Source organism: Sciurus carolinensis, unplaced genomic scaffold, assembly GCF_902686445.1.
Source record: "Sciurus carolinensis unplaced genomic scaffold, mSciCar1.2, whole genome shotgun sequence".
NCBI classification, from domain to species: Eukaryota; Metazoa; Chordata; class Mammalia; order Rodentia; family Sciuridae; genus Sciurus; species Sciurus carolinensis.
The window spans coordinates 241,815-385,993 of NW_025920180.1; the positions used below are offsets into that span (position 1 = coordinate 241,815).

Here is a 144,179-nt window from a genome sequence, read left to right on the forward strand (position 1 = left end):
CTAAACCTTATCTTTGCTCTTCCTGCAAATTTGAACACTTTCTTTTGGCTTATTCTTCCCCTCCTGATCTCCTCCACCTCCTCTTCTGACTTTGCCCTGGTGATGAACCACCCCTATACCAGTACCCTGTTACACAGGCCTTTCCAGCCCCTGCTTCTGTATCTTCTTTGACTTGTTCTGTTTCTGCTTCTGCTTCCCTTCACAGCCCACCCAGTCCTCCCACCAGGATGTTGACTCACATGTTCTAGCCCCCTTATGGGAGGTGGCCAGTGCAGAAGCAGTGTTCAGAGTTTATGTTACTTTTTTGCCCTCTGATCTTTCCAAGTCACAGAAACAGCTAGGTTTCTTCACCTCCAACTCTGCAAACATCATTACAGAATTTCAGTATCTTGTCCAGTCTTATAACCCTATCTTCCATGACATTTACATAATCATGTCTAACACCTTGACTCCTGAGGAATGCAGGAGAGTCTTGGAACAGGCACACAATTATGCAGATGAGGTTGACCAATCGGCACCACCCATTCCATTGGGGCTGAAACTGTTCGAGAGAGGGAGACCCAGTGAGAGTATACCAAGGGGGCAAGGCATCAGCAGCAAGATGATTTCCAAACCTGCATCTTTGCAGGTCTCTGAAAGGCCATCATTAAACCCATTAATTATGATAAACTTCAGGAAGTAATACAAGACAAAACTGAAAACCTATCCTCCTTTTTGAGTCACCTCAGAGAGGCCATGATGAAATACACTAATCAGGAACCTGAAACTCATGATTTGTTATTTTTCTGAAAGTTACTTGGATGTAAAGGCCAAATTGAGGTGGTTGGATAGAGGACCCCTCACTCTCCTGGGAAGAAACATCCTAGCCAAATTGGGTGACTTTATTTCCTTCTCATGCACCATGTGCCTCCACCAAGATTCATGTGTTATTCCTCTCCTCATGACTTTGCGTGAATACACAATTCAAACTGAGTCTTCATATTCCCTTCCTCCCTCCCTTGAAGACCCCAATGTCTGGACACCCACACACTCTTTGTAGCCATATGCTCACCTGCACTCATTTGCCTCAAGGACCCAACATCCTTTCCAGCCCAGTACTAATATCCCCTTCCCCATGGTAGCCTCTTTGGACTTCAACTAGTTATCTAAGATTTTAATCAGAAAGGCTTTCTGCACCCCACCAACTCACCTTATAACACTCCCATCCTGGTGTTATAAAGCCTAATGTATTCTACCATTTGGTGCAAGAACTCTGCATCATCAACTCAGCAGTTGTCCCCATGTTCCCATTGTGCCAATCCCTACACCTTGTTTTCCTCTATACCCTCCTTCACCATATACTTCTCTGTACTGGATTTTCACTGTCCCTCTTAATCCTGACCTGCAGGATCTCTTTGCCTTAGCCTGGACTGACACTCTCATTCAAGATTCCTCTCAGCTGACCTGGACATTTCTCCCACAGGATTTTGTGACAGCCCTCACTTCTTTGGTCAAACACTGTCTCATGGTCTTGCCTGTCTCACTTTCATTTCCTCCTCTCTCTTACTGTATGTTGATGATCCTCTCTCAAGGACTCCCAAGGGAACACTCTTCAGTTTCTAAATTTTCTGGTTGACAGAGGGAATTGGGTCTCTCCCACCAAGGTACTGTTTTCTCAACCTCAGGTTATTTACTTAGGTGTCAGCCTCTCACCTGAATTTAAGGCCATCACTGAAGAGAGAAAAGCATTGTGGCACAACATGCTCACTCCATCTACCAAGGAAGAAATTATTTCCTCACTAGGGCTAACAGGATATTTACAATACTGGATTCCCAATTTTTCCATTCTGGAATCCCCTTTTATCAGGCTTCAAATGGTGGTCCCAGAGAAACTCTCCTCAATGCAGTGGAAGCCCCTTTCCAGATCCTAAGGAAAGCCCTTCTTCAAGCCACAGTCGTAACCTCCCTAACATCACCAGACCCTTCTACCTGTTTGTCTCTGAGGAAAGTGAGTTTGCTCTTTGGGTCTTAGGGCACATGTTCAGTCCCACATTTGGCCCAGTGGCATACCTATCAAAAAGACAGGACCCCATTGTAAAAGGGTGAGCACCATGTCTTTGGGTATTGGCTGCAACATTTGTCTTAACTCAGGAATCAAAAAAATTCATTTGGGGCTCCCACTGATGTGCTCTCACTTATCTGTTCATGTTTCTTATTTATAAGGGTGTGCAAATTCTACTGCCCTGTCAGGTGTTAGACTTGCAAACTTCTTTTATTGAGGACTCTTCCATTTCAGTTAAGACATGACATCCTTTAAATCTAGACACCTTCTTATCCCTACCTTCCAAAATACATGCTTCAGGAACCCATACATGCATTGAGATTCTGAGAGTTATTTCTCTTCCCCTCCAGTGTTCAGAATATGACCATACACAAACCTACATTCATGTGGTTCACTGATGTGAACTCTTTTCTCCTTGAAGGGATCTAATGAACTGCATATGCCATTGCCTCCCTCAAAAAGGTTATAGAGTCAGGACCACTATCTAATCACACCACAAACCAACAGGCAAAATTAATCACCCTCACATGTGCATTTACCCCAGCAAAAGGAGAATCCTTCACAATCTACACTGAATCCAAATATGCTTTCCACATAATCCTTTTCCATGCTGCTATTTGGAAACAGAGGGGCCTTCTTACCACAAAAGAGAACTCCATCACCAACTCTAGCTACAACCTAAACCTCCTCAAGTCTCTTCACCTTTCAGCAGTCATAGGCCTTGTACATTGCTGTGCCCATCAGACAGACCAATCATTCATCTCTTCAGGCAACAATAAGGCAGATAAGAAGGCTGGAAGAGTAAACCTATTATCCACACCAGCCCCCATCATGCCTCCCCATAGTCTCTCACCTCCAATGCCAACAAACAATGAAATACTTTCCAACCTCCACCATCACTTCCACCCCAAACTTCCTTCACTCTCACAATTTTCTAAACTGATTTGCAGTTATCCTCCTCTGATATCTCATTTCTGAACCAATCCTACATTCATCAGACCCCCTACTTTTCTGACTCATCAGGCCTGTGATGCCATTCCAGGGTTATACTGGCAAGTTGATTTCACTCACATGCACACAGTAAGAAAATCAAAATGCTTTCTGGTCATGGGATGGTGTGAAGTCAACCCTACTTCCAACAAAAGTGCACTAACTGTCTCTACCTTCATCCTTCATAAAATCATTTCTCCCTTTGGAGTGCCTACTTCATTCTAGTCAGATAATGGGTCTGAATTTATATTCCAAGTTTCCCAAAATCTTGCCAAGGCTGTTGGAGTCCATTGGCATTTCCACATTCCCTTTTACCCAAAGTCATTGGGTAAAGTAGGATGAACAAACTGAACTATTAAAAATGTCTTAACCAAACTCTCTTTATTACTTCACCTTGACTGGGGTAAACTCCTGCCTGTTCCTCTTCTGCATCTTCACTCATTCCCAAAGAAACCTGCTGATATCTACCCTTTCTGAGCTGATGTATGATTATCCCTTCCTTCCCCCTGGTATAATGCCTCTTCTTTCCTCTCTTCCTTCTCATATATTCATTCCTCTCCTAAACTACATTTAGTCATTGCTATGGGGTTATAACAACTACTCATTGCCTAGTCCCCTGTCTGACACCCTGGCTCAACCTCTTCAAGGAGTAGACTCAGTTTATTTCCTTCCTCCTCAGAGGACCACAGGCCCTCTATCTCTCAAGTAGCAGGGACCCCATAAATTGATCCTGGCTATGCCAATGACCATCAAAGGGTGAGGTTTACTGGGATGGCTACATATTTCTTGGGTTAAGCTTTATTCTTAATCCACAAACTCCTCTCCAGCTTCTAACCCCCGGACTTTTTCCAACCAATAATCAGCCATCCCAGTGGTACCTCTTCACCTCAGGCTCAAGGCCATCAAGCCCTCTACCCTTCTCCATTCCAAAGACCAAGGACCAGAACACTGAGGCATAAGACAACCATAACCAGCCATTAAGACTGGACTTCCAGCTACATAATTGTCTCCCTTATACCCCCCAAAAGGGGATCATCTTATAAAAACAAAAAATGGGGGAATGAATAGACAATGGGTTAAAAAGACTGCAGTCATTTCTCCCCTGCTACTTTGCTGCTGCCAATATTGTGCCTCCCCCACACCATTTTAAAACCTAGATTGGTAGCCCACAAACTTCCTCATCAGTCATTGGTCCAATCCTTAACCCAAAAACTTTCTAGTCAGTCATAGATACAGATCGGTAGTAGCCTGTAAAACTTCCACTTCTTAAGAATATCTCCCCACCATTTTCCCTCTCTCTTTCTCCCGCTGTGAACAGACACTCTGCCTGTCCACTTAATAAAATCTCTTGTGTTAGTTTCTATGTCCGAAATGGTTTCCTGGGTGTTTTCAGGTTTCCTTTGGCTCATCTTCTTTCCAGCCTCTTCATCTTCCTTGACCTCTGAGGAACCTCGGATTATACCCCCTTCATTCCTAACACTGGACGCTTCATCTTGATCATCTCTTTTTTTTTTTTTTTTCTGTCTTGCCTCCCACTTTCTTGGTCATTTCTCCTGTTTTTATGGGATGACTATTTGCTTCAGATTGACACCGAGAGCTGTTCTGGGATCCAGGGTTCTCCTGACTCTGTTGTTCTCTGTTCTCCTGACTCTAAAGGCAGTGGTGCCCATTTGTGTTTATTAGTTCTCTTTCATTGATTGCTGGACTTGGCCTCATGCTCTCTGACTTTTCAATAGGACAGTCTAATTTTCTGTCCTGGTTTTCTTTGCTCTCACAGTTACTCCTCTTTTCAGCCTTATCCTCTATTTCTTTTCTAATTTGTGGCTTCATTTTTTTGGCAAATGACCCTGTGAAATTGTGAAAATATTTTTTTCAGTGTTCACTATGTCTCCTGATGCTAGGAAGTTTTCCCTGGCCCTATTGGGTTTTCTTGTCTTGAGTTTTTCTGCTTTTTTAATTTTGGGGGAACTGAACTCTACTTGCAGGGTCTCTGGAATAAGTGGCTGCACCCCAGTTGCAGCAGGACATGCATGCTGGTAAGGTTTTTTGGTCCAGAGACTCTTCTTGGGTGTGGGGTGGCTTCTTCCTCAGGTGGGCCATGACCAACATCTCCTAGACATTCTTGGCCAGAGACTCCTACCAAAGGGGCCACCAGAGCCCATGTGCCTTGTGTTCCAAGTGCAGTGCCAGCAGCTACATGGGCACAGCCACCTGTCAAATGCTGTGGTTCATCACCAGTTACAGTGATGGCTTTCCCTGCATGCCCAAGTCAGTGGCAGCCCTCCCCACATACTTGCCCTCCTGCTCCAGTGAGGAGCTGCTACTCTGATGACTGGCTTAACATGGTCATCAGTGATGTTTACTGCACTGCCACTGCCGCTGGCTGGTCCTCCTGAGAGCTAGCACTGGACACAGTGTCATGAGCAGATATCATCTGCTGGTTCTGGTCTCCCCAGCTGTGGGCCACTCAGGGCCAGGCTCTCATCTACAAGTCTCTGCACCAACTTACCAGCTGGCTCCAGCCTGGGACTTTGACATTCAAAATCCAGTTGTGACTGCTGCCAAGGCCATGCAGTACCAGGTGTGCTTCCCTGCCTACATTGAACACAGCACAAATTGCTAGGCCCCAGGCCTTCCCAGAAACATTTTATTTTCCCTTCTACCAAATATATTTCCATACCTGGAACAATCAATATTCTTTCCTCTCTGTTGACCTCTTTTTTGTTCACATTCTGAAAATAAAAACTTATAAAATTTCTGAATTTATATGAATTACTCAAATTTAATAAGATGAAATAATTTATGTTATTTATAGGACTCTAATTGAAGCACAGTTAAAATTTTTGGACCCCTTGTACATAGAGGAAATACATGTCATTTAGGCTATTTTAGTCATAAAGTTGAAAAAAGGTCAAAGTGTGCATGTCTAAAGAATATTTGGTCCATGTTGAAAAGGTGGCATGAGGGTATCTCATGATTTGTCAAGATCACACTTACACTCAAGAGTTCTAATATAAAAATTTCTTTGAAGGGAAGCAATGGAGACCCTGCTTATGAGGGGACTGTGGATGTTTCTATAATATGCTGGGCCATTCACAACATTCATAAGTTGGTACAGTTGTTGTACCAGAAGAATTTGTTTCTGGTGAAGATGCTGCAGAACTTGACATGAACATTGCTGTTCTGCTACTGCATGAATGTAATATAATGGAGTTAGAGGGTCATGGAGGCTTCTATTGAGGTCTCAATGGGGAACCTAGGAGACTATGCAAAGTGATTGGGTCAAACACTCTGCTGGATGCTTCTGAAAGGGTGATGCATAAAGATTTGAAAAGAAAACAGAAAATTAGGTGAGGAATCCCAATATTTAAAAATATTCATCATATAAAACATGTCCTTAGGAAAGCTGTAAAAATTGAACAGGAACCATGGCAGGAGAGAGACCTTGTAGGTTGCAACCCCAAAAACTATAGTGTAGAAGCTGCATGGTTCTTTGGATAGAACAACACAATGTCATGTGTCCCAGATCCTGGATGTGGAAATATTATCTTATCTCTCCAGCTGGATTTTAGTCCTTTTGGGGCGAGATACCAGGGATTGAACTCAGGGGCACTCGATCACTAAGCCACATGTGCAGCACTATATTGTATTATTTAGAGACAGGGTCTTGTTGAGATGGTTATCAAGTTGCCATTGCTGAGGCTGGCTTTGAACTCACAATCCTCCTGCCTCTGCCCACTGAGCCTCTGAAATTACAGGCATTCACCACTGTGCCCAAGTTTTAGTATTATTTTGGTCCCATCTCTTCCTTAGTTTTGTTCTAGTCTCTTTCTTTCTTTATATATTGAGGTATCTCCCTTGTTGAATGTAGATGTTTACCCTGTGTCATTATATACTGGACATTTGGAAGTGGCTTTTGGTTTTTGCTGCAATGCATGCTGAGAGTTCACCTGTACTTCAGGAAACTTTGAACTTGCATGCTGGAAATTTTAAGAATATGCAGACTCCTGGAAATAAGCTAGAAGTACTTTGTAATGTGAGATAGGTGTAAGCTTGTTGGAGGGCAATAGGGGAAAATTATGGTTTAGATATATGAGGTGCCCCAAAATCTCACACGTGTGAGGATATAATGATCTGTGGTAAAATGATTAGATTATGATGGTTGCAATCTGAGTGGTAGTGTAATGCCTTGATGGATTTACCCTGTGTAAACTGTAGGAAACTGAGATGTGGCTGAGAGTAGGTCACTGGGGATTTGAAGAACATGAATACATAGAGGCTACATAGTGACTAGAGAATAATTTCTCCTAAATACTACACAGGCCATAGAGTGTATGGTATTAATAGGAAGTACTCAGGTAATTAAGACTATAAGTCTTAATAAGTTTATGAATGGCATAAACTTATAGTATAGAGAAGCACAAGCCACTGAGACTAATTGGTCCATATCGAATATGCAGGTCATGGAGGTTACATAGTTGATAAAAGCTAAGAGGTCATGGAGGCTTCACTGGCCCTGGTGTCAACATAGGACAGTTAAACTACTCAGTCCATAAAAAACTATGAGAGTCATAGTGATGAAGTAGATCATAGAGGATACTTTTATTGAAACTGTGCAAATTATTGAAAATACACAGGTAATAGATTCTATGAATGTCAGAGGGACCAACAGAAAATAAAGGTCATGCAGGTCACTGAGTGTATATAGGCAATAGAGAACACTCATGTATAGATATTACATAGATAACAGGGGTTACTAAGGTCATGGAGGCTACAGAGTTTATATAATTAACTCGAACCTTAGAGGTTAAGCAGTTCACATGGTTTACTATAATCCTTTAGACTACTCAGGTCATAGAGACTACTTAGGTCAGAAATATTCTGCAGAAATTACAAGTATGTAAATCACAGAGAATACTCATATTATAGAACTTATAATAAAATTGAAGATAGAAAAGTTAAAGAGGTTATCCCATCCATAATTTTTACATAGATCAGAGTTTTCTGAGACCATAGAGGATATGGAGGTCATAAAGTTTATGAAAGTCATAAAGAATGCTCAGTTCATCAATGCTATTCAGGACACAGAGGATACATGGGCAATAGAGGCTATTTATCCACTTGTGTTACACAGGTTTTGTAGGCTGCTGAGGCAACTGACTCTAGCAGGTCATAGAAGTAAGAGATTGTAGATGGTGCACACTTTAGATGCTACGCAGATCATAGAAGGTATGCAGATAGACGAGGGTTCAGGATACAAATACTATAAAAGTCATAGGGGTTACTTACATCACAGAGGGAAAAAAAGTCATGAAGAATACTGATATCATAATTTTTACTCAAGCCATGGAAGCTACAATGGTTACAGGAAATTAACCCCATTTACTTTAGAAGACCATAAGACTATTCAGCTCTTTGACACTCATAGAAGCTATGCATGTCATAGAGACTATTAAGAACTAGATGCTAAGTGGGTCATTGAGGATACTCACCATAGATTCTGTTTAAAATTTTGTGCTTATTTATTTTAGTTATGCATGGCAGTAGAATATGTTTTGACATATAATACATAAGTGGAATTTAACTTCCCATTTTTTATAGTTTTATAAGATATGGAGTTACACTAGTCAAATATTCCTATATGAACAGAATTAAATTATTTCTGACTTATTCTACTGTGTGCCCCAATCCCATCCCTTTCCCCTGTCCTTCACTACCTCCTGTCCAATATGCAAAAACTTCACTTCTCCCTCTCTCCCTCATTTTATTCTCCTTATGGGTAATTGTCATTGTGTAAATGTATCACATTTTCTTTATTTATCTTCTGAAAGCCATTTATGTTGGTTCCATAGCTTTGTAAACATTGATGTGGCCATGTCACTATGATTGCTGATTTAAGTCCTTTGGGTATATGCTAAGGAGTGAAATACCTTGGTCAAACAGAGTTTCCATTCTATTTCCTGAGGAATCACCACACTGAAGATTGTTTGCACAAATTTGCAGTCCCAACAGCAACGTAAGTGTGTACCATTTCCCAACATCCTTGACACTTTTTATGTGTATTCTTTATAATTGCCATTCTAATTCGAATGAGTTGGAATCTCAGTGTATTATTAATTTTTATTTCTTTAATTGCTAGATATTCTGAACAGTTTTTAATATATTTTTTTACATTCATATTTCTGTGACGTACATTTTGAGTTCCTATATCCATTTACTTATTGGGCTATTAGTTGTTTGGATGTTTTCTAGTTCTTCTTATATCCTAAATTAATGTTGCATCTGAGGTGAAGATGGTTAAGATTTTCTTCCATTCTGCAGGTTCTATGTACATAATCTTGATTTTTTTTTGAGAGGGAGTTTTTACTTTGATAACATCATACTTATTTATTTATGATATTAGTTCTTGAATTTTAAGCACTTTGTTGTGGAATTCAGTTCCTAGGCCAACATGATGAAGATTTCAGTCTACTTTTTATTTTAGTAGGCCCATGGTCTTTGTTCTAATTCCTATATTCTTGACTTGCTTTGAATTTGGTTTTGAGCAGCATGTGATATAAGGGTTACATTTTATTTTATTATATATGAATTTCCAATTCTCCCAGCACCATTTACTGAAGAGGCTTTTTTTCACCAATGTATGTTTTTGACATCTTTTTCTATTATGAGATAAATATGTTTATGTGAATTTGCCTCTGTGTCTTCTATTCAGTACTATTGGACTTCATGTCTGCTTTGTTACCAATATCATGCTATTTTGTTACTATAGGTCTGTATTATAATTTAAGTTTTTATATTGTGATGTATCCTACTTCACTATTCCCAATAATTATTTCTTTTGTTACACTGGGCTTATTTTTCCAAGTTAATTTAATGATATCTTTTTCTATTTATATAGAGCATGCCATTTAAACTTTCATATGATTTTGCTTTAAAACTTTCAGTACTATGACCAATTTGACAATATTAATTTTGCCTATTCAAAAACATGGGGTACATTCCAATCTTCAGTTTCTTCTAGTGTTCTTTAGTTTTTAATGTAGAGGTCTTTCCCTTCTTTTGTTAGATTGATTCCAAATAAAACTTGGGTTGGACTGGGAAGGTGGAAGCTCCATATTGTTAGCCAGAATTGCTGTGGTGCCTGGCATGGGGAGAAGGAGGGTGGGGAACCCAGGAGGGAACTAAGGAGACACTGGCAGCTGGGACATCCTTCTACCAGGTTGCTGATGAACTTTGGATATGAACAGGACATGAGCAGTTCCTCAGTGAGGGACTGAGGGTTGGCAAGTTGGGGACCCATTGGAGTCTTCTCAGGGAAGTAGACACTGGGGAGGATCTTTTGTCTTCCTGAGGCCAAAGAATCTGGAGTCTTTACTGACAGGAGTAGTGCCTTGATAGTATTAGAAATTAGATAAAAATGAATTTAATCACAATTTAGCTAAAGCAAGGAAAAAACTGTCCTACCAATACCATCCACAACAGCACTGCCATACACAGGACCATTACCAGGAGACAGGCAGGTAGACACCCAGGGCCCGGTAAGAAACATGTCAGTGCCCCCAGCACTGCCTTTCTTCCTGGGCCAGTCTGTAGTCATCCCAACCTTTTTGTCCTGGGAATGGGATGGTTGCTTGCAGGGTGTTGGAAATGATTTCTTTTTAATCGGACCTTGTCACCACATTCCCTCTAGTCCATCGTGAAGTCTTGAGGGGTGTGGCTCTCCCTGTCATATGGCCCTTTAAGTGGTTGGGGTTGGTATGGAGATCCCCTCCAGCACACCCAGAATCTGGGACTGTGAAGAGCCAACAGGGAGAGTTGCCTAGAGTTTCCCATAGGGAATGATGAGGGAACCTCTTTGGGAGCTTCAGTAGTGCCTTGTTTGGTAGTGTTGGCACCTAGATAGCCTCGGTCTCAAAATTCCTCCCTCCTGAGCAATGGTTTTCAAAGACATTGCTGAGTGTCCACTAAATAACTGGGTCCATTTTGCCTGGATGAACATCATATCCTTTGATCTAAATGTGTCCCTGCTCAAAGAGGAAGTGAAAGACTGCAGGAGTAAGTATAAAAGATGCTTTTAGACAAAGTGAGCACCAAAACAGGCTCAGAGAGAATGGTTACTCAACCTGGAATTCTGAAGCGTGTGTCTGGGCTGTGCACAGTGGTACAGCAGGTGGGCTTTCAGTGGAGAGTGGACATTGTCAGCACCTGCCCTTTTACCCATTACAGACTCCAGGTACCCTGGCTGCAGTCTCTCTCTTGCCCATGTGCCCAGGACCCCCTTTCACTTCATGGGGCTGCCCTTCCCCAGAACTCTGCAGGTGTCCAGCATAAAGGTCCCTGTGCTGCTTGAGAGGACTTTGCACTCACAGCAATTTCTCAGACACACCTACTGTCTCACTCCCTATCTTCTCCAACCTGTGTGCATCCAGGGATTTGCTATCTGAGCCCCTCCCTCTCCTCATCCTCCCTGGGATACATACACCTGGGCACAGTCCCAAAGCCAGAGAATTTCTCTAAAGGTGGAGCTGAGAGTTCCCACATCTTCTATTCCTCATCCACCCCTTCAATCATGTGACTCCTGCAGTTCTAGTTGGAATTCTGTGATGGCATCAGGCTCCCAGATTGCCAACCTGAGTTCACTGAGGCATCAACATAGTGACCAGGTGACCCTGGCTGCTACCTCACACCGAGAGCCATTGGAAAGCATTACAAACAGCAACCATTGCCGTGAAAACCTTGGGGAAGGTGGAGAAGATAAGGCAGAAAGTATCAATGTCCTGCATGCAGCCCACCCAAGACAAGCACTGTGAGCCATGGGGCATCTCTGTGGCTTGCAACAAGAGAGATAGAGGTCCAAGGATGCAGCAATGCCTCACATTTTTTACTGTTGATGCTAAACAGAAAGGCATATGGCTGATGCTCAACTCCACCTATAACCTGCCTGGACAAGGGCTTGACCTCACTAACTTGGCAGTGCTGAGTCAGGTCATTTTTAGGGAGGTCCAGTTACTCCTGCCATCTGGGTTTTCCAAAAGAGTTCACACTGCTTTGCATCTGGAGGGAGGCATATATTTCTATTGAACTTTCACTACAACCATTTCCTTCCTGCCAGGGCAAAAGTACCTCAAGTCAGTGTCATTCCTCAAACCATCAGGGTCAGATCTTTTTCTCCAGGTATTGTCCCCATCATTCTGTCCATTTCACCTGTGGGCTGGACAAACTGTCTCAAACTGGTGCAAAATCTGTAGCCACATTCCTATCCAAAGACAAAAAATGCCCCAATCCCTCACTGTCTTTGAAAGACTCAGAAGATCCAGAAAGTGCTAGAAGTGCACTACACAAGAGACCTCAGACCTCACCCTGCAGTGTGCATGAGTCTTTCTCTGAGTGTGGTCACTGGGTTGTAACATCCACAGAGCATTGTGCAGTGGTCATGTCTGGAATGCCTGCTACCAAGAGGATCCAATTTTTCAGGGCTGCCTGGACCCTATTTTTTTTTCTTATTGTAAATAAATGGGATACATGTTGTTTCTCTGTTTGTACATGGCGTAAAGGCATACCATTTGTGTAATCATAAATTTACATAGGGTAATATTGTTTGATTCATTCTGTTATTTTTCCCTCCCCCCACCCCTCCCATCCCTCTTTTCCCTCTATACAGTCCTTCCTTCCTCCATTCTTGACCCCTTCCCTAACCCTAACTCTAACCCTAACACTAACCCCTCCCACCTCCCATTATGTGTCATCATCCACTTATTAGCGATATCATTCGTTCTTTGGTTTTTTGAGATTGGCTTATCTCACTTAGCATGATATTCTCCAATTTCATCCATTTGCCTGCAAATGCCATAATTTTATCATTCTTTATGGCTGAGTAATATTCCATTGTATATATATATACCACAGTTTCTTTATCCATTCATCAATTGAAGGACATCTAGGTTGGTTCCACAATCTAGCTATTGTGAACTGAGCAGCTATGAACATTGATGTGGCTGTATCTCTGTAGTATGCTGATTTTAAGTCCTTTGGGTATAGGCCAAAGAGTGGGATAGCTGTGTCAAATGGTGGTTCCATTCTAAGTTTTCTAAGGAGTCTCCACACTGCTTTCCAGAGTGGCTGCACTAATTTGCAGCCCCACTGGCAATGTATGAGTGTACCTTTCTCCCCACATCCTCACCAACACCTGTTGTTGCTTGTATTCTTGATAATCATCATTCTAATTGGGGTGAGATGGAATCTTAGGGTGGTTTTGATTTGCATTTCTGTTATTACTAGAGATGTTGAACATTTTTCCATATGTTTGTTGATTGCTTGTAGATAAAGAAAACCTTAGAATATGGAAAGATCGCCCATGTTCTTGGATAGGAAGAATTAATATTGTCAAAATGGCTATACTACCAAAAGTGCTATACAGATTCAATGCAATTCCAATTAAAATCCCAATGATGTACCTTACAGAAATAGAGCAAGCAATTATGAAATTCATCTGGAAGAATAAAAAACCCAGAATAGCTAAAGCAATTCTTGGCAGAAAGAGTGAAGTAGGGGGTATCGCAATACCAGATCTTCAACTCTACTACAAAGCAATAGTAACAAAAACGGCATGGTATTGGTACCAAAATAGAAAGGTGGATCAATGGTACAGAATAGAGGACACGGACACAAACCCAAATAAACACAATTTTCTCATACTAGACAAAGGGGCAAAAAATATGCAATGGAGAAAAGATAGCCTCTTTAACAAATGGTGCTGGGAGAATTGGAAATACATATGCAACAGAATGAAACTAAACCCAAATCTCTCACCATGCATGAAACTAAACTCAAAATGGATTAAGGACCTCAGAATCAGACCAGAAACTTTGCATCTTATAGAAGAAAAAGTAGGTCCAGAGCTTCAACGTGTCGGCTTAGGACCAGACTTCCTCAACAGGGCACAAGAAATAAAAACAAGAATCAATAACTGGGATAGATTCAAACTACAAAGTTTTCTCTCAGCAAAGGAAACTATCAGCAATGTGAAGAAAGAGCCTACAGAGTGGGAGAAAATCTTTCGCAATCATACTTCAGATAGAGCACTAATCTCCAGAATCTATAAAGAACTCAAGAAACTGTACACCAAGAATGCAAATAATCCAATCGACAAACGGGCTAAGGAAATGAATAGACACTGGACCCTATTTTTATATTAAAAAAAAAGCTGTTTGAGAACCCCTAGGATTGATACACAGTACCTAAAATCAACAAATTCGTTTATGTTCTTAAACATCAGTACATCAATATGCCAAAAGCCAGCATCAGGGTTGAGGATAATGCCAGGCTTTCTGTTGGGGAGGTGAGTCCCCAGAAGCACCAGCCTCACTCTGCCTTACAACCTGGCCTGCCCTGTCCCTGACACAGCTTTCACTTGAGCTCTGCTGGTTGGTTCTAGTTGGGGTTGCTCTGGTCCTTATCATGATGTTCACCTCAATTGTCAAGGATGGGCTCAGCCCTAGATGAGGTCTGCAACTGACCTCTGGTATTTTGCCCCCTCTTCTCTGTATATACAGACTTATCTGTGCTCCTAGAGTTAAAACTAGGAACGTCCATGTCTCTGAATTAGCCCATCACCCCATGGGGCTTCCTCTGGGACAATAATTTGGCAGACCATGCCTGTCACCTCACTGGAATACCCAGGCAGAATAACCTTGCAAGTCATAGGATAGGCCATGGCCCCTCATTGATTGACTCCTGTCTGCATCCTTCCCTAGATGGTGCTGGCTATACCAGGCAGATTGTGACCCCCTGAGAGACTCACCTGGGTTCTGGTACCTGGTCTTCATCTTGTTGCTTGGGTACCACTGACCAAGGGATATCAACACCCTGAGCTTCCTCTGCCAATTGGAAACTGAGATGATCAATGTTCCCTTACAGACTTGAGGCAAATGTTACATGACCCCAGGCATGTGGAGCATCATGAACTATTCAGTGCAGAACAAGTGCTCTCAGCAATTAAAACTGCCCTTCTGGCTCCCCAGCAGGATGGATATGGGAGCCCCTCTTTCCCGCACACCCTCAGGTGGGAGCTCACATGGATGCCCCATCCTTGCACAATTCTCTTCCTGTCCCACACCTCCATCTGCTGTTTATCCACCTTATCTTCCTCTCCACCCAACTTCCAGAGCTTGGCTCCCCCTGGAGAATCCAGAACACCCAAAAGGAGACTGAGTCTCACTGCTAGGGTTTGTCTTAGGGAAGAGTCCAGACCAGCAGCTCAGAGAAAGTCCAACCTGGCCAGAAGGGTAAAGGTGCCATTTCTGTGGCTGTGCCCCTTTGGAGTTCACACACAGGCCTGGACTGGGCAGGAATGAGGGATTGGACCTATCAGAGGAAACTCCAGGACTGCTGAGAGAGTGCTACAGAGACTGGAAGAAAGTAATGAAGAGCTCTCCAGGAAGAGGCAAGCAGGCAGAGCAAAACCCCTTTGTGGATGACTATTGTCTATCATGCAGCATACAAACAAATGTTCCCAAGAGACGTAGCTTAGGAATGCCAAAGTCTTTCACTATCATATACCTGTGCACCAATGCACACAGATTCATGGTCAGACTGCAGAAACACACATATGCAGAGCCATGGATGCCTTGGCAAGGTCCATCCCACAGCAACTGCTCCAGCTCCCAAGTTATTCTCTGCATAGTTATTGAACTGTGACCCTGCACTGTAACTAGTTTCTCTGCTGCTTCATCTTCACTCTTCACCAATGAAGCACTTCCTCACTGGTCTGAAAACAATTTCCACATCATGTTGTACTGCACTGTCCATGGACCACTCTTGCCTTATGCATGAACACCACTTCCTCCCCTTTAAAGTTCTTCCCAATTTCTAGACGTTGTGCAGTGGCAGAGCTTCATCTGATTGCTCTGTCAGGATGGTGAACATGGAGCTGGGGCATGTGCTTCTTCAATTTCCAATAAGCTTTCCAAGTTCTTTGCACTGGCTCCTAGGACTTGTTGTATGTTTGGAAATATCACTTTCAACTACTCTTCACTGGCACTTGGTATTTTAATTTTAACAAAGGTCTTTGCCCACCAGGAGGATGCCATCTGACCTTCTGTCCCTGCTTGTATTTGTGTTGCCAAGGGTTGGTTCTCAGGCCTCACAAGGGTGGATACACGTGCCTTCCCTCTCTGTATTTAGTGAATTCTCTTTATCCTGAGGTCCCTGTGGATTGCTCTACATGGAAAAAAGTGTAATATTCTAAAGCTCTGACTTCAGGTCCAGAGGAGGCAATCAGAACCAAAGCCTAACTCTGGCCAGAATTCGTGTTTCTCAAGAAGGAAGCACCAGGGATACCACAGGAGAAGAGCAATGGGAGGGGAAAGAGGGTAGGAGGAGCCTGGTGAGGACAGAAGCTGTGGACCCTGGAGGGGATCAGGAAATGCAGTGACTGGATGAGGTTCCACAGCTTGACAGAGCAAGTCTTAAGCCAAAACAACCCACTTCTGCTTCACATCACTAGGTGCCATGTGTGCCTGAAAACCTGTGCACAGAAACCAGAGCTGGCCATGAGTAGGGATGAGTTCTTGGATCTGTGAGCCAACTGAGTTTCAGAAGGAGGAAGTGAGTGAAGTTTCTCTGGGCTTCTGTTCTCAAACCTACAACCTGAGGATCACTGCACACAGTCTTTCCATCACCCCTGCTCAGGACTCATCTGAGTCACATGCACAGTCACCTAGTTTCTCTGTCATCCATAATCAGGACTCACGTGACTCACATTCTCCGAACAGCAGGACACTGTTGTATTCAGTTCTCTTCCTGGCCATGTCCAAACCAGGTCACATGAGGAATTTACAACACAGAAATTGGCAGCCACTGCCTGCTGTGGACTGGTGTATTCATTACATTAACTCCATTTAATGTGGTGATTGCACATAGGCTACTAGTACAGCAATGTGTATCCAGAATTCGCTTCCTGCACCCCAATCTAGCATCCATTCTACTAGGAAGAGACAATTTTACTTCAAAAGAAGCCGAATGCAACAAATGTTTCTTTGACTTGTTGAATGTTATTTATAAATGACAATATCCACCACCATTCTTGGCAGAATTGTACTGATCTATCAGTCAGTGATGGTTCAGGGGAAGTCTCTGTGAATAGAGAAAAGTGAACACTTCCTATGAACCTGACCTTGTCCTGGTGTGCCATGGCCACCGTCAGATAAATAAAGACTCAGAAGTGCAGCCAACCAAAAACAGGTGGTGGTGATCAGCACTTGATCTTTGGAATTCACCATGGAGAGATGGTGTTTTAAGATTATTAGTGAAGCCCAGGTCACACATCCTCTGCACCAGGAAAGTTAATAATGAGCTCATGATGCTCTCAGAGAGCCTGTTGATTGAAATCCACTCAAACCCAGGTAGGTGAAGGTGAGGGAACCTGGGGGCCTCTGAAGTTCCATTAGGGCTACGGGGCATGGAGCAGCACAGGGAGAGGCTCAGAACCTAAGAAAGGCCTCCATCCAGTCAAATCACAACTTTATCCAACACACGTGCTTAGCCTGGGCTTCTGTAGCTCTCCTCATTGCTTCTTTTCCCACTGGATAGAGAGCACAACATGGGAATGACCCCAAAACACTGGAACTAAACATGGGAAAGGAGAACACACACTCAATGTCCAGCACTTTCTGCTGGGAGCAGCTGATGACTCTGGGAAAGAGTCCAGGAAATTGAGGGGGCAGGTCATAAAGAGGACACTGGCTCTCATCAGCTTGAAACAGAACCCTTGAAGGACTACAAGAGGGCCTGAGAGGAGATCAGAGATCCTTCTTCAAGCCTTTTCCAGGGAGGGTTCTAGGAATAAGGCAGTCTGTGCAGAGGGAGGCTCAGGTGTGGGTGTAGGAAATCTCTACTTCAGGCCTTCTGAACCTCAGCACAGCCAGATCTGGCAGAGCTAGAAAGAACACCCTGCAGAAAGCCTGTCAGCAGACTCAGATATATTCACTAAGTGACAGGACAGCCTGAGGATCCATTGTGTCCATGAACCACCACAAGATGGGCCATGAAGTGCACCACGGGTTCAGAAGCACTCCTGTCCCACACGTGAAGAAAGCACCACAGAATTTCAAACAGGAGCCCAGAATCAATCCCCCAACCAGCTCCACCAGGTACAGGCAAGACAGGAAAGACTCACTAAACCACAAAGATCAAAGGTGCCCAGGGAGCAAGAAGAAGTTCCTAACAATATTTTCATAAAGAAGTAACACTAGAGAGAGTGTGGTACACACCAGAAGGTGACTGATGAAAAACTGTAATGAAGAACAACTAGGTTGTGCATACAACAGGGAGGGTCCTGGGCTCTGCTAGGTGAGGGCACTCACTCACAGACCCAGAGGAAACTGAGTACTGGTGGGTGAGTGGCACAAATGAAGAGGAACCAGAGGATCCTGAGTACAGGTGGTCAAGGGAGTACTAACGAGATGATGAAGAGAAGACTGAAAACAGAAGTAGGAGGTACTGGGTAATGGCATTCAGGGAAATGAGCAACTGTGTTCAAGGGGTGCTCACCACAGGACTCAGAAGACCCTGCACAATGTTTGGGGAATGTGAGTTTAAGTGAGAAACCAGAGAAGGCTGAGCATTGTTAGGCTATTTATTCTCACACACAGGAGCCAGATGAGGCTGAGAAAAGACCATTAGGGAAACTTAACACGTCGTCCAGAGGAGAATGAAAAGTGCTGGGTGAGGGTGCTAACCCAGAGGTTCAGGAGAATACTGAGCACTAGTGAATGAGGTGCAATCACTGAGATGACATAGAGGGGACAGGGTACTGGAGGGTAAGGATCACTCCATAACAATATTCAGTGAAAAAGTGTGCACCTGTGTGCAGGGGTACTCACCACAGGACTCAGATGACACTCAGCAATGTTGTGTAAAGGGAGATTAAGCACAGACCCTGAGAACATTAAGCACTCTCAGGTGAAAGTTGCTCACCCACAGGACCCAGAGAAGTCTGAGCAAGAATTGCCTTGGGGAAGATAGAACAAGATGATAAAAGACTGAGTAGTATTAAGTTAGGGCACTCACACAACTCACCCAGAGAAGTAAAATCAAGGAAAGTTTAGGCGACTCAGAAAAAATAACAGAAAAGACTGAGCACTCAGTGTGAGGGACACTCACTCAGGACCAAAATGAGACTGAGAAAGAACAGGTCAGATGAACTTAGCAGCTTAAACAAAGAAAATTTAGCCACATTAGGACAAGGGCAATCAACTAGAGGACCCAGTGGAATTGAAGCACTGTGGATGAGGGACACTCTCACAGAACCCAGAGCACCCTCAGCAATGAAGGGTAAGGGGTGCCTTAGGGCAGGACACAGAGAATCAAGAACAACGTTAAATGTTTGTTTGTTTGTTTGTTTTTTAACATAGGAGTCAGAGGAGATAGCCTTCTTTTGGAAGAGAGGTGCTCCTCAAGATGATTCACAGTTTTGGACCCTTATCAAGAGAGTCCCTCAGGCCGTGGTCTCAGGTAGTTTAGAGGTGATGTGACACTGCTGCATTTTCAAGCATCTGGAGAAGTCTTCCATTATGACAGGAAATTGTCCTTGGAAACATTTCACACTGTCCATTGACAGGGTGCATTTTGTCTGAATCAGGTGTCCTAGGAGGTTTACTCTCTTGTCAAAAGGGAGCAACTAGTGGCATATCAGAGAAGATTCTAAAAATTATTAAATATATCCTTTTCTACTCTTCAGAAAGATGTCAGAAATCCTGTCTGAACTACATCACCCATAAGACCTCAGTTTATAAAAGGTGTGGAAATTGTCAATGATGATTGGCAGAATGAGATCCAGGGCCTTGTACATGCAAGGCAAGCACTCTACTAACTGAGCCATCTCCCCAGCCCTCATTATTTGTATTTTTTAGTAGGCATTCTAATTGGAATAAGATAAAATTGTAGACTTGTTTTACTTTTCATTTACTTTAATTTTTATCAGCACAATAAATATCATAAAAAATGGTTATTTAGTCTTGTTTAGTAAATTCATAACTTTCACATTCTCATTGTCTTTTCCTCATTGTTTTAGATTGTTGCTTTGATTGATCCAAGTTTCCCTTTTTTCTTTGTGTGCTACTGTTTCCACTAAGATTTTTCTACTTAAAACCAAGCTTGCAGTACATGATTATAGTTCTTTTGAAAATGTTTGGAAATTAATAAAGAAATAAACAATAGATCAGATAAAAAGACACATGCCTATAATTCCAGATAAGTGGGAGTCTGAGGCAGAATGACTGCAAGTTTCTTGGTGAAATCCTGTCGCTAAAGTAAACAATCTAGAAAAGGCCTTGGGGGACTGTGGTTGAAGCTCAGTGCTAGAGCAGTTTCCTACCATGTGTGATCTTGTGGTTTTATCCTCAGAACCCCATAATATTTAAGAAGAAAAATTTTCAAAAAGGTAAGTTGGACTGGTGAAGTAATTCAGTGGAAAACTGTGTATTCAATCCCCATAAAAGAAAAGAAGAGGGAAAAAAATAAGGTAAAAAGGCAATTGTTACATCACTTGACTCATGTGAAATCTGAACAAGTTGAATTTAGGAGCTATGATTTGGGAGATATTAGAGGTAACATCAGTCAAAGTTTTTATTTTATTTAATAGCACTACAGAATTCTAGTGACATTAAATATTAGAATTATTTCTCCCTGCTAAGTATTCAGCAGAAAAAGAAATTTCTGGCTGCATTTCTGATGAAGAGGACACCACTAAAATACACACAAGGGGAAAGTAGAAAGTGAGCAAAGTGAACTCCTGAAGCTGATTTTTCACAGACACTAATAAGCAAAGCAGTTTGCAATAAATCAAAATCACCCTGAAGCAAATATCAAATTAATTAGTTCTGAAGAAAATACAGCTCATTTTGAAAGTTTTGTTTCATTTGTGATTAGACTTCAAAATGTTAAAATAAACCAAACAGATTCTAACAATACTAATGTGTCATACAGGATTTTAAAAATGTACACTGAGTTCAAAGGTTTTGTCTCCTCTCCAGAGAAAGTAAATAAAAAGAAAAAAGGAGCTCTTACAAAAAGAAACAAAACTAAACCCCCCTCCCAAAATATTCATAAGGGGAAGTATCTTTCTGTATACTTCAATTGGTCCAAGATCAGTGTAAGGTTTCCATCCTAAGAACTTGTACTCTCTTCATTTAGCTTCTATCCTCTAGTCATTTCCATGATTTTATTAAACAAGGCTATGGGTAGATTTTCTTAAGAAGTCAGGTTGAGTCAGAAGTAGCATTAGGATGCACTGTAGTTGACTACAGTATGAAGTTCAAATGAACACATTATTCTTCTAAAAGGATTACATTAAATAAAAGTGCCTAAAGAAAAATGTTCAGCCCTCAGTACCTTGCACTAAGAAAAATTTTGAGAAAGTGGGAATCAATGTTGGGAGCCAAGAAATAGGCATTGGACTCACCTCTTTGAGCTCCTTTGATGTAGCAGTTCAGGCTGGTTTTCGATGAAGGACAGCACTCCACTCATGTAGTAGGCAATGCAAAGCAATGGCAAAGATAAGGAGCACGACTCTCCAGAAGCCCAGATCCTCTACAAATTCCTGCCAAGTGGTTCAAAAGCTGGACAAGACCCCTTCACCTTGCTGTAGGGTGGGACTGATGACAGGATGGCTTTCTGTGGTACTTTCACTCTCAGCCATCTGCATGGTCTCCAGTTACGAGTGGGTTCCTCCATGAAAACCTTTGACTTCCTGTCTTCCAAAGATTCCAGCAATCGGATGACTGCTTTTTTCACTCCCCTACACTTTGCCAGAACTAAAGGAGTTGCACCTTGATGATAGCATATATCAATTTTGAGTCCATTGGAAACTAAGAATTGAATGGAATCCACATGGCCACAAAGGTGAAGAGCTGTGTTTCCTTGATAATCTGTGACCAGCAGATCAGCAGCAAATTTAGGCGACAGCTGGGAGATGGCTACATTCCCTCGGGCTGCTGCAAGGTGAAGGCCTTTCCTGCCTATGCTGTCATCGATATTTGGGTCAAAGCCACTTTCCTGAAGACTCTTAGGGTAGTTAAACTCTCCATCAATACAACCTTGTAACAATGACACATTAGTTTGAGAAGAATCATTTACAAAAACCTAGGATCTTGTCCTAATGTTGATAGTATATGGGTCAGATGTAAGAGCAGACCTTTCCTACAGTGATCATTCAGCAGTTTCTCTGAATTCTTAAGCAGGTTCAACAAAAGTATTCAGTAAATGCCGGCAAGAATTTGCGAGACAAGCAACAGTGATAGCAGCAGCACCTCTCTACAAGTTGCAGATGGAATATGTATCAGCCACTTGTATATGTGTTTTTAATGAGTTCTACTAGAATGTATGCAAAGTTTACTAAAAATAAATCTAATTATGTAAACTAATGCATGTATTAATTATATTTTGTCATTTATATGCCATAGAACATGAAGTGCATAAAAAGTTATTAGTATAATCAGGTAATGAATAACAAAAAGTATGAATATTAAAGAACCAGACCTTTTTGTTGACTTCATTCCAGTCATACTAAAATCAACTGTAATAGGCTTTTTTTGCCCCTCAAACCAGATTTTTGCTGTATCTTCTCTAGATGTGTGTGTACATTTCTCCCAATGTAAATGCCCATATTTCTCCTTAAGCAATAATTGTTTAAACCCATGATGAATCATCTTTGCCACTGTCATCCAAAATGTACCTGTTATCTCCAGTTCTCTGTGGAGACAAAAACTAGTTTGCATAAAGTTGTCAAGAAAGTCATGACTGTTTGTTCATTTCACACTTCCATTTTGCTCATCAGAGAATAAAGGGGTTGATAGTTTTTTCTTATTACAAGATGTCCTACTGTGGTTTGGGAATGACTGTGCTGATCAAAGTAACACATTTTCCTTTTCTCTACTACATGACTCTCCCTATTGTGCTCATCTGTGGTTCTGTAAAATCAAAGATAGTTTTGGAATTTCACACCAGTCAATTTTTTCAGTGCATTTTTATGAAGTTTCTTTTTTCTTTTATTTTTTTCTTTTATTTATTTTTATTTTCTTTTTTCTTTTTTATTTGTTCTTAGTAATATATGCCATTCAAATCCATTTTGATAAAATTTTACAACATGGTATATATCATTCTAATTAGGACCAACTCTTGTGGGTGGTCATGCTGGTGAAATTCACTTATGGATTGTCATATGTGTACATAGAAAAATTATGTTAGATTTATTCTACTGTCTTTTCCATTCCTACCTTCCCTGTGCCATGATTTCCTTATTCATTCATTTGTTGATGTGCTTCTAGTTTTGTTCCATACCTTAGCTACTGTGAATTGTGCTGTGGTAAACATTAATGTGGCTGTGTCATTGCACCATGCTCATTTTAAATACATTGGCTATGTTGAAGTGGCATAACTGGGTGAAACAGTGGATCTACTCCTTGTTTGTTTTTACCAGGAATTGAACCCAGAGGTACTTAACTACTGAATTGCATCTCCAGCCCTTTTAATGTTTTATTTAGGGACAGGATCTCACTGAGTTGCTAAGGGCCTCACTATGTTCCTCAGACTGGTTTTGAACTCATGAACTTCCTGCCTCAACCTTCCATACTCATCCCTCATTTTTGAGGAATCTCCATTCCACTTGCTCCAATTTTCCATCATACTTTTCCCCTCATCTGTGCCAACATTTATTGTTACATGTATTCTTGGTAATTCCCATTCTGAGTGGAGTATGGGGGAATCTCAGTATAGTTTTATTTTGCATTTCTCTAATTACTAGACATATTGGCCTTTTTTTTTATATATTTGATGGTCCTTACTATTTCTTCTTTTGAGAAGGACATGTTAAAATTTTTTACCCATTTATTTATTAGGTTTTATGGGTTTTTTAATCTATCGATTCATTACAATCTTGGATTTGCTTTACTGTTCCCTTTCTGATGTTCTCACATTGATAATTTCTCTTTTTTTGCAAGGTATATTCACAAGAGTGTAGCAAGTAAAAAAATTTATTCCCTTGATTTATTTCACTGATGTGTACTCACCAAACCCAAGAATTTTCAACAGAGCTGGGAATAAAATGTTCATTCCATCAGGTGATAAAGGGAAGGTATGGAAACTGTGGCATTGAAAATGTATTCTTAAAGAAAGGATGGAAATGTGTGGAGGAGAGTAATGTTAAGCACAATTGTCATGGTGAATATAATAGTTGTGAGACAGCTACAAAATAAAAAATTTTATCACAAATCGATATCAAGAATATATGAAGTCTCAGAAAACACCTCAATTTTGCTAGTCAGTTTTGAGGAAGGATTTGAGTGTCTTGAAAATTTATCTCCATTGAATTTTTGATAACATAACCTTGTGAAATGACAAGGATGTGGGGAAAAATGTACATGCATACATTGCCAGTGGGGCTGCAAATTAGTGCAGCCACTCTGGAAAGCAGTGTGGAGATTCCCTAGAAAACTCGGAATGGACCCACCATTTGACTCAGCTATCCAACTCCTTGGCCTATACCCAAAGGACTTAAAATCAGCATATTATAGAGATTCAGCCACATCAATGTTCATAGCTGCTCAATTCACAATAGCTAGATTGTGGAACCAACCTAGATGTCCTTCAGTTGATGAAGGAATAAAGAAATTGTGGTGTATATATACAATGGAATATTACTCAGCCATAAAGAATTATAAAATTATGGAATTTGCAGGCAAATGGATAAAATTGGAGAATACCATGCTAAGTGAGATAATCCAATCTTAAAAATCTAAAGGACAAATGATCTCCCTGAACAGTAAATGATGACAAACAGTGGGGGGTGGGAAGGAGGTAAGAATGGAGGAAAGAGGAACTTTATACAGGGAAAAGAGTGGTGGGAGGGGTGCGGGGAAGGGAAAAAATTATGGAATGAGTCAAACACTATTATCCTGTGTAAAAGTATGACTACACAAATGTTATGCTTTTACTTCATGTACAAACAGAGAAACAGTATGTATCCCATTTGTGTACAATAAAAATAAATTTAAAAAATTAAATAAATAAAAATAAAAAATAAAAAGTGAAATAAAATTTGGAAAATATGAAATAAAATCTATCACATGCTTCAAGTCATAACAATGAACATTTGAAATGTAGAATTTGTTTAAAATTTTACTCAAATATTTTGTAGACAATAGATTTGGTAATATAAATCTACATTACTAAATATTAAAAAAATTACTAAGTTTGATCAGTTTTTTTAACAATGAAGCATTAGTTCATCTACATTCAACAAACAGTCCTACCTTGTATCCAAATGTAACATTTTAATGAATGTAGGAAGATCTGTAGTTATACTGTATTACTTGGGAAACAATTAGGTATAGCTATTTGGTGAGAATTCTACATTTATCATAAAACTTTCAAGACCTTTATCCAGTTCAGTACCCTAAATAAATATGAGTGCATTTTTATTGGTGAAAAATATAAGAATTGCAGTGAAATTCACAAATATTTAATATTTTTTAAATTCTAGAAAATATCATTGTGATCATTTTACAAAGAAGCTTTACAAAGGCAACAAATGCAAACAAGTATTTCATCAGTGCTCAAAATCTATCATTCCAAGCATCCATATTCAAGGAAAAGTTTGCAAATATCAACAATGTGAAGGAACTTTAAATAAAATCACAAGAATTAATCAGTGCAGGAAAATTCATGTGGAAAAAATGCCATACAGATTTAAGAAATGTGTTAAAGCATTTAAGGAATTCTCAACCCTTTATCACAGTAGTTATAAACCCTACAGATGTGAAGATTGTGGTAAAGCTTTTAATCAAAGGTCATGCCTTACTGAACACAAGAAGAATCATGCTGGAGAGAAGCCCTATAATTGTAAAGAATGTGGAAAAGCATTTATTTCCACCTCAAAACTTACTAGGCATCAGAAGATTCATGGTGATGAAAGACCATACAAATGTATAGATTGTGGAAAACATTTTAAATACATCTCAGGCCTTACTCAACACCAGATGATTCATATTGGAGAGAATCCCTACAAATGTACAGATTGTGGGAAAGCATTTACACGAATTTCAAACTTCACTGAACTCCAGATTGTTCATAGTGATGAGAAACCAAATGAATATAAGGAATGTGGCAAAGACTTTAAGTGTAGTAGAATTCTTTTGAACACCAGAAGATTCATAGGGATGAAAGACCTTATGAATATAAGGAATGTGGCAAAGACTTTAAGTATAATAGAGCCCTTATTCAACACCAGAATATTCATTCTGGAGAGAAACTGTACACATGTACAGAATGTGGGAAAGCATTTATTCAATTTTCACACTTGACACCACAGGATTCATATAGATTAGAGACCATATGAATGTAAGGAATGTGGCAAAAGCTTTAAGTGTAGTAGAGCCCTTATTCAACACCAGAGGATTCATAGGAATGAGAGACCATGTGAATGTAAGGAATGTGGCAAAGGCTTTAAGTGTAGTACAGCCCTTATTCAACACCAGAAGATTCATAGGGATGAGAGTCCATATGAATGTAAGAAGTTTGGTAAAGACCTTAAGTGTAGTACAGACCTTAGTCTACACTGGAGGGTTCACAGGGATGAGAGGGCATATGAATGTAAGAAATGTGGCAAAGGTTTTAAGTACAGTGCAGTCCTTATTAAACATCAGCAGATTCATAGGGATGAGTGACCATACAAATGTAATGAATGAGGCAAACATTTTAAATTCATCTCATTTGTTACTCAACAGCAGACTATTTATACTGAAGAGAAGCCATAAAAATGCAAATAATGTGGAAAAAGCATTTATTCAGAGCTCACATCTTATTCAACACCACAGGATTCTTAATGATGAATGTAAAGAGTGTTGCAAAGGCTTTAAGGATTGTCCAACCCTTATTAAACATGACAAGGTTTATAGTGATGAGAGATCATAGAAATGTTTGGACTTTGGCAAAGATTTTCAACGCAACCCTTTCTCACTGCCAGAGAATTCATATTGGAGAAAGTTTATATGAATGTAAAGAATGAGGCAAAGCTCTTAATCGGAGCTCATTTTTGGTTTTTAACTTGACTTGGTTTCCCTTCATTGACTTTTTCTGTAGTGTAGCTTCTCCCTCTGCTAACTTTCATTGTTTTTCATTTTCTCCTTGTGGAATATTTTTCTTAGAATGTTCAGTAGTTCATGCTTTCAATTTGTAAATTCTTTTAACTTTTGTTTATCATGGAAGGATTTTATTTCATCATCAAATCTCAATGTTAGTTTTGCTGGGTATAAGATTCTTGGTTGGCTTCCATGTTATTTTAGAGTTTAAAATATATTGTTGCAGAACCTCCAAGTCTTTAGTTTCTGCACTGAAAAATCTGCTAATGTTCATATTGGATTCGCCATATATGTAATCTGATGTTTTTCTCTCACAGACTTTAAAATTCTATCTTTATTTTGTATTTTAGACTTTTTCTTCATAATGTGACTTAGTGTGGGTCTGGTATAATTTTATACATTTGCTGTCCTGTAAGCCTTTTGTAATTGATTTTCCATTTCATTCTTCAGGTTTTGGAAATTTTCTGACATTATTTCATTGAGCAGATTTTTTTATTCATTTGGTTTGTAACTCTGTGTCTTTCTCAATCCAAATAATTCTTAAATTTGGCCTTTTCATGTCATCTCATAATTCTTGATGTTTCTGTTCATGATTTCTTTCAATCTTCTCTTTGTAGTGAAGTTTATTTTCAAGATGAAATATTTTGTCTTCATTGTCTGAGGTTCCATCTTCCAAGTGATCTAGTCTGTTGGTGATGCTTTCCATTGAGATTTTAATTTGGTTTATTGTTTCTTTTATTTCAAGAATTTCTACTACTTTTTATTTTAGACTCTCCATCTCTGAATTGAAATGATCTTTTGTTTCCTGCATTTGATCTTTTAACTTTATTAAAGTGATGGTTCTTTGCTTATATTTGCTCTTATATCCTCCTTTTTTCACAGATCATTTTAATTATGTACATTCTGAAATCCATTTCTAACATTTCTTCTACAGTGCTGTCAATGTATTCTATTAATATAGCATCTTGATTTGTTTGGGGTGTATTCTTCCTTTGTTTTCTCATCTTGTTCATGTGTCTTTCCCTCTTGCAGTGGAGATATGAGGCATTATAATTGACACCTTAGAGATTTAAAGTGTCCCTTCTGGCTTCCAAATGATTGACCTTTAAGGAAGAGATGAATATTGACATTACCCAATGCAAATTATAGGAATCTTAAACAAAATATTCCTTCTTAAAATATTAACAGTTTTTTTACAATAGGCAAAGGTGATGTGTTCAATTATTATCTACAACATAAATATCAGGTTGGCAATAGGTCTAAATTTCTAATGGTGGATAGAGAACAGGAGAGGGTGTAGGATGTGATATTAATGAGGTAGGAGGTGAGATTATAGAGATGTTTGATCATAGAAAGTGTGAATGAGGAATCAAAAGAAGTTGGTTGTTAGCAAGAGAAAAGAGAAAGAGAATCCAAGTAAGCAAATAAATAAAAGGAAAGTAGAATGAGTAAAATAGGAAAAAGAGAAACATGAAAAAATAAAAGATTATACAACCAAAGTATAATACACCACTCAAATTCCAGTCCTGATGCATGAAAAGTACTTGATTTCATAAATGTTGGGGATGTGAGAGCAGGCAGTGAAAAAAAATTAGGGGTAAAAAAGGAGCCTTGAACAAAGAGTGAACAGTTATTTCCATTGGGAATCAATATCTTCTCTGTTTCCCTTCTCATTTGATAAGTGTGGTTCTCTGGAGTTTGTTGGTAACTCCACCCTAGGATGGTAAAAGTTACTACAGTGGGAATACTAGACTTGAAGATCAGACTCCTGGAGGTGGGGCATAGCAATTGCCTATCCCACTGGAAGACTACACCCAAGGACTCTTCTTTGGGGTCTACTCATGTGATGCAGTACCCTGGTCTTAGTCTTTTATGTCACTTGTGGGTTCCACAGTTCCTGGTCTGTAATTCAGTCTCTAAGTTGTATTTCTCCTGCCTCTACCCTTTTGATTTACTACTCAGGAACTTCTCTCCCTAGACATCCTGGGGGCTGAGTGCTGAAATCTGGGTGCCTGTCCAGGAAAATATTTCTGTCTTGGGCAGACCAAGACCAGATATTGAGAGTTGTGGACCAGCAACATAGCTGCAAGTGGCTAGGGGGTTGTTGGGAACCTGGGGATTGAGGAACTGCCTGGCCCTGTTGATTGCCAAACCAGTGGGACCAGGGAATTAGTGGATGCTCTATGAGGGAAGAAGCTGTGGAGCAGGTTCAGGTCAGGTCCCAGGAAGTGCTCCCATGTTTTCTGAAATCCCAGTGGGTACTGGGCAGGTTGGTTGGGTGAGCTGGAATCAAGATGCCCTCATACCCTCTTCCAACCTACTGACTCCTTGCAAGGCTCTCTCCTGTCTCTGAGACAAGATGGTGACTATTGGCACACCTAGCAGAGATATCTCAACTATAACGTTGACTCCAGTGACCTTGGTAATATTATATCAGACCCTGTTTTCCCTAGATGGAAGCAGCCATGTCCTCTGAAGTCACTGGGATTACAGGTATGCACCCCCACACCTATTTTTAATTTTTTTCTCAGACTTAATTTTTAATTTTTTTTTTATTTAGCTTGGTATGTAGGTCAGTGATAGAGGCATTGCCTAACCTGTGCATAGCCTTTTTTCATCCCCAGCATCACAAAAACAAATCAGTAAATGCAATATAAGATAAAAAAAAATCATTGATGTGACCACACCACTGTAATATGCTGATTTTAAGTCCTTTTGATATGAACTGAGGAATTGAATAATTGAGTCAATTGGTTCCATTCCAAGTGTTCTGAGGAATCTCCAATTGCCTCCCACAGTGCTTGTATCAATTTGTATTCCTACCAGCAAATGTATGAGTGTACCTTTTCCCCCTCATCCTCACCAATATTAATTGTCACTTCTATTCTTGATAATTGCCATTCTGATTGAAGTGAGATGAAATCTTAAGAGTAATTTAGATTTACATTTCTCTACTTGCTAAGAGATGATGAATATTTTTTTCATATACCTGTTGGTCAACTGTATTTCTTATTCTGTGAATTGTCTAATCAATAATTTAGCCATCATTTTAACTGGGTTTATTTTGTGGTGTTAAATATTTTGAGTCATACAGCCACATCAATGTTTATAGCAGCTCAACTCACAATTGCTACCCTATGTAAATATACTTGGTGTCCTACACATGAATAAAGAAAATGTTGTATGTGTGTGTGAAAGAATATTATGCAGCATTAAGGAAAAAGGAAATTATGGCATTTGCTGGCAAATAAATGGAGTTGGAGAATTTCAGGCTAAGCATAATATGTCAAACCCAAAAAACCAGTCCATCATTTAATAATTATATGCTATAAGGATTTCAAAACTCATAAATCATTTCAGTAGTGATTAACAACAAAGAACTAATTATGGATAACTTCTAACCACCATGATGGGGTTAGAATGATGGACTGGGTCATTGTTTTGCATAATTCTTGAAGAGGAGATGATGCAGTCCTAACTGTACATGAACATAAACCCATGAACAACAGAATGGACTGTGTGGCTCTTTGTTCTGGGGATGCAGTTAAAGACAGGATGGTACTGTGAAGGTGTGAGACTACCTCTTACACTTGCAAAAGGGGGTCACCATGTACCCACTCGAGAGGCCCACGAGCCCCAAAAAAGACACATCACTGAATATTCCCAATGTAGAAAATCAATGCTGAAGAAAATAACTTATGGGTCAAATTGTGTAGGATTCAGTAATAAATATAAGACCATGCATATTGACCATGGAATTTTTAACAGCAGAGATTGAGAAGTGAGCACTGACTGACATGTAGATGACCCACAGGAAAAGAAGGTACATGGTCTCTGATGTGGACTTATGTTTGAGCTTTGCCAAGCAAGAATTTTTCTGGGGCTGAGGTTGATCATCTGGGCTACAATCTGCTGACAGTTGACACAAATGGAGAATCCTGTCAACAACCCGTGCAAGTAGATTAGTGATTTAAATTTGATGTCATCCCCCAATTACTGAGACAAAAGAACATCTGTAGCTATGAGTTCCATGATGAGCAGCATCTCTAGGCAAAATGGAGCCAGGCAACCAATGGTCAGATATGTGGGCTTGATCCTGTGCTGTAGAAGAAATGTGAAGATGTGGAAGAGAAGAAGAATGATGTTGCCCAAGATCTGAAGGACAACTTCAGAGAAAAATGCATATCATACTAATGGTATTTTATTATTCAAGGAATCAAATGGTGAGGAGAAAAGCAAGAAAAAATCTTTATCATAGATCTGAACACATCCATCAATCTCAGCATAAACACAGCTGTTGAGGATTTATGTGGATCCCTCTTGCTCTATTCCTTCCTCACCCCTTCCAGAAGGAATCACCTCACTTTACTGATCAGAGAATGAATTTTTTTTCTCCATTCCTGGTCTGCCACATTACATCAGGTTTCCTGTACCTTAAAAATCAAATGTAGACCAAGTCAGGAATATCACAAGTTCTAATCCAGCCTTAAAACTTATTGAGGGACCCAAGCAACTTATTGAAACCCTGTCTCAAATTAAAATATAAAAAGGGTTGGAAATGTGACTCAGAGGATAAACATACCTAGGTTTACTCCTTGGTACAAACAATTTATCATGTGTCTTAGTAATATTTTCCCATTTTTACCTCATCTTGCAGTTTTCAGAGGCTTTATCTTATTTGATTTTCATTTTTGTCATCTTGTGAATTATCAGATACATATTCAATGTCCTAAAATTTTTGATAAATTCAAATGGGAGGATTGCATAACAGTAAAAAATTCCAAACTTTCTGTAATGGTTAATTTGAATTGACAACTAGATTAGATTAAAAGATGCAGATGATTAAGAGGATTTGGGTGTGCCCATGAGGGCATGTCTCAGAATGATTGGAATGTGGGATAGTTAACTGAAGTGGAGATGCTCCCTTAGCATGGGAAGAACCACCCAATAGGATGGTAGTTTGGATGGAATAAAAGTTGGAAGAACAAGGAAGCAGATACAGATGCAAGTTTGACTCTTCCTGAATGAGTTCTTGATTGCTGCTTCAGTTGTCTGAGGATATTGGACACTTGCTTCTTCACTTTTCCAAAGTGGACTCTGCCAGTGATTCTTCAGGTAGTTTCCAAAAGCCTTGGTCTCAGACTAGGGTAGCACTGTTGCTCCCTCATGTTCTGGGACTTCCACTTCTTGGACTGCACAGCTACAGGTTCTTCCAGCTCTCCAACCTGCAAACAGCTATTGTGGACTATCCAGCGTGTATGCCAATCCCTTTTTACACTCTTACTTTCTGTTGATTCTGTTTCTGTAGAGATCCCTGACTAATACACTTCCCAACCAATGAGTCTCACTGAAGTAGACAAACCATAGACATGTGATTTCAGAGCTGTCTTCATTCAACCTTATTACCAGAGGAAGTATCTTTATATAGTAACTGAGTAAATGTTGATAAATGTGTATTCTAAGGACACATTGTTTGAATTTATGATCTTCCATTTAGTACAAGTGTGAATATGAACAGTCTACGATGGGAAACTGGTCAACTTATCAATAGAATTTGGACAATCATATTATCTATATCCTAGAGGCATTATATATGACAGAAGATGAATAATATATACCAAATATACATGCTTTAGCATTCTAAATGGAGAAAAATTGAAAACATTCCCTCAAAACACTGGAACAACACAGGGATGAACTCTTTCACCACTTGTACTCAACATCATCATTGAAACTCTCTCCAAAGAAATTAAAGAGATATGAATAGGAAGAGAAAAACTCAAACTATTACCATTTGCCAATGACATAGTTCTATATCTAGAGGATCCAAAAATTTCCACAGAAAATTTCTAGAACCCATAAATGAATTCAGAAATGTAGCAGGATATAAAATAAAAAATATAAATTTAATTCATTTTTATTCATAAGTGATGAATCTTCTGAAAGAGAAATTCAGAAAACTATTCCCTTCACAATAGTCTCCAAAAAAATAAAATGAAATACATGTGAATCAACAATGAGAACTATAGAACACTACAGAAAGAAATTAAAGCAATCCTTCAAAATGGTAGGATCTACCATGTTCTTGGATAGGCAGAATTTATGTTGTTGAAATGGCCATAATACCAAAAGTGCAATACAGATTCAAAGTGATTTCAATTAAAATGCCAAGAGTAATAAAAATTGCATGGATTGGGCACCAAAACAGGCAGGTAGACCAATGGTACAGAATAGAGAAAACAGAGTCAAATCCACATAAATATAGTTATCTCATTCTAGACAAAAGCACCAAAAACATACATTGGAGAAAAGGTATACTCTTCAACAAATGGTGCTGGGAAAACTAAATCAATATGCAGCAACATAAAATGAAACTATTCTCACCTTGCACAAAACTTAAAGTGGATGAAGGACCTAGGAATTAGACGAGAGATCCTGCACCAAACAGACAAAAAAAAAAAAGAGACTCAGTTATTCATCACGTTAGCTTAGGACAAGTATTTCTTAACAATGCTCCCAAATTGTAACAAACAAAAACCATAATCGATGTGATCAATTCAAACTAAAAACCTCTTGTCAGCAAAGGAAACAAAAGTGTGAAGAGAGAGCCTACACAGTGAGAGAAAATCTTCACCACACACAAGTCAGCTAGAGCACTAATCCTCAGAATTTATAAAGAACTCAAAAATCTTAACACCAGTATTATACATAACCCAATCAATAAATGGGTAAGGAACTGACCAAAAGTTTCCCAGAATAAGTTAGACAAGTGATCAATGAACATGAAAAAAATGTTCAACTTCTCCAGTAGAGAAATGCAGACCAAACTACCCTAAGATTTTATCTCTCCAATTAGAATGGCTATTATTAAGAATACAAGCAACAATAAGTGTTAGTGAGGGGGTGAGGAAAAAGGTACACTCATACATTTTTGGTGGGATTTCAAATTGGTGCAACCACTCTGGAAAGCAGTATGGATATTCCTCAGAAAATGTGGAATCAAAGCACAATTATACCCTCCTATCCCACTTCTTGGACTATACCCAAAGTACTTAAAATCAGCACACTACAGTGATGCAGCCACATCAGTGTTTATAGTAGCTCAATTTCCAATAGCTAAGTTATGGAACCAACCTAGACACACACACAAAGGAATACTACTCAGTCATAAAGAAGACTAAAATTATGACATTTATGGGTAATTGGATGGAGTTAGATAATATCATCCTAAGTGAAAAGCCCATTCCCAAAAGCAAAGGCCAAATGTTATCTCTGATATGTGACTGCTGATGCATAATGGGGGAGGACAAGTGAAGAAAGGAGGAACTTTTGGATTGTGTACAGGGAAATGAGAAGAGAGGAGGGGCAGTAGAAAGGAGAGATGATGGAATAAGACAAACATCATTACCCTATGTACATATATGATTACATGAATGTTGTGACTATTCATCATGTGCAACCAGAGAAATGAATAGTTGTACTCCACTTGTGTACAATAAATCAAAATTTATTCTTCAGTCATGTATAACTAAATAGAGCATACAATAAAAGATACTCTAAATTGAAAAAAAAACTATTTCAGAGCATTGTGTGGTGGTGCATGCCTCTAATCCCAGTGGCTTGGGAGGCTGAGGCAGGAAGATTTTAAGTTCAGGCCAGTCTCAGCAATTTAGAGAGGCCCTAAGCAACTTAGCCAAACCCAGTCCCTAATATTATAAAAACTGGCTGGAAGATATTAAGCACCTCTGGATTAAATTCCTGAAACACACACACACACACACACACACACACACACACACACACACACATAGAAAATATCCATCTCAATTACACCCTGTAACCAATAAAGTAAAAATAATGTTCCAGACATCTGACAAAATTCATGATAATTCATCAGGACAATTCATGTAACTGAGGAAAAAAAAGTAATTGTGTCTGATACCATAAACATTTGTTGATATGAAGAGTAACTAGTATTTGGCTTTTGGGGTAGTCCAACATATTTCTCTGTATTCCTAAAAATATAACCCTTCTCCCTGTGGTTTATTCAATTCTGAATTTTGTTGGTTACTGCCACTATCAACCAGAGACAGGAATCAGGGCCTGTGAATCAGTTCTGGCCAGCTCAGCTCTTCTGGGTCTTCACCATAGGTGGACACAACCAGGGCTACTAAAAGTTAACAGCAAAGATGTTCCATTTTTGATGTAGTAAAGTGGAAATTAGAGAGTTCTGGGGGGATGGCATCCACGGTTCTTACAGCACCTACTCATGGCTAAGCTACAATCCACAGAAGCTGAAGAAAATACTTGTATGAAGAGTCATGACCCATAAAACTTCCTTGGTGGATTTGTGTTCAATAATGAAAACAGATCTGCAAATTCAAGCTTGACATGAATAAGAGAAGTGGAGGAATGAACTAAAATGTGAGATTAACTGAGGACTCACAGTTACTGAGGGAAGTTACAATCATCTGAATGCACAGAAATCTGGCTCATTCATGAAGGAGGCCTCTTTAATATGTCTCATGCCCAGTTATAGAAATCCTATTAGTCATGAATTATTTCTTTACTTCCTAATTTCCTTTCCCCCTTCTGTCTTTTCTCCCACCCTGTTCACTCCCTACTTTTCACTCTAGAAGATTTTCCTGTTTATTCTCCATATTTTCTTCTCATGACCAAGGTATTTAGAACTAAAATCTTACTGTGAGCTACATGAATTGTTCCTGGGTGCCAATACTGTTCTCTGTTTTTAGTAGATACATCTCACAAATATATCATCTAAATGTATTTACAATCAAAAAACATTAAATAATGTTCTTAGTATACTTTATGATAGGTTCTACCCATTTGGGTCCATGTGAGACCATCAATTCATTTGTTTTGATGGGTACCCAATTAAAACCACAGGATCATTACCTTGGAAAGTTAGAGGTATAATCAACAATTTTTTACCAGATAGTGCTCGTTTATTATGAAAATGGAAAAATTTCCTCTTTTCCAATGGGGAGTTCCTTTCTGCCTACAGCAAGACTGGTCTTGTCAAACATTAGATACAATAATGAGATTACCAGTCTACTGAGACACTTTATCATTATAAAGAGTAAGATAATTGGAATAGCACTAGGGTAAGATGGTCAAAGCAATTCTAGCCCCTATCATAAAATAAAACCTAGTTTTAATCTGATTACCAAAGGGTATGGAAAGTATTTGAGATAATAGTAAGTACATTCCAGGTACAAAAAATTGCTGCTACAAATCACATCACCCATGATTATTCACAATTAACTGCCATTATCTACAAGTCACTGTCAAGCAGTCCCCAAGCTGCAATATATTCAGTGACAGGGCCATAAAGATCACAATTGCAGCTTTTCCACTGCTGTGGAGGATACATCAATCCTAAATCGATTCTGACAGTTTATTACCATCATATGCAGCAAAGAGTAGTATGATGTCAGATCTGCAGACACCTAGTTTCACAGGATGACATCACACAGTGGCCACAGGGGTGACTTATTCTGCCACCTAGAACCTGATTCTGCACTATAGTCAAGTAATGAACTTGCATAAACTTTCATGAACTTACATGAAAGCTGAAAATGCTCATCACAAACATTTTTCTTGTTGAAAAAAATTCTTCATAATTTAGTTTTTAAATTTTTAATGCAAACTGTAAATGGTAATAGTTTCTATTCTTAATATATTTGAAGTAATCTGTGCTTCCCTTTTCACATGATTCTGTTGCATATACATTCTTTTGAAAACTATGAAATACGCTCCTACAGTTTGGAGGTATTACTGAATTTATTTCCCATAATTTCTTAATATACATCAGAGCCCTTTTGGCTGCCACATGGGAGTGGTCTGGAGTTTGGTGTTCTGTTTCCCTCTTTGTTGTCTTTGGCTACAGATATAAAGAAGATGTTGATAGTTTGGATCTTCATCAGCCCAAACATCCATCTGGTCAAGGCTTGGTTTCCAAAATGGAGCTATTGGGATGTGGGGAATCTGTAAGTGGGAGATCTAGGATGTGAGGATTTGGCTCATTTGTAGAGTCTTTGCCCAGCATGTTCAATGACCTGGATTCTATCCTGACTACCATAGAAAGAACAAGAGAGAGATGGGGAGAGATGAAACCCAGTAAATCATTGGGAGCATACTCTAGTGGGATCATTAGAGTTCCACCCTTTTATCTCTGTTATTTTCTGAAATTTTGTTCCATTGTGCACTCTCACCACCCCAAACAACATGATCAACAATTGATAAACAAAAGCATCCAAAGTTGTGAACAAAAAGAAACCTTTGCATATCTGTAAGTTGTTTATCTCACTTACTTGTTATACAGACAAAAAACTGACTAACAGAACTTATTTAGTATTAAGTCACTTGTTAAATGTGGCTCTGCTTAGGCAGGTATGATGGCACACATCTATACATTTAGTTTCTCAGGAGTCTAAGGTGAGAGAATCACTCAAATCTCAAAAAATGTACCAAAATGCTATCTAAAACACACACACACACACACACACACACACACACACAGATATATGCATGCACACACACCTGACTGATTTAAAATCTTGGTTCATATTTAATAAAAGTCATTAATTTATGTTGAGCTAATATGATCTCTGATCCCTCTCTGCTTCCTTTCTTGGTGACAACACTTGCTGAGGATAATGTAAAATTTCACCTCAAGTCCTTGAGGTCCATGAATAAAAAGAAAGTTAAGAGGAAATGTCAGAGTTCGGCTATCACACGAAGAGACTGAAGGGAAACTTCTAGCAACACTGGACATCCTGGAGTAACACAGGGAGTCACTAATTCCCCCTTTTGGGGTGTCCTTTGTCTTCTTTGCAGAATGCTGGAGTCTTGGGTGGATTCACCTAGGTCTGAAGCTTTACTCTTTTACTTTGAGCTCCCTGATCTCTTTTGCTTTTAAGGTGCCATGGGTTAGTTTATGCCATGAGGAGAGAGTTCACCTCTAGACTTGTTGAATTTGTCAAGTCACTAGGAAGAGTAGCAATATTTAAAGTAACTGATGGGGGTGGGGAAATATAAGTTCATTGCATTCAACAAAGGAAAATAAAGGGAAAGGAGGGGAATGGAAAACAAAAATACAATACAATGAATGAAAATAACTTCCTATGTTCATATATGAATACATGAGCACTGAAACTTCACAACATGTACAACCACAAGAATGGAAAGTTATAGTCCATGTATGCATGATATGTCACAATATATTCTACTGTCATGTATATCTAAAAGCAACAAATGAAAATTAAAATGGCAAGTAACAGCAGTTGCAATAAATGGTCCTTACTACAGAGGAAAAATTCTAAATTCCTATTCCTTTTCTTGGCATGGTTTGTTAAGAAAAATCACAAGATGTCTGTTCAGATAAAATAAGCAAATCATTGTCAAAAATTGTTGGCTAAGTTATTTAGGGGAATCTGGTATGCATGGTCATATCTTGGTGGTGTGGGTCATATCTTGGTAGGGAGCTACTCAAGCTCTAATCACTGAGGACAGAGATCTCATTGGAGGTAGGGAGGTACCAGAAATGATGGTGAGCAATGAGGTGTCCACCATTATGTGAATAGATATATTCTCAATGATTTGCCCCATAGGAATAATGGGTAGCCCATCACCATGGCATTGCCTTTTTGGGTTCTGGCCTCAGTTCTGGGGGAAGAGGGACAGGATTAAGTCCAGCAATAAAAGGAAAGTGGCTAATAAACATGTAATCACATAATCACATAGATCATGTTGTGATTTAGACCAGGAAACAGCTGGTCTAAAATGTCACATAAGTCTGAATCCAAGAAAATTGTAAAATAATAGGGCATGGAAACATTAAAGGTTGCTGGAGATTCAGGTAAAATGGGAAGACTGAATATCTGAAGAAGGGGAACCTTGGTGTGGTGAACCTAAACTGTAAGTCACTATGACAGTGGCTACTCAATAGTATGATTTTTGTCAATAGTTATGGAATTACAAACCAAGTAGTCTATTTAATAATGATATATCAACATCAGTATTATTATGTCAGTTCAATAATTACAATAAATGTTACAGAAATGCAAAAAGTAAATTATAGAGAAAACTCTGGTGAATAGGCACAAGGGAACTCTCTATTATGTCCATATGTTTTGTCCATGTGACTCTGATATAAAAAAAATGTTGAACTGAAGCAAGCAGAATATTGTCAGGAATTTTCACAACCTCAGTCATGCCCTCTGCAGAATGAGCCCTCACCCAAGGAACACAGATGCCTTAGTACTGATAATTAATGATGCAGAACCAATCATCCTAATTTTTACTGAATTTCCCTTTGAGGTTTTGGTGGCCTTTTCCTAGCAGTTGGTCAAAAAATTTAATCCTTTCTATTTTTACACATTTTAATGAGATACACGAAGTTCTTAGGAAGAAAACATGTTTCTTATGTCCACACGGATGTTCATCCATCTGGTTAGTCATCTCCCAGTATTATAATTAGTAATTCATTAAATACTGAAGAAAATATGGCCCAAAGTGATTTTACTACACTCATACTTGAGGAGAAATTGGCCTGACGTGGTCCTAAAATATAGTCCAGCTAATGGGCAGGCATGCTGGCATATGCATTTAATACCACAAGTTCAGGAAGCTGAGACAGGAGGATTCTGAGTTTAAGACCACACTTAGTAACTTGGTGAGGCTCTAAGAAACTTAGAGAGACCCTGTTGGCAAATAAAAAATAAAAAGTGCTGAGGTTGTGGCTCAGTGATTAAGCACCTCTAAGTTCAATCCCTCATAGTAAACAAGATAAAAGATGTAGCTTCTCTTGTGACAGATTGGCTCATATGAGGGATAAGCAGCTTCAAGTCAAGAATGACACTCCGGGAGTTGGATGGTTGCAAGCTTGTGACAAGTATATTGTAAACTTGTTTATTGAAGGAACAGCTATACATTTTTTAGATTTCTTTTCCAATCACAATGCACCACTGGGGAACAGACCACCAGGTTCCTACAGAGGTTCCCTTGGTAACACTGAGTCAATTTGGAGGAGTTGTGTACTTTCTTAGGTGCCAAAGCGGGACACTCCTTCCTGCAGGTTTACACACTTAAGATGTTCACCACTGCTGGTCAAGAACTAGGATTTCTCCCAACGAAATGGGATGAATGATAGTGGGTGAGAAGTGAAGCAGTATTTCTAATACCTCAGGTACTCAGTGGTAATACTGCTTCTCCCTGAGATGGATGAAACTTGAGATTGCACTAATATTCAATATTGGGCAAAGAGTCTGAGAAAAATAGTTTAAGTACATTAAATGAGGAAAAGAGACAAAATTAGAGAAAGCTGCTTTGCAGAAAGAGTGGAATTGCCACATAGGACAGAAAATGTTGAGAGATTCTAGAAACAGGTTTAGCAAAGAAAATCTTGAGGCTAAATGGACACATACTCTAGTCAAGCAAAGGATGTTTGACTCCTGAAGTGAGTCCACAGAAGAAACAATGAGCTCAGCAATCATTTGTGGGAAGCTGGGTCTTGTGCCAGGCAACATCTTGGGATTACCATGCACCTGTGAAAAAGCAAATTTGAAGTTAGATTTGGAAGTCTGCAAGTGGGTCAGCATGACTTTATCTGAGACTAGCAAAGACATTACTAAACCCAGTAATCCAGGTGAAAATCAGAGCCACCTCTTTCCCACTGTTCCATCTGGCAGCTCACAGGTGAAATATATAAAATATGACAAACATCAAGTGTTGTAACCTGGGAAAAGCAAGTGAGGAGGAGGGCCACACATTGATGGCATTGATTCATTTTTAGTGTATTCTTTTCCACTGATAGGACAATCCTTAGAAAGGAAGTGACCATCATCTAGTGGCAAGACAAGTCCTGGGAAGGAGACATCCATCAATACTAAAATGACAGTCTCTGAGAGGAATCCAAACAATTGATTCTTCTCCAAATAAATCCTTTCCCAGTGAAAGTACAATGGTATCCTGAAGGGATACAGATAAGCACTGAATGCTGGTTCAAGACCCTTCATTATTCCCGAAGTAAAAATATTGCCCTAGTAAAACAAACTTCAAATTCTCAAAAACCTGTTTCCTGAGTGCTCAACTGACATACTCTGTCCATAAAGTCACCTCTCAGTGTAACCTATGTAAGCATAGGCTCCCACTTTGACCAGTGGTTCTTTTCCACCAAGAAAGTGGGTCCATCAGAGGATGGACCTTTTTCTCATTTAATGTACTTCATCATTGATTTCATTGATGAATAATGACTGTGCTTATCAAAGAACTTTGCAGCTGACTCAGACATTCTGTGCTAACATTTTGATCCCACATCAGGAAACAGAAAAAGGTTATATTTAGTCATTCCCTGTATCTCAAAAGCCCATTCACTCTCCCCACAGTCAAAGTTAAATGACTCTTGAGTCATAAAGGGGACCATAGAACATCCAGCACTTCTGTGGCTTTCTGAAAATTGGGGGTAACCCCAGCCACCACTCAAAATATGACTGAATCCCAAAACTCATTGTGCCAACCCACCTTGTAGAATGTAGGCCCTTTATGTCCTCTGAAGTCCACTCTATCTGAGCAACTGCCAGGATTTTTGTGAGAGAAATTTGGTGTGTGGGAGAGAGGGGGACTAAAGGCAAGTTAAGGCCGCTTGCCAGGGCCATTCTCTGGTGCTGCATGAAGGTCTTATGTCACACATATAATTCTGACTGCCCACAGGGGTACCAAATATCAAACAGTTGCTACATTATTATAGCTTTATGCCACTTGGAAAGTGCAAAGTTTTGTGGCAAATCCTTTATTGACATTAAACTTGTCCCATTTCTATTTTCTCCCCTCCCCAATCTACACTTCCCTACAGACTCAGCAAACCTCATGAATCAAAGACATCTGCCATTCTGTTCCTGCCTGCACAAATGTCCTCCCCATTCTCCCCAGAAAGGTAAAACTCCATCTATCTGGACCTCCAGCAGATAAGTACCTACCTTTCAGCTAGCCCAGGATCCTGTGTTTTCCCTGCCATTAGGAGTGGGTGAAGACTTTCCCCTAATCCCCAGTGGAAAAAGTCCAGTCCAGTTACTAGCACACCTGTGGCATATGAATCCAGACAATTCTCTGCCCTCAAATCATCAATTCCATTGAGCCTCTCCAAACCCGGGAGTTACCCAGTCATTTCCTAGAGACACCAAGTTGAACTCTGCTGCTCCTTGAGAACTCTGTCTGAAATGAAGAAAAGGGATTTTATAGAGTTGGCTGTGATCAGAAAAACTGCTTAGACTGAGGAACAAATGGTCTGGTCACATCATGGCCTCACATCACCAATGGATCTTGGACTTTGGTGCTCAACTCTGAGAAACATTCTTTTTGTTTACACAGTGCAGCTGATGATAATACTTTATTAGCATATGGTTCTGTGTGTCATTTAACAACTGACTCCAGGAAGTGCAGAATCCATGAGAAACACAAGCAGTGATGGACAAAATCCCCCATCCTATACTTTACTCCCCTCATATCTCTTCTTCTTTTCTCTTAATTATTTTATCATTAACACATCTCAACAATAATTGGTTTATATGATGACAGTTTCCACTACTGATGCTAATTATAGGTGGTAAGTCATAGAAAATACCTATTGTTTCATTTTATGCTACACAAAATCTATGATTATTTACTGTGTTTCTAATGGAAATTCCTGATCCTACTATTTCTGCTTACATTGCAGAATCATGATAGGAAATAAATACCTAGTCTCTTGCTATTGTTTGCAAATTTGTTGAATTTATTGTGCTCCTCTCTAATCTGTAAGGTACTAGAGACCTCAATGCATATTATAAGCTCATAGGGTAGAAATTCTGCTGCTTCAGATCCATCTGGATAGATGTGGACACACACATAATATCAAAAAACAAGGGAACAAAAGTATCCCACAAAATACAGAATACTTTAACAACAGACCACATTGATATCACAGTGGAGGTTAAACTGATCTATTGAGGTAAAAATGATATAAGGAATAAAATCTGAGATATAATACAAGAAGTTAAAATCAATTCAATTTGGAGATAGACATTCTGAGGAAGAGTCAATTAGAAATGTTCGAAGTACAGGAATCAATAAACTAAATTAAAAATTAATGGAAAGAATCATCAACAGACACCACAACATGGAAGAGAGAGTTTCAGGCAACAGTGACAAAATATATAATTTTGAAAATAAAGTGGACCATGGAGAAAAGATATTAGGAGATCATGAACACAATTTTCAAGAAATATGGTATAATATGAAAGGGTCAAATTTAAGATGCATCAGAGTAGATGATGACTTGGAAATATAAACTAAAGGAATGAACATTAAAAAAAGCTATCAGAAAAATTTTCAAAGTTTAGGAATAAAATGGAAAATGAAATACAAGAGGCATACAAGACTCCAAACATAAAAAGTTAAAACAAACCCAGCTTAGGACACAAGTATGAAAAGACCCAACATGCAGAGAAAGGGTAGAATTTTTGAAGTGGCCATAGAAAAACACCTGATAATACTGAGAGGTAAACCAACTTAGACTCTAAAAGCTAAGTCATTTAATAATATATAGCAAGTTTTGAAAGAAAATAGATGCCAACCAATGAAATTATATCCAGAAATATTGTTTCAGATTTGAAGATGAAGTAGAAACCTTCCAGCATAAACTAAATTTAGAAGAATTCACAATTAGAAAGCCAGCACTACAAAACATACTTATTAAAATATTTCATGAAGAACAATGGAGACTAAAAATGAAAATCAGAAGAGGGTGAAGCTACAATAGAAGAATGGTCAAGGAATAAACTAAATGAAATTAAAAACCAGAAATCAAAATATAGGTAATAAATGTCATTTCTTAATAACAGTATTTAATGTAAATGGCTAACTCATCAATCAAAAGACAGAGATTGGCATCTTAAAAAACAACCCAACAATATGCTCTCTCTGTGAAACTAACCACATAGACAAAGATCCAGAGTCTAAAGGGAAAAGGATGGAAGAAAAAACACATTTTTCACATGGATCTTGTAAATAACAGATTTCTTTTTTTTTTTTTTTTTTTTTTTACAGTATTGACTCCTCTCTTCTTTATTTTCCTCTTTTCTTGCCTTTTTAAAACAAATACTTTTGGGGCACAAAGACTTGGGAATAAAGCATATAAAGCATTTTTTAAAGATTAGAACCAAGTTACTAAAATCTGGATTTCAGACCTGGTTTAGCAACTTGATTTTTTTTTTTTTTATTGTAAACAAATGGGATACATGTTTTTTCTCTGTCTGTACATGGCGTAAAGGCATACCATTTGTGTAATCATAAATTTACATAGGGTAATGTTGTTTGATTCATCCTGCCATTTTTTCCCTTCCCCCCCTCCCCTCCCACCCTTCCCCTCCATCTATACAGTCCTTCCTTCCTCCATTCCTGCCCCCCTCCCTAAACCCAACTCCAACCCCAACACTAACCCTTCCCACCCCCCATTATGTGTCATCATCCACTTATTAGCGATATCATTCTTCCTTTGTTTTTTTGAGATTGGCTTATCTCACTTAGCATGATATTCTCCAGTTTCCTCCATTTGCCTGCAAATGCCATAATTTTATCGTTCTTTATGGCTGAGTAATATTCCATTGTATATATATACCACATTTTCTTTATCCATTCATCAATTGAAGGACATCTAGGTTGGTTCCACAATCTGGCTATTGTGAACTGAGCAGCTATGAACATTGATGTGGCTGTATCTCTGTAATATGCTGATTTTAAGTCCTTTGGGTATAGGCCAAGGAGTGGGATAGCTGGGTCAAATGGTGGTTCCATTCCAAGTTTTCTAAGGAATCTCCACACTGCTTTCCAGAGTGGCTGCACTAATTTGCAGCCCCACCAGCAATGTAAGAGTGTACCTTTCTCCCCACATCCTCGCCAACACCTGTTGTTGCTTGTATTCTTGATAATTGCCATTCTAATTGGGGTGAGATGGAATCTTAGGGTGGTTTTGATTTGCATTTCTCTTATTACTAGAGATGTTGAACATTTTTCCATATGTTTGTTGATTGCTTGTATATCTTCTTCTGTAAATAACAGATTTCTATCCTCATATCAGAGAAAGTGAATTCAAGCCAATGTTAATCAGTGGAGACCAAGAAGATCACTTTATACTGCTTAAGGGAATTATGTATCAATAAGAAATAATAATCATAAATACTTATGCCACAAACAGTGAAGCATCTACATACATCAAACAAACTCTTCTAAATTTCAAGAATCTAACAGACTACAACAATAATACTGGGTGACTTTAACACACCTCTCTCATCACTGGAAAGATCCTCCAAATAAAAGCTAAATAAAGAAGACAGAGAACTAAGATACATAATTAATAATTAAGACTTAACAGACATATATAGAATATTGTATACATCAGTGACTGAATATAATTTTTTATCATCACACACAGATATCCTTCTCTAAATTCAACCATAACTTAGGCCAAAAACAACTCTTAGCCAATACAGAAAAGAAGAAATATTACCTTACATTCTATCATATCATAATGGAAAGAAACTAGAAATCAACAATGTAATAAAAAATGATACTACTCTTGTACCACAAGACTAAATAATACACTACTGAATGACTCCTGGATAGCAGAAGAAATCACAGATGAAATTTAAAAATGAATTAAGGTAAATGAGAATAATGATACAACATGTCAAAATCTATGGGATACTATGAAGGTAGTTGTTTAAAAAAAATAAAACATTCCTTATTTATCCACAACATCTACTTGGAAGGCAAAATCAAATTACCCAAAAATTTTTCATGTAGTGAAATCAGTAATCAATAACCCAATGGGCAGTTACCTTCCTGGCATTCAAATAGTGAAATATAGCACACTTCTAGAATATAAGAAAAATATAGGCTTGAATGTGCTATACATTATTAGAAACTATTATGAGAAACACTTTAAAAACAACATACAATGGTGTCTATCATTTTGTTCTGTTTGATGGAAGTAGTAAGTACCCATAGGAAATCTCTGAGTCTGCCATGGGGAGTCAAAATTGGAAGGGAACAGACTACAGAGCTAGGACTTTGTGTTATCCCTAGGTAGGGGTGTGTATGAGGATGACTCAGGTGGAAGAAGCCTTCTGCTCTTTTACTCAACCTTCGGTATCCCCTCTGTCATGTGCTCCTTTCTAGTCACACTAATGCACATACTGAGCTGAGTCTGACCATCCCAGACACAAAAGATATGAGAGAAGCAGAGACTTGTTCCCTGACCTCACCCTTGACTTAAGACCCTACACATCCTTGGTCCAAGTTGACCTTAATCTAACTTTCAGGAATTCCTAGGTTGGAAGAGATGTCCTATCAATCTTCCTGGGTGGAGTACATGCAATAAAAATTTCTCAGGGCCAAAGGAGTCCCACTGGAGTCCTAAGATACCCAGAGATAATGACCATAGTACAGGTGTGGCCATGATGCCTAATGCAATGCTATGAGCAAACCACAACATGCTTTAATAGAAAAATATCCTCTCGGGGCTGGGAGATAGCTCAGTTGGTAAAGTACTTGCCTTGCAAGCACAGGGCCCTGGGTTAAGCACAGGGTCCTGAGATCGATCCCCAGCACCACAAAAAATAAAAAAAAAGAAGAAGAAATAAAAGAAAAATATCCTCTCAAAGTGTTTGTTGACTCTATCTGTGATATTGATAATTAGAACTAAGGACACTAAGGTCATCCAAGACAGCTGATCATCAACCCACTCCAACCAAAGTACAAGTGGTCACTAAGACTTTTCTATAATTTCAGCCTTTGGGTGATGACCGAAATGAATAGAAGATGACATTTGATAAAATCATAAAAATTATTCAGGACAGAAGCATGATACTCCATTGACTTCTGCAGAAACCTATAGATCAAGGACTCGGGATATAGCTCAGTTGATAGAGTGCTTGCCTCATATGCACAAGGTCACAGGCTCAATCCCCAGCACTGCTAAAAATAATAATAATAATAAATAAATAAATAAAAACAAAAAATGAAACCTATATATCACCAAACACAACACCATGGGAGCAAAGATAGAGGTTTTCTATCACTTCATCTTCAGCCCTATTGGAATGTCTAGTAAACACTCAACAAATATCAGGAAAATAAAAGAATGTATCAACTGATCATATGAAATTCTGCAAAAGGGTCTGAAACTCATTGAAGAAACTGTGTCTCTCTCCATTGTTTGGGTTTAAAGTATTTAAACATGACTGATGATGCTTCCAGGTATTAAAGGTAGTTTGGATGCTTGAGTGGCGTCGGGGAGGGAAACAGAGGTCAGGATAAAGAACAATCCTAGGAAGCATGCAATAAGAGTATTTTGGTGCCAGATTATCTGATGTAGGCTAGTTTCTATATTTGTCTCTTTTGTTATCCATAAACCTTTATTGAAATATTCAGTGTTTTCGTAGCTGTGTTATAGGGAATAAGTGAAAGGAGTTTATCTCCATATAGGGGACAGTGCTTTAAATTGGTTTCCCTCTGAATGTAATTTGATTCTTTTCTCTCACGGCCTTTAAAATTCTGTCTTTATTTTGTATGTTAGGTATTTTCATAATAATGTGCCTTGGTGTGGGTCTGTTGTAATTTTGTATATCTGGAGTCCTATAAGCCTCTTGTACTTGGTTTTCCATTTCATTCTTCAGATTTGGGAAATTTTCTGATATTATTTCATTGAATAGATTGTTCATTCCTTTCATTTGTTTCTCTAAGCCTTCCTCAATCCCAATAATTCTTAAATTTGACCTTTTCATGATATCCCATAATTCTTGTAGATTCTGTTCATGATTTCTTACCATCTTCTCTGTTTGGCCAACTTTGTTTTCAAGATTAAATATTTTGTCTTCAATGTCTGAGGTTCTGTCTTCCAGGTGTTCTACCCTATTGGTTATGCTTTCTATGGAGTTTTTAACTTGGTTTATTGTATCCTTTATTTCAAGGATTTCAATTTGTTTTTTTTTTTTTTCAGTGTCTCTAACTCTTTATTGAAATGATCTCTTGCTTCCCTTATTTGGTCTTTTAACTGTTGATTGGTGCGATCATTTAATGCCTGCATTTGCTCTTTCATCTCCTCCTTCAATGCCTTCATTTGCTCTTTCATCTCCTTATTTTCTTCCATGATTGTTTTAATTATGTACATTCTGAACTCCATTTCTGACATTTCTTCTGCTGTGCTGTTATTGGGTTTTATTGATATAGTATCTAGGTTTGTTTGGGACATTTTCTTCCCTTGTTTTCTCATATTGGTCAGATGTCAGTGGGACCCTGAGATATTGCAGATTTCCTCTATTGGTTTATAGTGTCCCTGTAGATTTTCAGTGTATCACCTCCCAGCCTTCAGTAGCCTGAAGTCTTGGAGGAATGTGATAATGCAGTGCTTCCGAAGAAAGCTGCCCCTAGCCCCCTACTGGTTCCAGGGCTTGGAGCTGGCTCTGTGCCCTCACTGGGGGACCTGCACCAGACAGTTGGCTGTGTGGGAGGAGCCCACTGCCAGAGTGTGCAAGGCTACCTGGGGAAGACTCTAGCTGCCCTGCCCTGCTCTGATAAGCCACCCCTATTTGTGCCTGCTGCCCAGGCTGAACTTCACCCAGTGGGGGAGAATAACCCCGTGATTCTATTTTAGTCCAAGTCTCTCAATGCTTCTCCTTATTGAGTCCTGGGTTCTTCAGCAACTGGAGATGCAGTCACCCTCTAGTCCACCAACTTGGATCGCCCTGTGGAAAGAGCCTGCGGCCAGAGGGGCCAGGGCTGCCTGGAGAAGTCTCTGGCTGCCCTGCCCTGATCCCAGAGGCTGCTTGTGGACCAAAGCTCTCCATTGGCTCAGGGACTTGTGGCTGGCTCTGTGTAGAAAGGCTCTTACTGGGTGGTCTGCTCCAAGAAGCTAGCCTTGAAAGGCATCTGCTGCCACAGGGGGCTGGGTTGCTTGGGGAAGTCCCTGGCTGCCCTGTCCTGGTCCATGAAGCCACTTGTGGTCTGGAGCATGCCGAGCTGGCTCCAGGACTTGGAGCTGGTTCTGGTCAGAAAGGCTTTCATTTGGGGGCCTGCTCCGAGAAGCTGGAGAAGCTGACCGTGAGGGAGGGATCCACCACTGGAGTGCGCAGGGCTGCATGTGGAAGACTCTAGCTGCACTGCCCTGCTCCAATAATCCACCTCTATCCGGGCCTGCCACCCAGGCTGAGTTTTACCTGGTAGGTGAGATTCACCCATGGCTCTATTTTAGTCTGAGTCTCTCAATGCCTCCCCTTCTTGACTCCTGGGTTCTGGAGTGACTGGGGATGCAGTCACCCTCTAGTCCACCATCTTGGGTCACCCAACATCATTTTAAATGGAGAAAAATTGAAAGTGTTCCCTCTTAAAATAGGAATGGTGTAGGGAGGCTTTTTTTTTTTTTTTTACCACTTCTATTTAACACAGTCCTGGAAATTCTAGCCTGAGCAACCAGAATAAAGAAAGCAATTAAAGGGATATGAATAGGAAAATAGTTAAAACTATCTCTATTTGCCTATGACATGATTCTATATTTAGAAGACCCCCAAAAACTCTACTAGAAAATTTCTAGAATTCATAAACCAATTCGTAAAAGTAACAGGATATAAAATCATAACACAAAAATCAAATGTATTCTGATACACAAATGATGAGTCAGCTGAAAGAGAACTTAGGAAAACTGTCCCATTTACCACAGTTAAAAAAATAAAATAAAACACTTGGGGGGACTGGGGAGATAGCTCACCTGCTAGAGTGCTTGCCTCGTAAGCACAAGGCCCTGATTTCGATCCCCAGTACCGCAAAAAAAAAAAAAAAAAAAAAAAAAACTTGGAATTTGATCTGACAAAAGAGGTGCAGCACCTCTTCAGTGAAAATACAGAAAACTAAAGAAAGCAATTAAAGAAAACCTTAGAATATGGAAAGATCTATCATGTTCTTGGTTAGGTAAAACTAACATCACAATGGCCATAGTACAATAAGCTCTATGCAGATTTAATGCAATTACTATTAAAACCCCAATGGTGTTCTTCATAGATATAGATAAAGCCATCAGAGATTCATTTGGAAAAATAAGAGGCCCAGAGTTAACAAAACAATTTTTAGAACAGTGACACTGGAGGCATCACAATTCCTGTTCTCAATTCTAATACAGAGCTATAGTAACAGTAATGGCATGGTATTGGCACAAAAACAGACATGAAGACCAATGGAAGAGAACAGAAGGCAAAGAGACAAAAACACATAAATACAGTTATCTCATACTAGGTGAGGATGCCAAAAACATACACTGGAGGAAAGATAGCCTCTTCAACACATGGTACTAGGAAAACTGGAAATCCAAATGTAATAGACAGAAATTGAACTCCTATCTCTCACCCTGCACAAAAATCAACAAAAAGTGGATCAAAGACCTAGGAATTAGGTCAGGAACCATGAACATACAAGAATAAAATGGTCCCAACACTTGAACATATTGGCTCAGGAACTGACTTCCTTAATAAGACTCCTAAAGTGCAAGCATTAAATTGAAAAAACATTAAATCGGATGGCATAAAACTAAAACTGTTCTCAACAAGGGAAAGAAGAGTATGAAGAGAGAGCCTGTCAAATGGGAGAAAACCTTTCCCACCTGCACCTTGCATAGGGCATTAATTTCCATAATACACCAAGATCTCAAGGAACTTACCAAAAAATCAATACTAATTCAATTAATGGAGACAAAGGAACTGAATAAACTCATCTCAAAAAACACAAATAGTCAAAAGTTTATGACAAAATGTTCAATATTTCTAGCAATTAGAGAAATGCAAATTTAAAACTACATTGAGATATAATCCCACACATGTCAGAATGGCAAGTATTAATAACAAAAGCAAGAAAAAATTTTGGTAAGGCTGTACACTCAAACATGACTAGTGGTGCTGTAAATTGGTGCAACCACTCTGGAAATAAGTATGGAGATTTCTCCAAAAACTTGGAATGGAGCCAACATTTGACCCAGTTACCCCTCTCCTCAGCATATATCAAAGGAATGTTAAATCAGCATTCTACATTGATGCAAAACAGGGACATTTATCTGGTGACAGTTATTATCTCCTCACAAAATCAGAGCTATAAAACCATATATGATTAAAGAAACTTTCAAATGAATAACCTAGTTTCATAATTTAAGTGAAAAAGAAAACAAAGTAAACCTGAAATTAGCATAAGGATGTAAATATAACAAAGACCAGAGCAGTGATAAAATAGAGAATAGAAAATAGATTGAAGGACACCAAAATTGATTGTTTGTAAAGATTGAAAAAATTATTAAAACCAGGAAAAAAGTGAAAAAGACTCAAATTAACATAGTCAAAAAGTAAAATAGTTTATCAATATGGAATTGACCAAAAAAGCAATGTATTATTCAGGGTTCTCTAGAGGAACAGAATCAACCCGAGAAGTATGATTATAAATGGGGATTTATTAGATGGGCTTACATGATCAAAAGCTGGATTATCCACAATGGACATCTGCAGGCTGGAGAACTGGAAGAAACAGCAGCTGTGCAGTCCAAGAGGCAGAAGTTCAAGAACAAGAAATATCAACAGTGCTACCCTAGTCTGAAACCTAGGCTTCTGGAAACTACTTGGAGATTCTCTGTCAGAGTGAAGAAGTGAAAGCCTGATATCCTCAGACAACCAAAGCAGTCATCAAGAATCTGTTCAAGAAAAAACTGAACTTACATCTCCATCTGCTTCCAGCTTTTGTTCCATCCCATTGGGCAGGGCTTCCCATGATTAGGGAGGGACTTCTCTTTAGTTCACTATCCCACATAGTAATCATTCCTAGACATGCTATCATGGACACACCCAGAGGACTTTTAATCATCAGTGTCTCTTAATTCAATCAAGTTGACAAGTAAAATTAACCATTATAAGTCATTAATAATATTTTATGAAGAATTGTGTGTCAAGAAATAAGATACATTCGATGACATAGAAAAATCCCTAGAAACAAAGCTACCAAAACTGATTTGAAAACTAATGGAAAAATCTAAAGATGCTTATAACAGATAGAGAATGTATAAGCAAAGAAGATATATATGACATCTAAATGAGAACTTGAAAATAAATCTATATTAACAAATAGTTTGGCTATGTGTGTAGAAAATCCTAAGTCATCTATATAACAATGATTAGAGTAAAAAGTTCAGAATGGTTGTAGGACCTAAAACCAATGCACGAAAAATAAATTTGAACTGGGTGTGGTGGCACACAACTGTGGCCTCAACCACTCAGGAGATTGGGGCAGGAGATTGTTAAGTTCAATGCCAGGCCTAGCAACTTAGTGAGGTTCTAAGCAACTACGTGAGACACTGTCTCAAAATTTAAAAAGGAAAAGAAAAAGGCTGGGGTGTAGCTCAGTGATAAGAATCTGAGCTCAATCCAAGGCACCAATAAATAAATAAATTCATTCAGTAAGTCATATTCTGTACATTAGCAGTGAACACAAAAACATGAAATTAAGTACAAAATTCCATGTATAGAAGTATCAAAGAAATAAATATTTTGCAATTAATTTACAAAGCAATTCCAAGTCTATTTGCTGAAAATTTTATTAAAAAAATCTGAGAACTTAATAAACAGGAATTTCATGTGGATTAGAGGATATAATGTTAAATTATGAATGCCAATTTGCTCTACACATCAATGCAAACCTATCAAACTCTCATCCTTCCCTTTTCACAAAATTTAAAGGTGACACTAGAATTAATATGGAAGTTCAGGGAATTGTATTTAATCAACACAAACTTTAATAAAAGTACAAAATTGGAAGACTCATGTTTCCCAATTGCTAATCTTGGTTTATACTATAATCTACAGTCTTGGTTTTATATAATCTATAAAAGTGGATCTCTATCTTTCAACCCATACAAAATCAACTCAAAACCATGAAAGACCTCAATATATGACCTGAACCTATGAACTGAATCTCTGAAAATAAAATAAAGCATAGGCAAAATAATTTCATACTTTGTGCAAATAATTTTTGAATGTAAATGATTACATTAAAGTTAATGACTTCCAAAACACAAAGGAAAAACAAACAAACAAACAAAAAACAAATGTGATTACAGCAAACAAAAAAGCTGATACACAGCAAAGAAAACAGCTAAGAGTGAAGAGGAAATTTTCAATGTGGGATAACTTTGTCAGTTATTCTTAGGAAGCTAGATTAATACCAAGAACAAAAAAAGAACTGAAGAATGAACTTCAAAAATCAAAGAATTCAATTCAAAACTGGACAAAATATTTGAGTAGAAAGTTCTCAAAATAAGAAATATAAATGGTCAATAAATTTATACACAAATGTTCAATATATTAGCTTTCAAGAAAATGCAAGAAAAATCTATAATGAGATATCATGTCATCTCAATTAGAAGGGCCATTTTCAAAAAATCAGTAAATAACAAATGGTGCTAAAGATGTGGAGAAAAGAAAACACACTCTTTCTGGGTATACAAATTAGTGTAACCACTATGAAAATTGTATAGGTTCCTCAAGAAACAAAAAGTAACCAGTCATGGTGGCACACACCCATAATCCCAGTGGCTTGTAAGACTGAGGCAGGAGGATTGCACAATCAAAGCAATTCTCAGAAAATTGGCAAGGCCATAAGCAACTCAATGAGACCCTGTCCCTAAATAAAATATTTTTAAAAGGCTGGGGATGTGGCTTAGTGGTTAAGGTCAAGTGCCCCAGGGTTCAATGTCTAGTACAAAGAAAAAAAAAATACAAATAGCTGAACATGGTGGCTAATTACTTCAGTCTGTGGCAGGAGAATTGCAAGGATGAGTCCAGCCTGGGCAGTCTACACAGGCATTGTCTGAAAACAAAATACAGTAGTAATGGGAGACTGGGCATGATGGTACATAACTATAAACACAGTGATGTAAGAGGATGTTTCAGGAGGAACAAAGTAACTTCCCATTAAGCTCTGTATCTCAGTGCTGTCTGTTGTATTTCCTTTTTCATCATGAATTTTATGATTTTTAGTTTCCGCTCTCCTCTTTGTTAGTGTGGCTAAGGGTTTCTCTATTTTGTTTACTTTTTCAAAGAGCTAACCTTTTGTTTTGTCAATTTTTTAAATTGTGTCTTTTGTTCCAATTTCATTTATTTCAGCTCTGATTTTAACTATTTCCTATCTTCTACTACTTTTGGTGTTTCTGTTCTTCTTTTTCAAGGACTTTGAGATGTAATGTTAGCCAGTTTATTTGTTGATTTTTCCTTCTTTTATTGAGTATGCTCCATGCAATAAATTTTCTTCTTAGTACTGCTTTCATAGTGTGTCAGAGATTTTGATATGTTGTAATACCATTCTCTTTTACTTCTAAGAATTTTTTATCTCCTGCCTGATGTTTTATGTTATCCATAATTTATTCAATAGTGTATTTATTTAGTATCTAGCTGTTGGAATAATTTCTGTTTTTTATTTTGTCATTGACTTCTAATTTCATTCCATTATGATCTGGGAAAACACATGGTAGTATCTTTATTTTTTGCATTTAATAAGAGCTGCTTTGTGACATAACATATGGTCTATTTTCAAGGTTACATGTGCTGCTAAGAAGAAAGTGTATTCACTCATTGATGGATGAAATATTTTATATATGTCTGTTTAGTCTAAGTTAATGATTATGTTATTGAGTTCTATGGTTTCTTTGTTTAATTTTTGTTTGGAAGATCTATTCAATGGTGATAGTGATGTGTTAAAGTTACCCAGAATTTTTGTGTTTTCTTCTATTTGATTCCTGGCATTGAGAAGGATTTGTTTGATGTACATGGATACACCATTGTTTGGGGCATAAATATACATGATCGTTATGTCTTCCTGATTTATGGTTCCCTTAAGCAGTAAGAAATGTCCTTCTTTTTTCCTTCTGATTAACTTTGGCTTAAAGTCCACTTTATCTAATATAAGGATGGAAATCCCCACATTTTTACTGAGTCCGTGTGCATGGTAGGTTTTTTTCCATACTTTCACCTTTAGTCTGTGGATGTTCTTATGTATGAGATAAGAGATAAGTCTCTTGAAGACAGCATATTGTCAGGTCTTTCTTTTTAATCCAATCTGCCAGTCTATGTCTTTTTTTTTTTTTTGGGTGCTGGGGATTAAACCCAGCACCTTATGCTTACAAGGCAAACACTCTACCGACTGAGCTATCTCCCCAGCCTCAGTCTATGTCTTTTGATTGATGGGTTTAGGCCATTAATGTTCAGGGTTAGTACTGAGATATGATTTGTATTCACAGTCATTTGGCTTATTTTTCATTTTTAACTTGATGTGATTTCTCCTTTGATTGGTTTTTCCTTTAAGGTAGTTCCTCCCTTTGCTGACCTACGTTCTTCTTTTTCATTTTCTCCTCATGGAATATTTTGCTGACAATATTCTATAGTGCAGGCTTTCTATTTGTAAATTCTTTGAACTTGTTTATCATGGAAGAATTTTATTTCATCTTCAAATCTGAAGATTAGTTTTGCTGGGTATAGTATTCTTGGTTAGCAACCATGTTCTTTCAGAGCTTGATATATGTTGTTCCAGGCCCTTCTAGATTTTAGAGTCTGGGCTGAGATATCTGGCTGATATCTGTATTGGTTTCCCCCTGTATGTAATCTGATGCTTTTCTCTGGCAGACTTTAAAATCCTATCTTTAGTTTGTATGTTAGGCAGTTTTATTATAATGTGACTTGGTGTGGATCTGTTGTGATTTTGTGCATTTCATGTTCTATAAGCCTCTAGAATTTGATTTTCCATTTATTCTTCAGGTTTGGGAAAATTTCCAATATTACTTCATTGAGTAGTTTGTTCATTTTTTTGTTTGTATCTCTGAGCCTTCCTCAATCCCAATAATTCTTAAATTTGGTCTTTTCATGATGTCCCACAGTTCTTGGAGGTTCTGTTCCTGATTTCTTACCATCTTCTCTGTTTGGGCAACTTTATTTTCAAGATTAAATATTTTGTCTTCATTGTCTGAAGTTCTGTCTTCCAAGTGATCTAGTCCTTTGGTTATGTTTTCCATTGAGTTTTTTACTTGGTTTATATTTTTCTTCATTTCAAGGATTTCTGTGTTTCTTTTTTTTGGGGGGGATCTCTATCTCTTTGTTGAAATGATCTTTTGCTTCCTGCAGTTGCTCTTTCAACTGCTCATTGCCTGCATTTGCTCTCTTATCTCATCCCTTGCTTCACAAATTATTTTAATTATGTATATTCTGAACTCCTTTTCTGACATCTCTTCTACCATGCTATCACTGGATTTTGTTAATATGGAATCTCTGGTTTTTTTTGGATCATTTTCTTCCCTTGTTTTTTCATGTGATTCACATATCTTCCCCTTTAGCAATGTGAATCTGTGGTATTGCTGATTTACCCCTATAGGCTTATAGTGACTCCATATGTTTTCTTTAAGGGGGAGATCAATATTAGCAGTACCCAGTACAGACAATATGCAGCCCTAAACCAAATAACCCCTATGAAGATGTTAACAATATTGTCATAATAGACAGAATGAGTTTAATTATCTACAGTGTAACAAATAGTTTTGTAATAAGGTCTGTAATTTCTAATAGAGGACAAAGAGGATGGGGAGTGGTGTAGGATGTAGCTGTTAATGGGCTAAGAAAAGAGTACATAAAAGTTCTATATCATAGGAAAAGTGAAAGTGTAATCAAAAGAAGTTGGTTGTTAGCATGACAAAAGGGAGAAAGAGACTCTGAGGAAACAGATAAACAAAAGGAAAATAGAGCAAGAAAAGTAAAGAAATAAGAATTTTAAAATTTTCAAAATGGAGAAAAAAGAAAAGAAAAGAAATCTACATTCTCATATCATATAGTATTCAATTCTCCCAATCTTCAGTAGCCTGATGTTTGAGAAGTACCTGACAATGAGGTTCCAGTGTCCAGCAGGGAGTCTCAGGATGGGATTTTCTTCCACCTAAAGATGGGAGCTACTGCTTCCAGGATGATCCAAGATGGCCATTCTGGCTTCCAAATGTGTTGCCAAATGGGGAGCTGCAGCATAGGGTGTGGGCATGGTCGACTGGAGGTTCCTGGATGTGAGGTGTTGTTTGTTGGACAGAGGTCCTGAAGGAAGGGTGTGCTCAGTCTGGTGGAGGAGTTGTGGAGGCAGGGCACAGTCTGTCCCTCTGGGGCTTTTGGTGAAGAGGTGCAGTCTGTCTGTCTGGGTGTCCTGGAAGAAGGGAGTAGTCAGTTGGGCTGAGGGGTCCTAGTGACAGGGCTTGGTCAGTCCGGCTGGGGGTCCTACAGATCCTGGCTATTGTCTCAAAATGGCAGCAGCCACGTGTAACCAAACATGTAAGTACTGTGACAGTATGCTTAAAGGCAAGTGCAGGCAGTTGGTGATCCACTGGCAGTCTGCAGTCAGTCTCCTGGCTACCAGTGGACAATCAGCAGGTAAACCTCAGGTGGTGGGTGATGGGTAGGCAAGAGGCAGGAAAGATGCAGGCAAATGGTGAACAAGAAGCACCAGTCAGTGAGCAATCTGCACTCAAAAAGTAGTTAATATGCTGGCAGACTGCAGGAGATCACAGTAGACAAATGAGGTAAACAGCAGGGGATCAATAAGTGGCAAAAACTGCCTCACCAAGAAACAGATATCCTCTGATTGAAGACTGGAGTGACAATAAACACAGCCTCCCTCTAGTCTGCCATCTTGGATCTCCTCTGTATTATTTTTTTTGAGGCTATTGTGAATGGGGTAGCTTTCCTAATTTCTCTTGCAGTGGATTCATTGCTTATGTATAGGAATACAATTGATATATGTATATTGAGTCTATATCCAGTTACTTGGCTTAATTTATTTATGAGTTCTAGAAGTAAAAATTTTGGATTTTTTAATACAGAATCATGTCATATGCAAATAGTAATAGTTTGAGTTCTTCATTTCCTATTCATATCCCTTTAATTTCTTTTATCTGTCTGATTACTATGGCTAGGGTTTCAAGGACAATGTTGAATAGAAGTGGTGAAAGAGGCAGCCATGTCCTGTTCCAGTTTTTAGAGGGAATACTTTCAATTTTTCTCCATTTAGAATGATGTTAGCCTTGGGATTAGCATACATAGCCTTTACAATGTTGAGATATGAAGTTGTCAACGAGGAGGCAGAAGGCAGGCAAAGGAAGACTAGCCCCATCATACTCCTACCACATGTCAGGATCCATTCTCAAAGTAATCTTGTCCTTGCTAGAATACTCTGCTGCTACTATTATAAATTTTTATTGCTTGCATCTTACTAGTTATGTTTAATAAGTGAATTCCAAGAAGACAATGAACCACATGAATGAACAGAGCACATACATGTAACCTGCATCTGGCCACCTCATTTAAATTGAGAAGTTTTAATTCCCATAAGCACAGAAGTTCAGTAGGCCAAGAAAATGTGGGAACTGAGAGAGAGAGTCAGGTGACTGTGCTCTATTTACAAGTAAGAACAAAGAGGAGGGCACTGAATCCCAGGGAGACCAAACTTTGAGTTCCAGCCAGATCTAGATTCCAATGCAGAAGGAAGGCAGTATATTCTTCACCAAGACCAAGGACCCCTGTCTTGTCTTTTGTCACTTATTGCACTTCACTGTGTTAGTCCACCTCTCCATCTGAATATTGAAGGGAAAGGGAAACCAGTGTAATCTATAGTCATTTTCCTTTCAGATCTTTCTAACTCATTAACAAACCACTGGAGAAATGGTTGAGTTATCAAGATGTAGTGAAAACAATTGGGTTTGTTTTCTGTAATATTTTCACTGCTCTTGTATGAAAGAATTCAACATGGAGTACAGGCTATAAAATATGGCTTTCATTGTATATTTGCACTTAGAATTGACATTGCATATTTAAAAATGAATATTAAAAGTCTTGTGAATAACAAAATGCTGTTTTTTCTATAATGAGAAGGACACTAAAGAACAAATAAAATGCACATGACATGTTCTGAGATCACTCAAGAAAGAAATAAATTTCTGTTGCATGATGTTAATGGCATAGGTTATCTGGTTTGAACAAGGACTCTAAGTTTTCATTTTGCACAGGGGCTGACAAATTACACAGCTAGCCCTAATAAGTACAAGTAAATAAGAGTCTATTTCCCTGAAGAAAATGCTGATTTAGGGTCTGGTAAAATACGTACAAAATGAGCCTGAAAATAGAAGAAAAGGAAGAGGTACAAGAGGGGAAGTAGCAAGAGGAGGAAGGGAGAAGGTGATGTCAGGTGAGGGAGAGAAAGAGTAATAGAAGGAGGAAAGCATCCCACAGTGTCCCAAATATAAATGTCTGACAAATGATCTGGGAAAAAAGGTAAAGATCTTCAAAGAGACAAAGCTGGAAGGAAATAAACAGTAAAATAAATGGATTTAAGAGTGGAATATAACTGAAAGAAATAAATGAATGTGTTTACTGACATAGATAAATAAATGGCTACAGAGATAACAAGTGCAAGAACAGACAAATCTTTCCAACAGAAGAGTTGAAAACAATGCAGACAGCATCCCCTCCTGTAGGTGGAACTTACTACCCTTCTTCTCAGGGTGGGCGAATTCACTGAGTTGATTGAAATGAATAGTGAAGGAAAAGAGAAAAACAGAAACTCCCCAAATGGTGAACCTGGCAAAAATTACTTTGCCCATGAATAGATGGTAGCACCTTAAGGCTTTCAGTGATCATCAGATCACCCCATCACATTATAACAAGGAGGCACTTTATCTGTTTTATTCCTTTCAAAATTATTTAACCACCAGTCTGAAAACACATACACACACACAAACTCACACCACCAAATCCCATGTAAGGTACATTCCTCAATATGTGTGGCCAGTAGTTGCCGTTATTGTGACTATCATGGGAAATAATGCAAATCTTGGGTACTGTGCTCTTCACAGGTGACTGAGAATGAAAACTTGCACAAGGCAGGAAAAGCACGTGATAAGGATACAAACTTCCTCCCCTACTGTGGATGGCCTACTCCTCAGTGATTGAGGAGAATGATTACTTCTATGTAGTTTTTTTTTAAATTAACACATATTAATTGCACATGTTAAATGGAATAAGTATGATATTTCCAAATCCATGGTACATAGTGATCATATCTAATTACCTGTCCCCCACTCTCACCTCATTACCTGCCCCAGCACTGTCCCTGTCCCCAGTAATCCCTATCATGCATCCAGACTTAAAAATAAAAAAAAAACAAAACTAAAAACTCTAGTGCTTAACTTGGAAACATAGCAATAGTACAAAGATTTCTGCAGCCACAACCAGGAGAAAATTGCACTTTCTGAAATGACACCCTCCCCACATGTCACAGACAACCAATGTTAACACCTGACTGTGTCTCCCTTCAACTCACTGACTGCTATTAGAAAAATGATCTCCAGCTGTTGCCTTTACTTTGCCAACTTCACTTCTTTCATTAATCATCCAATTTGCTTCAGTTCGACTACCTGATATCAATATGACCTGAGAGCATCAGAAACCTCTATGGCACCAAATCTAATGTTCCTCCTTGGTCATGCTCTAGTTTGCTTCTGTGTTCCTCAGGACATGAGGTCCTGCCTTTATTTTTGAAATCATCTGCTTCCCAGAAATCCATGTCATTCCCTCTCCTGGTTTTTCATCTCCCTATCTGGATGTGATCACTTAATATCTCCTCCATAGACTTCTTTTCTCCATCACAAATTATGTGTGTTCCCAGCTCAGAGCAAGGCACCCTGTGCTTCATCATCTTCACCCTCACCCTATTTCACCTGCAGTCTCATTGCAGGAAGCATTTTCCACATCCCTTGCCTCCCAAAGATCCATATTCTCCCTGACCTCTTCTTTCACTTTCAGACCTGTCCACATGGATATATAGTAGGTATCACAACACTGACACAGAGGACTTCCTCCAAACCAGCACTTTTCCATACCTTATATGGACTTTCTGCACCATCCAGTATTGGATGTCAATAACTACCAAGGTTGCTGAAGCCAAAGATTCAGGAATTATCAATTGGTCTTGAGGTTCTTATCCACAACCCAATTCATCTTCAATCCCTGCTTATTCTAGAGACAAGATTATAATATATTCATGTGTGTATATATACACAAAATTATAAATATATGATTATATATATAATTATAAATACATAAGGATCAACCAACATTATTCTGCTGTTACCTAGTCATGCCATCATGTTATGTAACAAATATTCTACTGATACACATCACAGACCCATGGTGGCAAGTTCTGCTAAACAGCCATAAATCCTCCTATCGCATGGACTTATATGTACACACACATATATATTCATATATTCAAATATATATCTTCATTTTCATAATGACAATGAGCACTCTTGGTTTTGAGTATAGCAATGCTCCCTTCTGTAGCTGGAGAACTAATTCCATACATAAAATTTGTTAAGAGTTTAATGGGGGAAAATAAAAAGGTCACTTGTAAAATAAGTACTGAGGGGATTTCTAAAACTTCCAGTAACCAAGCCAGCCAATAGGTAGGCAGATACTCTGGTGGACTCCAGAAAGTCTACAGTTCTGGTGCCATCTAGTATCTAATAAGGAATTCAGCACTTCTAACAAGGAAAAAATTCACAAAGAGCTGAGAGGTATGTACTGTTAGGGGTGACACAGATGTTCTTGAAACTTCAGGGAGGGATGGGGAGATGCATGTGGAGAAGCAAATGAGAGACAGCTCCTGAAGGAGGCCTTTATGTCACAGGAAGGAAAGGATTGGGAGCAGCTAAGTGACAAAATGAGGGGCGTGTTTTAAAACAACTGAGCAGGTGGAACACTGCCAGGATGGTAACATGACATCAGATGCCTAGCACCCGATCAGAAGGGAAGAAGAAATTTCTGACTGTTTCATTCACATCTATGTCCTCTCTGCCTAGAAAAGAGCATTGTACATTATAGTATCATTTTAAAATTCAAAGGGGTATGTTTCCACAAACAAAATAATGATAACATTTTAAAAACCAGTATCCCCTGCCCTGTCCATGCCAAACTGCCTGTTAGAAAATTGTGAAGCTGGGACTTGGCTTCACACCAGCCTGAGAAGCATGTGTTGCTCTTTGTCCTTCCTTAAAGATGCAATAAGTCCCAGAAGGTTGCCCCTGGCAAGGGTCAAGGCCACCTCCCCATGTATACTTCCTCTCACTGCCCAGGTGCTAGGAATCCACTGCCCACTGAGTGAGGTGTACTGTGGGTATGGGAGTCAGACCTGGCTCCAGCAAGTGACAGCCACACCACACACTTGCCTTTGTGAACCTCCAGGTCACACTATCTACACAGCAGGCACCAGAAGACTCTGTGAACACATGGGAATAGTGGTCATTCCCAAGATACTAAGTCTCTAAGGACATTCCTCAGGCCCCCGACCCACCTGAATACATGGAAAGTCCACAGCATCCCATGAGAAAGAGGGACTATGGAAGGCTCTGCAGTGGCATTGCCAGCCTTCCTCCATTATCTCACTGTGTGAGTGGGGAAAGAGGCTCCAAGGGAACAGACTCTGATTCCCATGGGACCACAGTCTGAAAGGATTTCCAAAACATGCCTTTCCCAGGTCCCTCCACCTTCTGCGGATGCATCCACCATGCCCACACTCACCTCAGGTCTCCTGATGCACCTGGGAGCTTACCTGTGATGGACTGGGTGGGGCGCTCCTTCCCTGTGTTTCCACTAGGGTCCACCCTACCATATGCTTTTATGAATTGGGCTCAACTCGCTCCATTCAGTTCTGCTTGCCGGCTTCATCCATTCACTGGACTGCACTGGGTTCCACTCATAGATTCCGTCCAACATTTGGACTTACCACACAAACTTCACCCACATGCACAGCTGCATTCTGCCCACTTTGCTTGTTCTCCTCTGGCCTATTTCACATCCTAGAATCCCATGTTTTCCCCTGTAGCCCTGGAAACTTCTGTGGTCTGGCTTGGCCCAATTCCACTGACATATGGTAGAATCACAGATGGCTTTGCTCTTGATCAGCCATGCTCTTCCATCAAGCTCATGACCCGGTCCACCACTCCTTGAGAACTTCCTCTGAAATAAATCAAAGTATACTTTCAGAATTGCTCATCATCATGGACATCGCTCAGGCTGAGGGAAAATTGCATTTGTGGTCTACTCCTGTCAGATCTCCACATGCTGACCACTCTGTTCACCTCTGAGTCATAGTATCTCCATTTTCACAATGCAGCCTCATAATAATCCTCTATTAGGTAAGGATGAGCATGTTTTGAGTGCTTTCTCTGTGTCAGGCAGAGTAAGGAAGCAGAGGAGACATTGGGGAGCAAACAGTTACTTTTTTGCCCTGCATACAGAGGAACTCAGTCAGAATTTGCACAGGACATGGTCCTCTGCTTTTTACTAGCTCTGTGGTCTTCAGGACCTTCTCTTACACTTTCAGCACAGGATGGGCACAGCTCCTTGGCAAACAAGAGCCATCTGTGCTCTCCTAACTAACCAGCCTGAGAATCTCAGAATAAGGGAGCACAGGGTCTGATCACTGCCATCATTCTCAAGGTTGGGTCACCAGAGGAAAGGTTCTGTATAATAGCCTCCATGTAACTATCCTTCATTCTTAGAGCCTGGCTGAATGCTGGGGACCCAGGGCAGAAGTTGGGGACTTGGGCTGCAAGTTGCAAAAACTGAACTGGGGGCTTTAAATAAAAACAGTGTTAGAGGACACTGGAGATATCAAGGGATAAGGGAAGCCTCATGGGAAATTTCAATAGTCAGCTGCTATCCCTGTATCGTTGCTCATATTCCAACTCTCCAGAGTAAAGGTCTGATGAGATGAGTGTAGGTATTGGAAATTCTTCACATTCAACTAGGTATTGAAGGAAGTGTATAAATTTGCTAAAGGGCAAAGGGAAGGACATTCCAGGTAAGAACAGCATGTAGGTCCCACAAAAGAAATGGGTCACCCAGAATCACAAGGTCATACTATGCTAGGTGCTTTCCTTTTCATGTCATTCAATGCCCCCAAACCCTTCACACATAGCACTATTTTTTTTAAATTTAATTTTTTTGTAAACTAATGGGATACACGTTGTTTCTGTTTGTACATGAAGTAAAGGCATGCCATTTGTGTAATCATACATTTATATAGGGTAATGGTGTTTGATTCATTCTGTAATTTTTTCACTCCCCCACCCTTCCCACCCCTCTTTTCCCTCTATACAGTTCCTCCTCCCTCCATTCTTGCCCCCTCCCACCCCCCATTATGTGTCATCACCCGCTTATCAGCAAGATCTTTCATCCTTTGGTTTTTTGGGATTGACTTATCTCACTTAGCATGATATTCTCCAATTTCATCCATTTGCCTGCAACTGCCATAATTTTATTCTTCTTTATGGCTGAGTAATATTCCATTGTATATATATATACCACAGTTTCTTTATCCATTCACCAATTGAAGGACATCTAGGTTAGTTCCACAGTCTGGCTATTGTGAATTGAGCAGCTATGTGCTGTATCTCTGTAGTATGCTTATTTTAAGTCCTTTGGGTATAGGCCAAGGAGTGGGATAGCTGGGTCAAATGGTGGTTCCATTCCAAGTGTTCTGAGGAATCTCCACACTGCATTCCAGAGTGGCTGCACTAATTTGCAGCCCCACCAGCAATGTATGAGTGTACCTTTTTCCCCACATCCTCTCCAACACCTATTGTTGCTTGTGTTCTTGATAATCACTATTCTAATTGGGGTGAGATGGAATCTTAGGGTAGTTTGATTTGCATTTCTCTTATTACTAGAGATGTTGAACATTTTTTCATATATCTGTTGACTGCTTGTAGATCTTCTGTGAAGTGTCTGTTCATTTCCTTAGCCCATTTGTTGATTGGATTATTTGTATTCTTGGTGAAGAGTTTTTTGAGTTCTTTACATATTCTGGAAATTAGTGCTTTATCTGAAGTAGCAGTGGCAAGGATTTTCTCCCACTCTGTAGGCTCTCTCTTCACATTGCTGATACTTTCCTTTGCTGAGAGAAAGCTATTTAGTTTGAATCTATCCCAATCATTGATTCTTGCTTTTATTTTATAGCACTATTTTTTGAAAACTGATTGCATTGTTTGATAAAAATGCTAAAGGTTCCTATAAAGAATTCAAAGTACAGAGCAGAATACTGCAAAACTGGACAGGGGATGGGAATCATGAAAAAACCTAGTGCCTGGACACCAAAATTAGCATTAGGCCACATCAGACCAGATGCTTTTCTAGTCACATAGATGGAAGAGAGAAGAAAATGGGAGAGAGAGGATTGTCAGAAAGACAAAAAATTTGATTAAAATGAGATCAAATGTGTATGATAATTTCTAAAATACAGTATTTTTACTTCAATATAAGAAAAAACAAATTCAGGTGAAAGAGAAGTAGTTGCTCACTTTACATAGGTACTTTTTTGACCTTACACCTACTGGATGTAAGATCACCCTGATGTGATTAAACTTTTGTCTCAAAAAAAAATTTATAAAAATATTTTTAAAAAGGTTGAAATGTGGCCCAGTGATTAAGCATCCTGGATTCAATTCCTGGTAGTAAAAATAATAATAATAATAATAATAATAATAGTAGTAATAATAATAATAATAATAAATAATAATAATTGTGGGTCTTCGATTATGCATTTTAATTTAACATTTATTTTTCTCTGTTTTGGTGTATGAGAAAAGTCCCTCCCACATTCTTCCATGCACACACCCAACATTAGTCTTTAGGTCAGTTGTTTTTTTTAACCTTGATCTATAGTTCATCTGCCACTTCCCTTCTCTTGGATATTTTATCCAAATTCTGGGTTTATCAGAAGGCATCACTCACCTCAGTCCTGTTACCCTGGCTTCTTCCTTTCTGTATTCATTTAGATTTATGTCTTTAGTTGGCACAGCCCCTCTTTATAGATGGGAACAACAAGGCTTGCTCAAAGTCACTTTTCCCATGGCCAATCACTTCAGGAAGTGAGGTTTAGAACAGGGTTTGCCTGTTGTAGACAGTGCTCAGGAGAGCCATGGGTGCCCTGAGATTTTGGACTTGAGTGCTGGCATCAAGAGGAAAGAGATGTGTTCTCTGTGAACCTTCTGGGGAAGGTGAGGGATCCTGGACAGCACTCAGGGCTAACTCTGCTCCAAGGGCTCAGATTAGGGACTGGACAGGTTTCCTGCAGTGCCTCCATTCCATCCCCAGAGATCTGAGAAAGGAAATAGTAACAAAGGTTGCTGGTCCTCTTGTCCTAGATTTTTCATGAATCTGAGTACCATGAACATAAAGTAGAACAAGAAGAAAAATTGAATGACTCTCTTTTTCCTCTACTAGAAAAATTTACTCTACAAATACTGAAAATATTTCCTTTCACTAGGAAAGAAAAAAGCCCAGAGGTGGTAGTGTGTGCTGCTATGGCTATTTAAACATACTTTCAGGCACTAAGACCCTTCCTGTTTCCTATTCTGCCATCCTTTACAAGACAGCTACCAGTGAAGGGAAAGAAGGGAAAAAGAAAGAGCTAGAGGCTCAGCAGCTGCCACTGACATCCTATTGGCCAGCACATAAGCTTAGTGATTCCTACCTGCAAAGGATATTGGGGAATGTAGTTTGCTTTTTGTTTATTGGCTTTGTTTTGTTTTTGATTGTGGGGGCTAAATCCAGAGGTGCTTAAGCACTGAGCTCCATCTCCAGTCCTTCTTTATTTTTTAGAGAGGGTCTCACTAAGTTGCTTAGATCCTCACTACATTGCTGGGAATGGCCTTGGACTTGGGATTCTCCTGCCTCCTAAGCCTCTGTGATTATAGGGGTGCACCACCATTCCTGGCTATTTTGTTTTTTATTTATTTAGATGCTGGAGATGGAACCTGGAGCCAGGCACCTATCAAAAACCTTATCTACCACTGAGTTACACCTCCGGCCCTAAATCTTTCATTTTGAACAGGTAGCAACACATTTTTTAAAATGTAAGGGCCCCATTGAACAAATGAACATTGTCTGGAGCAAGATGGAAGCAACCAGCTGTACTGAAGTGGCTGTGTAGCTGAGCCAGTACAGGATCTCTGAGGGGAATGGCAGGGTGAACCACGAGTGAAGATGGACCAGGGTCACTGATCTGAATAAATCCCGATATGCTGTTGATGGAGGCCATGTGAGGTGAGAGTGGCCAGGTTCAGACATTGTTCATTCATGTGTGCTGGGAGGGTATCCCATGTAGAAGAGAGTCAGAGGGAAAGTGCATTTGAGAGCTTAACAGCTCAGTCACATCCCCAGCCCTTTTAAATTTTTTTTTTATTTTGAGAAATAGTCAAGTTGTTGAGGCCCTTTCTAAAATACTGAGACTGACTTTGAACACCCAATCCTCCTGCCACAACCTCCCCAGCAGCTGGGATTACAGGCATGTGGAACTGTGCCCAGCATAAAAAAATTTTTCAAAGGTATTTTTCTCTGCTAATATTTATGTGTTTAACTTATACTATAAAGATTTAAATAAAATATTTTGACTTATGTGAAATACATTTATACAAATAGACATATGCTATTTATGTACATATAAATGTCACAAAATATGACAATTGTGTCCTGGTGATCAAATGTGACTCATAAAGGCTTGGACACATATAGACTTTGATTTATATATTTCTATCTTTTTTTAAGGATTCATCATGGGAGATGACTCAAAAACCCTGCATGAGTAAATGGAGAAAATTGTGTCATTTTACCTGGTCATGACTTAGGGAAAAGAGTGTCTTTGCCTAGTGGCGGTAGAGAGTTTTTAATTTCTGCAAACACTGCACATTGGCACTCAGGCATTGAAGCTGAAAAAGTTGATCACACAGAAGCTAAGAATAGAAAAGTTTCCTAGATTTTTGATAAGAGAATTAGATAGACTGTAGGTAAGGGGTGCAAACATCACTTGAGAGGGGAAAGTAAATCAAGTTTTACAGCACAATCAGGTGATTATAGTTTACAGTAACTAATACAAATAAATGACCAGAGAAGAGATCGCAGGTTTCAAACATGAAACTGATAGTATTTGAGAAGAATGGAAATTGCCCTGATTTGATCACTACACACTGTATACAAATGTTGAATTATAATGGGGGTCCATATCCAAGTAAAAACAGTAGATTTCAATTAAAATCAACAGAAATTCAACACTTGTATGTTTTAATCAACTATCTACATCACTTCAGATTTTGAATTGGCAACATATGTTCATGAATATTTCACTTTTCTGGTTTCTGTTAGTGTCTTGTATTATAGATCTACATGGTCTAAAAAGTTATAAAATGATTTAGCTTTACACACATGACTTTGTGATGATGCATATTTTTCAACATGTGATGTGATACAATTTAAAATACATATAAACTATTTCAGGGACTTGACTTACAGTACAAACATGCCTTGTATAGGAAATATTCCATCAGGAGATCAACATCAAATTGTCTATATCAAGTTTTATACTTGAGTCTCTGAACTAGAGAAATACATTGCTTACTCCATGCAGATAAAAATTGAGACTCTTTTGGAGGTTGATCTTTCAGGTTTAGGTCAAATTCTTGTTCTTTAATTAAAACCTTACAATGGAAAGACTTGGAATCTATCTTAACTGTGACTTTAAATATTATCAAAGAACATTCTGCAGATATTTGTGTAATATTCTATCATTATAGAGTTTTTTGAGGAATCAGCACAGGTGGTCAGTTTTGAAAAAACTGAATTAAACACATGTAATTAAAACACATGTATTAGGAACTGCAAAATTAACATATAACAGCAAACATTTTATATAGGTCATTATATGTAAGAAACAGTTCCATAATGGATACTTGATCTTATTTGACACCTAATATCCCATACATTAGAGAGGAGATGAACATATTTAATGTCAAGGTCACACATGAACACAGTAGAAGATCACAATGTGTCTTAAAAGGCATACTTCTCATTGTTGGTTCAGTTGATGTATTAAAGATATTATTATGGCAATAAACCAGAATGAAGACAGCAATTAAATAGTTTACATATGTGTACAACTATCCCATTAAGATTTATTTCTTGAGACAATTGGAATGTACTAGCATGATGCAATAATCCCCTTTGAAATCATCAAAAATTTTAAAGTTTTCAATATGCACCTCGTGCTTAATCAAGAGAAAGATGTAAACCAACAAAGACATTACCCCAGAAAATCTCAAGATGAGATTATATTCTACAACTATTTTCAATAATATATGGTAATTCTGAATGGATCGGGAACCTGATGTACATTGGGAGTCCAACTATCATTGCATAATGCAGATATAATTTGGTAATAATAGGGAAATGGAACCTGAAGTGTTTAGGAGAAACTTAAGTGTGTAAGTGGAAAAAAGTTGTACTGGGGTGAATCCACCCATTTCTTGATGGTAATAGTGTAGGCTGACATTGATGAAGGTGATACTATTTGAATTAGACTTTTTCTTCATTTTTTCCTAAGATATATACTGTGTGACTCCTTGCCTGAAAGATGAAAAAGACCAACCAACTATATAATATAATCAGCATAAGAAACATTTTTCTCTGAAGTTGGTATTTTGATCTCAACCAACACAATCCTTCTTCTCTTCCACATCTTCATGTTCCTTCTCCAGCGCAAGCTCAAGCACACCAACCTGACCTTTGGTCTCTTGCTGCTAATCCCCCTAGGTATGCTGATAATTATGGGATTCATAGCTGCAGATGTTTTTATTGTCTCAGTTCTGGGGTATGACATCAAGTGTAAATCACTCATCTACTTGTAGAAGTTTTTGAGATGATTGTCCATCTGTACCACCTGTCTACTGAGTATTCTCCAGGCAATGACCCTCAGCTCCAGAAGCTCCTGTTTGGCAAAATTCAAACATAAATCCCAACTTCAGAATCTGTGCTCCCCTATGTTCCTGTGGGTCTTCTACATGTCCTTGGGTGCTCACATCTCGTTCTTCTACTCCCATCCCAAGTGGGACCTCACATGCTCTTATATTTACTACTGAATTCTGTAGGATTGCACCAATGTGTTACTTTCTAAGGCATTTAATTTCTATATTTGGTGTACTCTGGTATGTCTTTCTTCTAGGGCTCATGGCCACCTGGTTCTTTCTAAAGGTCAATGAATTGATAAACATTTAAACAAAAAGTGAGAAATGTTATCACTAGAAATGTTTGAAAATTAAAATAATAATACACATTGTGTACAACTCTCAGCCCATAGAATTGAGAATTTAAATTAATTACTTCATTGAAATACACAAACTACCAAAACTCACTGTGGCCTTGGTGATCATCATATTAGGAAGAAATAGTGGGTTTCAGCATCTCTCTTTCTTTGATCAGGAAATACTAAGGGTAGCACACAGCTATTTCCTTCTGTTACCATGGCATGGTATCAACCACATCAAAAAGAAAAAAAAAAAGAAAGAAAAAGAAAAATGATTCCCTCAAAAAAATACAGATGAAATGACAAGTACACTGTGATCATGCACAGAATTTCCAAAGGTTGGCCATTTTCTACAGTGGAGTCTACAGAGAAAAATAATCTTTTATACCTTCTGGGTTATAGTAAAATTATGCAACTCCTCAGAAAATTAGTTCTATTTTTAAACATCAAAGACATATTTAGTTATTGTTCAAGAAATATTCTTTGTACAAATGGACCCCTGAAGATGCATTTACAGGACAATAAAGTAGAGGCCCAGAGCCAGTCATTACAACAAAATTGTTAAGAAATGAAGCTCAGAAATAGCCCTAATGTCTATCATGGAAATCAGTTTCCAATAAAACTGTGGCCTGTTGACACCATGGAAAATTAAAACTTTTACAGATGTGTAGTGATTTCCAGGTTGTTTCATCAAGTATAAAAGCAGGGGACAGACAGTATATATAGTAGCACTACCTTTTGGGTATGAAAGGAAGGAACTTAAGAACATATCATTATGCTTGCCACCTACCAGAACAAGAAGCAGTAGAAAGCAGAACCACTTAAGCAGATAGTCACAAAGGGAAGTGAGAGGAACTAGACATGACAAGGGTAGAGCCAAGACTTCAGCATGGGTTTAACTTCAAACCACATAAGCAACTTACATGTTTGAAACATGGAATTATAACAAAGAGACAAAAATGAGGTCCAACAGACAGGTAACAGACTGACCACCACAGCATGAGCCAAGCTATTCAGAGACAAATGATTCCTTAACCTTGCATGATTCTCAGGATTTTGTAGTACAACATGCACATAAATTTTACCTGAGGTAGCAAAGCTGTCTCTACATAACAGTGCTAGTCAGCTTTTGGAAATGAATGGTGCCACAAATCATTAGCAATGTCTACTGTCAGCACAGCAAGGGGCAACATGAGTTTCATGCTTTCTCCATTAGACTGGAGGCCACAAAGACAGAGGCAACTTCAAATTCAGAATGACTAACCTGATGAATACACAGATGCTTCTCTTAATCACTGAAGGATTCTTTTCCAGTTTAAAGCCCAGAAAATAGAAAGGAGTCAAAACTTACTTACAGGTCCTGCGATTATACACATGTGGGACAAAATGGCCAGTCCTAGACCACTCTATGAGTAGATATTTGAATATCTTGGTGGCTTAGCATGAGCCTTGCAGAATAAACATTTCTCATGTCTATCCAGGGCCAAACTCCTTCTCCATCTCTCCTGTGGGCCCAATATGTGATTTCTCTGTCCCTGTGACATCCTGCAGTTATCCCAAGACTGGGGTAAGACTGATCTACTCACTTCTGGACACATTCTCATCATCCCTTTGGGGGCTGGGTTTCATTGCCCAGCTGCCAGATCCTAAAGTCCTTGCCAGTGTGGGCTGATAACCACATAGATGTCTCACTCAGTCTTAAACTCCAGGGTGGTGGCACAGCATCTGTTCCATCAAATATGAAGACAGACTCTCCCTGAGGACCACTTAATGGTACAGAAGTCCTCTAGGATACAGGAAGTGAAGGGGAAGAAGCACTGCGGCCTGTGCATTGAGCAATGATATGACACTCATAGCAATGAAAGGGCATTGCTTTTTACTATGGTCTTAATGTCTTTCCCAAACTTGTATGTTGAAATCCTAAACCCTGAAGATGATGAATGGAGGTGAGGACTTGGAAGTTATTCCATCATGTGGGTGGAACCACATGAATGGAATTATTGTCCTTTGAAAAAAATAAAAACCAAAAAGGGACCCCTCATTTCACCCTTTGACAAAACAACAAGACAGTTTAGTCCCTTAATCTGATCAAGGTACTATAATCAATTAGAGTAGACTGACTGGTTTAAAAGCCACAGATGTTTATTTTTCAGTGTGGAAGATCAAGGCACCAGGAGACTCAATGTCTGGTGAGGACATTTCTAATGGATGGTAGCTTCTGCCTGTGTCCAGACATGGTGGAAGGGGCCTCATTTTCTATGAAACTTTGTTCATAAGCTCACTAATTCCACTGATGAAAGTTTCAGCCTCATGACTTCATCATCTTCCCAAGAAACAATCTCCTAATATCTTCATCTTGGAGAGGTTCAAAATATGCATTTGAGGGGAAAAAACACTTTAGAACACAGTTGTGTATGAAGTTGTGGTGAAGCAATTCTTCACCAGACACTAATTATGACTTAATCTTAGACATCCAAGTTTCTAGAAGGACACAAATAAACTTTTGCTGTTAATAAAGTGCATAGCTTCTGGTATTTCATTAGTGAAACCCCAGTAGATTAAAATAAATTTGAAATGAGAATTCTGTCCATTCAAGATGTTCACCCCAAAATGAATGAGTTTTACACAGGTTATTTACTCTCTGGGCACCCCTCCCTCTGTGCACCTATGTACATGTACATAAAACAGCAAGGAGCTCAGGGCACCCAGCTAGGTCCCATCACCACATTCTACCTTTCTACATGCCAAATTATGAAGCAAAAACAGGGACCCATTTCTGCAAGCAAATGGTCAGGCAGGACAATGCCTCTTGCATTGCTCCTCTCTGAGTCACCTCTTTAAGACAGGAGTGCAGCCTGCTTCTGCCCTGCATTCTGGCCTCTGTTATAACCTCCTTGGGGGCCCCACCAACTCCAAGTCATAGCACAGCCTCCCATCACCTGCATTAAGTTCGAGATCAAGACCTGCCATCACTTTACCATGATCATTTGTGTGTTTGCATGTCTGTCCCCCCAGCTTCAATGAAGCTACCATTTGCTAGCTGCATGACCTGGAGGAAGTTAACTTCTACATAGTTCAGCATCCCTCTTCTCTTTGATGGGTATAAATATGGTTTCTGCTCATGGAGTTCTTGCTGTCAGTGAAGGGAATAGGTATAAAAGTCCTGAACACTTTAGTTAAACACATGCTCATTAATGGCCCCTGCTGTTATTAACTGTCATCATTATTAACTGTCAATCCTACTTTACAACACAGAAAATGTGAATTCCAAAAGAGTGAAGCCATTTAATAAAATTCACACAGCCAGTGGGCCCAGGCCTGCTCTGAATCCAGATTTCCTGCCTCCAATCAGAACTCAGGGCCAGAACAACAAAAGTATTATATGAAGATCTGGCCACTGTAAATTTGCTAAAATAGCTTAATGAATGAACAAAAGGGGATAGAATTGTGGGAAAGGGCCAAGTCCTATATCAAACACCTAAAGGATGGTGAGATTTCAACTTCCAGCTAACTTTCTTCTCTCAGACCCAAAACTGTATTGTAAACCTGGGCCACAGAGACAGGTTAGTAGTCAACATAGACAATGAAGGACACTCTGCAGGTCACTAGGCTGGTTGGGTGGTATGCAAGCAGTGAAAGCCACAATGAGAGGGCCCCACAGGCTTCATATGAGATCTTATGCTCCCTTGGGTCATTGTTCCCTGATTCACACAACAGCAGGTTGGGCTTGAACATGGGAGGTCCAGTGTGTTGGCAGGTAAAATTTCTAAAAAGAGTATCTAGCACATCTCTATACATATGTACTCATTCCAGTCAGTCATAAAGAAGAATGTAATTATCTCATGTGTGGGGAAATGAATAAACCTAATGCTAAGTAAAATAATTCAGACTCGGAGAGTCAAGTGTCAATTGTTTTCTATGTGAAAGCTAGAAAAAAAGTGGAATGAAACAAGAAAGAGCATCTTACAGAAATAGGATGGAGAACAGTGGAGTAGAGGCTCATAGAATGGAGGATAAGGGAAAAGTGAGGTACTGAGAAATGAGACCATCAAATGATGTCATGCACATATACAGATATGTGACAGGGAACCTACTATTAAGATAATTATAATACAGTAATAAAAAATACACTAATAAAAATGATTTTATTTGTACCAGTAATTGAACTTGGGTGCACTTCAACACTGAGCCACATCCCCAACTCTTTTTTGTATTTTTCTTTGAGACACGGTGTTGTTACATTGCTCAGGGTGACTCTGATCCTGTGATCCTTCTGCCTCAGCCTTCTGAGCCACTGGGATACCAGGCATGCACGGCTGGGACCAGCTAAAAATATTTTGTTTAAAAGTCATAAGAAAGAGATAGGTTCAGAACCAGATATAGCCTTGGCTGAATTTCACCACACTTTTAAAAAACCACTAATGTCACTACTTCTCAAATTACTCCACAGAACAGAAAGAGTAGAAAAATGCTTCAAATTCATTTAATGGAGCTGATATTACAATGATACCAGAACCAGGCGAGGACATGTCAACAAAAGAAAACTACAGAGCAACATGCCTGAGAACAGAGTGGAAAAAATACTTGAGGTAATGTTAGCAAATTATATTCCAAAGCACAATAAGAAGACTGTATATCAAGACCAAGTTTGTTTCATTCCATGGTACAAGGACAGTTCAATATATGTAAATAAAAAATATAATTCACTATATAAACAGAATTAAGAATAAAAATTAAATGGTCATCTCAATAGATGTAGAATAAGACTTTTTTTTAAAAAAAATTGTGCTAATTCATAATAAAAACCCTGAAGAAACTAGGCTTAATAGGAACTGATCTCAGCATGAAAAAGACTACACATGACAAACCCAAAGCCAATACTTTACCAAGCAGGGAAAAATTGTAAGTTAGAAGGAAGACAAGGATGTCTGCTCTCTCCACTCCTATTCAATACAGAATATAAAATTTTAGCAGAGCAAATGGCAAGAGAAGGAAATAAGAGATACCAATAAGAAAGAAAGATTTAAATTATCACTGTTTGCAAATAATAAGATCCTGTACATACAAGAACCAAACGCTCCACCAGAAGACTTCCAAAATTGATAAGCAAATTTTACAAAGAATCGAGCTACAAAACCAACATAATAAAATCAGTTCCCTTTCAAGACATCAATAATGAATCCACTGAAAAACAAATAAAAAACCCATTCAGAATAGCCTTCAACAATAAAACTAAAAATTTTAAAAATAAATCCAACCACAGAGGTGAAAGAGCTCTACAGTCAAACTTCTATAACACTGAAGATAGAAGATGACACCAGACAATGGAATAAACTCCAGTGTTCATGGGTAGGCAGAATTAATATTGATAAAATGGCCACATTACCAAAAGTGACATGCAGATTCAAAGCGATTGTCCATCACAATACCAGGTGCTGGGGTCCAGCCCTAGTAGCAGTTGGGAGTTGTAGGTTGATGGGAGGTGTCTGTGCAGTGGAGAAACAGAACACAGAGACACCAAGTGTTCTAAGGCTGAATCTGAATCTTTATTGTTCACAGAATCTTTTTTTAATGTTTTTTCTTTGGTATCGATTACATCATTTCATGGTTAATACAAGGAAATGTTAAGTAAAAAATCTTCAAGAGTAAAATTAATGATCTTATTCAAGAAACATGTTCTTACTGTATGGCAGCTTAAATAAAAAAATAAAAAATAATCCAGTTCCCAGCAAGGTGGAGGGCACCATACTGCATTTAGTTTTAATTTCTCTGAAAGACTACCTCATTAAGTTTCTATAGAAGTTATCCTTTCCAAGAACTATAATGTTAGTTATTAACAGTGGAAAGCTTTTGTTATTACTAACAGAGAAGAGAGGAATCAGCTCATAGTTAATATTTATTCTATTTCATGTTCTCAATGGCAGAGTAAAATTCTATTTTGATCTTTAAAGAACTAGTCATAGGAAGAATACAAATTGTATTTATGATTAACCTATTTATTTTTCATTAAGTGGGAAAAAATCCTTGAACTTAGTCATAAACATTGAAGCAATGAAGACAAAACACCACATCAAAGCTCAGAGGAATACATTCTCTGTATAGGAATTCATATTTGCATAGTATAGGAATTTGTATACTAAAGAAATCAAGGCTCCTTACAAATTTGAGAAAGTCATAATTGTTTATTTATGATTTCATCTAAGTATTAATATTAAACTTTATTTTACATTATTTTGTGTCCCAGCACCATGAAATCTCTGCAGTATTCTCTATAATCTGAATCTAAGGATATATAATTTTTTCCTAACAATATATCATTAGTATTAAAAGCAACTGCATGTGGTGACATGCCACACCTATACCCCCCCCAAGAGGGAAGATGATCTTTCAACAGAACCATGTCAAGTGTTGGATCCTCTACTCCAACAGAACCGTGTCAAGTGTTGGAGTGGTAGGAAAAGATGTGGCATTCAAGTATCAGTATATTGGTGCCTAATCCTCACAGTTACAGATGGAGTCATTTTTTCTATTAAAAATCAGAGAAACTAAGACAAAGAGAGATTGGACTCACCTGCCCCAAATCACAGAGCAAGTCCACAGAACAAGGATGTTTGCCTATACTTCTGTATCTCTCCAAAGAGCTCTCAGGGATTCCACAAAAAAAGCAGACTCCACAAAGTTGGGTGGACAGAAACCAACCCTTCTGCCTCAACTCACTCCAGAAGCCTCTCAGGGAATGAGTGTACATGTGGAAGAGGTGGGACCTTGGTGATAACTTGACCATGCTATGTGTTATGTTATCCATTGACCGTGTTATGGGGAGCAACTTAAGAGACAGATCACCACTGAAAAGTCCAAATTTAAGAGTCTTTATTAAGCCAGCTGGCTGACTGTCTCACACAATGCCCCAAAAAATGGCTATTGGGAGAACAGCCCCGACCACAGGGTTGTAAGGGTTCTAATACCAAAAATTACATTAATCATAAGTGTCTGTTGCTATGATTCAAAATTACACATTAACATCATGAGATCATCAACAGAGGGGGAAGTGGGTCAAAATGACCCTTACCTAGGTACAAACTAAAGAATGGTTACTAACATCCACACAATCACTGTTCACATGGAACATTGTTTAGGAGCAATAGGAATCAAAAGAGAGCAATTGTTTACTACATAGGAGATGCCATTGTATATTATTAAACATGTCACACCAAGTAACTAATGATGGGCACAGAGGTGGGGTGTTCCCATGGGAGAAGCTTATTTCCTACATAACATGGAGTCTCAGAGCAAAATGGAGTCTGTTTAGTCATTTCCCTTAGAGTCTGGCCTATAACATTCTCATGGAGTCAGATCTGTCAGCCCATCACACTATGCAAAGGAGCAGGGCAAAACCTAGGTCACCAAAGACAGAGGTGGGGCTGAGCCAGGATTGAGCTGCATGTGGGGGTAAAATTTTCCACAGTGAATGAAGTCTTTAGCCTTCTCCTCCCCAGATGCATTTTGCCTAATTGCACATATGCTGACATGCTTGTTCAACTTCTTGCACTCTCCTCCTATGTAACATTTTCCTCTAACAGGGCTTTGGAGGTCTCTTGCTTTAGACTGGTTGTAACTTTCTTCTGCAGTTTTCAAAACACCCCAACCCCAACCTTGTGGCATTTTAGCACTAGAGGTTACAGTTTTTATTTTATTTATTTTTATGTAGTTCAAGTTTCCAATTCTCTCTAGAAATAACTAATTCTTCATGTTATCTTACTTGTATTAACCCTTCACATATTCATAATGGAGGTCATAAAGAACTATCTTCTGATTCCAACACCTAGAGCAATATTGGGTCTGCTTGAAAGGATTTTACCTTTTTTGACTCCAGTTCACAGGGCTCCACTTTGACATTAAAGCTTTATAAAATTTCATATAAAGTATACAGGAAACCAAGTCTAATTTTACATGGTTTCTCTGAGTATATGCATCCCTCCCCCATCTCCATTAGTAAGGATGAAGGCTGATAATTCAGGTTTCTTAGAGTGAACTTGCACCTTGGGTTCTGGCTCAGCTCTAACGATGCTCAATCTGCCTCTGATCACATAAACATGTGATTTCCAGCTCTGCCTCTACTTTTTTTATTTTTTATTTCATTCAAAATTGATTTTAATATCTCATTCAGAGCTTGAAATCTGAAGTTTGCAGTTTGGAAATGATGGCATACAGAATCAACAATACCCAGACACCAGGTGCTCCATATGGGAACAAGGTAGGGAAGAGGGGCCCATCACACACTGTAGGGAGAGGACACTCAGAGTCACTGGCAAACCCGATGGAAGGTGCCAGGAATTCCTCATCTCAAAGTAGAGACATAGTAAATTGTGAAAAATTTCTGAACTAACTTGATCTTATGATCAGAGTAACTGGATCTGTCGAATGATGAGGACATGATTCCAATCAAGATCCCTCTCCAGATGTGTCCAGGGAACTTAGAGAAAAGTTTGGTTGCCATTATCCACCAGGGAATAAAGTAAAACTAAGAGACAGGTGACATTCTCCATTGCAGAAGCCATTGTTCTGTGTTCTCCAGTGAGATCTTGTCACCTTCCTGCAGACATTAAAATTACAGGCCTGCAGAGACAGGACTTAAAGACATCCTTTCCATAAAACTTACAACTGTCTGTGCTCTTCTCAGCTGCACGAAGTCCTCCCTTTCTCAGTCATCTGGGTAAGTGTCTTTGTGTCCACAGATGCAAAATTAGTTTGTGTGTGAGTCCTAGATAGGCTGTAGGAGGAGGGAATTTGAGCCTACTAGTGGGATTTCCAATAGCTGCAGAAGAGACGAAAGCTTCAACAGTCCTATTTGGGTCAGAGGATTGTGATTTCTATGATGTGATGAGGATATATTCTTCTAAGGTTTGCTTCTTTAATTAAGATCCTGCTAGTCAATTTTTTCATAGGGAATAACAATTAATTTTAGTTTTTCATTTTTCTAAATTCAATCACTTCTTGTCAGGTAGCTTACATATGTCATCCATAGATTTTAAGGTTTATATATTGGTATAAATGATATCAGTGAAGACACAAGTTTTAATTTAACACTCTTATGACTTATGATTTTGCTTCTCATTTTCATAAACCAAATAGAATTATATTGATATAAGCAACTTCTATAGTTTGAGTCATTACAAGTTTTGAAATATTAAAAAAGGAAATGACATTCTATGTAAAGAACCATATTTATAGAGGGGACTCTCACATTTCTATAAATTACATACTTGTATTTTCTCATAAATTCTTTGGATCCAATTTAATTTCACCTATTAAAAATGCCTTATCTTCTACACTATCACTTATCTAATGTCAAATCATGAAAAGGTTTGGAAATACATTACATATTTTAAAAATCAACAAGAAACCTAGTTATTACCCATTCCTGGTTTAAAAACACACAGGAATATAATTCTTGAGAGTTTGGGGAAGAATATTTGTGTTCATCAGTCTTTTATATTTTAGTCACTAAAAAAAAGGTACATTTTCCAACTTCTGTCAAAGTGGAAATGTCTGAATCTGATATTGTTTAGTGGAACATTATCATCAGTGGACAGGATGGATCCTGTCCTGCTCCCTGAACCTTACTTTCAGATTTATTCCCAAACTTGATTTTTCATGTCACATGAACAGATCAACTTGAACCTATCTCATTGTCTTTTAACTAAGAAACAAAGAACAAAATGAGACAGGATTGAGCAAGAAAGCAGGATATGAATCATACATCACTACATCAATCAGGGACACAGACTCTCCTGCAAGACTGCTCGGGTTTCCCAGTAATGACAGTGACAGCTTGGGGTCTGCAAAGAACCATCTCTGGGGTTTCCTATTTCTTTACTTTAAAAGAACACTTTCTCTTCTAGTGGTTTTTCTCAGAAGAAATTTAAAATAATGGTAATATAAATATCATACCTCTAAATATGAACCCTGAGCTGTATTATAAAACCCTGACAATTACTAAAAGCAACCAATAATACTCACCTCTTTCTCACACCTGACTGTCAATTATTTGCCCAAACATTGGCCAGGGTTTGGTTCATCATGTTGCTGGATTTCATGTATTTCAAAGCTTATGTGCTTGTGGGACTGACATCTGCTGGGTGATGGTTATGCCTTTTCTGAAGTGCCAGCCATTGCTCCCTAGTACTCTTCATAGATTTTCAGCACACGTAGTGCCATAAGGTAGAGGGTGCCACCTACATGAATCTCAGTCCCAAAAACACTTGTTTGAAGCAGAACAAGTCTCACCTCCCAGATCCCCATTATCCATCTTATGCCTTAGTGCATAGAAGGGGAAGATAAGGATTGGCAACAGTGGTGAAGCTGAGCTGTGTGATGACAATCCAAAGCACGTGAGTCTGCACTTATGTAGCTATGTGGTGAGTAAATGAAAGAATTTACTTGTCATGCATCCCTAAGAGGCAACATGATGCTCACACTGCAGGTGAGAGAACAAGTGTGTGCTTCTTCACTACTTCACCCTGGATCTGCCCACCCAGAATGTCCCATTAAACTAAACTTGCAGTGGGATTCACAAAGAGGTGTCCTCTTCCTATAATTCTCTCTAATTCTGACCTCTAGCTCATGTCCACAGCCTGAGCAGTTCTCACTTGTTTAAGGGGAACATGTATGATGATGCATGTATCATAAAGCTGCCCATTATTTTGGCGATAGCAGAATGGCAAAATGTCTAACATGACTGCTTCTTTGATCCATACAAGGGGGTCTGACCATAAGGTTTTCCCAGTTTTCATTATCTGCACTAAAAAATGAAAGTTCTGAATTTTATAGACTTTTCTGTTTTTAATTTATTTTGTTTTTCTCATCTGCTCATTTGGCCTTTCTTTCCTCTTACCAGATGTAGATTCTTCAAATATGACCTATTTTGGAAATTCACATCAGACTCTCTGTGATTTACACATTCATACACAGAGAAAGTCCAGCCAGGGGGCAGCTTGATTCCCCCAGGGCATAAAATACAATATTAGCACCTCCCACAAGAGGGCATGAAAGTACTAAACTGGTAGCATCACCCTGTAGACCCTTATATGTGGAGTGTTTCTCAGATCACCCCAATAAGGGCCAAGAGCTTGTGTTCTATACCCTGATCAACTAGAATTTGCTATGCTAGGTGTGATCAAAATGGGGCACAGCTGGGAAGGGATGTGCCTCAGGATTTCTCTTACCTTATTTTTACGGCTGGGTCCTTTCCCCCAGCATGCATTCTAACAACAATTGTACAAAGGCATACATATTACTATAGAAATCTCTTTACAATTTTAGTCATATATACTTGATGCACATCATTTAGTTATATGATTTTGGTTTAAATCTGGCATAAGAGGATGACTAGAAAAGTATATTTCTGTATTTGCTCCTGGCATTACATAGAGGAAGATATGAGTGATACTTATTTGTTAAAAATATTTATTTTTATATATTTTTTCAGACAGGATTGAGGCATAATTCTCATCTAATGAGAGAAAGAAATAAATAATTCACCTATGTAAAGTTGAGGTTGGAAGAATTGTAAAATCTTTTTAAAATAAAGACTTTACAGTAAAAAATGGTTATATGGAAGCATGTTTCTAGAATTTTTTAAATATGTATTTTCAAATCATTGGCATAAGGCAAAGACCTTTAAAAATTTGCTAATTTCCTAGGTTTTACCTAGAAGTCAAAGTTGCTGAGAGTAAAACTTCTAATTGATATATATATATATATATATATATATATATATAATTTTATATAGAAATTCTACAAAATAAAGATATTATATTAAAGCATTAAAATATAACTTCACTGAGAAAAGAGAAAAAACAAATCTTGAATTTTTTCTAAAGTGGATTTAAATATAAAAAACAGAAGAGGAACAGCGAATATAAGAGATTTAAAGGAATCAATGGTTCTAAGAGTATTTTTGTAAAAAAGTTTAAATGAAAATTTTTGTATGTTAATGTAAATAAATTAGTATAAGCAAATGGAACCATATGCCAAGTTAAGACAATGACAACAGGTTTCCAGAAATCTCAGAATTTTTTGATTCCACTATACCCCATCACAAGTCCAGAAATATTTAAGGGAAGAATCCTTTCCAGGCTAATAGCCAGAGGGAACTTCCATAAACCCTTCCTTTTGAATACCTCTGCATTGATTATCCCACTTACTAGTGAGGCACTCTGCTGTGGGTCTTTTAGGAAAGAGTTTAAGAACTCCAAGATGGTGGAAGCAGGGTCCAGAAAAAATGCAGCCGGAGGACAAGACAGAGAGATGAGACATCATGTTCTTGTTTGCTTGAAGTCCCAATACCATGAAAACTCCCACCACTGAGGCCTTATTGCCCATGATAATTCCCACCACATGCTTTCTTTTCTAAAATAACCAATGGGGGAAAGTTGAATATTGTTCTAATTAGGTATTATAAGGTAAGCAATGGTAGCATATGGTGGAAGTTCCTCAATTGGGTCTGTATAGGGAAGAGAATGCCTCACAGCTCAGCATATGATTCTAAATTGCAGACATCAGGGTCTTAAGCTTCTCTCTCATATTCAGCCTGCTCTGCTGTACCTTATCTAGTACTATTTTTGTCATGGAACAAAAAATGCCTCCACAGAAGGGTCCAAGGACTTCCTAGAGAAGAGGGGGGAACTCAACTCAGGACCGGCAGGGTTCTTGGTATACATGACAGAAAAGAATTTGAATATGAGTCAGATATAGACAGAGGTTATTTAGGAAGGTAGATACATATTCAAGGGAAAATGTGGGCTATCTCGAGAGTGAGAATACGTACCTTGGTGTCAGAATACCTGCCTTGGTGTGGGGGTTCAATGTTTATAGAAGGGCTATATTAGGGATTGAACTGGAGCTGGATTCAGGATGGAACATCACAATTCTATGCCAGATTTCCCTGTCCTTGAATATTTCCCTCATTACAAGGGCATGGGCCAAGGTCATGTTGCAACTTACAACTGCATCTTAAAGGCTTGTGGGTATTTCTCTTAAGATACAGTTTCCTATCTCACTTTTGCATTCACCTTCAATAAATTTGTACTTTTCCAGTTAGTTCTGTGTGTCTTCCTCAATTTTTTACTCAGCACACTAAGGACCTGGGCCTCAACTGGACACCCCAATGATAACAGGTCTAAACATAGCTGAGGTTTAAGTAGATCCAGATGCATCTTGTACAAGATGCAGGTCCTGACATTCCTACAGAGTTGAGATTGCAGGTGCACAGAATGCAAGATTTATAAAGTCATGACAGTTTCTGCTCAAAGTATAAGGTTAAAGTCTGGAAATCCAGGAAGTTTTCCCATGAATAGAAAACCTACAGAAAACCCCAGATGAACAAATTTCTAATGGAAGTGTAGTGAGATCCTCATAAAAAATTTCACTACCAACTTTCTATGCCAGTCTTTAAAGTAAAAGATATACCATACAGCCCAAGATTCTAGGTATTTAGACTAACAAAGCTATAGGGATGAAGCTGCCCAGGGCCTTGGGGGAGCATAGCTCACCAAAATAGACATAAAATGGTAAACATGGAGCTTTAGAATTTAATCTCTGCCCTTTTGAATTTTGGTCTTGCTTGGAGTTCACTTCTTTCTACTTCTCTATTTCTTCCTTAAAACTAGAAAAATTTATCCTAAGCCATTGAATTTTAGGAGTATGGAACTTTTTACAGGTGGCTCAATTCAGAAAGAGAATTCCTTAATTTTCATGGGAGACTGTACTTTCACAACCAGTCAGGTTTTGGAACTATATGGCACAAAATCAATAAATTTAAAATTGTAAGATACACATGATCTTGGGGAATGTGACAGAATGTTATGGCTTGGATATGATCTAATTGCTTCCTCCAAATGTTCATTTGTTGAGCGCTTGATCTCCAGGGCAACCATGTGACCATTGCTGGGAATTAATCTTTTTGTTTTTCCTTGATGGCTGATAATTCACTGCAAGTGATATCATCAAAAGGAAGTAAAATATTACCTTAGTCTAGCATGTTCTCATAAGAGTTTACTAGCAAAGCTCAACCTGGGCTCCACTCTACTTTTCTTGCTTTATTTTTGATGAAATGAATTTACACCCACATCAGCTTTTACCACTACCATCTTCTATGTTGCTCTACACCAAAGAAACCTCACCAGAACTAATCACTTGAAGTCCCTTGCTTTTGAACATGCAAAACGGTTAAGTAAAAACCCAATCAATCAATGGGCTGAAGAATGGAGAAGACACTTCACAGAAGATCTACAGATATATAAAAGATGTTCAATACCTCTAGTAATAAGAGAAATGCAAATCAAAACCAACCTAAGATTTCATCTCATCCCAATTAGGATGGTTATTATCAAGAATACAAGCAACAATAGGTATTGGCAATTTTGTGGGGAAAAAGATACACTCATACATTGCTGGTGGCATTACAAATTGATGAAGCCACTGCAGAAAGCAGTATGGAGATTCCTTGGAAAACTTGAAATGGAACCACCATTTGACCCAGATAGCTCACTTCTTAAACTATACCTGAAGAACTTAAATCAGTATACTACAGTGATGCAGTCACATCAATGTTCACAGCAGCTCAATTCACAATAGCTAGATTGTGGAACCAACCTAGATGTCCTTCAATTTATGAATAGATAAAAAAACTGAGGTATATATGCAAAATGGAATATTAGTCATAAAAATAAAATTATGGCATTTGCTGATAAATGGGTAGAGGTGGAGAATATCATGCTGAGAGAAAAAAGCTAATCCCAAAAAACCAAAGACCAAATAATTTTTTTGATAAGTGGATTATAATACATAATGGGGGGGGTGCAGGGTTAAGGAAAGATTGTAGGAAAGATGGATTATGCAGAGGAAAATGATGGGTGGGGAAGGAATGAAAGATAATAAAAGGAGAGAAACATCATTACCCTGTGTACATGTATGATTGTATGTGCAATCCAGAGAAATAAAAGTTGTACCCCATTTGTATACATGAATCAAAAAATAATTTTAAAAAGGAAATAAAATGGACAATGCTGATTTTCTCTCACAAATGTGGTGCAATTACATAGCAACAAATTATTTTCTGGGGGTGTGCAAATTGGCTCTAACAAACTCCAAGGGGAGTTTTTTAAATACCTTGATCAATTGCCAGATACATGGAATTTTCTTACACTTCTCCAAGACAATGACTTGGAAAGGCAGTGCTCCTTTGCTGTAATAAGATTTCATCTGTGTTAAAAAAAAAATCAACAGCAACACGATCTCATTATATTATAATCATGTTTCATATAATATTTCCTTAATGTTTATTTATTTCAAACATTAAAAGTCAGACTTTGGATAAACCAATAAAAACAAAACAAAACAACAACAACAACAACAAAAAAACCCACATCCTATAGAGTCATCAAACATAAGAAAAATCTTCAAATAAAAATAATACACAACCATTACAGATAATTTTCATTTTAGGACTTGTGGTCCAGTTTACACCTAATTGAACATTGTACTGAAAGATAACCTTCAATTGCCATTATTTCATTGTCTCATAGTTTCTGATAAGATTAATTTGTAATTTAGTGTTCTCTGTTTCCAGAAAAATATCACGACTGACTTCTAATAGTAGTTTGTATTTTTATTGGTAAGATTCATCTTTAAACTGTTTTTAATTGATGCTGAAATAAAAATTTTTTTCAGAATGAACTCACTCATCTGAGTGCCACATTTCAGGTTGATTTTTCTACTGCTGAAGTTAAGCTGTAGAATACTTGTGAAAGATTTATAAATATTAATACAGTGAGTAAAAGTATCCTATAGTATTTCCTGTTTCACTCTTTCTGGTATCTAACTCAAGGTTATTCAAATTAGTGTGCTATTTTACAACCTCTGTCTTTATAAAAACATGAACATGATTTTCTCTGAATATAATTTCAGAAATGGCAACAAAAATTGAAAATACCATGAATTATAACAATGCTCTCTATCTCAGTCACTATACATATTATAGTTCAATAAAATTTTGCAATCTTGGAAAAAAATTGAGGTGTTCTTTTGGCTATACATGACAGTAGAATGTATTTTGACATATTATACACATACATGAAGTATTGCTCTCCAATTTTGAGGTTGTATATGTTGTGGAGTTATACTGGTTCTATATTCATATAAAAACATAGGAAAGTGAGGCCTGACTCATTCTGTCTTTCCTATGTCCATCCCTTTTACCTTCCCTTCACTCACTTTTTTCTGTTTTTTTTTTTTTTTTTTTTTCAAACCTCAGTTTGTTCTCACAGCAACAAGCATGGCCTGGGGTTTGGGGGGCTTCAGTCTTGGAGACAAGGGCAGGGTTGCAGGTCTGTCTTCTTGGCCTGGGAATATTTGGGATCCCCCAGCTGGGACATCCAGATCAGATCACCCTTCTGGAATTGCCAGCTCTCTTAGTGGACAGGACAGTGGGTGGGAGGGCAGCTTCACCCAGTAGGAGACACCATCTCCTCTACATAGGACACCTGGCTCCTCTCCTGGTCAGGACCCGCGGGGTCACACAGGCGTGTATAGATCTCCATGTCCACAGGGTGAATGTTGCCCATTTGGTGCTCTGTGACACACAGCTCTCTGTCTTTGACTGGTTCCACTTTTCAAGCAGTTGGTCCACAGTCTGAAATGTGCTTTGGTTGAACATGTCCATCTCGTGCCACAGCTGTGTGTACTGGCACAAATGTTGCTGGGTCATCTCCATTCTCTCCACTTCCAACTGCTCCAGCTCAAAAGTTGTGGTCATCATCACTTCAAACCACTTGGACTGGACCTGGTTATGGAAGTCCACACAGTGCATGAGGTTATCACCAGCCTGTGTGGACTTCCTCCATGCTTTCTTGATGTCCTCCTCTGTCTTGTTGCTCAGCTTGATCTCTAGCTGCTAGATCTTCATCTCCAGGTCTCTCTGCCACTCTGTGAAGGCTTTCTGGGCCTCCTCTGCCAATGCAAAGTGGCTGGTGAGTTGCTTGTGAAGGTCAGCAATACGGTGGTCACACTTTCTCATGTCTTTCTTGAAGTTCTCATGAAAGTTCATTAGGGGCTTCTCTACCTTGCTGTGAAGATTTTGGAGAACATGAGATGAACTTCTGCTTCATCTGCCAGGCTCTTCTTCACCTGATCCCATGCTTCTCCCCGGGAGCCTTCCTCCTGTGCATCCAACAAGTCCTGAGAGAGCTTAGCCAAGCTCTTTGCATATTCTTCTTCAATCTTTATCCTCTCTTGGATGAATTCAGACATTTCTTTCTGTATTTGTTTGCCCTTAAGTTGCTTTTGGAGCAGCAGTTCAAACCCACCATGGTGCCACTGCCTTGGGGGTCTTTCTTATCAGCCCAGAAGTAGTCACAGTAGCTCCACTCCATTGGCTTCAGCAGCTGCTGTTTAGGCATTGTGTCTGGGTGAGGGAATGTCACACAATTTATCATCTTCTCTGTGTGGTCACCTTTATTTTCACAATTATGTATTTTGTCTTCATTGCCTGAAATTCTGTCTTCCAAGTGGTCTCCTCTGTTGGTGCTACTTTCCATTGAATTTTTATTTTGGTTTATTGATTCTTTCATTTCAAAGATTTCTTTTATATTTCTTCTCAGGATCTTTATCTCTTTATTTAAGTTATCTTCCTTCTCCTGAAACATAGCTCTGATTTCACTCTTTATATCCTCCTTAAAGTCATGAAGCAGTTTTACTAAGTAAATTCTGAACTCCTTCTCTGACATTTCTTCTACTGGTTTCTCAATGGAGTGTATAATTGGAGTGTGTTGGTTTGTTTGGGGTCCTTTCTTCCCTTTTTTTTTTTTTTTTCAATTTGTTTGTGTCTTTCCATCTAGCCATAGGGGTTTCAGGTAGTACAGTTTCTATCCTGTAGATTTATAGTGTCCCTCAAGGTTTTTAGTACCTCACAAATCTGGGTTTCAGTTACCATAGGCTCCACCATGCTGCAGTCCCAAAATGTTTCCTGGGTCACAGATGATCGATAAACTCCAGTAGAGCGTGAAGGATATGGAAATAGGCCCCAGGGAGGAAACTTCCCTTCCAGTTTCCTTCACTCACTTTTTTCTTATCCAAAGTATTTCTATTCTTCCTCCCTGCCCCCCAATATGTGTTATAATTCCCATATCAGAGAGAACATTTAGGCTTTGGTGTTTGGGATTGGTGTATTCCACTTAGCATGATGTCTTAAATTCTATCCTTTTACAAGCAAATAGCATAATTTCATTCATTCTTCTGGCTATTTTTCCATCATGTTTATATACCACAATTTATGCATCCATTCATCTGTCGAAGTGCCCTGAGGTTGGTTCAATACCATAGCTACTATGAACTGAGCTGCTATAAACATTGATGTGGGTGATACACTACATCACTGCAGTATGCCGATTTGAATTCCTTTGGGTATATGTCAAGAAGTGGGGTAACTTGGTCAAATGGTTGTTTTGTTCCAAGTTTTCTGAGGAGTCTCCACAATGCCTTCCAGAGTGGTTGCACCCATTTGCATTCCCACCAGCAAGGCATGAGTGCACCTTTTTCCCCCACATCCTCACCAACACTTATTGTCATTTATATTTTCATAATTGCCATTCTGATTGATGTAGATAAAATCTCAGTGTATTCTTAATTTGCATCTCTAATTGATGGAGATGTTGAACATTTTTTCATGTAATTATTGACTAATTATATTTATCCTTCTATGAAGTGCTTGTTTCGTTCCTTTGTCCACATATTGGTTGGATGGTTTATTTTTTGGTTGTTAAGTTTATTGAGTTCAAAAAGTCAATTGTTGAAAGAAATTTAGAAACAATAGAAACCAACTGCCCTAAGGGATCTATAAAGAATATTATGCCCAAAAAGTTCTTACATACATTTTCCTGAAGTGTTCAAGGAAAGCTCTCCAGGATGGGTTATATTTGGTCATAAAAGAAATGTCAATAAATTTAAAATAGTGAAATGGAGCCATGCATCTTTTATGATCACAATAAATATGTGAGAAAATAATAATTAAATTAAAATTAGAAAATGCACAAATATAAAACTGAAAGAAAAAAATAGAAAATACTCTAAACAGTGTAAAGAACAAAATATATAAACATTTATGAGATGGAGCCAAAGTAATTATCAGAGGGAAAGTCAGAGCTATGAAACACTACATTATTATAGAAGCTTCCAAATGAATAACCCAACTTTATAATTTAAGTGGAAAAAAAAAACAAGGAAGTAAACCCAAAATTAACAGGATATAAATATTACAAACACCAGAGCAGTGGTTAAAATAGAGAATAGAAAATAGATTGAAGGACACCAAATGTTGTTTGCTTATAGAGATTGAAAAAATTGTTTGAACTAACCAGGAAAAAAAGAGAAAAGACTCAAATTAACAGAAGTAAAACAGGTTATCAATATGGAATTGACAAAAAAAAGCAGCAATGTATTATTCAGTGTTCTCTAGAGGAACAGAATAAACAGGAAGTATGACTACAAAAGGGAATTTATTAGATTGGCTTACACAACCACAAGCTGGATGGTCCACAATGACCTTCTGCAGGCTGGAGAGCTGGAAGAAACAGCAGCTGCACAGTCCAAGAGGTGGAAGCCCCAGAATAAGAAGGATCAACTGTGCTACCCTAGTCTAAGACCAAGCCTTCTGACAAATTATAGTTTTATGATTTGTCTGCTCTTTCTCTGGTGTTCAGTAATGTATGAACAATTACTAAAGGTTTTGCAACATTATTTACATTGCAGGATCTGTCATATGAATTCTCAAGAATTTAGTAAGGAGTGAACAACAGTTAGAGAATTTGTCACATTCCTACATTTGTATGCTCTCTCTCCAAGATGAACCCTCTAGTGTTGAGTAAGAATTGGAATTCAATTGTAAGCTTTTCCACATTTACATTTGTAGGACTTCTCTCCATTATGTGGTGGCAAGTAAGAGGTGGACAATACTCAAATGCATTTCCACATTCTGGGGTTTCTCTCCAATATAAATTCTCTGGTGCTTAATAAGGTATGCACTCCTATTAAGAGCTTTCCCTCATTCTTCACTTTCACATGATTTGCCTCTAATATAAATTCTCTGGTACATTGAGTAAGGGTTCAGTTGAAAATCTTTGCCACATTCTATACATTTGTATGATCTCTCACCACTATAAACCTTGTGATGTTTAATAAGGGTTGGACAATCCTTAAAGTCTTTCCAACATTCTTTACATTCATATGGTCTTTCATCACTAAGAATCCTCTGGCATTGAATAATATGTGAGATATGAATAAATGCTTTTCCACATTATTTACATTTATAGGGCTTCCCTCCAGTATGAATAATCTGGTGGTGAGTAAGAGTTGAGATGAGTTTAAAAGCTTTGCCTCATTTCTTACATTTGTATGGTCTCTGATCACTATGAATCCTCTGGTGTTTAATAAGAACAGTACTATACTTAAAGCCTTTGCCACATTCCTTATATTCATATGGTCTCTCATCACTCTGAACCATCTGGTGTTTAATAAGGGTTCTTCTACACTTGAAACCTTTGCTGCATTCCTTACATTCATATGGTCTCTCATTACTATGAACCCTCTTGTGTTGAGTAAGGGCTGCACTATACTTAAAGCCTTTGCCACATTCCTTACATTCATATGGTCTCTCATCACTATGAACCCTCTGGTGTTGAGTACAGTGTGAAAATTGAATAAATCCTTTCCCACATTCTGTACATTTGTAGGTCCTCTCAGCAGTATGAATCTTCTGGTGTTGAGTAAGGATCAACAAATATTTAAAATCTCTTCCAAATTCCTTACATTTGTATGGTCTCTCATCCCTGTGAATTCTCTGGTGTCTAACAAGGGCACTAATACACTTAAAGCCTTTGCCACATTCCTTACATTCATATGGTCTCTCATCACTATGAATCCTCTGGTGATCAGTCAAGTTTGAAATTTTTACAAATCCTTTCCCACATTTTGTACATTTGTAGGGCTTCTCTCCATTATGAATGCTCTGGTGTCTAATGAGGTGTGTAGTATACTTAAAGCCTTTGCCACATTGCTTATATTCATATGGTGTCTCAGAACTGTGAATTCTCTGGTGCTGATTAAGATGTGAGATTTGAATAAATGCTTTTCCACATTCTTTACATGTGTAGGGTTTCTCTCCAGTATGAATCCTCTGGTGTTGAGTAAGGCCTGAGGTGTGTTTAAAATCTTTTTCACTTTCTATACATTTGTACGGTCTCCCATCACTATGAATTCTCTGGTGCTCAGTAAGTTTTGAGATGTAAATAAATGCTTTTCCACATTCATTACAAGTATAGGGCTTCTCTCCAGCATGATTCTTCTGTTTACTAAGGACTGACTTTTTATTAAAGGCTTTACCACAATCTTCACTTCTGTGGGTTTATCACTACTGTGATAAAGGGTTGAGAAATCCTTAAATGCTTCAACGCATTTCTTCAACTTGAAGGGCATTCTTCTCATATAATTTTTCTTGCACTGAATAATGCTTGTGACTTTGTTTAAGCCTCTTGCACATTCTTTAAATTTTGAGCACTGATGAAATACTTGTTTGCACTTATTACCTTTGTAAAGCTTGTTTGTAAAATGAGCACAGTGATATTTTCTAGGATTTGAAAAAAGATTATAAATACTTGTGAGTTTGACTGTATTTGTTACATTTTCACCAATAAAAATGTACTCATATTTATTTAGGGTACAGATCTGGGTAAAAGGTTTTGAAAGATTAATTATAAATGTTGAATTCTCATCAAATATTTATACCAAATTTTTTATTAAGTAATAATGGATAAGTACAGATCTTCCTACATTTATTAAAATGCTATGTGTTGGCACAAAGAACTCTTCATTGAATGCAGAAGAACACACTTTTCATTAAGTTAAAAAATCTGATTGTACTTAGTAATATTTTTATTATTAAATCTCTTGTCTAAAAAAATGTTTGAGTAAAGATTTAACCAAATGCTACATTTCAAATTTTTATTGTTATGAACTAAAGCATGCAATAGATTTCATCTTATATTTTCCAATTTCATTTCACAGCAAAGTTAATTTATCAAAAATTCAGTGAAGATAAAATTTCAAGACACTCAAAACCCTTCTCAAAACTGACTACCAAAACTTGAGGTGTTTTCTGAGACTTCATATATTCTTGATATCTAATCATGATAAAAATTTCATTGTATAGCTATCTCACATTTATTAAATTCATCATGCAAGTTTTCTAAACTTTACTCTCCCCAAACATTCCCCTTCTTTCCTAAATGTAAATTTTTAATGCCAGAGTTTCCATACCTCCCCTTTATCATCTTTTGGAATGAAAAATTTATTTCATTCTCTGATGAAATTTCTTGGGTTTGATAAAAATACATAACTAAAAGAAATAAAGGAACAAATTGTTTTACTTTCTACACTCTTTTGAGTGTACTTGGCAAAAAAATGAAGTTATCAATGTGAGAATGTCAGAAAGGGAGCAGTAAAGCGAATCCAAGATTCTAATTGCTCCATAGCTAAAAACAAAAATCCTAATCAATAGGTGGGTAAATAAACTTAACAAGTACTTCTCAGAATAGGAAATAGGAAGGATCATCAAATACATAAAAAAACTGGTCAACATCTCTAGTAAATAGAGAAATGCAAAATAAAACTATACTGAGATGCCGCTACACTCCAGTCAGAATGGCAATTACCAAAACACAAGAAACAACAAATGTTGGCACAGATGTGGGGAAAAGGGGATGCCCACACATTGTAGGACTGCAAATTGGTGCAAGCAGTATGGAGATTCCTCAAAAACTAGAAATGGGCAATGGAGGTAGGGGCAGTTGGTTCATGAGTTAAAGCCAGCCTCAGCAACATAGTGAGACCCTTTGCAACTCAGTGAGAACCTGTCTGTAATTAAAACATTAAAAGTTTTGGGGATATGACATTGTTTAAGGACCTCTGGATTCAATTCCTGGTTAAAAAGAAATCAAACTAGGAATGGAACCATCACTTGACCCAGTAATGCCACTTCAACATATATTCAAAGTATTTAAAATGAGCATAGTGCAGTGACATAGCCACATTAATGTTTACAACAGCACAATTCACAGTAGCTAAGGTATGGTATGAACCTAGATGCACATCAACAAATGAATGAATAAGAAAATCATGGTATAGAGAGGATAGGAATTGGATCAACAGTAGAATAATTCTTACATAAATTTTCCTACGTACACATATAAAATCCCTAAGTGAATTCCAGCAGCATGACCACCCCCAAGAATGGGGTCCTAAATAGAATAAGAAATATTCCATGCTTGTATAATTTTATCAAAGTGGATTTGAATGTCATGTATAATTAAGAACCAATAAAAAAAATTCACCAAAATATACTGAAAAAAATGACTTGTGAGAACTTCCAAAACCATCCTAGATTTTACAGAACCTTAGAGGAGCTCACTAGAGAGAGTCACATAGTAGAGAAAAGGAAAATGTGTTAATTTTAACAACACAGTCATTCTTACTCCTCAATAGGACATTGTATGATAAGGAAAAACTATCAACCCCTTTCTTCTCTCTCACCAGCAAAAGGGAAGTGTGAAATAAACAAACAGTTATGGCTTTCTTGACAACTTTATGAAAACTAGTTTTGGTCTCCACGGAGACTTGGAGATAACAGGTAGATTTTGAGCAAAAATACCAAAGATATTCATCATGAGTTTAAAAAATTATTGGTTCTTAAGAAGAAATATGGACATTTACAGTGGAAGAAATGTAAATAAAAATCTAGAGAAGATACAGCATAAAAACTGGTTTGAGAGGCAATAAAAGTCTATCATAGCTTAAGTCACTATTATCTGAATGAAGTCAAACCATAGAAGTCAACCAAAAAACTCACTCTTTAATGTTCCCAAGTATTGTTGTTTATTAATTTGATTACACTAATTTTTATGTACTTCTAGATATTGTAAGGCACACAAATGACAAAATATAACTCATTAATACATGCATTATTTTACATAATTAGCATACTTATTTTAGTAAACTTTACATACATTCTAGTAGCACTCTTTAACCCCTATGTACATGTATTATTACACAAATGGTGTGACTCTACTTTGTGTACAACCAGAGCAACAACAATTGTATCCCATTTGCGTACAATGAGTCAAAATAAATTTATAAAAGAATACTATATATTAGCCAGGCCAGGTGGCTGGCACACAATTGTAATCCCAGTAACTCAGAAGGGTGAGACACAGGAGTGCCTATTCAAGACCAACCTCAGCAATTTAGGAAGACACTAACTAAAAAGCAAAAAAGAAAAAGAGCTGATGGTATTGCCCAGTGGTAAAGTCCACTGGGATCAATTCCCAATACAAAATAAAAAGACAAATATAATAAACTACGCCCACCATGTTGTACAGAACACTTGATTTTGCTCATCAAAATAAAAACTTGCAGGGTTGGGGTTATACCTTATTTGGTAGGGTGCTTACTGTGCAAGCATAAAGCCCTGGGTTCAATCGCCAGCACTACGAAAAATAAAATTAAATATAAACTTGCAGACTGTGACTGACATTACTCCTAATATCCCCCAAATTATGGCTCCTAAATTCAAGTTGTTCAGTTTTCACATATGAGTTAAGTGAGGTAACAATTGACTTTTTGCCACACTTTTATCCCCTCTTTTATGAGGGGAGTGTAATTAGGATTGAATACAGGGACAGTTTTCCACGGAGTTACTTCCCCAGTCCCTTTTTTGTTTCTTTTCTTTTTTTTTAATTTCTCTTTTTACATGGACACAATACCTTTGTTTTCTTTTTATGAGTTTCTGAGGATTGAAACCACTAGATCACACATGCTAGGAAATTGCTCTAGCACTGAGCTTCGACCACAGTCCCCTCAGGCCTTTTCCAGATTGTTTATTTTTGAGACAGAATATCACCAGGAAACCTGTAGTCACTCTGCCTCAGACTCCCTTTTACCTTGGACTATAAGCATGTTTTTTTTATGTGGCCTATTTTTATTTATTTAGGAATTTCCAAACATTTTCAAAATAACTATAATCATCTACTGCAAGGTTATTTTTAAGTAGAAAAATCTCAGTGGAAACAAAAGCAGACAAAGAAAAAAGGGAAACTTGGATGGATCAAAGCAACAATATAAAACAACTAGAGAAAAACCATAAGAAGTGAAAGTTATGAATTTACTAACAAGACTAAATAACCATTTCTGTGATATTCAATGTGCTGATCAAGAATTAAAGTAAATGCAAATTAAAACAACTCTAAGATTTCATCTTACTCCAATAAGAATGGCTATGGTCAAAAACACAAACAATAATAGAATTTGGCATGGATGTGAGGAAAAAGGCACACTTTTACATTGCTGGTGGAGTTTCAAATTGGAATGGACCTACATTTTGACCCAGTTATCCCATTCCTTGGTTTATACCCAAAGGATTTAAAATTAGCATAGTACAGTAACACAGTCACTTCATGTTTATAGCAGCTCAATTTACAATATCTAGTTTGTGGGACCAAACTAGATGCCCTTCACCAGATGAATGGATAAAAAAAAGCTAGTGTATATATACATAAATATAGATAGATAGATAGATAGATAGATAGATAGATATACACAATGGAATATTATTCAGTCATAAAGAATAATATTATGGCATCTGCAGATAAATGGATGGAATTGGAGAATATTGTGCTAAGTTAAATAAGCCAGTCACAAAAAAAGAAAGATCGAATGTTTTCCCTCATAAGGGATGATGATATGTAATGGTGGGGGAAGGTGGAGGGTGAGAGAAAAATGGAGCAATGTTAGAATACATAAAAGGAAATGAAAGGGAAGAGAAGGGTATGAAAGATGGTGGAATGAGACAGACATCACTATGCTATGTACAGTTATGATTACATGAATGGTATAAATCTACAACGTGCACAAACATAGAAATAAAAAGATGTACCTCATTTGTGTACAATGAATCAAAAGGCAGTCTTTAAAAATTAAATATGTTTAAATAAAAATCAAAATAATAGAATTAAAGAAAATGAAAATGAGAGAAAAAAGTTACCAATAGAAATCAGCAGAAATTGTGCACTTGAAATATTCCTTAGGAACTAAGATCAGAAAAATTGAAAATATGAGGAAGAAAAAATATCAAACTTTAAGAAGCAAAATCATTTCCAACAAGAATAAACACAAAATGACTCAAAATAAAGCACATATATCAAAGTTTCAAAATTCACAAACAGAAATTTTGAGAAGACCAAAAGCTAAGAGATGTATCACTTACAAGAATACATCCATGTAATTATTAGTTGATTTTTAACTGGAAGATTTCCAGTAAAGAATTGGAACATATAGTTCAATGAATAAAAAAATAAATAAACTAACATCCATAAGTACTGTATCCAAAGCCACTATTTTTCAAAAGTAAAGAAAAAGAAAGCATATCAAGATAAACAAATGCTAAAAAACTTTCTGACTTCTAGACCTGTCCTACAAGAAATTCTATAGAGAATCCTTTCAATTGAAAGTAAAATAAATCTTCACAAAACAAATAATTTGAAATCTCAAAACTTTCTGACAAAAGAACAAATATACACAAATATGAATTCTATCACACTGTATGATACATAAAACAATTTTGCTATTGTGTTTTTTTTTTTTTTTTTTTTTTTTTTTTGTGGTACTGGGGATTGAACTCAGGGCCTTGTGCTTGCGAGCACTCTACCAACTGAGCTATCTCCCCAGTCCTGTTACAGCATTTTAAAGATAAAAATAAGGTTATCATAAATCTGTTAATTGGAATACAATATGAAAATAGCTGTGACACCAGTATCAACATTAAGAGGACATGCAAAGATGTTGATTTTTATAGGGAATTTAAGTACTACCAGTACATAATGCAGTTTAAACTTAAACTGTTTTATAAAATTTCTTTTAAATGGCATAATAACCATGAAATATATAAATAGAATAAGGTGAGACATCAAAGCATGTCACCATAAAAATCTATTAACCAAAATTTAATGCAAATAAAAGGTAGGGAAAACAATTATAAGAAATAGAGAAAACAACTTACAAAATAACACTAATAAGTTCTTTATTTTTGGTAATTTACTTAAGTATAATTGGATTGTTAATAAACACCAATCAGAACACAAAAACATGACTAATGGGATTAAATCTAAAATTCCTCTATGCTCTCTACTTGAGATTTTATTTAAATTTGTGCTCAATTTCAGTAAAATTGAAATTATGGAAAGGATATTATGTGCAAAGATAAAAAAGAAATCAGAGTGCTGGGGAGATAGCTCAGCTGGTAGAGTGCTTGCCTCACAAGCACAAGGCCCTGAGTTCGATCCCCAATACCGCAAAAATAAAAAAAAGAAATCAGAGATGGCAATAATTATGTTATGTAAAACAATTAAACAAAAAGTTAATGAGATAAAAGGCTTTTTAAGTTAAAACCCTTTGAAAAGAGTCTAACTGGAATATTATAAAAAGATAGAAGACATCATTCTCTAAAACCATAAAATAATAGTAAATACATGTTTAACTCGCATTGTACTTTGAAATAGAGAGAGGTCACCTTGAAAGAGCTGATATAAATAGTGACAGAGTGATATTTGGAAACACCAATGCCCAGTGACTGAAACATAAAATAAAACCAGGCAGAATGGTAAATAGGGACTAGAAGACTTCAAGAAATATTATAAATCAACTAGAACTACAGAACCAATCTTCTGAATAGCTCATGAAATATTCTGGATTGACCAACTTAAAAGCAGAAAATACCTTAAGAAATGACAATATTTGAATAACTTTAAAAACATACTAGAGTAAATTAGAAATCAAAAGGGAAAGTGACATTCGAAACTTCAAAAATATGTGGCTCTTGAATGGGCTCATTCAAGAAATGAAAGATAATATTAGATGTTGTCTATACTACCCAAAGGATCTGGACTCCTGGTATAATCTATCAAAATTCCAATATTATTTCTTTCAAAAACACAAAGACTGTGTTTGAAGTCCTGTGGAATTATAAATGTTTATAAATAATTCAGAATTATTCAAAATAGAAACAAATTTCAGTAATGCTTCTGATTTTAAAACAGAATAAACTACTGTATTCAATAGATTAATATGGACATAGACTCAGACAAGTAGCCATATGGAACACAACAGAATAAATCCTCACATATGTGTGAATGAAGACATAGTTACATACTTGAGATCATTAAATCATCCAAGAAAGACAACAAGGGAAGCAAAACAAATGTCCTTTCATATGCATGGATGAGGGTAGGTTGGAAAAAAACTACAAAATGTTTTTCTACTTTACAGAGATGAGAAATTGCATACCATCTATAATAAAGATTCATCTTGAAGACATCATGCTTACTGAAACAACCATGCAAAAAAGCAAAATCTTGTATGATGCTGCTTATAGGAGACATCTAAAGGAATCAATCTCATTGCACAGAAAGAATGCTGTTTGTGATGGGAGACAAAGAACACTTGTTTTTTTGTGAAAATCTAACTTTATTGTGAGAGATGTAAGCTTCCTAGAAAGATATTGCAAAACAACTTGAATTAACACTACTAAACAATAATTAAAATATTAAAACAGTAAGTTAAATTTTATGTGGTTTGATTGCATTTAAATTAAAAAATACATAAAAGACAAACAGAAATGTAAAAAGATTTAAAAGCCCCTGTTTAAAATGCTAAAGTTTTCATCCTGGACAAAAGAAGCGTTTTATCAATAAATAGATGATAGGCATGCTAGTAATTCTAACTGACAGAAAGGCTGAGGAAGAATTGCAAATTTGAAGTCAGTTTGAACACCTTCAGGAAGCTATTTCAAAATAAAAATAAAGTGGGGCTACAGATGTAACTAAGGATTAGAGCACCCCTGGGTACAAACCTCATATACTGAGTAGTATATGTACATATATCTATGTATATTTAATTAGATAAACTAAACAAATACCTAAATGGACAAAAGAAACAAGGCACAATATGCAATCATAAACAAAACAAGGGTAATATTTATAAAAGTAAAACATGTATTTTTAAGAGCACAGGTACATGGTTAATGCATATTTCAATGCATATTGTCCCAAAATGTGAAGAAAAGGGAATTTATATTCATTCATAATATGTAGATTACAAAAATTAAAATATTATTTATTGATGAGAGGAAACCTACTTCTCAGCATATTACCTATTCTAAACAATGGAAGACATACATGGGCACAAGAATGATATTAAATTTTATCCATAAAATCATCAATAACCATATTATTTTAAAAACCCTCTTTGCAATAATAATTTTCAGCCATGACTATGCACTCAAAGAGAACTGGAATTGTGAGTAGGAAACATTCATTACATGGCAGCAAATACTAACAGAATACCCAGAACAATCATTCATAAAGAAAACTGAGAAGAAAATTTAAATGAATAAATATTTAAATAAATTAGAGAAACTATTTTAGGATATTAATACATTGCCATGAGTTAAACTAGAGACATTCACAAATGTGAACGCGTTTTCTAATGGCCTTCAAAATCAATAAAGAGATGTCAGACCATGCAGATCCTAATAGACAAAGGGGGGTACTTTGACTGTTACTTTGAATGTACTCAGGAAATCACTAAGGGAAAGAAGAAGCCTAAAAGTATTTGAAATTATGATAAGCACAGGGACGGGCATGCCCTTTTATGACTGCAAATAAAACAAGGTTTCTGAAAATTTATTTCTATTGGATTACAGCTTCTCAATTAACATTTTAAACTGTGGTTTCCTCTTTCACACTGGGACTTATCATGAGTGGTCTCTGGTTATATTCATATCTACTCACCTGTATATATGGTTGCTTTTATATTTTGGATGTGAAGTATCCCCAAAAATCCATGTGTGAGATGATGTGAAAGGTTTAGGGGTGAAATGATTGGGTTATGAGAGCATTAACCCAATCAGAGAATAGACTGTTGGATAAAATTAATTGAACTCTAGGTAACTGTGGTCTGGTAGGGTTGGATGGAGGAAGTGGTTCATTGGAGGTACACTTCTAGGGTGTATATTTTGCCTCTGTATTTAATCCCTGTAGTCTGTATCTCTCAGCTTGCTATCATCATGTGAACCACGTTCCTCCACCAAACCTTTCCAGCATGATGTTAGGCTCATGTCAAAACCCAAGGAATGGAGCTGGCTACTGATGGACAAGGACCTTTGAAACCAGGAGCCCCAAGTAAAATTTCCTCCTTAAAAAGGTCTCATCATATCTTTTGGTCCAGTGGTTAAAAAAAAAAGACAAAAACAAAACAAAACAAAACAAAAAAAGCAACAACAACAACAAAAAAAAAAACTGATTAAAACAGTTATGGTCTCTTGTCTCTTTAGATTCCATGGATCTTTCCTTTGGTCCATAAAGGTAACTAGGAATGGCTTGGAGACAGTGAGGATTCTTTATTGGAAAGTGGAAGGACTGTTGGGAATCCTCCTTGTAATGACTGAAGTTTATGTCCTAGTACTGTGTTCATTAGAGTAAGACCGGATTCTGGAAAATTATTTATCCAAATATTTTTTCCTGACAGATTCTTTAGAATATACAAGAAGCATTTCAATCCTGAAATCCTGAACCCAACTTTAAACTATCAACAGTAAGTAAAAGGAACAAATCAAAGTTAAGAAAATACATTGCACTTTAAGGGATAGGTCACAATATATTATAATGTTGAATTTCTATGACAAATCTGAAGTGAGGGGTGTACATCATATCAAGAATGATGTTAAAAATAAAAAAGAAATATAATTAACATTTTCCTGTCTATATCAACAATTTTTCAATATATTCCCATGAAAGTAAGTATCTGAAACTCATTCATGCACAGTGGAACCTACCAAGGGACACTCTACAAAGGAAGGACATTCAATACTTATAGTGAATCAAGAATTCTGAAGGGAAACTCACTCACCCTAGAAAAACCAGGTTTCTGTAATTCTACAACATCACATCTCTGTATAATTTCTGCTGAGCCAGGTTCAGGCATTCTCATTCCTCTTGAGAGAAATCAATGACCACATCCCAGAATGTCAATGGTTCCTGAAATAAGAATAAGTTTATAAATGGCATTTTGACCATTTCATCATTGACAGAGTTTCTCATTTGACCTGATGAGACTTAACAGACCTGGCTCTCACATAGGTGAGGAACCTCAGTTATTCAATAAAATATTTCTTAGCAAAACAGGCTTGTCAAATGTATTAAAGATCTCTGACAAAAGAGGATGACAGGAGTCTAAAAAAAGTGCAAATACTACACTTTTGTGAAATAAAATGTGAAATTAAGATAAATATGAGGATGTACATTTGGAGACTATATTTATATTTTATAAAATGAACTTTATATATTTCTCAGATGAGAAAGTTGTAGTGAGTTAGAAGAGTGATTCCTAAATTGTAATGAGCACAAACATGGATTGGATACGTTGCTGTGATGTAGATGGAGTCAGTAGTCCTGGGAGAGGATCTGAGTTTTTGAATAGTAGCAAGCTCTCTAGTGACGCTAATGACATTGGTCCAAGACAACCTCTTGATTAACAATGAAGTAGAACACTAAAGGAGAGTTCATTGATGAATCTGAATTGAAATATTTTAAGCTGTTTGTGCATTTTGCTACAATAACAAGTAGCAAAGATAATCCTTTTTATGCATTCCAAATATATACCTATCACTCCAAGAGTTTCTCATATCTTAATGCATAAACCCAAAATAATCTATTGACAGTGGTAATTATTTTTTTTTAAATCTTTGAGGACATTTTGTCAAACATCCAATTAATGCTTTTCTTGAGTTTTTTGCAAGTTGACCTGGCCTATAATTCAGAGAAAGGGAAATAAAGAGTGAAGTTAAAACAATTTTACAGCTTTTATTGACAATCTTTATAAAAGAGATGAGTAATGAAAACAAATTAAAAAGGCAATAAAAGCAAATAGATTAAATTATACATTTTAGTACATAAGCAAAAGTGGCAATGTTTTATGCACTAAAACAACAGATAACATTTTATGTAAATTAAAGTGGAAATATTGAATTATTTAAAATCATATTTGATGCTTTTTATGACACTTCTGAGATATAATATTGAAGAACAATATAAAGAGCTAAATATTCTGAGTCTTTCACTTTCTTTGATATTTTTCACTTCTCATCTATGAACTATATTTTAGAATTTTAATGTACTAAGAAATAGGCATTTTTAATTATTTCTTTTACTGAAGATGTAAGGAGATTTGAATGTGTATGCCTTTGACCTTGAGGTGGAATAAAATAAAAACATACAGAGCTATGATTTCCTTCAAGCCTCCAGTTACAAAGCCAATGTCTAGTAAACAACATGAGAATTTTTGTTCTCCAAACCAAGTCACAAGAGGAATGAAAAAGAAAAAATAACTAATATACTCATAAAACATGGTGGTTTACACAGAGTATTTTAAAAAATTCTGAGGAGATACTTAATAATAAAGAAAAATCCATTATCATTATTGGGAAGAATCTGGCAGATAGGTTTTGTATAAAGTGTCAATGCACATAAAAGGACAGTATCATGGTTTTTAGATGAGTGGCCAAAGGAAGCAAAATGAAATAAAAAGTAGAGCAACATGTCGATCTTCTTCTGATAAATGTTTTACTTGAAGTTTGATCTGTGCATGTTCTCCATGCTATAGAAGTGATAAAAGGTAGTTGAACAGACACTTTAATATTCTAGAGACTGAGTCTCTTTTTTTCCTGGTTTGCTTTAGTATAATAAACATCTTTCTAATATGAATTATGAGAAAGTTATTTAGATTTAATGGAAGGGATGTCAAAAGATTCAAGATTAATGTCATCCATTTTGAACTTGTAAAACTGAGGGAAAGATCACTGAATTGGGCTCAAAGAATTGTGCCCCCAGGGGAGATGTAAGGGTCAAGTCCACAGACACTGATGGGAAAAATGAACTTGCACTCTCAGAGCATGGGTTTCCAGCTGGAATCTGTTCCTTCCTCACCATGTCAACTTTTTTCCCAATCACCTCAGGCTGATTCTCTAGGTTAATATGGTGCACATCATGCTTGTCATAGTAAAGGAATTGATGGGTTGACCCAATGGCAGTGTTGGAAATATTCCCATGTCACACTTGGACAGGGCTTCTCTAGGAAGATTGACAGAGGGAAAAGAGGTGCTGGCACCAAGTGAGGACTTGGCACAGGGAGTTGGAAAGTTCAGAGGAGCTAGAGGTCCAGGTGGCAGGTCATGCCTGGAGGGCAAAAAAATCATAGGCCATGATAGTCTGCAATGCCCACACAAGGGACAGCAGTCCAAATTTCATCAAGCCTGAGCCAGTGGAGTCACATGGGAAGATAAGGTTATGCCCTAAATTGTCTCCCATGTGGGACTGACCCAGTCCCTTTAAGCACGTGGTGGGCAGTTTGGGACACTGGTGGACAGGTAGTCCAGTTTTGTACAGGACAGCATGACAGACAGAACATATCTGATTTTTGCACTTAGCTGGTTCATCTCAAATCCTCAAAAACTTCACACCTGCACAGAGAACTTTGGAAATCTTCCTCTAGAGAGACTGGGCAGTTGTGGCAGGTGGGAGGGGGCTTCCTTGAGAAAGCAACTGAGGAGTGGATGGATGGGGATTTCCAGAGACTGCAGAGCCACTGCCTGGTCTGATAGGAACCATGATTCAATGCTCCAAATTTGGGTTAATTTGCCAAATGAGATGGTTCCATCCTGACTCCTCTAGGCAGTGAAGACAAAAATAGGCCTTGCCAAGACTCATGTGGGTGAACAGTAGCCAAGAAAAGACAGATCTGAGATCCCTGAATGCAATTGAGAGTGACTCTTCTAATTATCCTGTTTCAAAACTTTATGTTACTATAGGCAATGAACAGAATCCTTTATAATGTGCATTTTTAAATTCTTGAAGTTGATGGAACATCCAAATGGAATGCTAAAAAAAGTATATTTTACTTTTTTAGCAAAATCTAATGACTCATCAATAGCACCAATGCAAATCTATATTACTACAACATTCACATGTCAAAAAGAAAATATGTTCAACACTACAGATCATGAATTCATCACTACAGATCATGAATAAAAATGAAGTGCACAAAAATTAAGGGGAAGCTCCTAATATAAAACACTACAAATTAACTATTTTGAAAAGAAAATAAAGTGGTTTAAGACATGTTACCATGGATGGAAGTTTGCAAGTTTAAAATGCATGGTATTTGGGAAGGAAAATGAAGCCCATGACCTGAACATACCTGACAACCCGCTACATTTGCTTTCTTATCCTTCTCTGAGCTTCTTTCTCAGGAGTGATTATCTACAATTCAAATCTAACTCTTAAAAATCTGCCTCTAAATGAAGCAGAACACATGTACCTTCATTGAACTCCTATTGTAGTCTCAAGACTAGTTTTAGCAGGAAGTCATGGAGCTCAGGTCTTTCCTCTATTCAATTTTATTTATACAGTTTGAATGTGATGTGAGTAAAAATACTCAAATTCAGTGGGTTTTGCTTATGTTCTTTTGCACTAGGTATTGAACCCCAGGAAAATTAACTGATTTATGACTTAGCTACATCAATAGCATTCCTTATATTTTTTCTTTTTATTCTGAGACTTTGTCAGGGTCTTAAGCCCTCTTGCTCTTCTCAACTAGTGACAAGAGAAGGGGCACTCCCCAACAAGGTCAGACCGGGATAGGTAAGACTGACTGACCGCCCACTCCCAGCCCTCCTGGTGGAGGACAATCAGACGCGTCAGGGAGACCTGTCACAGCAGGAACTCATTTATTGAGGAAGTCACACAGCTTTTATGTAGGGTGGGGACTAGGCGAAAATCAATCTGTTTAAAGGTCAGCATGGCAGGGGGTTTCATGCAGGCAAGAGTTCCATTGGACTATATGGCAAGCACAAGCTGATCACGTTTGCAGAACTGTTGTTAACCAATCCCTGTCGGTGGTATGGTTTATTGTCATTAACTATTAAAACCGCCTTTGAGGCCTTGATCCTGCTCACTCACCAAGAAGTAAGGAGTCAGCCTGAGTTAGTTAAAGTGTCATTAGTCCCAACACATCCCCCTTTTTTGTTTTATATTAAGGGTGTGTCTGTCTTAGGTTGCCCCTGGGAGGGTCTTACCCATCAGGGAACATCATCCTAGCAGTTTGGGGGTCTGCCTTACTCGAAGGTGTGCCTGTCTTAGGTTGTCCACGGCAGAGCAACATCCTTACCCGTCATTGGACAATGAGGCTCTAGCCCTCATTTACTGTCTTAGGTCGGTATGAGCTCCCCATGAATCTTACCCATCTTTGACTACCACCTTACACTTCAGGCGGGCCCTTCAGGAGGAGCAGGACTTAAGGGAGAAACACTTAGACCCCAGTGTCCTGATGCGAGTGATCCATGATCCTATAGGGCTCCCAATCATCATTATGAAGGGTGGTATAATGCTGTAGGACCACCATGAGCTGCACAGACTTAGCTTGGCTTTTCAGTAAATGGATAAGCTTATTGATTATGCAAGGCCCAAAGGTGAACACAAGGATAATGGTGATTAGCGGTCCCCTAAGCAGGAGGAGGTAGGGGAGCCACCCATGTAACCCAGTCCAGAGGAAATTAGAGTGGAGCTCACTCCTACAATGCTCCAGATCTTCTTGTAGGCTTTTGATTTTATCTTGTACAATGCCAGAGTGGTTGGCATAGAAATAGCACTTCTCACCAAGGAACAGGCAAAGCCTTCCTTCCTTCGCCATTAGCAGATCCAAACCACAACAATTTTGCAGGACAACAGCAGCCAAGGATTCAAGTTGAGGCTGTAGATCTAAGATGGTAGAGTTGCAAAGTGCAATAATAGGAACTCTGCGTAGCTCTCAAGGAAGTCCACTGTCCAAAGTTATGAGGTCAGAGACCCTAATCTTAATCACTGTTGTCCCATTTTTGCTACTGCACATTACACGCTTTTTAAATGTCATTTTAAGCAGTTTACATATATTTACTCCTGAGTCTATATGAACATTAGTTAACACAATTTAACATTATATCTAAATTAAAGAAATGCTGAGAAAGCTTTTAACTTTCCTTTTGTGTGGCAAAATGTTTTTACATTTCACAATATTAACCTTTAAACAAATCAGGCTCTAACCTTTAGAAATACATTTACACTTAAAATTTTCTCAGTGTAATAAGTAACAAATTTTACATATACCCTATCCTATAATAGAACATTAAATGATAGAAATAAATCCCCAATAAAATATATTCTATATAAGTTTAAAATTACCATTACAGAGAAGTTTATTCTGGAGAATAGCAGCTTGATAAATTCCCTGATTTAAAAACTTGTATACCTGGAAAATATGAACACATTTAATATACAAAGAGTAGTACAATACTCTAACTAGTTGTTTAACTATAATTGTATACCACAATGTTTCTGAATTTAGATAAATTACTCTATTTTAACAAGATTAAATATTTTGTTATTTATAGTACTCTAATTGAAACAGTTGAAACTTTTGCTACCCTTTGTATATAGAATTGTATCTGTTAGGACATAACTCTTAGTAACCTTGTTTTTAGTTTAGTGATGACACAAAACAATTTTCTCTACAAACACATTTGAGTAATCCCATGCATGTCAATTCTAATTCACTTATTTTCTTAAAAAAAAAAAAAAAAAAACCAAGATATTAGATGAGTGTCCTGAACAGTATTTGCCAGCTTTTTCTTGTTGGAGTAAAGTCCTAGAAAAATTGATGTTAGACATTTTATAAACATCAACATTATATTAGTTTGACCAACTAGAGACTTGCAAGTTATTTTCAAGACATTTTACTTCTATTAGTTTACCCAAATTAAATTGAACCTCTTTAAATCACGTGAATTAAAAATATTTGGATCCATTTTTAAATTTTAATTTTAGGAGCGCTCAGTTTTGTTACAGACAAAAGATGACATCAGACAGCACGACATACACATAACACAAAATCAAAGGCCTTGAAACTTTATAGGTGAATCTCCATCGCAATGTAACAGATGTTCAAAAACTAGTTGAATAAAAAAATAGAACTGATCAAAAAATTCATGAGCTCAAAAAAAAATGTAGAATTCAAAAAAAAACAAGAGTCCTGGAAAAATGATACGGCCGTTAATTACTTTAGTATAGCACCATAAAATTTACTTTTGCTGGAGTTCAGGTAAGACTTTTTGCTCTTTTTTTTTTTCTTTCTTCTTTTTTCTTGGGTTTGAGACCTGTCTCCTACTGAGTCTTCAGGCTTTCTCTATTTACATTTCAATGTAAGCCTTGACTGAGATCTGGATCTGAAAGGGGCTAAAATGTTCCAGCATAAACTTGATACCTAGAGCATTTTAACCCTTACTCCTGGTTAGTAATCAATTCAGGTTTGGATGCAGAAAATTGTGAAATAATTATCTCCCAATACATGTGGGAACTGGGGCTACTATATCATACTCCTTACTAGGACATGCCACTGATGGTTGGGCTGGTTACTCCCTCCACACCGGTATATGTGGGACCTCGTGGCAGGAGGACTAGGTGGGCTGGGCTGGGGAATGGAAGCAGAAACAGCTGAGTTGAATTTGGAGGAGGAGGAGGGATTTTAGAATACTTGCAGTAAACATACCTCAAAAGGGTGTGCTCTTGGGTGAATTATATTGTTCTGGTTGATGGTATTTGAGGTTTCTGGCGGACACCCAGATAGGGTTTGGTTCTCCAATTGAGAATACACATCCAAAACCTCTGCCAGCACTTATTAGTGGATCAGGACCATGCCAGCATCCAGTTAATGGATCTTTCCATTCAACTTCAACTTTCAGGTAAGGCACCTGATTGGCCCAGTGTCGTTGGAAGTCAGTTAAAGGCTGATTTTTTGAGAAATTTAAAATATTTAATGTAAGCATTGCTGTTCTTAATTGATCATGGGGGTTATTTTCCCCTTTTTGTTTTATTAGTTGATTTTTTAAAGCTTTATTATGTCTTTCAATTGTGACTTATTCTTTTGGATTATATGGGATTCCTGTAGTGTGTTTAATATGCCAATTGTTGAAAAATTCTTGTTATGATTTACTTGTAAAACAGGGTCCATTATCCATTTTGATTTGTTGAGGCAAGCCTAAAATGGCAAAACATTGTAAGAAATGGCTTTCAGCGTGCTTGGCCTTTTCACCAGAGTGAGCAGTGGCCCAGCAGGCATGGGAGTAAGTATCAATAGAAATGAATATATATTTTAATTTTCCAAATGGTGTATAATGAGTTACATCAGTTTGCCAGATAATGTTAGGTTTTAGACCTCTGGGGTTTACCCCAGGGGATTGAAGAGGTGGAACCTGTAAGAAAGTTAGGCAAAATTTGCAGGTTCTTACAATCTTTTTTAAGTCCTTTGTGGGGACCAAAAGAAACTTATGATGTAACCCTCTCCAATTTAAATGGGTCAGGTCATGAAGGCCTTGGGCTAGTTGTAAGTCCTGTTGAGGTTGGGCCATAACTATTGAAGTCCCTGATGTGGCTAACTGGTCGGCCACAGCATTGCCTTGTGCAAGGGAGCCGGGTAGATTTTGATGTCCTCTTAGATGCTGTAAAAATATGGGTTCAGCATGCTCCTTTAACAAGGACTGTACCTGGATCATCAAGGGGGTAATAGGATTTTTATCTAACTTGATATATGAAGAGACCAATGTAGGTAGCAGGTTTACCACATATAGGCTGTGTGAGAAAAGATTCATGGGTTCTTGTACTTGAGTTAGGGCCATAGCAATTGCATATAACTCCTTAAATTGTGCTGACCCAATAACTGGTTCAAAATGGATAATTACTTCCTGTTTCACTACTCTGGGAGAGGGGGGGTAAATTACAACAGCGGATCCCTCTTTTCCTCAATCTGTGAATACATTTACAGCTTTAGGGAGGGGTTTAGAGGAAAAAAGTATAGTGGGTGCCCATTTTAGTTTTGAAAATGAGGACACCCATTTGGTTGACCCATAATGGCAATCAATCTTCCCTAAGAAACACTCCAATGCACAGGATACTCTATTGTTATTCCTTTGAACCCATTCAAAATCTGACAGGCGATAGGGCACTCTCAAAACATTAGGCTCTTTTCCATAGTGCCTAAGGGCAGTATCCCTGACTTTAATTGTAAGAACAGCCAATTGGTCTAGGTGAGTGTAGAACCTAGGAGCCACCCCTATGACTGCGTGTACCCATTGAAGGGGCTCTCCCCACTGAGTTATGGCTGCAGTGGACAGCTGAGAACTGGGGAGAATCCAGAGGCTAAGGGGGTCTTCAGGCCAGTATCGAGCCAACCGGGTAGAGTTAAGGGCTGCTTGTATATTTTGGAGTATATGTTGATGGTCTTGAGTTAGGGTAATAATGTTTGTTGGATCTTTGTCCTGTAGCAGGTCAAAGAGAGGGAGGATGTCCTCTGTAGAGATAGGAAGCCATGGCCTCAACCAATTAAGTTCCCCTAATAATTTTTGTAAATCAACCAAGGAATAGGAGGATTGGAGGAGTAATTGAGGTTTAAGGGGACAAACAGAATCCAATTTAAGCTCAGTTCCCAGTATCTTGAATGGAGGGACTGTTTGGACCTTATTATTAGATATATGTAGTCCTCCTCTCTCCAGAAGGCCATGGAGTTCTTTGTATGCTGAGTTTAGTTGTAGGGTATTAGTGGCTCCTATAATAATGTCATCCATGTAAATATACAAAGTAATTTGTGGCCTTTTTTGTAGGGGTTGAAGAAACTCAGAAACAAAATGTTGACAAAATGCAGGGCTATTTGCCATGCCTTGGGGTAGAACCACCCATTCATAACGTTCATCTGGTCCTTGATAATTGCTAGAGGGCACTGAGAAAGCAAACTTCTCACAATCATCTGGGTGGAGTGGTATTGAGAAGAAACAATCTTTGATATCAATAATAAGAAGTAAGAGATCTCCTGGGATAGAGGGGATACAGGGAAGACCCCTTAAAGGGGTTCCCACTGGAACCATACGACTATTAATTTTCCTGAGATCCTGAAGCATTCTCCATTTTCCTGATGTTTTTTGGATGACAAAAACTGGACTATTCCAGGGACTTAGAGATGGTCTGATATGACCTAAAGTTAGTTGTTCTTGTACAATATTTCTTAAATGTTGAAGCTTATTTTGGGGTAATGGCCACTGTTCCACACATATTGGGGGACCTGGGAGTCATTGAATGACTGATGTTATTGGAACAGTGGCCCTTAGGATTGGGGGTGAGGCTTTACCAGGGGAGCTGGGACCTTCTGCCCAGATGCCTCAAAAAGAGGGTCTCCTCTGTAATTGATAAAAGGGCCAGATAGATTAAATTGTTGTTCATATTCCTCTTGCTCAAGGAGGTCATCATACACTGCCTTGTGATCAGTTGGTATATAGACCTCTGCTTCCCCTAAGGTATCCTGTCCTAGTAAATTTGCAGTAAGACCTGAGGCCATGAGGGGGTGCACATCTCCCTGGGCACTGTCCACATCCCACCATTTGAGCCAATCTTTGGTCTCTTCTGATTTAGTATTACCTCCTACCCCAAGCAACTGGAGGCCAGGAATCAACCTCCATTGAGGTGGAACTTCCTCCTTTCTTAACACAGTCCTATCTGCTCCAGTGTCGATGAGACAGCAGAATTTCTTTCCTGCTATAAAAATGTCCATTTTTGGCCTGACTCTGGGGACAATGGGAACAGTCCAATGTGCCTTAGTGGGGCTATTGGGGGAGAAACCTCCTTTGTGTGACGGTGCTGGAGGGTGCCCCCTGATTAGTTTAAAGGTTTCCCCTCAATGTCGAATTTAGATTTGCAATCCTTCTGCCAATGGAATCCCTTTCTGAATCTTGGGCAAGGCATTTTGGGGGTGGTCAGCCTTTGAGCTGCACTGGTCGGACTTTGAGCTGAACCCCTAGAGCGTCCAGACAGAGCCTCAGAACACACCCAACCAGTGGGGCAATCCCTCTTGAAGTGGCCTGGTTGCCCGCAGCCATAACATACTCCTATGCCCTTAGCTGTGACTGGTGACAAGGCTGCCGTGAGAGCCTCAGCAAGTGAGGCAGGTTGGGCCTGTAGGGCTGCAACCAAGGATTGAGACTGATGTACTTGCATGCCAATATCTTTGGTAGTCACTATCCACCTATCCATGGAGCCATCTTTCATCCCTGCACAGGCCAATTTGTGATCAGTAGTCATTCCTTCCCAAACTAACATTTTAACAAATTGATCTCTTAGGGGCCCTGGAGGAAATTTTCTCTGAAGGCTTCTTTCTACCCTTTCAATGAAGGTTGCTAGGTCCTCAGTTGCCTTCTGGGTAATTCCTGTGATGGGGGGTTCTGAGGAGCCCTCCTCTAGCTTTTTCCATGCCACCAACCCTAGGGCTCTTACTTGTTCTTGATATGGGGCCGGGATGGGAGCCTGTAAGAGGCCAGTAGGGAATTGGTCACTGGACCCCGAGAGCATCCCATAAGTAACCGGGATGGGAGGGTTAGCAGCCTGGTTCCGTTCAACCTGAGCATGACATTCTTCATTAAAAAAGGCACACCACTTTAGATATAAAGGACCAGGAAGGACAGCTTTAGTTAGGTTCTTCCAATCCTGAGTGGTGCACTGCTGGTGGGCGAGGCCCTGGAGGATGGTTTCAGCCCAAGGGGAATTGGGCCCTTCCTCTGAAACAGCTTTCTTTAGTTCCTTGTGCCTCCCATGGGTACCATTTAGCAGGCCAGTTACCCCCTGGGTTAGCATTTACCAGGAAGGCCATACAGGGAGGGGGGAGGGTAGAGTCAGTGCGTTCTCCCCCAGTATCATAAAATGGCCACCGGAAAGATATTCCGCCATCCGGACAAGATGGTGGCAATGAGCCTCCCCGGGGCGGTAGTGGGCCCTCCCTATGTGTAGAGGTTGGCTGCCCTCATGGTTCCTCAACCTCGGGAGGAGCAGATGGAGATGGATTGGGCTCCTCATTAAAGGTCTCCCAACGTTGTTTACTATGTGGCAAGTTTCTGGAAGGAGATGCAACAGGAGGAGCTGGCTGGGAGCCCCCTTTGGGAGGTCCTGGAGAGCAGCAGGCCTTAAGGGTGGATAATGTAGGGTAGACTCCCAAGGGGGGACCCTCCCCTAAACCGATTTCCATCTTCCTAACAAGTTGTTCTACACGATCCCATGTGGACCTGTCAAAAAGATTAGCAGCAGGAACTCAAAAAGCCACCCGAGTAAAGGTGTCCCAGGCTTTTTCCGCCTGTGTATCAGACAACTCAAGGCCCCTACTCTTCAGCATGAGTCTAAGAGCTGAGAGTACAGGGTCACCATGTATGGTGTGTGTTTGCCCCATCTTTTTAGGGATGCCTTACCTCAGGAACTCACTTGGCACGATCTACCGGTACTTTTGGCTTCGAAACTGCCTCTTCACTTTGGCTGCGGTTCAGCCTTGAGTGGCCCAACGTTGGGCGCCAGATGTCAGGGTCTTAAGCCCCCTTGCTCTTCTCAACCAGTGACAAGGGAAGGGGACACTCCCCAACAAGGTCAGACCGGGATAGGTAAGACTGACTGACCTGCCCTGCTCCCAGCCCTCCTGGTGGAGGACAATCAGACGCATCAGGGATACCCGTCACAGCAGGAACTTGTTTATTGAGGAAGTCACACAGTTTTTATGTAGGGTGGGGGCTAGGCAGGAACCAATCAGTTTAAAGGTCAGCAAGGCAGGGGGGTTCATGCAGGCAAGAGTCCCATTGGACTATATGGCAAGCACAAGCTGATCACACGCTTCGTGGAACTGTTGTTAACCAATCCCTGATGGTGGTCCAGTTTATCATCATTAACTATTAAAACCACCTTTGAGGCCTTGATCCTGCTCACTCACCAGGAAGTAAGGAGTCAGCCTGAGTTAGTTAAAATGTCATTAGTCCCAACAAGACTTGGTCAAACTAAATTGTGAAGGCTAATGTCAAACTTTTATTTCTCCTGCATTAGTCTTCTGAGTAGCTGGGATTACAGATGTGCATGAACATGCCTGCACAAACTAAATGTTTATGTGTACAAGAGAAACAAATGTGTTGGGTGCTTACAATATATTCAAGAAAAAAAGATCAAGTACTTACATTTTTCAGAAAATATATATGTAATTTTCTTGCTACCTCCATAGCAATAATGACTTAGTAGACAATGAATCTTATGTGAGCAGTTCTAGGATTTGTCAAGTACTATGATATGATTATTTTAGTCAGTTATTTTGCTGCTGTGACTAAAGACCTGACCAAAAAAATTGTAGAGGAGGAAAAGTTTATTTAAGTGCTGATGGTTTCAGAGGTCTTAGGCTACAGAAGTTTACAAACCAAGAAAAGACAGTGCTAATTGTTAGACCTACTATTCAAGTCCACACATTCTGTCCTCTCCATTTCTCAGGAATTGAGGTGAGATTGAACATAGCAGTGGAAGAGTGTGGCAGAGGGAAACAGCTCATATCGCAATCAGAAAGCAAAAAAGAGAGTCTCCACTCTCCAGATAAAAATACATACCCCAAAGTCATGCCCCAATTCCAATATTCTCCAGCCACATCCTACCCCTTCTGTTACCACAGTTAATTCCAATCACGGCATTAAATACCTGATGGAGTTAAGACTCTCACAACCCAGTCACTTCTTCTCTGAACCCTCTGGCATTTTCTCACAAGTCAGATTTTGGAGACACTTTACAAGCAAAATATAAAAATGATTTAACATTAAACTGCAATATCCAGAGAATAGGATATATGGTTGATAGTCACAATTTCTTAGGAGAAAATCTGATGTGGTCAAGTCATAATTCACAAACTTATCTGCCACACAAACTTGAGGAAATGTACTGATCTTTATGCAGTCACAATGGAGGAGAATTCCTTATATCTATTTATTTTTCTGATAGAATTTACAAAGTTAAGCTCTGGAATTTGATTTGAAATCACCTCCCCAAATGGAAAAGATGTGATAAACTTACTATCAGCATTCAGGGAAAAGAAAATGGTGATGAAATTTTTTTTGGGGTGCTGGGCATCAAACCCAGGGCCTTGTGCTTGCAAGGCCAGCACTCTACCAACTGAGCTATCTCCCCAGCACCCAAAAATTTTTGATTGAAGAATTTTTCTGAAATCCATCTCTGTCCTTCTTCTTTGCATACATTTTATAATGTTTGAATCTCTAATAATAAAAAAAGCATTTTGCAATTATTAAAAAAATAACTTGAACTAGTCAACGAATCTTGAAGTTACAAACCAAGAAAAGAAAAGTGCTAATTGTTAGACCTACTGTTCAAGTCCACACATTGGGTCATCTGTGGTATTCTCCAATATCTATTTTTACTTACTGAAGGACACTGTGTATTCTGGAACACAATAACTTGTATGAATTTTCCTTAGATTTTGTTTTCATCTTCCTTCTTTCACAAATCAGAGGGGAAAATAAATTCTGTATTTTCCTTTCAAAACCAGTGTATAATTTATAGGCTACCAAATCTCCATAAAAAGATGGTAGTGAAGGAAAATCTTCATATCTTCATTTCCCAAAAGACTACCTATGTAGAACCAAAGGGATAATAGGAAATCCTTCTAAGCCATAGACAACCAGATTCTCTCCTGATCATCTCCCCATTCCTCTGCCAATCACCTGGGAAAAGATGACCAGAGACTAATAAGCCTCTGTAAAATTCAAGAGGTCTTACTCTTATTGGCATGAATTTCATCCCCAGGCAGCTGAGACACTTATCACTTGGAAAAAATGAAGATAGTGGGTTAGGGCACACCACTTTGTGTCCTTTCTTTTTTTTTTTGGGGGGGGGTGCTTTGGGTGCTGGGGATCGAACCCAGAACCTTGTGCTTACAAGGCAAGCACTCTACCGACTGAGCTATCTCCCCAGCCCCATGTTCTTTCTTTATTATTCAACTTTATATTTATGTGTCAAAAACACTTGAGTAGAATAACTTAAAAGAGGAATTACTTAATTTGAATAATACTTTCAAAGAATTCAGCCCATGACAGGCTTTCTCCAAAACATAAACATCATGGAAGAAACACATAAAGGAAACCGGCTGAGCTCATGGAATCTAGGAGCAGAGAGAGGTAGGAAGATGTTGGGGAGAAGATAAACCTGTACAGTACACCTGCCAGTGACCATTTCTGTAAGTAGGTTCTAGCTCCCAGGATGACAGGCAGATACTGACACACTCATCCACTGAAGAAGCAGAACCTTTTTGATTCTATATTATACTATATGTTCAATCTCTGAGTCTTGCTGCACTGGTGACTAGGCTACCAACACATATTATTTGGGGGAATGTCCAGTTTCAAATAAGAACAGTTTCCAAATACACTCTTATAAGATGTCTGTGCCTACCAAAGATTAAAGGAAGAGAGATATAGAATTTTCCCAGCAGAGTCAGACAATTATTATCTGCTAAACTCCCATGTGAAATTGTAATCACCTGAATATAAATATTTTTAAACTATCATTATTTACTTAGAGAAAAATGAGAATATGCTGTGTCTGATTCAGTGGTACATGGGAAAAATAGTTGATAATCCTGTGAATTGAAGAGGGAAAACAGACAATAGGAAATGTGGTGAGGGAACTCAAAATGTGAGAATTTACCACAACCTTGAGCAGCTAGAATGAGGAAAGAGTATCTTAGATTCAAGACCCTTCTTATAATGTGAAAGACTCAGAAGAGGTGACACTGGGCACAAAGAACAAACTGAAGTCCTGTGGGAAAAAACATCCTCCCACACAGGAAACACATATGTGTATCTGGAGTCTTGCCTCATGACCTTTTTAGGCACTCTACACAAACTGTGGAGATATAGAGATGCCCAGTTATGGAAGGCATTATGAGGAAACTGCAGTTTAGGATCACAGTTAATTAATAGTTCACAGTGAAGAATTTGCCTGGCCAAGGTGTTGCTATTTCTGACAGTACGGAGTCACCGGTCCATCATGATGACCAAATGTTTGCACAATCTACATAACTATGGCTTACCTTTGACATTTACCACATTAACACAATTCAATTTGGTCACCTGGTCTAAGGTGCAGAAAATCCTGTATTTTTATATTTTTTCAAATACAACACCAAAAATTTCAAAGCTTAAAGTAACAGAAGCTTAATATTTTACAGATGTATGTTTCAGTGATGTAGACTACTGTCAAAGGATTAGCACACCCACACTGCCTTCAGAGACTCAGGGGAGAATCATTCTACCTTCTGGTTGCTACTATCACTCCTTGGCTTACGCTCATAAAGCTTCTCTTCCTTTGTGTTGAGGTAGCCATGAAAACTTGAAGATACATAATCTACCCTTCCATAGATCATAGTAGTCCCATGACATGTTACAACCCTCAAACTGCACAGGGTCTGGGCACCATAAAACCAAAGATGGAAGATCCAGCAATAAGCTTATCCAAGAAACTTTGAATTCTAAGAGAAAAAAAGTCATTATCCTTTCCTGACCCCAATGTGTATTATTAAAGTGTAAATTTGCAATAATAAAGACAAAGCAATCATGAAACAAAGAAATCCATAAATAAATCCATAGGTATATAAAAACTATTTGTATTTGAAACAGAAATAGAAGGCACTATATAAGTCCAATGACATTGAGACTAACATTAAATGTGGAGGCTTGATACAACCAAATTTAAAGATAGATGTTTGTACTTGGGGCACAGTTCACTGAAAGTGTGTGTACAGAATGTGCAAGGCCCTGGGCTCAAACTCCAGCACAAAAATAAAAGTCTTATACTCAGGTAGAGGGAGGATGACATTGGAAATGTAACACTATATGATGTTGCTGACCATTCCTCCTCCAGGAACACATTGCATAAATATATTGCTTTAAGTCCCTCTTGGCAAAATAATAAATGAGTCAATAGACTTATGTACATTCAACCACAGAGAAAATATCTGCCATCAAATGTGGAAGAAAACCTAGCATCGCTTTGGGCATTAGCCCAGGATTATCAAAATACTGTGTAATTGGAACAGAATCACCAATAGCCAGTGTCACCCTGAGGAGAGAAACATTGTGACCATATACACACACCCTAATTCTAAAGTTTGCTGTGGTAGAGACCTCAATTTACCTAGTACTTAAGGGGAAGAATCTAGGCAGTAATAAGTATCAAGACCACAGAAAGAGTGGTGGTCTTCTATGGTCATGCAAGTACTTCCATGGTCTTCAACACCTGGGATCAGGGGAGAGGGGAAGTTAAATCACAAGGGACATGTTTTATGCCTAAAGAAATTTGTTAGGATACTTAAGCAGTTAATGTATGTGACAGTTGGGCCACTCTCTATCTGCTCCTGCATCAAAGAGTTCAAAGGGAAAATCCATGGCACACTTGGGGCATTAGTGGGTGTTTGGCACATACTGTACTCCCTCTCCCAGTCTGCGTTTACAGTAACTGCAGCCCCACCAATTCCTCTTGGAAGAAAGTTTTCTATTCACTGGATAGCTCATCTATAACATCTTCCTTCCATGGACTACATCCTAAACTACCAAGCTCTGGGGTCAAAGTTCACTGAGCATGTTCAAACCTCCAAAGATCCAAATAAGAGGTTTGGAAAATAGAAAATGAAAGAACTTAAGACAGTGTTCTGTGACTTACATTGACTGAAAAAAACCATGAACAGACGATGCGTGCCACTGTTTAAAATATCAAGAGAGACTAGATCATTCCATACAGTATATTTCCTGTCTCCATGTTGGAAACAGATGGGCTCTGATGGAGTTCTCTCACATTGGGTGCCTGGGTGACTGCAATAAGTAAAGTCTCCTCCCAACACACACTGAACAATTAGTGTGACCAAGAAATCAGCCTTGGTTGAATTAAGTCATTGGGGGTATTTTCCTAAAGGAACTTGGAAGTGTCCTGATTTCTGATTTGTTACCAGTTGCTGCTCTTCTTTTTTCCTCTGCAAGTTTCAACAGTTCTTTATCTTTGCTTTTCCCTTCCAGCTTTAGTACTAAAACTTTGACCATTTATCAGAAAAAAAAGAAGCAACTACTATACACAATATCAAATGACAAAAAGTGAGATTTTCTATGAGTATATAAGTTTATCCATGGATTTCATCAATAGGTATCAGGGAAGAGGAGTCATATCTCAAAGGTATGAGTATTTCCTTACAAGAAATTTGACAGACTATTCTGCCACCTGCTATTGCTGATACTAGAGTTTCTATCTGGCTTGATTCATGCATTTAATAGGGGAAAATACAGTATGCCATTGTTAGACTGGGTGACAGTTCACTTCCTGTTTACTGTTCCTTCCCTACTCACCCCACTAATACCTCCAGGTCTAACAATTACTCCTAGAATTTGTACAGGCACTGACTGTCTAACTTTAACAACTTTCCTTCAAAGAACTACAATCTTAAACTCCAATCACTGGACTAAATGTGACTGAACATGTTCAAATCTCTATAGATTACAATCAAATGAATTGGTTTTGCCTTGCAAGCACATAGGTGGATTAAAATCTTCAATGACACTTGCATAAAAAGGTAAAATATCACAGATTCCTGTACATTTACAGCATGCAGTGGCTTCTTGGAAGCCTGGTATCTAACAAACTTGCATCAGGGATTAAAGGTAACCAGGGAAACGGATTTTCTGCAGCTTGAACACAGTTGTAGGAATGGATATTATAAAACACATGAAAAATAAAACGTGCTCTAGATTATAAGGAAATGGATAAAAGGAAACTTTTGTACAAATATTGATGAGAATATAAATTTGGTAACATTTTTGAAAAAATAATTTGCAAAATCATTTTTAAAACAAAACAGAAATATGTGATTCAGTAATAATTCTGAGTGTACATCTAAAAGAGTTGAAATCATTCTGTCAAAGAATTAGCTGAACTCCATTTTCATTCCAGCACTATTCATGGTAGCAAAAATTTAAAAAACAAAAAAGGCTTTTAGAAGAATTTTGTTTTTCTTGTTACAGAGGAATAAGGGGCATTTAAACACTGAGTCACATCTCCAGCACATTTTTCTGTTTTATTTAGAGACAGGGTCTTGCTGAACTGCTCAGTGCCTGGAAAAGTTGCTGCAGCTGCCTTTCAAATGGGATATTCCTGCCTCAGCCTCCTGAGCCACTAGAATGATATTTAGAGTCACTTAATGTGAAGAGATTCCTCCCAGATGTAGGGCATCTAGCTCTTCTCTTGAGAGACTCCACCCAACAATTCAAACAGCTCTCCAAGAAGACAAGACTCAGAGGCTGATATTCACTACATACCCCATGGAGTTTTATACACAGCAGATGTTGGGTCTCATGTGGGTCAGTTCTGAATCACAGGACTGGGAAGACAGGAGAGGTTGAGATAATGAAGCATCAAACAGTCAATTCTTCACTGGTGAATCTCAACACAAAATATTGTGATAATGTGTCTGTGCCTTGGAAGACAGAGGGTTGAGAGGCACACACCGTTTGTTCAAAAGGTCAAGTGATACTTCTCTGCTTCCCTCTCACATAAATTGTTCACAAATATGAGATAAAAACTTCAACATGTGCCATCTGGTATTTGAGAAGTAACAAAATATTCTGTCAAATTGAAATATAGCCTGGGAAACAAATTGATAATGTTGAGTAGGAAAATTAGCATTGGGAATATGAACTGGAGCTGAAAATTTAGAAAATTTTCCTGTAGATAGTCATGAACTTGATAGTGTATTTCACAATCATGAACATCTAGAAGAAATGGGACCTAATTAAATATATATGCCATGCTTAAATAATTATACAAAAATGAATTGTCATGTGCAACTAAAAAGAACCAAATAAAAACTAAAATTTAGTAATTCACTCACAGACCACCGAAGAGTCGGGATGGAATCCAGAGTTCTGGATTTGAGATGGTGCTTCCTGAATATTCAGCTAGTTCAGCAGGAAGGAGGAACTGAGGTCTCTAGAGACCACAGCTCCTTTCATGCAGAAAAACCATGGAGTCGGGGTCCTCCTTTCACCATCCTCTCAGTCTTCAGCACACAGCCTGCGGAGATGCGGGGCTGTCAGCACAGGGACACCCTCGTCCTCCTCTAATGACCCTCCAAGTTCTGCTCTCATCCCCAGGAGACGCTGAGCTGCCAGCACCCCGATGTCCTCATGGGGCTTCAGGCAGAGACTGAGGACACTGTGCATTCATGTGACAAGATGAACAGAGTCCAGCTACTGGACTCACTATATGTAGATGTGGGGACTGAGGGCTGAGCCACCACAGAGGAAGACGATGGCGGCAGACTGAGAGAACCAGGAGCAGCCCCGCCGCAGTTTCCGCTCCCGCCACCGCCAGTCCCAAGGGCTTGGGCTTCACTCCAGTCTGCAGCTGCCTGAAGCACACTCACCATTTCCTGGTCTTCACTTCTCCCTCAGAGTCTTTTCTTCCCTGTGTCACACAGAAACCTGGGGCTCCTGAGCACAAGAGGGAAAGTCAGAAGTGGATCCTGAGAATCGCGGACTCTGAGACCAATGCCAGCGTAGGTTTCAGAAGTCCGCCCTCCTCGCTGACTGCATGCGGATTGGACAGTTCTTGCCCCAGTGCCTCTGATTGGACAGGGCTTCAGGCCCCAACCCTGTCTCTGAGCCTAGTGAACCACCTCTGAGTGACAGTCGAATGTGGCCAACCCAGAAATTAATGAGAACAGAATCACAAATTTGGGCTGTTGATTTTGATTTTGCAATACTAGGGACTCAACCCAAGGGCACTTTACACTGAAACAAATTCCCACTCCTTTCTAATGTTTTAGACAGGGTCACATGAATTTGCTTAGTCTGGACTCAGGCTCAGAGGCATGCACCACTATACCTGGCTTTTTGTTTTTGTGTTTGATTTGCAGTGAATTGAATCTAGAGCTTCAGCTTCAGAAATTTTAAGGCAGGGTTTTCTTGCAGTAGTGCTGTCTAACCTACAGAGGAGGAAATTTGTATTTATCATTGTATATATGGTCATAATGACTTATGAATTATATATGTACATATGGTTCATGAATGGAAATGATGTAATGGAAATTACTTTAAATTCCAAATAATGTTTCTGTTCTCTGGTCTTATGGGAATGCTGGGGTTGTTTCTTTTGGGGGCAGGGAGTGGCACCCAGGGAGTCGTGCCAGGGGTGCTAAACCACTAAGCCACATCCCCAATTGTTTTATATTTTATTTAGAGACAATGTGTCTACCTAGTTACTTAGGCCTTGCTCAGTTGCTGAGACTGGCTTAGAATTTGCAATTCTCCTACCTCAGCTTCCAAAGTAACTGGAATTACAAGAGTGCATAACCACAGTGGTCTCTTGTCACAACCTTTCCACTCACTGAGAGAGCAGGCACACCCCACCACACCTGGCTATTTTTTCTTTGTTTGTTTTTCTTTTGAGTTGCTAAGAATTGAACCTGGAGCTTCAGGCTGCAGCTATTTTAATGATGGATTTCCTTGCAGTAGTATGATCTAGACTAACCAGGATGATATTTGCATTTAATTTTGATTAGAAGGAAATATTAATTTGTGTGTTATTCATGAATAAAACTTAATAAAATTACATTAAATTTCCATTGAACTTTTTTTGCTCTTTTCTATGTCCATGTATATGAGAAGTAGGGTCCTGACTCCCTTGCATCTTAGAGTCTGTCACACATTGGAATAGTGCTGTTGAGAACATTTTGGCCCCATAATTTATTATATGTAATGCCAGAACAGAAAAATATGTAGAAAGTGAGAGCAACTGATTTCCATGGTCCATACTGTTAGGGGAACAAGAAAAAAGGACATGTGTTTTGAAATAATGAAGTAATTCATAAATTGATATGTGATGGTTTCAAAAATCTGTGAATATATAAGTCGAACTGTTAATGATATACAAGTTAACTTGAATTTTAGAATAATTGAATTATGTCACAATGAAGTTGTTTAAGATGTTTAAATTCAGTCAAGTTCTGTGTGTAATATTTTAGATGCTGTGTTCAAAACTCTCATCTACATAAAATGTGACTTTCCTCACGTAGGATGCAATCTAAATATGCATATATGGATATAAATGGAGGAAAATGTCTGAGAAAAATAGAAAGCATATTAATTGGATGAATAAGGGTGTTTAACTCACAGGAATGGACTTCAGAGACAATGGAAAAAGGTGAAAATGAACTTATCTGCATATCTTTTGAAGGCTACTCAATAAATACAAAATCATTAGATATCACAATACTCAATTACACATTTTATTTTATTGACTAGAATACTAACCTTGAGTCTTAAACCTTGCAGGATTCTAAAACTTCACTTTCATTTCATCAGTGCCTTTATCTTTACCACAGGGACTATATTACTACATGTGTTCAATACAAGTTAACATTTGGGACCCCTGTCACTGAATAGGTGCTCAAAATTATGATCAATCCATGCACAGAATATATAAGTAAGACTCAGGGAGAAAAAATCAGTTCTTTAACGTAATCCAAAAATCAACTGGTATGATTTTCCAACTGCCTGTTCTCAGGAGTATCCTCCTCATGAAATCAATGTCTCCAACCTCAGTATGAACACTTCTTGTTGGTAAAGCTAGGTATACTTTCATCCCAGTGATAATCAGTAGAATAACAACAATTTGTGGAAAAGATATTAGGATTGGCTACAAGAGTGTACAAAACTAGTTCCTTTATTTTTGCAAGGGCATTTTTTTTAATTTCAGAGAATAGGACCTGGAAACCTGTATATTAAGAACACAATTTCTTCTGTGTCCTGGGATGGAGGTAGTTGTGAAAGATCCAGGTTGAGGTTCCTTGATTGGGAAAATAATGTCACTGAGTGGCTACTTCAGGTTTCAGGAAAATGAAATGGGCAGATCATGCCTTATGCAGAAAGAAAACAAGGGATAGATAATGGGGTAAGAATCTGTACCACTATTTGGTCACTACTCAAGTCCACATCAACTCTGATCACAAGGGAATGTATGATTGTCATTTTTAGAGGAGCAGTGATCGAAGGCAAGAATTCAGTGAATTCATTGCACTGAATTTATTGTCAATTAGGAGAAACAAAGAAGAAAAGTGTGCAATTCGAATACAGCTCTCAGGGAAAAATTTTGAATTCTTAAAAGAACAGATGCATAGATAGACTGGTGGAAAGATGGAAAGACTATTCCATCTGAATATACATTTCTTCATAAGAAGCAAACAGACAGTGGAACTTTTAAATTTGCACCATGTTTATACAGATTGAATTTGGGGTTTCTCTACCACTGAGCAATCCACCTGGTCATTTCATTTTAAGATATGGTCTCAACAAGTTGTTAAAACTGACCTCCAATTTCAGATTATCTTGCCTCACACTCCAAGTTCCTGAGATTGCAGACTATGTACCACTGGGTCTTACTGAACAATCATTTTCCATTGCACATGCCCTATGTCCCTGATATTTTATCTTAGTGTATAAAATGAAATCATTTTTCTAATGGTTCCACACAATATGTTTATGGATCACAAACTAATACATGGAATTGAGAATCTTTTTAATGGTCTAAGGGTCAGTACCACTGACTTGCAATACTCATCTCTTCTTTAAGTATTTGAAAGTAAAAGAGTCATTGTGAATTTTGCATCCTTCAGGAAACATTTGTTGTAAGAAAAGGTGTGACTTAACCATGATAAAATAACCATAACTAAGAGGTAACATTTTACCAAATATCACCAAATGCTCTATGCACATGTAACATTTTTTTATATTGTAAATCCAGGAATTGAAAATAAAGTCAAATTTTGTGTGGTCGTCAAATGGGTAGAGACTACTTGTTATGTATCCGAACATGGTCTCTGGACAGCTATTCTGACAACTCAGTGAATGTATAACTAACATTAACAACTCTTAAAGTGGTACCTAACTCTCCCTTACACAGACTCCAATAAAATATATTTACAGCTTATGAAATGTCACAAGAAATGGACCCTGGGAACAGTTCTTACAGGTTTCCTCTGCTCATGTGCTGCTCCACTCAGTCTGCAAAGTCCACCTAGAAATTCTGGATTCTGCTGTTGTTCTGCCACATCTTTGCAGGTAGTGTACTTTTATTCTTTGTAATTAAACATTGATAAGAATGTGAAAAGAGAGACCTAAAAGACACAGGGAGTTCTGGGAGTAGGACAGGTGGTATATTACCTGGTAACTAACCTGAAGAAGTTGCTGGTTGGTTGTAGTGAATGACTGCATTAAGGGCACAGTAACTGCTGAAGTCAAATGAATGTACTTGCTATCTGTGTCCCAGACATGGGGTTAGGTGGTGGGTATAGAGGAAACTAGTCCCAGTGGATGCTGCTCTGCTTCCTGTGCAGGTCATTTTGCCTCCCCATTCACAATGAAGACTGAAGTATGAAAATGTCATGAGAAATGAGGATCAGAACACCAAGATCTGGATGCAGGTTTAATAGTGGTGCCAGAGCTCAGAAAGGTAATTCCCACAGCATGAGTCCCGTGCATAGCAGGGCTTTTAGTGTTATAATAAGCAAGTTTGGGGTACACCAACGCAAGAGACATGGTGCTGTTCAGATGGAGGGTACAATTTATATTCCTTATACAGTTGGAATTCTGTCAACAGCCTAAGAAATTCAGTTCATATACAGTAGGGACTTTTACTGCACTGAGCCTAAAGAGGGATGGCTCTGTCCCTTCTATTTGGCTCCTGCTCCTACTGTAATTCACTTCCTACATGTACCTGCATCCTCTGCAGGCCTCCATGCTCAATATCCATAAGAAGTACTGCTGTGTGTCAGCCTGCAAAACCACAGGCTATCAGCTCTTAAACTACTCAAATTTCCATTCTGTTCTACCCCAAAACAACAACTAAATTTATGCATCACACTTTATTACTAATTCAAAGACATCTGTGTGGCTTCTTCCCATCTCCCTCAGAGTGGATGAATGCCAGCTTGCTATCCAGTTGTTGCCGCTCCCTGTGCATAGATCCTAATAAGTGGACTGTAATGTCCTTAACCCTGCTTGCTCCTCTGGCCAGTAATCTCCAGACCTCGTGGACAGAGGAGTTGCAGAGTGTTTCTAAGCTATTCAAACAGAAAGCCCTAATTGTCCTGAGTACTTTGCTCACCTGAAGGACTTAGACTCCTCTGTACTTTGACTGTCATGAACATCTACAACTCCCCTTTTATGTTTTGTATGGCCTTTTGAATACACATGACTTGTCATTTGTTTAAGGAAGGTGGAGGGAGAAAGCAAGGCAGATATTGGCAAAAACAAGCACAATGCAATAAGGCAAGTATCAATAAACATCCTCCAATGAAAAGCTGTTTTATCCACGTGAAATTTGGTAACCATGAGTTTAATCAATCTAATAAATTCCAACCTCCATCATCATGTTGCACCTTCTTTATAGGGTCTTTCAATAATCCAATTTCTTTTGAATGGGATTACTGTTATCAGTTAAGTTAAAACAAAATATATTTTTCAATTCATGGCACCCCTTATTATGTAGCAACAGAAAATAATCAATAGAAGCCCTATTATCAAGAATATTTTGATGAACACAAATTTTCAGAAGAATTAACAATTTCCACTGAGCAACCCAAATATTATAATGAGTGCAGGAAGCCAGAGATGGAACAGTTTTTTGTACATGGTCACCTTCAACAGGATACAACACAATAGTAGCCAGCATAGTTGTGGAATTTTGGGTAAATTTTGCAAAAAGAGATGCATGTAAATGTTCTGGGGTATATTCTGAATGTACCTGCATTTGCAAGTATTGAGCAGATGTTGTTAAACTATTTATATCCCCCCAAGTCACTATATGATTCAAAGATCAGGGATATCTTGAGCCTCTTGTTTTGTCAGAGATTCCTCCTTTGAATCAGGGTCCTCTTCATCTAAGATCAAATGAAATTTGGGAATCAAATTGTGAAGCCCTTGTTGCCAATTCATGATGATTGATGGGTCTCACATATCTGGCATGAAAACACTGAACATGTAGCAGTAAAAACAGCAGGATATCCCCTCACCCATGTATTGAAATGTACTGGATCCTGCCATATCACATCTGGTGGAACTCTATTTTTTATATAATCTTCCATAATGGTACCTTAGGGGTATAGTGTCTGTCCAAGACAGAGGACCAGTAATGAGTATTATCTTATATTGTATATGAATATTATTTATTGTGAACAAGGAAATATTGAGAGCATTGTTAATAAGAGCAAGTCTTGTCTCCCCTTTTTGAATTCACATTTTAAACATGTGATATGCATGTTCTACTAAAGACTGTCCAGTAAAATTTTGGAGAATTCCATTGGGTTAGAATTATATCCCATTGATTACAGAAATGAGCAATGGCACTAGAAGTATAAGCAGAGGCACTATCAATTTTTAAATAGTGAGGTTTACCCATAGTGGGAATTCAAAGGAACAGGTGAGAGATACAGGCTGAGACCCTCTCTGAATGATGTACACTGGCCTGTACTGGCCTGATATAAGGCCTGAGGATGTATCTATGGTAACTTGGAAGAAATTCTAGGTGTGTAAGGGAGGAAGATGTCTTACATCCACTTGCCAAAAGGCATTAGAATGTAAACCTTGAGGGTTCACGGTTTCCCAAGTAAAGGATGGAAAGGATGTGCAATGAGAGCAATTATTGATGAAACAGGCCTGTTGACAGGAAATAGAAAAGGTCTTTATTAAAGAGTGAGCATTTAGATAAAAAAATTGTGTGATTCCATTGCATCTTAAAAGAGGACAAAGTGATTTTCTAGCAGTATCAACATCAATCTTTCCTTCAGTGAGCAGTACAGCAATTTTAGTGTGACTATATAGGTGAGCAAGAAATATTGAGTCCAAATGATCCTATACAAGAGATTGAGGAGTGATAATCAGGGATCCAAATGAGGTGACAAAATTGCAGAGGAAATATGTGGCATCAGTTTGGTTATATACTGAGAGTCTACAATAATGTTTAAGGTGATAGGAAATATAAAAAGAGCCAAAATAATTGCAGTTAAATGTCCTCACTGAGGAGAAGACTGAGGCAATGTGTAATAATCAGTCAATTTTTTATCAGTGAATATAGACATCACACCCAAATGTTTTCCTCCATCAGTATAGACAATAATCCCATTGGAAAGTGGAATATAGAAGAAGGAACATGAAAGGCTTGACATAATAAGGAAAGATATTCATCCAGTGTTGCATGGAAAGCAATAGGAGGTAAAAGTGTCAGTTAAGACAGTTTGATAATATGAAGAAAATTCCACGTTGTAACAGGTACATTAGGTTACATTAGTGCAGTTAACTTTCTGTATGTGCACATCTGATAACTTGTTTGCTACTCAGAGTCCACTGGTACCAAATGTTCTTCTAATAAGATAATGTCTCCACGTCTCAAAGACAGAGAGGTTGAAGAATGTTTCTAATCATTCAAACAGAAGATCTTTATTGTCCTGAGGACTTTGCTCCCTCTTCTGTTCTTTGACTGCCCTGAACCTCTACAAAGGCCTTATATTCTTTTAAAATCTATCAGATTGAGAACTAACTTTTGCAAATTGGCCTCTGAACAAAGCAGAGTGTAGAAAAACACCTTTATAGTTGGATAAAATAGTTCTGATCAAAAAAATACATTAACCTGGGTGTGCCAGATTCAATTCAATGTGTGTGTGTGTGTGTGTGTGTGTGTGTGTGTGTGTGTGTGTGGTGAGTATATAGAAATTAACAAGAACCATAGCAAAAAAAATGGCATGGCCATCAGTTATTTTAGTAAAGCAGCAGAAAAGAATGAGAGATGGAGAAAGAGGAAGTGAAAGAGTGAAAGAGAGATGCCAGAGAAGTGAAACTGACAGTTTTGTTCTTTCAAGTCTCAGATCAGTCTCTGGCTGAGCCTGCTGGCCTCTGCTGTCTACATTCCAATACAAGCTTCAGCATGAATGGGCTAGAGAAATTGATGTTTAGGGCTTTTCAACCCTTTTGACCTTCATTGGTAATTCAGGTGGCCAGATTTGGGTGCAGATAATTATGAAACATCTCTCCTTACATTTGAGGATGTGGCTGCTGTATAAACTGAGGTTAGGGGATTGTAATATGGCTCCTTTTACATGACTTGAGGCTGAGACCTCACTCAGAATGTAAATACTAATTACACATTTGATAATTATTTTAAGTAAGGGAGAACATTTGCCAGATAATTCTAACCTTAAAATCTCTTCAGAAGCATATTAACCTGGTGCTTGACTATTCACCATCTCTATAACTTGGAGTTCCCCAGATGTATTATGGGACTTGGAAATTGGGCTGCACTGAGGGAAGGGTTGTTTTTCCACAGGTACAGTCTGCATTCCAGCATCTCCATTGCCCACATTGGGGACATGACTTCGTGGGAGTCTTGAGTAAGAAGGCTTTGCCCAATGTTCACTACACCCACATCAGAAAAAGGGCTCAGGGGGTGAATTAGATGTACAAAGTAGAGTTAGATTCTTCAAATTTATAAGATCAGAAAAACAGAGTAGCAGGTTTTACAGACTCAAAATGAATGGCAATGGGAAATTCTGACTTGATCGACATACAGTTAGATTTTGAAAGAAAAATGTTACTGGGAATGGCTGGCAGTTGTAGTTCCAAAATAATATGAATGGAGTTAGTACCACTAAAAATTAAAATGATTACTCTTACATCATATACACTTTCTGTAGTAAACAGAAATAATTCAATGACACTGGATGTAGCTCAGTGGTAAAGCACACCTGTGTTCAATTCCCAGTAGCAAAAGTTTTAAATGTAAATAAGAACTTAAGCATGAATGATAATCAAGTGCATGGGAATAAACTTAACAAGGAAAGTGGAAGACATTAACCCTGAAATATCTGACAATGTTGAGAGAAATTAAATCAGTTACAAATTGTTGGAAAGGCATCCTATGTTTGTGGATTGACAGAAACAATATTGTTAAAACATCCATACTATTCAAAGCAATCTACAGGAGGCAATGAGGACTTCTATAGGACAAAGAAGGCATCAAATTTCCTGGGTATTACATACATGTAGTAATTAAAACATTGTGATTCTGCTGTAAGAATAAACACACAAACAAATGAAACAGGAAGGAAAACCCAGAAAGAAGTCCATACATACACAATCAAGCTTTCACTCCTTTATTTTACCCAGAAATACATCCACATATACACAATCACCCTTTCATTATAGATGCTAAGAATCTGTAAGGGGAAAGGTGAGACTTTTACTCCTTTTATGATCTACTCAACAGATGGTGCTTGTGAAACTTCATATCCACATACAGAAGAAATTAGAACTTTATTTTACATCATACTAAACAAGAAATCAAAACAAATTAAAGATTGACTTGTGGTACCTGAATCCACAATACAACCATAAGGATATGTGGGATACATTTATCAATCTCCACCCATTTTCTCACACCTAAGGTGTTAGATGTATTAACAACTCTGGTTTTACAATTACACAATATATAAATGTATGAAAATATTATACTGCACACCATAAATAGTTGCTATTATTATGGGTCAATGCAAAATTTATTATAAATTTTTATTCTAAGTAGTTATACATGACAGCAGCATGCATTTATGTATTTTGTTAAATCATAAACAATGGAGTATAATTTCTCTTATCTGAGGTAATAATCTGTTGCACTCTATTATTTTTTCTACAGCAATGCCTCTTCCCCTCTTTACAGTCCCCTCTACCTAATCTAAAAAAACTGTTTTTCCCTAGCACACTCCCCTTATAGTGAATTACCATTGGCATATTCAAGCAAACATTCAACCTTTGTTTCTTGGGTTTGAATTATTATGCTTAGCCTGATATTCTCCAACCCCATTTGACAGCAAATGCCATAATTTCATTTTTCCTTAATGCTGAGTAATTTCTTCACACACACACACATGCACACACACACACACACACACACACACACACACACATATATATATATATATAAACACAAACACACACACATTTTCTTTATTCATGTGTAGAAGGACACCAAGCATAGTTATATAGTGCAGTTGTATTGTGAGTTCAGCTGCTATAAACATTGATCTGGCTGTATCACTCAAAAAATATAACACCAAAAAATAAACACAATTAACATAACAGCTAAGGAACTGAATAGACAATTCACAGAATAAGAAATAAAATTGATCAACACATATATGAAAAAATATTCAACATCTCTTAGCAAGTAGAGAAATGCAAATCTAAATTACTCTAAGATTTCATCTCACTTCAATCACAATGCAAATATCAAGAATACAAGCAATAATAAATATTGGTGAGGATGAGGGGGGGAAAGGTACACTTATACATTTGCTGGTAGGAATGCAAATTGGTGCAAGCATTGTGGAAAGCAATTTTGAGATTCCTCAGAAAACTTGGAATGGAACCACCAATTGACTCAATTATTCAATTCCTCAGTTTATATCAAAATGACTTAAAATCAGCATACTACAGTGATGCAGTCACATCAATGGTTATTTTTTATCTTATATTACATTTATTGATTTGTTTTTGTGATGTTGGTGCTGAAATCAAGTATATGCACAGGCGAGGCAATGCCTCTATCACTGACCTACATACCAAGCTAAATACAAAAAAAAAATTAAGTCTGAGGAAAATTTTTAAAAGAACCAAATAAGTGTGGTGGTGTATACCTGTAATCCCACTGACTTTGAGGAGGTGGCTGCTGCCATTTAAGTATAACAGGGTCTGACATAATATCACCAAGGTCCCTGGAGGCCTTGTTTTATCTGAGATATCTCTGCTAGGTATGCCAATAGCCACCATCCTGTTGCACAGACAGGAGAGAGCCTTGCAAGGGGTCAGTAGTTTGGAAGAGGGTATGAGGGCATCTTAATTCCAACTCACCCAACCTACCTGCTCAGCACCCAATGGGATTCCAGAAAATATGGGAGTACTTCCTGGGACCTGACCTGAACCTGCTCAACAACTTCTTCCCTAGTACAGAATCCACTGATTTCCTGGTCCCACTGGTTTGGCAATCAACAGGGCCCTCCACCTCCTCAATCACCAGGCTCCCAACCACTGCCTAGTCACTAACATGTCCCAGCACTTGCAGCTACATAACTAGTCCCCAGCTCTCAATACCTGGTCTTGATGTGCCCAAGACTGAAAAATTTTTCTGGACAGGCATCCAGATACCAGCACTCAGCCCTCAGGATGTCTAGGGAGAGAAGTTCCTGATTAGTAAGTCAAAAGGGTGGAGGTAGGAGAGATAAAATTTAGAGACTGAAATAGAGACCAGAAACTGTGGGTCCCACAAGTGAGGTAAAGGACTAAGACTAGGGTCCTGCATCATATGAGTAACCCCAAAGAAGAGTTTTGTGTGATGTCTTCCAGTAAGACAGGAAATTGCTATACCCCACCTCCAGGAGTCTGACCTCCAAGTCTAGTATTCCCACTGTAGTAATTTTTACTGTCCTGAGGGTGGAGTTATCAACAAACTCCAGAAATCCACACTTATCAGATGAGAAGGAAAACAGAGAAGATATTGATTTCCAATGGAAATAACTGTTTACTCTTTCTTCAAGGCTCTTTTTACCCTTAATTTTTTTTTCATTGCCTGCTCTCACATCCCCAATATTTTTGAAATCACCTACTTTTCATGCATAGGAACTGGGATTTGAGTACATATACTTTGGTTGTATATTCTTTTAATTTTTTTCATGTTTCTCTTTTTCCTTTTTTAACTCACTCTACCTTCCTTTTATTTATCTGCATCCCTGGAGTCTCTTTATTTTTTCTCCTGCCAACCACCAACTTCTTTTGATTCCTCTTTCACACTTTCTATGATCAAACACCTCTATAATCTCACCTCTTACCTCATTAACATCACATACCACATCCCTCTCCTGTTCTCTATTCACCATTAGAAATTGTAGACCTTATTGCAAACCTAATATTTATGTTGTAGGTGATAACTGAACACATCATCTCTGCTTATTGTAACAAAACGATTAACATTTTAAGAAGGGATATTTAAGATAACTACTATTTGCATTGGGTAATGTCAATATTGATCTCTCCCTTAAAGGTCAAGCATTTGGAAACCTGCAGGAACACTTTAAATCTCTAGTGTGGAAATTATAATACCTCATATCTGCACTGCAAGAGGGGAAGACACATGAACAACATGAGAAAACAAGGGAAGAATACACCCCAAACAAATCAAGATGCTATATTAATAGACTGCATTGACAGCACTGTTGAAGAAATGTTAGAAATGGAGTTCTGAATGTACATAATTAAAATGATCTATGAAATAAAGGAGGATATAAGAGAGCAAATTTAAGCAATGAACTATCACTTTAAGAAACAGTTAAAATATCAAATGCAGGAAACAAAAGATTATTTCAATACAGAGATGGATATTCTAAAATAAAAAGAAACAGAATCCTTGAAATAAGGGAAAAATAAAACAAATTAAAATCTCAATAGAAAGCATCACTAACAGACTAGATCATTTGGAAAATGGAACCTCAGACAATGAAGACAAAATATTTCATCTTGAAAATAAAGTTCACTACAAAGAGAAGATTGAAAGAAATCATGAACAGAACCTCCAAGAATTATGAGATAACATGAAAAGGCCAAATTTAAGTATTATTTGGATTGAGAAAGACACAATCTGCTCAATGAAATAATGTCAGAAAATTTCCAAAACCTGAAGAATGAAATGGAAAATCATTTACAAGAGGCTTACAGGACACCAAATATATAAAATTACAACAGACGCACACTAAGACACATTATAATGAAAATGTCTAAATATAAAATAAAGATAGAATTTTAAAGACTGTGAGAGAAAAACCATCAGATTACATATAGGGGAAATCGAACATGAACATTAGCAAATTTCTCAGTCCAGGCACTAAAGACTAGGAGGTCCTGGAAAAACATATTTCAAACTCTAAAATAACATGGAAGACAACCAAGAATCTTATACCCAACAAAACTAACATTCAGATTTGATGGTGAAATAAAATTCTTCCATGATAAACAAAAGTTAAAAAAAATTACAAATTGAAAGCATGGAGTATCGAACATTCTAAGTAAAATATTCCATGAGGAGGAAATAAAAAATAATGAAAGTCAGAAGAGGGAGAAACTACACTAGAGAAAATGTCAATCAAAGGGGAAACCAAGTCAAGTTAAAAACCAAAAATGAACTCGTATTAAGAGCTTTGCCTCATTCTTTACATTCATATGAATTTCATCCAATATGAATTCTCTGGCAGTGAGAAAGCGTTGCATTGAAAATCTGTGCCATAATTCATACGTTTGTATGATCTCTCATCACTATGAACCTTGTGATGTTTAATAAGGGTTGGGCAGTCCTTAAAGCCTTTGCAACACTCATTACATTTATCATTAAGAATCCTGTGGTGTTGAATAAGATGTGAGCTCTGAATAAATGTTTTTCCACATTATTTGCATTTATATGGCTTCTCTTAAGTATGAATAGTCTGGTGTTGAGTAACAGTTGAGATGAATTTAAAATGTTTGCCTCATTCATTGCATTTGCATGGTCTTTCATCCCTATGAACCCTCCAGTGTAGACTAAGGTCTGTACTACACTTAAAGCCTTTGCCACATTCCTTACATTCATATGGTCTCTCATCACTATGAATCCTCTGGTGTTCAGTGAGTTTTTAAATTTGTGCAAATGCTTTCCCACATTCTGTACATTTGTAGGGCTTCTCTCCAGTATGAATCCTCTAGTGTTCAGTAAGGCTTGAGGTGTATATAAAAAACTTTTTCACATTCTATACATTTGTATGGTCTCTCATCAATATGAATCCTCTGATGCTGAGTAAGTTTTGAAATGTTAATAAATTCTTCTCCACATTGTTTACAAGTATAGGGCTTCTCTCAAGCATGATTCTTCTTGTGTTTAGTAAGGACTGACCTTTGATGAAAAACTTTACCACAATCTTCACATTCATAGGGTTTATCACTACTGTGATAAAGGGTTGAGAAATTCTTAAATGCTTTAACATATTTTTAAAACTAGTATGGCATTCTTCCCACATGAATTTTCTTGCACTGAAAAATTTTTGTGATTTTATTAAAGTTCTTCAACATTGTTTATATTTGCAATCCTTTCCTTGAATATGGGTGCTTGGAGCACTTATGAAATAATTGTTTGCATTTGTTGCCTTTGTAAAGCTTCTGTGTAAAATGATCACAATAATATTTTCTAGGATTTAAAAAATATTAAACATTTGTGAGTTTCATTTCTTACACTTTTCACCAATAAAAATGCACTCATATCTACTTAGGGTACTCACCAGGATAAAAGATTGAAAGTTTTATGATAAATGTAGAATTCTCATGAAATAGGTATACCTGATTCTTTATTAAGTAATAATGGATAAATACAGATCTTTCCTACGTTCATTAAAATGTTACATTTGGACACAAGGAAGGACTCTTCGTTGAACGTAGAACAACAGATGCTTCATTATGTTAAAAAAAACTAACCATATTTAGTTATTTTATATTACTAAGTCTATTGTCTATAAAAATATTTGAGTAAAAATTTTAAAAATCTCTACATTTCAAATATTTATTGTTATGAACTGAAGCATGCAACAGATTTTATTTCATATTTTCCAAATTTCATTTCACAAGGTTATGTTATCAAAAATTCAATGCAGATAAATTTTCAAGACACTGAAAACCTTCCTCAAAACTAACTAGCAAAACTGAGGTGTTTTCAGAGACTTCATATGTTCTTGACATCGATTCATGATAAAAATTTTTATTGTAACTATCTCACAACTCTAATATTCACAATGACAAGTGTCCTGAACATTACTCTTCTCCCCACATTTCCATTCTTTCTTTAAGCATACATTTTCAATGCTACTGTTTCCATACCTTCCCTTTATCACCTGATGGAATGAACATTTTATTCCTAGCTCTGATGAAAATTCTTGGGTTTGATGAGAATACATCACTGAAAGAAATCAAAGAAATAAATTATTTGATTTACTACACCTTGTGAATATACTTTGCAAAAAATTGAAGTTATTTTCAATGTGAGGACATCAGAAAGGGAACAGCAAATAAAATCCAAGATTATAATTAATCCATAGACTAAAAAACCCCAAAAAATCTAATCAAAAAATGAGCAAGAAACCTTAACATGTATTCTCAAAAGAAGAAATAGGAAGGATCATGAAATATATAAAAAACTGGCCAATATCTCTAGCAATTAGAAAAAATGCAAAATAAAACTATACTGAGATTACCCCACACTCCAGTCTTGGCAATTACCAAGAATACATGTAACAACAAATGTTGGCATGGATGAGAGGAAAAGGGGATGTGAATACATTTCAGGACTGAAAATTGTAGTAAGCAGTATGGAGATTCCTCAAAAATGAGGGATGAGCATTGGAGACTGAGGCAGGAGGTTTATGAGTTCAAAAACAGTCTCAGCAACATAGTAAGGCCCTTACCAACTAAGTGAGATCCTGTCCCTAAATAAAATATTTAAAGGGCTGGAGATGCGATTTCATGGTTAAGCACCTCCTAGTTCAATTTCTGGTAAAGAGAAACAAACTATAAATGGAACCACCATTTGACCCAATTATGCCACTTCAACATATCCAAACTATTTTAAATGAGCATAGTGCAGTGACATAGCCACATTAATGTTTACAACAGCACAATTCACAGTAGCTAAGGTATGTAACACACCTAGAAACACATCAACAAATGAATGAATAAAGAAATCATGCTATAGGAAGTGTAGGAATGGGAAAGAGAGCAGAATATATCTAACATAATTTTCCTATGTACACATATGAAAATCTCTAAGTGAATTCCACCAATATGACCACCCACAAGAATTGGGTCCTAATTAGAATAAGGTATATTCCAGGCTTGTATAATTTTATCAAAATGAATTAGAATGTCAATGTATTCCTAAGAAAAAATAAAAAATAATAAATAAACTCCATGGAAAAGTACTGAAAAAATTGACTTGTGAGAACTTACAAAACCATCTTAGATTTTACAGAACCTCAGATGAGCACACCAGAGAGAGTCACATAGTAGAGAAAAGGAAAATGTGTTACTATGATCAACATAGTCATTCCTAAACCATAGGAGGACACTGTGTAATAAGAAAAATTATCAAACACTTTATTCTCTCATGAGCAAAAGGGAAGTATAAAACGAACAAACAGCTATGACTTACTTGACAACTTTATGCAAACTAGTTTTTGTGTCCACAGAGACCTGGAGAAAACAGGTAGATTTTGAACAATAGTGCAAAAGATATTCAATCATGTTTTTAAAAAACTATTGCTTTTTAAGAAGAAATATGGGCATTTCATAAATATGGGAGAAATGTACACAAATATCTAGAAAAGATACAGCATAAAAACTGGTTTGAGGAGCAACAAATGTCTATCGCAGCTGATGTCAGTATGACCAGAATGTAGTCAAACCATAGAAATCACCAAAAATGACTGACTTTTTAATGTTTATACTTTTGTTATTAACTGATTACATTCATAACTTTTATGTACATCATGTTTTATGGTACACAAATAACAAAATATAGCTAATTCATAATGCATTATTTTACATAACTAGATTTATTTTTAGCAAACTTTACATACATTCTAGTAGTACTCATTAAAAATACAATATACAGGCAGGCCCCCCAGTGAGAGCCTTTCTGATCAGAACCACGGGGTGATCCAAGATGGCAGACTAGAGGGTGACTGAATCTCCAGTCACTCCAGAACCCAGGATTCAAGAAGGGGAGGCATTGAGAGACTTGGACTAAAATAGAGCCACGGGTGAGTCTTGCCCACCAGGTAAACCTCGGTCTGGGCAACAGGCCCGGATAGAGTTGGCTTATCGGAGCAGGGCAGGGCAGCTAGAGTTTTCCCCAGGCAGCCCTGCCCACTCTGGTGGTGGGCCCCTCCCACATGGCGAGCTTCTCCAGCTTCTCAGAGCAGGTCCCCCAGTGAGAGCCTTTCTGATCAGAACCAGCTCCAAGTCCCGAAGCCAGCGCAGCATGCTCCAGCCTGCAGGGGCTTCAGGGACCAGGACAGGGCAGCCAGGGACTTCCCCAAGCAGTCTGGGACCCTGCAGTGGGAGGTGCTTTCAAGGCTAGCTTCTTGGAGCAGACCACCCAGTGAGAGCCTTGTTACACAGAGCTAGCCACAAGTCCCCAAGCCAACAGAGAGCTTCGACCTGCAAGCAGGCTCTGGGATCAGGGCAGGGCAGTCAGAGACTTCTCCAGGCGGCCCTGCCACCTCCGACTGCAGGCTCTTTCCATGGAGTGATCCAAGATGGTGGACTAGATGGTGACTGCATCTCCAGTCACTCCAGAACCCAGGACTCAAGAAGGGGAGGCATTGAGAGACTCATAATAAAATAGAGCCATGGGGTGAGTCTCCCCAAATGAGTGAAGCTCAGCCTGGGTGGCTGGAACGGGTAGGGGTGGCTTATCAGAGCAGGGCAGGGCAGCTACAGTCTTCCCCAGGTAGCCTTGCACACTCCGGTGGTGGGCACCTCCGACATGGCCAACTGCACTGTGCAGGTCCCCCAGTGAGAGCCTTTCTCCACAGAGCCAGCTCTAAGCCCTGGAACCAGTAGCGGGCTCGGGGCAGCTTTCTTCGGAAGCACTGCATTATCAATTTCCTCCAAGAATTCAGGCTACTGAAGGCTGGGAGGTGATACACTGGAAATCTACAGGGACACTATAAGCCAATAGGGGAAATCTGCAATATCTCAGGGTCCCACTGACATCTGACCAATATGAGAAAACAAGGGAAGAAAATGTCCCACACAAACCTAGATACTATATCAATAAAACCCAATGACAGCACAGCAAAAGAAATGTCAGAAAGGGAGTTCAGAATGTACATAATAAAAACAGTCAAGGAAGAAAATGAGAAGATGAAAGAGCAAATGCAGGCACTGAAGGAGATGAAAGATCAATTGCAGGCATTAAATGTTCACACCAATCAACAGTTAAAAGACCAAATAGGGGAAGCAAGAAATCATTTCAATAAAGAGTTAGAGATACTGAAAAAAAAACAAACAGAAATTCTTGAAATGAAGGAAAAAATAAGCCAAGTTGGGGGTATAGCTTAGTTGGTAGAGTGTTTGCCTCACAAGCACAAGGCCCTGGGTTCAATCCCAGTACCGCAAAAAAAAAAAAAAAAAAAAATAAGCCAAGTTAAAAACTCCATAGAAAGCATAACCAATAGGATAGAACACCTGGAAGACAGAAGCTCAGACATTGAAGACAAAATATTTAATCTTGAAAACAAAGTTGAACAAACAGAGAAGATGGTAAGAAATCATGAACAGAATCTACAAGAATTATGGGATATCATGAAAAGGCCAAATTTAAGAATTATTGGGATTGAGGAAGGCTTAGAGAAAGAAACCAAAGGAATGAACAATCTATTCAATGAAATAATATCAAAAATTTCCCAAATCTGAAGAACGAAATGGAAAACCAAGTACAAGAGGCTTAAAGGACTGCAAATATACAAAATTACAACAGACCCACACCAAGGCACATTATTATGAAAATACCTAACATACAAAATAAAGACAGAATTTTAAAGGACAGGAGAGAAAGAATCAAATTACATTCAGCGGGAAACCAATAAGTATATCAGCAGATTTTTCAATCCATACCCTAAAAGCTAGAAGGGCATGGAACAACATTTACCAAGCCCTGAAAGAAAACGGATGCAAACCAAGAATCTTTCTTTTTTTATTGTAAACAAATGGGATACATGTTGTTTCTCTGTTTGTACATGGCGTAAAGGCATACCATTTGTGTAATCATACATTTACATAGGGTAATGTTGTTTGATTCATTCTGTTATATTTTCCCTTCCCCCCCACCTCTCCCACCCCTCATTTCCCTCTATACAGTCCTTCCTTCCTTCATTCTTGCCCCCCCTCCATAACCCTAAATCTAACCCTAACACTAACCCCTCCCTCCCCCCATTATGTGTCATCATCCACTTATTAGCGATATCATTCCTCCTTTCGTTTTTTGAGATTGGCTTATCTCACTTAGCATGATATTCTCGAATTTCATTCACTTGCCTGCAAATGCCATAATTTTATCTTTCCTCATGGTGGAGTAATATTCCATTGTATATATATACCACAGTTTCTTTATCCATTCATCAATTGAAGGACATCTGGGTTGATTCCACAATATGGCTATTGTGAACTGAGCAGCTATGAATATTGATGTGGCTGTATCTCTATAATATGCTGATTTTAAGTCCTTTGGGTATAGGCCAAGGAGTGGGATAACTGGGTCAAACGGTAGTTCCATTCCAAGTTCTCTAAGGAGTCTCCACACTGCTTTCCAGAGTGGCTGCACTAATTTGCAGCCCCACCAGCAATGTGTGAGTGTACCTATCTCCCCACATTCTCGCCAACACCTGTTGTTGTTTGTATTCTTGATAATCGCTATTCTAATTTGGGTGAGATGGAATCTTAGGGTGGTTTTGATTTGCATTTCTCTTATTACTAGAGATGTTGAACATTTTTCCATATGTTTGTTAATTGCTTGTAGATCTTCTTCTGTGAAGTGTCTAATCATTTCCTTAGCCCATTTGTCGATTAGATTATTTGCATTCTTGGTGTACAGTTTTTTGAGTTCTTTATAGATTCTGGAGATTAGCGCTCTATCTGAAGTATGATTGGCAAAGATTTTCTCCCACTCTGTAGATTCTTTCTTCGCATTGCTGAGAGTTTCCTTTGCTGAGAGAAAGCTTTTTAGTTTGAATCTATCACAGTTATTGATTTTTGCTTTTATTTCTTGTGTTATGGGAGGCCTGTTGAGGAACTCTGGTCCTAAGGCGACATGTTGAAGCTCTGGACCTATTTTTCTTCTATAAGATGCAAGGTCTCTGGTTTGATTCCGAGGTCATTTATACATTTTGAGTTTAGTTTCATGCATGGTGAGGGATATGGGTTTAGTTTCATTCTGTTGCATATGTATTTCCAATTCTCCCAGCACCATTTGTTGAAGAGGCTATCTTTTCTCCATTGAATATTTTTGGCCCTTTTGTCTAGTATGAGAAAATTGTATTTATTTGGGTTTGTGTCCATGTCCTCTATTCTGTACCATTGATCCACCTTTCTATTTTGGTACCAATACCATGCCGTTTTTGTTACTTTGCTTTGTAGTAGAGTTGAAGATCTGGTATTGCGATGCCCCCTGCTTCACTCTTTCTGCCAAGGATTGCTTTAGCTATTCTGGGTTTCTTATATTTCCAGATGAATTTCATAATCGCTTCTCTGTTTCTGTAAGCTACGTCATTGGGATTTTAATTGGAATTGTATTGAATCTGTATAGCACTTTCAGTAGTACAGCCATTTTGACAATATTAATTCTGCCTATCCAAGAACATGGGAGATCTTTCCATCTTCTAAGGTTTTATTTAATTTCTTTCTTTAGTGTTCTGTAGTTCTCATTATAGAGGTCTTTCACCTCTTTTGTGAGATTGATTCCCAAGCATTTTATTTTTTTTGATGCTATTGTGAATGGGGTAGATTTTCTAATTTCTCTTTCTGAAAATACATCACTTATGTATAAAAATGCATTAGATTTATGTGCATTGATCTTATATCACGCTACTTTACTGTATTCACTTCTGAGATCTAAAAGTTTTCTGGTGGAATTTTCTGGTTCCTCTAAGTATATAATGATATCATCAGCAAATAGGGATAGTTTGAGTTCTTCTTTTCCTCTTTTTATCCATTTAAATTCTTTGGTTTGTCTAATTGTTCTGGCTAGAGTTTCCAGGACAATATTGAAAAGAAGTGGTGAAAGAGGGCATCCCTGCCTATTCCAGTTTTTAGGGGGAATGCTTTCAGTTTTTCACCACTTAGAATGATATTGACCATGGACTTAGCATGGATGGCCTTATAATGTTAAGGAAGGTTCCCACTACCCCAATTTTTTGTAGTGTTTTGAGCATGAAGGGGTGCTGTATTTTATCAAATGCTCTTTCTGCATCTATTGAAATAATCATGTGATTCTTGACTTTAAGTCTATTGATATGGTGAATGACATTTATTGATTTCCTGATGTTGAACCAAACTTGCATCCCTGGGATGAAACCCACTTGATCATGGTGCACTATCATTTTAATATGTTTTTGTATGCGATTTGCTAAAATTTTGTTGAGAATTTTAGGGTCGATGTTCATTGAGGATATTGGTCTGAAATTTTCTTTCCTCGATGTGTCTCTGTCTGGTTTAGGTATCAGTGTAATATTGGCTTCATAGAATGAGTTTGGGAGGGTTCCCTCCTCTTCTATTTTATGGAATACTTTGAGAAGTACTGGAATGAGCTCTTCTTTAATGGTTTTGTAGAACTCGGCTGAGAACCCATCCGGTCCTGGACTTTTTTTTTGGTAGGCTTTTGATGACTTCTTCTATTTCATTGCTTGAAATTGATCTATTTAAATTGTGTATGTCCTCCTTGTTCAGTTTAGGCAATCATATGTCTCTAGAAACCTGTTGATGTCTTCAAAATTTTCTATTTTGTTGAAGTATAGATTTTCAAAATAGCTTCTAATTATGTTTTGTATTTCACTCGTGTCTGTTGTGATGTTTCCTTGTTCATTCCTAATTTTATTGATTTGGGTTTTCTCTCATCTTCTCTTTGTTAGTGTGGCTAAAGATTTATCAATTTTGTTTAATTCTTCCAAGAACCAACTATTCATCTTGTCAATTTTTTGTATTGTTTCTTTTGTTTCAATTTCCTTGATTTCAGCTCTAAGTTTAACTATTTCCTGTCTTCTACTACTTTTGTCGTTGGTCTGTTCTTTTTCTAGGGCTTGAGCTGTAATGTTAGGTAGTTTATTTGTTGAGTTTTACTTCTTTTATTAAATGTGCTCCATGAAATAAATTTTCCTCTAAGTACTGCTTTCATAGTGTCCAGAGATTTTGATATGATGTTTCTTTGTTCTCATTTACCTATAAGAATTTTTTAATTTCCTTTTTAATATCTTCTGTTATCCATTCATCATATAATAGCATATTGTTCAATCTCCAGTTGTTGGAGTACTTTCTGTTTTTTACTCTTTCATTTATTTCTAACTTCAATCCATTATGATGTGATAGAACACAAGGTAGTGTCTCTATCTTCTTGTATTTGCTAATCATTAGCTTTGTGGCATAATATATGGTCTATTTTAGAGAAGGATCCATGTGCTGCTGAGAAGAAAGTGTATTCGCTCTTGGTTGGATGGTATATTCTATAAATGTCTGCTAAGTCTAAATTATTGATTGTGTTATTGAGATCTATGGTTTTTTGTTCAATTTTTGTTTGGAATATCTGTCAAGTGGTGGGAGAGGCGTGTTAAAATCACCTAGTATTATTGTGTTATGGTCTATTTGGTTTCTAAAATTGAGAAGGATTTGTTTGACATACATGGATGAACCACTGTTTGGGGCATAGATGTTTATGATTGTTATATCTTGCTGATATATGCTTCCCTTAAGTAGTATGAAATGTCCTTCTTTACTCCTTCTGACTAACATTGGCTTGAAGTCCACATTATCTGAAATTGAGGATGGATACTCCAGCTTTTTTGCTGAGTCCATGTGCATGGTGTGTTTTTCGCCATCCTTCACTGTTAGTCTATGGGTATCTCTTTCTATGAAGTGAGTCTCTTACAGACAACATATTGTTGGATCTACTTTTTAGTCCAATCTGCCATTCTATGTCATTTGATTGATGAATTCAGGCCATTAACATTCAGGGTTGTTATTGAGATATGATTTGTATTCCCAGTCATTTGGTTCATTTTTAAAATTTTATTTATTTATTTTTGACACAACTTGGTTCCTCCTTTATTTGACAGTTCCCTTAGGATAATTCCTCCCTTTGCTGATTTGCTTCTTTGTTTTTTATCTCTTCCTCATGGAATATTTTGCTGAGAATGTTCTGTAATGCTGGCTTTCTTTTTGTAAATTCTTTCTGCTTTTGTTTATCATGGAATGATTTTATTTCATCGTCAAATTTGAAGGTAAGTTTTGCTGGGTATAAGATTCTTGGTTGGCATCCAATTTCTTTCAGAGCTTAAAAAATGTTGTTCCAGGCCCTTCTAGCTTTTAGGGTTTGGATTGAAAGGTCTGCCGATATCCATATTGGTTTCCCCCTGAATATAATTTGGTTCTTTTCTCTCACAGCATTTAAAATTCTGTCTATATATTGTATGTTAGGTATTTTCATTATAATGTGCCTTGGTGTGGGTCTGTTGTAATTTTGTGTATTTGGAGTCCTATAAGCCTCTTGAACTTGATTTTCCATTTCATTCTTCAGAATTGGAAAATTTTCTGATATTATTTTATTGAATAGATTGTTCATTCCTTTGGTTTTTTTCTCTAAGCCTTCGTCAATTCCAATAATTCTCAAATTTGGCCTTTTCATGATATCCCATAGTTCTTGGAGATTCTGTTCATGATTTCT

The 144,179-nt window shown here is 38.0% G+C and overlaps 1 pseudogene; it reads right to left on the reverse strand.

Annotated features, from left to right (window-relative positions):
• Nucleotides 1-21,487: 21,487 nt before the first annotated feature.
• On the reverse strand, nucleotides 21,488-121,005 carry LOC124974811 (ankyrin repeat domain-containing protein 46-like; annotated as a pseudogene).
• Nucleotides 121,006-144,179: the final 23,174 nt, after the last annotated feature.